General features: G+C 48.3%; 3 protein-coding genes and 1 non-coding gene across 6 annotated transcripts; 2 read left to right on the plus strand and 2 right to left on the minus strand.

Moving 5' to 3' along the window:
- Nucleotides 1-42,346: 42,346 nt before the first annotated feature.
- CDCP2 (CUB domain containing protein 2) lies at nucleotides 42,347-61,860 on the minus strand. Its single transcript, XM_059898681.1, has 6 exons — nucleotides 61,782-61,860; nucleotides 54,077-54,424; nucleotides 50,850-51,185; nucleotides 49,470-49,823; nucleotides 45,844-46,022; nucleotides 42,347-42,673 (listed from the first exon to the last, which is right to left on the minus strand). The coding sequence occupies exons 1-6, from the start codon at nucleotides 61,858-61,860 to the stop codon at nucleotides 42,347-42,349; spliced, it is 1,623 nt and encodes a 540-aa protein (XP_059754664.1).
- Nucleotides 61,861-72,043: 10,183 nt separating this feature from the next.
- LOC132365972 (NADH-cytochrome b5 reductase-like) lies at nucleotides 72,044-95,897 on the minus strand. 3 transcript variants are annotated; one of them, XM_059923154.1, is made up of 7 exons: nucleotides 95,837-95,897; nucleotides 90,201-90,477; nucleotides 89,131-89,279; nucleotides 86,038-86,125; nucleotides 82,551-82,655; nucleotides 78,214-78,417; nucleotides 72,044-74,389 (listed from the first exon to the last, which is right to left on the minus strand). In XM_059923154.1, exons 2-7 carry the CDS (start codon nucleotides 90,390-90,392, stop codon nucleotides 74,186-74,188), a joined length of 942 nt encoding a protein of 313 aa, XP_059779137.1. In that variant the 5' UTR covers nucleotides 90,393-90,477; nucleotides 95,837-95,897; the 3' UTR covers nucleotides 72,044-74,185. The 3 variants fall into 3 exon arrangements, with proteins under 3 accessions (XP_059779137.1, XP_059779127.1, XP_059779117.1); XM_059923144.1 differs by lacking the exon at nucleotides 72,044-74,389 and adding an exon at nucleotides 75,101-75,572; XM_059923134.1 differs by lacking the exons at nucleotides 72,044-74,389; nucleotides 95,837-95,897 and adding an exon at nucleotides 75,480-76,129 and having other exon boundaries at nucleotides 90,201-90,473.
- Nucleotides 81,555-81,627, plus strand: TRNAG-ACC (transfer RNA glycine (anticodon ACC)). Its single transcript has one exon. It is a non-coding gene; the product is annotated as a tRNA-Gly (tRNA).
- A 104-nt stretch (nucleotides 95,898-96,001) lies between the features above and the next one.
- MRPL37 (mitochondrial ribosomal protein L37) lies at nucleotides 96,002-117,293 on the plus strand. The gene is made up of 7 exons (XM_059923168.1): nucleotides 96,002-96,406; nucleotides 99,580-99,763; nucleotides 99,858-99,973; nucleotides 108,983-109,168; nucleotides 111,531-111,688; nucleotides 114,820-115,023; nucleotides 116,901-117,293. The coding sequence occupies exons 1-7, from the start codon at nucleotides 96,061-96,063 to the stop codon at nucleotides 116,976-116,978; spliced, it is 1,272 nt and encodes a 423-aa protein (XP_059779151.1). The 5' UTR covers nucleotides 96,002-96,060; the 3' UTR covers nucleotides 116,979-117,293.
- The last annotated feature ends 342 nt before the right edge of the window (nucleotides 117,294-117,635 follow it).

Consider the following 117,635-nt stretch of genomic DNA (forward strand, 5'->3'; position numbering starts at 1 on the left):
CTGACAATGAGTAGTCATTAAAAAGAATGGGACTTCCCTGGTGGCGCAGTGGATAAGAATCCACCTGCCAATGCAGGGGACACGGGTTCGATCCCTGGTCCGAGGAAAATCCCACATGCTGCGGAGCAACTGGGCCCGCGTGCCACAACTGCAGAAGCCCGCGCGCCTAGAGCCCATGCTCTGCAACAAGAGAAGCTACCGCCATAAGCCCGCACTGCAACGAAGAGTAGCCCCTGCTCGCCACAACTAGAGAAAGCCTGCGCGCAGCAACGAAGACCCAACGCAGCCAAAAATTAATTAATTAATTTTAAAAAAAAGAATGACTTATGTATCCATTGACCTGAAGGGTTGACCAAGATGTATTATTAAGTGAAAAAAAAATTTATAGAGAAATGTCTTTAATAAGAACCCAGTTTTATAAAAAGGAAACAAAAAAATCCTATATATGAATGTATGTCTTTGTACAGGATTATATGAGCACAGAGAAATGTATGAAACGATATATATCAGGTCATTTCCATTAGCTGCCTTAGGGAGGAGAGGGGAGTCAAGATGGCATGAGAGAAGATAGATGGGGAAGAAAAAAGTCTGTAGCAAGATGAAATCTGCCAATGTAATGATGTTGAATACACTCATATGATTTTGTGTGTATGTTTATATTTTTGTTCTTTTAATGGATTAAGCTTATCAGAGATTTATTTTAGAGAAATTTAAAAAAAGAAGCAAGGACAGAAAGAAAGGAACTAACATTGTCTACCTTCTAGGTGCTAGATACTTTTCCTAAGATAATTTATTAGCATTTACATTGATCTTTATATAGTTCTTTAAAAATCCTGTTGAATCATCTCGTTGTATTAGTAGGTATTGTTTCAGTTTTTTAGATTTCTTCTTTTATTCAGCAACCATTTGCTGAGCACCCCTTCCATGGGGCCTTGTGGATACCTAGCAGGAGCTACAGATGAGACCCTGAGGCTCACCAAGCAGAAGTATCTTGTTCAGTTTCCCACTGCTAGTAACTATGGGAGCTGGAATAATAACTGCTCAGCACTGTGCTAGACATTTTAAAAAATACCCAATTAAAGGTGAGAAAAGTGAGGCTCAACAGTGGTTTAGTAACTTACTCAAGGTCACACGGATAGTGAATAGCAGATCTAAGATTCAAAACCCAGGTCTATGCTCAACATCACTAATCATTAGAGAAATGCAAATCAAAACTACAATGAGGTTTCATTAGGTCCCATTTGTTTGTTTTTATTTCCATTTCTCTAGGAGGTGGGTCAAAAAGGATCTTGCTGTGATTTATGTCATAGAGTGTTCTGCCTATGTTTTCCTCTATGAGTTTGATGGTGTCTGGCCTTACATTTAGGTCTTTAATCCATTTCTTTTTGTAGTGAGGTGGATGGACCTAGAGACTGTCATACAGAGTGAAATAAGTCAGAAAGAAAAACAAATACCGTATGCTAACACATATATATGGAATCTAAAAAAAAAAAAAAGGTCAGAAGAACCTAGGGGCAAGACAGGAATAAAGATGCAGACCTACTAGAGAATGGACTTGAGGATACGGGGAGGGGGAAGGGTAAGCTGGGTCAAAGTGAGAGTGGCATGGACATATATACACTACCAAACATAAAATAGAAAAGCTAGTGGGAAGCAGCTGCATAGCACAGGGAGATCAGCTCTGTGCTTTGTGACCACCTGGAGGGGTGGGATAGGGAGGGTGGGAGGGAGGGAGACGCAAGAGGGAGGAGATATGGGGATATATGTATATGTATAGCTGATTCACTTTGTTATAAAGCAGAAACTAACACACCATTGTAAAGCAATTATACTCCAATAAAGATGTTAAAAAAACAAAACAAAAAACTGCAATGAGGTATCACCTCACGCCAGTCAGAATAGCCATTATCAAAAAAGCTAGAAACCATAAATGCTGGAAAGGGTGTGGCGAAAAGGGAACCCTCCTACACTGTTGGTGGGAATGTAGATTGATACAACCACTATGGAAAACAGTATGGAGGTTCCTTAAAAAACTAAAAATAGAGCTACCATATGACCCAGCAATCCCACTACTGGGCATATACCCTGAGAAAACCATAATTCAAAGAGTCATGTACCACAATGTTCACTGCACCTCTATTTACAATAGCCAGGACATGGAAGCAACCTAAGTGTCCATCATCAGATGAATGGATAAAGAAGATGTGGCACATGTATACAATGGAATGTTACTCAGCCATAAAAAGAAACGAAATTGAGTTATTTGTAGTGAGGTGGATGGACCTAGAGTCTGTCATACGGAGTGAAGTAAGTCAGAAAGAGAAAAACAAATACCGTATGCTAACACATATATATGGAATCTAAAATAAAAGAAGGTTCTGAAGAACGTAGGGGCAGGACAGGAATAAAGACACAGACGTAGAGAATGGACTTGAGGACACGGGGAGGGGGAAGAGTAAGCTGGGACGAAGTGAGAGAGTAGCATTGACATATATACACTACCAAATGTAAAATAGATAGCTAGTGGGAAGCAGCTGCATGGCACAGGGAGATCAGCTCAGTGCTTTGCGACCACCTAGAGGAGCGGGATAAGGAGAGTGGGAGGGAGACGCAAGAGGGAAGGGATATGGGGATTTATGTATGCATATAGTTAATTCACTTTGTTATACAGCAGAAACTAACACAATATTGTAAAGCAATTATACTCCAATAAAGATGTTAGAAAAAAAAAAACAGGTCTATTTGCCTGTATATAGCCTCCCAGGTTGATTTCATCCACTCTCATGGTTTCAAGCAGCTTTTACATGCTGATGACAACTCCAGTTTGTATCTTCAAACCATCCTTGTCCCCCAAGTTTCAGACCCTGGATGACCAGGATCAAATTTGAAGGGTCTTTGGAGCACTAGGCGAAGGCGTTTGGACTGATTCCATGCAGGAACTATGCAGTTAGTTTTCTGGTTAAGGGGCTGTCTAGAAGAGAAGCTGGAGCAGGGAGAGAGACCGGAAGTGGGAAGCTTCATTTTTAAACAACCAAAAGGTTCTGTTAACTTAGGAACCCAGAGTAAGTTGAAGACAAATTGCTCTCTGGCTGAAAGGCTTCAGTGGTGATAGTTGGAAACTACAATGATTGCAGAGATGTGCTTTGGAGATTTGGAAAGCAAACTATGTTATTTGTGTCTGTTTTCTCCTTGATGCATGTGCAGAATTTCCATGAACACTAATGGAACTATTCTGAGTGCTTGCTGAAGGGAAGGAGGCTTGCAGACATCCATCCAAGCTTGCCCACCCACTAAGAAGCACCTCTGAGTTCCAGCCTCTTAAAAATGAAAGGGTCAGCTCGTGAAATGAGGTGAGAGAAGTTCCTGGGACCTCTGAGTTGCCTGTAAGCCTAGGCATGAATATGTTTTCTAAATGTGTTCAGTTGCTAGGGGAAATTTGGGAGACTAAATACCATTAGAATCTGCTCCAGCAGCTTATTGATCCTTTTCTTGTGGTCATTAAATTGGAGGTCCTGGTCTTTGGAGTAGGGAGCTTGTCTATTTTCATTCACTCAACAAAAAAATGTTGCCCAGCTCCTCTGTTCCAGGGACTAGACTGGCCCTGGGGAAACTGCAGTAAATGAAATACAATTTCTACCCTTCAGGAACTCTTAGTTTGGTGGGGAGACAGACAGGTAGGGAAATAATTACAGTACAGCATATTAATTGTTTACTGTAGATATTTAAAATGTTGAGGAAGTGGAGAAAGCAGTGATTAACACCATTCTAAGGGAAGGGAAGTCTTCACACAGTTAATGTTTGAACCACATCTCTAAGGGCAGTTATGAGATCTTAGCAGAGGAGTCAGTATGTGTGCAAAAGCACAGAGGTGTAAAGTGCATGGCTTGTTTCAGTAAAGGCAAATAAAATGGGTGGTCGAAGCATAAGGGTCTTAGGAATGGAGAGAAATGGGGCGAAAAAAAGCCTGGAGGGCTTGTGAAAGAGTTTGGACTTTGGCCTTCAGATCATGGGAAGCCATGAGAAGTTTCTGAGGAGGTGAGGGACCTAATAAGATGTGTGTTTTAAAAAGATAAAAATGTTCCTGTATAAACAGATATTTAAGAAAAAAAATTTAATGAAAAAAAACACAACTATTTAAGGCAAAGGAAAGAAACACTTGAGATTCAGTAAGTTAGAGATTTTTTTTTTTTTTTGACAAATGAAGTTTAGAGTTGACCAAACAGATATCATTAGAGAGTCCCAAGTTTGAAAAATGGCAGAAAGCTGAGATAATGCATTTGCTGTGTTCAGTGGTGAAGGAACAGGCAGCTGGCCTTTTTTCATTTATAGAATATCAGGTTTTTAAACTTGTGCTTGTCAACCTTGGTTTTCTTTTGCTACAGCCTCAGGCCTCAGAGCCTCACTCTGAGATTTGTAATGTGTTTTGGATGCGTTTATCACAGCCAGATGGGCCAAGGGCTCAGTTTGTTACTGCCCATTATTGCTATCGAAGGGAGTCCATCCAGAAAACAAGGCTTTGGAGCTTCGATTAGTTTAGTGACGCTGCCTTGGTTTCAGAAGAGAGATGATTTGATTGGATGACTTTGTATTTTCTTTTAAATCAACCAAAATGATACAATTGCTGCCAGGAATAGGCTTACCCATAAGCTAAGGAGGTTGGTTTCAAGATCCAAGAAGACCAGGATGTCCAATCAAATGCTACTTTTTCATCTTGTTAAAATCTTTGATTTAAGGAATTCCCTGGTGGTCCAGTGGTTAGGACTCGGTGCTTTCATTGCCGAGGGCACGGGTTCAATCCCTGGTCGGGAAACTAAGATTCCACAAGCCACACAGCATGGCCAAAAAAAAAAATAAGAAAAAAATCTTGGATTCAGGGCATATTTACTGAGTTCTCATGTGCCAAGCCCAAGGGTCAAAGGGATAAATAAAACAGTCTCTGGCCCCAGGAAGCTCACAGTCTAGTGAAGGAGACAGATAAACCATTTTTTAAAAGGCAGACAATTATGAATTATGAATTAAAAAAGAGGAAATAAGCCAATTAACATATTAGAAGATGCTCAACCTCACTGGTAATCAGGGAATGGCAAAGATTAATGCCATCTTTAAAGACCTAAAGGATGCAGGGATAGTGTTCCCTTTAACTCTCTATTTAATTCACTGGTCTGGCCCCTACAAAAATCAGATGGATCCTGAAAGATGACAGTGGACCACAGCAAGATCAACCAAGTGGTAGTTCTAATTGCAGATGTGGCATCTTTCCTAGAGTATATTAACATGTTCTCAGGTACATAGTATGTAGCCAATGATGTAGTGAATGTTCTTCTTTTCCTTCCCTATCAGAAAGGAAGATTAGAGTTAGTACTCACTTGGAACAGACAAAAGTATACATTTAGTCTTGCTGCAAGACTGTTAACTCTCCCGCTGTCTCACAACCTAGTCTGGAATGACCTGTACTGCCTAGGTATCTTGGAGAACATCACACATATCTACTGTATTAAAGACATCAGCTAATTGGACCAGATGAGAAAAAACAGTGAGTATATCAGAAGCCTTAGTGAGACACATGCATTGCAGACAGTGGGAGAAAACCCTGTGAAGTTTCAGGGGCCTGACATATCAGTGAAATTTTTAGGGACCTGTCATCTGGGATAGGCCAGGCACATTCCTTCCAAAGTAAAAGACAGTATTGCATCTACTCCCCCATTATGAAGGAAGCACAATGCCTGGTAGGCCTCTTTGGGTTTTGGAGGTAGCATATTCCTTCCATACCTGGGAATACTGCTTCATCCCATACACTGGATAACACAGAGGTTGCCCATTTTGATGGGGACCCAGAGTGGGGAAGGTCTCAGCAGCAGGTCTAGGCTATAAGACAAGTAGCCCTGCTGTGTGGACCATATGATCTGGCAGAACCCATTGTATCTGAGGGTATCTGTAGTGGGAAGAGATGCCTATGGAGTTTATGACAAGGCCTAGTAGGGGAGTCACAGTCTAGACCCCTGGGGTTCTGGAGCAGGGCCATGTCATCTGTAGCCAGGAATGACACACTTTTCAAAATACAGCTCCCAGGGACTTCCCTGGTGGTCCAGTGGTTAAGAGTCCGCCTTCCAGTGCAGAGGATGCGGGTTCAATCCCTGGTCGGGGAACTAAGGTCCCACATGCCGTGGAGCAACTAAACCCGCGCACCACAACTAGAGAGAAGCCTGCAATGAAGACCCAGCGCAGCCAAAAAATAAATAAAATAAAATTTCAAAAAAAAAAACCCTCAAACAAACAAACAAAAAACAAAATACAGCTCCTGATTTGCTACAGGGTTTTGGTAGAGACAGATCGTCTGACCACGCATCACCAAATTGACCACGCAGCCAAAGCTGCTCATCGTGAGCTGGATTCCTTCAGATCCACCAAGTCATAAGGTCAGACAAGGCCGGCAGCAATTTGTCATGAGATAGACCTGGCACAAGTGGGATTGGGCACAGCAGGGCCACAGGGCAGAAGGTAGCTGCATGAAAAGGTGGCCCAGACACCTATGTCACCCACCACATTTGCACCAGTGTGTCTTCCTCAGCTCACCTATGATTGTCTGGGGAGCTCCTTATATCCAGCTGGAGGAGAAAAAAGCCAAAATTTGTTCATGAGTGAGTCGGCTCAGTACATGTGAGCAAGCCAAAAATAGACCGTTGCTGCACTGCAGGCCCGACATAGGGGTGTCCTTGAAAGACAGTGGAGGAGAAAATACTTTCAGTGGGCAGGGCTTTGAATAGTACGTGTAGTCATCCACTTTTTGGAGAAAGAACAGGGGCCCAAGGTTAGAATATTACTGGATCTCATGGGCAGCAGTGAATGGTTTGGCTGGTTGGTTAGGGATCTGGAAGGATAAGATTGGAAAACCAGGGACAAGGAGACCTGGGGTAGAGGCATGTGGATGGACCTATGGAAATGGGCACCAAGCGTGAAGGTCATTGTATTCTGGTGGGTTAACACCCACCAGACAGTGTATACCATGGAAGAAGCATTAAACAACCACGTATATGCAGTCGACATCAACCAGCCTCTAAGGCCACCCCAGTGCTGGCAAAAGAGATGCCTATAAACAGAGTAACCATGATGGCATGGAGAAAGGGCACGTATGGGCCCATTAGCATGGGTTCCCTCTCACCAAGACTCATCTAGCTATTGCCGATGCTAAGTGTTCAACCTGCCAGTTACAAAACCCAACTCTGAATCTCAGATATGTTTCTTTCCTTTGAGGAAAACAACCAGCCACTTGACAAGTTGATTATATTAAACCCCTTCTACCCTGGAAAGAGCTGTGATTCATCTTCACTGAAATAGACATATATCCTCGGTATTGCTTTGCTTGTAGGGCTTCATCCTGTGTAACTCTCCAAGGGTTACAGAGTGTTTAATCTACTGGCATGGGATCCTGCATGACTCTACAGCAGTGGGCACATGGCCATGGAGGCAACTCATCCCTTCACATACTGCACTATCCTTAAGCTGCCAGCTTGGAACTATCTGTAGAAGGCATGGCTGAGGTACCAGCTCAGAAACAATACTCTGTGAGGACAGGATGTCGTCCTCCTATAAGCAGCATATATTCTAAATCAAAGACCATTACACAGTGCTTCGTCTCCAATAGGTATTATAGAATACATGGGTCCAGGAACTAAGGGATGAAAGCAGGAGTGGTCTCATGCTTACCATCACTCTCAGGAAGCATCTATGCTTCCTGTCCCCACAACTCTGGGTTCTGCAGGTTTAGAGGTCCTGGTTCCCAAAGAGGCAACTCTTCAGCCAGGGGAAACATCAAGATGACTATTGAACTTTTCGCCGTGTCTGACACCCTGGCATTTTGAGCTCCTGGTGTCAAGGGACCAGCAGGCAAAAAGTAGAGTCACCATTCTTTCAGGCATAATTAACCCTGATCATCAGGAGGAGGTAAGGCTGTTGTTAAGCACTGGAGAGCAGGGAGGTATATCTTTGGTACCCAGTTGATCCATTTGGAAACCCCTTGGTTCTCCCTTGCCCAATACTTACAGGAAATAGACAAGTGCAGGGGCCACGGCTTGAGAAGGATAAGGTGACCACAGGCTCAGACGTCTCAGGACGGAGGGTCTAGATCATGCCACCATGTAGGTCACTGAGACCAGAAGAGGTGCTAGCCAAGGGTAAGGGGAATCGAGAATGGATAACAGAAGAGGAAGATGATGAGTGTCAGTTGCGGCCTCAAGACCAGTCACAGTGGTGAGGGTTGCAGTCTGTTCCACTAACTTTCCTCTGTAAGTTTCCCCCAGGAAAGAAAGCCCACCAGAATCCTGGAAGAGATGCTCCGAGAACTTAAATGAAGAAGCGGGGCTGGATGGCACAAGGTGTGGGCTCTAGAAGATGCTGTTCTACGCTTCCCAGACCCCAACCCTATGACCGATGCACCCATTCCCCCTCAGCTAGCAGCTAGCAGGGGATTCCCTCAGCTCAAGATAGTTACCTCACCCCAGGTCAGACCCCTCCCCCAGGGCAGGTTGATTCAGGGTTATAAAGGCCTATTTCCACTGCCCCAACTCAGCACAACTCTGAAGGACCAGGGCTTCACAGCTCTGTGGCACCAGCTGAGGTCTTACTACTGCATCTTACTACTGTGGTAGTAAAACTACTGCACCAGGTCTTACTACTACTGGTCTTACTATTGGTCTCTGCCTAATCTTGCTCCTTTCCCTTCCACCACCCAAGAGCAACCCCTAATAACTTCTTGTATGCTAATCTCCATCTCAGAGACTCCTCCCCAGGGAACTGGGCCTGCAACATGGCTCTTCTAGTTGTTGGTAACAACTCTTAGAGCAGGTGTCAGCAGACTTTTTTAAAAAAGGACAGATAATAAAGATTTTAGACTCTGTGGGCCTTATGGTCCTTGTCACAACTACTCAACTCTGCCCTTGTTGTGCTAAAGCAGCCATAGACAGTATGTAAATGAATGGGTGTGGCTGTGTTCCAATAAAACTTTATTTGCAAAAGCAGGCAGTGGGCTGCATTTGGTCCATGGGCCTTAGTTTGCCAGCCCCTGCTCTAGAGAAATATTTTTACATGTGCACAGAGTAGGCAAGTACAAAGATTTTAATTGCAACATGGTTTGTGATAACAAAATTTTTGGAACAAGCTAAATATACATTAGAAAAAGAAAGGTTAGAACTAACTGCTGAACAATCATCGACAGGAAGACACTGGAACTCACCAAAAAAGATACCCCACATCCAAAGACAAAGGAGAAGCCACAATGAGACAGTAGGAGGGGTGCAATCACAATAAAATCAAATCCCATAACTGCTGGGTGGGTGACACAAACTGGAGAACACTGATACCACAGAAGTCCACCCACTGGAGTGAAGGTTCTGAGCCCCACATCAGGCTTCCCAACCTGGGGGTCTGGCAACGGGAAGAGGAATTCCTAGAGAATCAGACTTTAAAGCCTAGCAGGATTTGATTGCAGGACTTCGACAGGACTGGGGGAAACAGAGACTCCACTCTTGGAGGGCACACACAAAGTAGTGTGCACATCGGGACCCAGAGGAAGGAGCAGTGACCCCATAGAGACTGAACCAGACCTACCTGCTAGTGTTGGAGGGTCTCCTGCAGAGTTGGGGGGTGGCTCTGTCTCACCGTGAAGACAAGGACACTGGCAGCAGAAGTTCTGGGAAGTACTCCTTGGCGTGAGCCCTTAGCCCCACCAAAGAACCTGGATAGGCTCCAGTGTTGGGTCACCTCAGGCCAAACAACAAACAGGGAGGGAACCCAGCCCCACCCACCAGCAGACAAGTGGATTAAAGTTTTACTGAACTCTGCCCACCAGAGCAACAGTCAGCTCTACCCACCACCAGTCTCTCCCATCAGGAAACTTGCACAAGCCTCTTAGATAGCCTCATCCACCAGAGAGCAGACAGCAGAAGCAAGAAGAACTACAATCCTGCAGCCTGTGGAACAAAAACCACATTCACAGAAAGATAGACAAGATGAAAAGGCAGAGGCCAGATGAAGGAACAAGACAAAACCCAAGAAAAACAACTAAATGAAGTGGAGATAGGCAACCTTCCAGAAAAAGAATTCAGAATAATGATAGTGAAGATGATCCAGGACCTCGGAAAAAGAATGGAGGCAAAGAGCGAGAAGATGGAAAAAATGTTTAACAAAGACCTAGAAGAATTAAAGAACAAACACCTAGAAAAATTAAAGAACAAATAAACAGAGGTGAACAATACAATAACTGAAATGAAAAATACACTAGAAGGAATCAATAGCAGAATAACTGAGGCAGAAGAATGGATAAGTGACCTGGAAGGCAGAATGGTGGAATTCACTACCGCAGAACAGAATAAAGAAAGAAGATTGAAAAGAAATGAAGACAGCCTAAGAGACCTCTGGGACAACATTAAATGCACCAACATTCACATTATAGGGGTCCCAGAAGGAGAAGAGCGAGAGAAAGGACCAAGAAAATATTTGAAGAGATTATAGTCGAAAACTTCCCTAACATGGGAAAAGAAATAGCCACCCAAGTCCAGGAAGCACAGAGAGTCCCAGGCAGGATAAACCCAAGGAGAAACAAACTGAGACAAAGAGTAATCAAACTGACAAAAATTAAAGAGAAAGAAAAATTATTGAAAGCAGCAAGGGAAAAACGACAAACAAAATACAAGCGAACTCACATAAGGTTAACAGCTGATTTCTCAGCAGAAACTCTACAAGCCAGAAGGGAGTGGCATGATATACTTAAAGTGATGAAAGGAAAGAACCTACAACCAAGATTACTCTACCCGGCAAGGATCTCATTCAGATTCGGTGGAGAAATCAAAAGTTTTACAGACAAGCAAAAGCTAAGAGAATTCAGCACCACCAAACCAGCTCTACAACAAATGCTAAAGGAACTTCTCTAAGCGGGAAACACAAGACAAGAAAAGGACCTACAAAAACAAACCCCAAACAATTAAGAAAATGGTAATAGGAATATACATATTGATAATTACCTTAAACGTGAATGGATTAAACGATCCAACCAAAAGACACAGGCTTGCTGAATGGATACAAAAACAAGATTCATATATATGCTGTCCACAAGAGACCTACTTCAGACCTAGGGACACATACAGATTGAAAGTGAGGGGATGGAAAAAGATATTCCATGCAAATGGAAATCAAAAGAAAGCTGGAGTAGCAATACTCATATCAGATAAAATAGACTTTAAAATAAAGAATGTTACAAGAGACAAGGAAGGATGCTACATAATGATCCAGGGATCAATCCAAGAAGAAGATATAACAATTATAAATATATATGTACCCAACATAGGAGCACCTCAATACATAAGGCAAATGCTAACAGCTCTAAAAGAGGAAATCGACAGTAACACAATAATAGTGGGGGACTTTAATACCTCACTTACACCAATGGACAGATCATCCAAACAGAAAATTAATAAGGAAACACAAGCTTTAAATGACACAATACACCAGATAGATTTAATTGATATTTATAGGACATGCCATCCAAAAACAGCAGATTACACTTTCTTCTCAAGTGCACACGGAACATTCTCCAGGATAGATCATATCTTGGGTCACAAATCAAGCCTCAGTAAATTTAAGAAAATTGAAATCATATCAAGCATCTTTTCTGACCACAATACTATGAGATTAGAAATCAATTACAGGGAAAAAAACGTAAAAAACACAAACACATGGAGGCTAAACAATACGTTACTAAATAACCAAGAGATCACTGAAGAAATCAAAGAGGCAATCAAAAAATACCTAGAGACAAATGACAAGGAAAACACGACGATCCAAACCTATGGGATGCGACAAAAGCAGTTCTAAGCGGGAAGTTTATAGCTATACAAGCATACCTCAAGAGACAAGAAAATTCTCAAACAAACAATCTAAACTTACACCTAAAGGAACTAGAGAAAGAAGAACAAACAAAACCCAAAATTAGCAGAAGGAAAGAAATCATAAAGATCAGAGCAGAAATAAATGAAATAGAAACAAAGAAAACAATAGCAAGGATCAATAAAACTAAAAGCTGGTTCTTTGAGAAGATAAATAAAATTGATAAACCATTAGCCAGACTCATCAAGAAAAAGAGGGAGAGGACTCAAATCAATAAAATTAGAAATGAAAAAGGATAAGTTACAACAGACACCGCAGAAATACAAAGCATCCTAAGAGACTACTACAAGCGACTCTATGCCAATAAAATGGACAACCTGGAAGAAATGGACAAATTCTTAGAAAGGAAAAACCTTCCAAGATTGAACCAGGAAGAAACAGAAAATATGAGCAGACCAATCACAAGGAATGAAATTGAGACTGTGATTAAAAATCTTCCAACAAAAAAAAGTCCAGGACCAGATGGCTTCACAGATGAATTCTATCAAACATTTAGAGAAGAGCTAACACCCATCCTTCTCAAACTCTTCCCAAAAATTGCAGAGGAAGGAACACTCCCAAACTCATTCTACGAGGCCACCATCACCCTGATACCAAAACCAGACAAAGATACTACAAAAAAAGAAAATTACAGACCAATATCACTGATGAATACAGATGCAAAAATCCTCAACAAAATACTAGCAAACAGAATCCAACAACACATTAAAAGGATCATACACCACGATCAAGTGGGATTTATCCCAGGGATGCAAGGATTCTTCAATATACGCAAATCAATCAATGGGATACACCATATTAACAAATTGAAGAGTAAAAACCGTATGATCATCTCAATAGATGCAGAAAAAGCTTTTGACAAAATTCAACACCCATTTATGATAAAAACTCTCCAGAAAGTAGGCATAGAGGGAACCTACCTCAACATAATAAAGGCCATATAAGACAAACCCACAGCAAACATCATTCTCAATGATGAAAAACTGAAAGCATTTCCTCCAAGATCAGGAACAAGACAAGGATGTCCACTCTCACCACTATTACTCAACATAGTCTTGGAAGTCCTAGCCACGACAATCAGAGAAGAAAAAGAAATAAAAGGAATACAAATTGGAAAAGAAGAAGTAAAACTGTCACTGTTTGCAGATGACATGATACTATACATAGAGAATCCTAAAAAGGCCACCAGAAAACTACTAGAGCTAATCAATGAATTTGGTAAAGTTACAGGATACAAAATTAATGCACAGAAATCTCTTGCATTCCTATACACTAATGATGAAAAATATGAAAGAGAAATGAAGGAAACACTCCCATTTACCATTGCAACAAAAAGAATAAAATACCTAGGAATAAACCTACCTAGGGAGACAAAAGACCTGTATGCAGAACACTATAAGACACTGATGAAAGAAATTAAAGATGATACCAACAGATGGAGAGATATACTATGTTCTTGGATTGGAAGAATCAATGTTGTGAAAATGAGTATACTACCCAAAGCAATCTACAGATTCAATGCAATCCCTATCAAATTACCAATGTCATTTTTTACAGAACTAGAACAAAAAATCTTAAAATCTGTATGGAGACACAAAAGACCCTGAATAGCCAAAGCAGTCTTGAGGGAAAAAATGGAGCTGGAGGAATCAGATTCCCTGACTTCAGACTATACTACAAAGCTACAGTAATCAAGACAATATGGTACTGGCACAAAAACAGAAATATAGATCAATGGAACAAGATAGAAAACCCAGAGATAAACCCACGCACATATGGTCACCTTATCTTTGATAAAGGATGCAGGAATATACGATGGAGAAAAGACAGTCTCTTCAATAAGTGGTGCTGGGAAAACTGGATAGCTACATGTAAAAGAATGAAATTAGAACACTCCCTAACACCATACACAAAAATAAACTCAAAATGGATTAGAGACCTAAATGTAAGACCGGACACTGTAAAACTCTTAAAGGAAAACTAAGGAAGAACACTCTTTGATATAAATCACAGCAAGATCCTTTTTGATCCACCTCCTAGAGTAATGGAAATAAAAACAAAAATAAACAAATGGGACCTAATGAAACTTAAAAGCTTTTGCACAGCAAAGGAAACCATAAACAAGACAAAAAGATAACCCTCAAAATGGGAGAAAATATTTGCAAATGAATCAACAGACAAAGGATTCATCTCCAAAATATATAAACAGCTCATGCAGCTCAATATTAAAAACACAAACAACCCAATCCAAAAATGGGCAGAAGACCTAAATAGACATTTCTCCAAAGAAGACATACAGATGGCCAAGAGACACATGAAAAGCTGCTCAACATCACTAATTATTAGAGAAATGCAAATCAAAACTACAATGAGGTATCACCTCATACCAATTAGAATGGGCATCATCAGAAAATCTGCAAACAACAAATGTTGGAGAGGGTGTGGAGAAAAGGGTACCCTCTTGTACTGTTGGTGGGAATGTAAATTGGTACAGCCACTATGGAGAACAGTATGGAGGTTCCTTAAAAAACTAAAAGTAGAATTACCATATGACCCAGCAATCCCACTACTGGGCATATACCCAGAGAAAACCATAATTCAAAAAGACACATGCATCCCAATGTTCATTGCAGCACTATTTTCAATAGCCAGGTCATGGAAGCAACCTAAGTGTCCATCGACAGATGACTGGATAAAGAAGATGTGGTACATGTATACAATGGAATAGTACTCAGCCATAAAAAGGAACGAAATTGGGTCATTTGTAGAGACGTAGATGGATCTAGAGACTGTCATACAGAGTGAAGTAAGTCAGAAAGAGAAAAACCAATACCGTATATTAACACATATATGTGGAACCTAGAAAAATGGTACAGATGAACCGGTTTGCAGGGCAGAAATTGAGACACAGATGTAGAGAACAAATGTATGGACACTAAGGGGGGAAAGCCGCGGTGGGTGGGGGTGGTGGTGGGATGAATTGGGCGATTGGAATTGTATACACTGATGTGTATAAAATGGATGAATAATAAAAACCTGCTGTATAAAAAAATAAATAAAATAAAATTCAAAAATTCAAAAAAAAAAAGAAGAAGAATGGTTAAATAAATAGTGGTATGTGCAGATTTTGGAATACTATACAGCACATAAAAAGAATGAGTTTAGATCTATGTAACAACATTGTACAATAGAATTATAATATGAGCCACATAGGTAATTTCAAATTTTCCAGTGGCCACATTAAAAATGTAAAAAGAAACAGATGAAATCAATAATAGATTTTGAGCCCTATCCACCCAAAATATCATCACTTCAACATGTAATCAAAATAAAAATTATTAATGAGATAATTTACATTCTTCTTTTGGTACCAAGTCTCTGAGATCTGATGTGCGTTTTACACTTAGAGCACATCTCAGTTTGGGCTACCTGCAGATGGTCCCCTACTTACAGCTGGCTGACTTAAGATTTTACGACTTTAAGATGGTGTGAAAGTGATACATACTCCGAAGCTTGAATTTTGATCTTTTCCCAGGCTGGTTATGGGCGGTGGGTCCTCTCTTGTGATACTGGGCGGCAGCCGCAGCTCCCAGTCAGTCTCGCGACCACGAGGGTGAACAACAAATACGCTTACAACCATTCAGTACCCAGACAACCCGTTCTGTTTTTCACGTTCAGTATAGTATTCAATAAATTACATGAGCTCTTCAGTACTTCATTATAAAATAGGCTCTGTGTGAGGTGATTTTGCCCAGCTGTAGGCTCATGTCAGTGTTCTAAGCACGTTTAAGGTAGGCCAGGCTAAGCTCTGATGTTCGGTAGGTTAGGTGTATTTTTATCAGGAAGCAACCCCATCGTTAGTCGAGGGAAATCTGTACATATTCAAGTGCTCAGTATCCACTTGTGGCCAGTGGCTACTGTATTGGACAGCACAGGTCTGTAAGTACCGACAGGGAGACACCACTGAGACATATTGTTACGTGCAAAAGGGAAGTTACAGAATAATACGTACAGTATGATGCGTCTATGTAAAGTGAAAAAAACTATTTCTATAGGAATATATTGAAAAAAAAGAGAAACAAGAAAAAGATGTATACAGCTATATACCCTAATTAGGGAGAGGCTTTGGATGGAGTGGGGCTGGTCTGGCGGGGGGGGGGGGACTTGCTCTCTCCTTACTGATTTTTTTAAAAAAATTTTTATTCGGGGATAATTTTAGACTTACAAAAGGTTGCAAAGATAGCACAGGGAGTTCCTATCTGCTCTCACCCAGTTTCCCCTATTGTTAACATCATACATTAATGTAGTGCATTTGTCAAAATTAAAAATCCACTATTGATACATTACTGTTAACTAAACTCCAGACTTCATTCGGACGTCGCCAGTTTTTCCCCTCATGTCCTGTCTCTGTTCCAGGATTCAGTCCAAGCTTGAGTTGCATTTAGTCATGATGCCGCTCCAGTCTCCCCTACTCCATGACAGTGTCTCAGTCTCTCCTTGTTTCCCATGACCTTGACAGTCGTGAGCAGGGCCGGCCAGGTAGTTTGTAGAATGTTCCTAAATTTGGTTTCGTCTGATGATTTCCTCATGACTAAACTGGGGTTATGGGTTTGGGGGAAGAATACCACAGAGGTGAGGTGCCTTTCTCGTCACGTCACTTCCGGGGGTACATGATATCCTCAGACTTTATCACTGGTGATGTTAACCTTGACTGCTTGGTTGAGGTGGAGTTTGCCGGGTTTCTCCCCTGTGAAGTTTCCTCTTTTTCCCTTTCCATACTCTATTCTTTAGAGGCAAGTCACTGAGTCCAGACTCTACTCAAAGGTGATGGAAATTAAACTCCACCTCCTGGGGAAGGGTGGAGTATCTACTTATATTATTTGGAATTCTTCCCTAAGGAAGACTTGCCCATTCTCCCCTATTTATTATTTATTTGATATGAGTATGGACTTTATACTTTGGGTTGTAATCCAATCTGACTTTTTTCACAGTGAATATCGACTCCTGTATTGTATTTTTTTTTTCATGCAGAAAACATATAAACAATGATGCTGTGTGAAAAATAAATTCTATGACTAGTGAGATTTTTTTCCTCTAAAGCACTTCATGACTGCCTTTGAGTAAAATAGTCATTGTCTTGTTGCTGTTCAACTAACAACTTTAGGCAAGCTATTTCAACTCTCCATGACTTGATTTCTGCTTCTGAATGAGGGAATGTTTCATGAGATGGAGTCAGAGGCCAAGAAAGGGATGATTTTTTATGTTTATAGATGTACAGGTGTTTTGTTTTCTATTAATAGACCTTAAGTTCTTAACGGCAAGGGTTATCGTCTCTTATTTATGTTGGAAAACGGACCCAGAGCTAATAGCCTTTGAGAACATTGTGTAAACATAACTAATATTTATATCCCCTATCATAATCCCAAATAGTTCTCCTTCCTCGCTCTTTCATCTCTCTAAGTGGGATTTGGTTTTCCTGTTCTTCCTCAGCTTTTTCTCCAGTGGCTGAAATCCACCCCAAGGCCTGGCATTCAAGGCCCTGCCCTAGCAGGTGTCTGCTGGCCTCTTTGGCCTCATGCTTTTTCCTCTCATCCACCTATAACCATGGCCACACTGATGGGCTTATCACCCAACAACGATGCTTACTGACTATCTCCCTCCTCTACGTCAGGCCCTGTGATCGGCCCCAGGCCACAGAGATGAACCGAATAGGGGCTCTTTATCACAGCTCACAGTCCAATGCGGGGACTGAGTCATTGACCTGTAGCAATCTGACATACTAGAGCGATGAGTGGAGGACTGTGGGAGCATCGTGGGGAGGGAGCTAACTGTGCCTGTGGAGGGCCCTGGTCTGGAGCCAATCAAAAAGGCTTTGCCAAGATGCTAATTTTGGAGCTGGGCTTTGATGGGTGTATAGGAGTTTACCAGGTAGTGAATGGGAGAAGTGGTATTCCAGGTACGAGGAAAGGTAGCTTAAGTCAGAGAAATATTAGAGAACAGGGAACAATAATAAGTGTCGTGTGGCAGGAGGCAAAGTGCATGAAGAGGAAGAATGGCATGGAGTGAGACTGGAGAATGAGGTGGGGGCCAATCTATGAAGGGCCTGGATTCTGGGCTGGGAGTTTCTACTTGGAGAACTTTAAAGATTTTGAGACGAGGAAGTACCAAAGTAAAATTATCGGTACGGTATCAGGGGCTTACTGCGTGGGTAGCTGTTAATTAACAAATACTGAGCACCTACTAATATTGAGCACCGTCAGGCACTATTTGTTTCCCCCTCCACCTTAATGCGAGCTCCAGGGCAGGGACTGTGTCTGGTTGCTTTCTGGGTCCTCAGCATAGTCTGCTACAGAGCAGGAACTCAGTCCACAGGCACGGGATGAGTGTGATTGGAAGACCAGGGGAGATCCTGGCCTGGGTCCTGCTTAGGATCTCCCCTTGCAGGCCTGGGGCCAAACCCTCCCTCAGTTGTGGATTTCTCTTGATCCTGAAGTTTGTGCTGGGTCAGTAAATCTCTCTACGTTCAAGAGTCCCATCCCCTCCTGCCTGATGCAGAGAGCAAGTCTCCCTGAGGAAGCACTAAAGGTTGGATTGCTTCAGAGCCAGAAAATGATCGCATGGCCCCTGGGAGGTTCACTTCAGAGCAAAGCAGCCCATGTGGCTTTCAGAGACATGATTTGAGGCCAGTCCACCAGGGAAAATGCCCAGAGCATTGTCATGGGGGCCTCGGGGCCAGTACTTGAGCTGACCAAATATCAGGATTTTTAAAGGGTATTATTTTGGAGAGGCTGTGTGGCAGAGGAAAATCAAAATAATCAAAACCCCAGTCATCATGGAGTGAGCTCCTGCTGCATGTTAGACACTGCTATGTACGCCACGCTCTGTATCTTATTCACATTGTTACCTCCAAAAGGTAACCCCGATCCTAACTCTTCCCCCATCTCCAGTGCCAGAGCTTCTTACCTGGTCTCCTGGGGGCACTCTTGTCCCTCCTATAATGGATTCTCCACCCAGCAGCCAGCATGAACGTCCAAAACAAACTGCAGGTCATGCCACTCAAAGCCCTCCAGTGGCTCCCGTCACACAAAGTCCCTACTGCAGCCTACAGGGTCCCACGTGGCACCAGGGGTCTCCATCTTGTCTCCTACCCTAGCTCCAGTGCTCTGGTCTCTGTCCCTCAAACTCGCCGGCCGTGGCCCTTTCTTGGGGCGTTTGCATCTGCTGTTCCCTCCGCCTGGCGCACTCTAACGGGCCCGGGTGACTCACCTCCTCAGTGAGGTCTCCCCTGGCCACCCTCTTGTTAGGTCACTCTCCAACACATTTTTTTCTTCATGGGATTTAACCCCATCTGAACTTACCTTAGTCACTTATTTATTCATTTGTGTTTTCGCCTCTCCCATCAGAGCGCACGTTTCATGGGAGCAGCGACCTTGTCTGTTTTCTCTCCACCGGGTCCCCTGCGCCTGGCCCAGGGCTTGGCCTCCAGCAGGGCTCTGTACATATGTGCTCAATGAATGGCACCTCCAGGCTGGCCCACGAGGGCTCACGCAGCCCAGCGGTAGGGCCCTTGCTACCCAGGAAGAGCTCCTCTTGAGCGAGACAGACAGATGGAGTGGAGGCCAGAGCCAAGGCGCCGCTTTTATTAGTGAGATGCTTTTGCTGGGAATAGGATTAGCATAAATACCGTCCCGGGCAAGCGGATAAGGAAAAGCTCTCTTAGTTACACTCCAGAACTCTCCTTTTGTGGGGCGAGTCCAATTCATGGCTGGGGCTGCTGCTCAGAGAGGTTAGATGGGGTGGGTGTGAGGATCACAAGCAGAATCCTTTTCAGTCCCCTCCTCGCTCTCCCCCTCCAGTCCCCTCTCCACACTGACCTCCAGAGCAACCTCTCTAAGAATGCTTAAAATCCAACCTTACCGCACCGGGGGGAAAGCCTTTTACTGGCCCCCACTGTGCCCAGCTGAAGGCCAAATGCCTCACAATGATAAAGATGAAGATGTGATGATGGTAGGTACCACATAACTCTCTGAAAACCCTCCCAACGGCCCTGCAAGGCAGACCAGTCTCATTGCCCTCATTTGTCAAATGAAAATCTGATGGCTCAGAGAGGTTCCTTGACTTGCCCAAGGTTACTCCGCCAGCCAGCGGCAGAGACAGGTGCCAAGCCCAGGCCAGTGGACCGATTGTTTGACACACATTCAAGGCCAACCTCCCCCTCCAGTGAAGCTGCCATGATCCTCCAGGTGCCCAGGTGTCAGCCTTGCCTGCTTCAGCAAGAAGCCCAATCAAAGGCAGGCATTTGCCCCATGAAACTCCTGTTTTCTGGCTAAGAAGCATCCCTGGTTTTAGCCTCTTCCTCTTCAGCTCCATCAAGGTTTTCACCTTTGGTGGGGAGGGAGTCATTTTCCACAAAGAAACAGAGTTCATAAAAACTGCTTTATACTAACATGTATAATAACCATAAAAGCTAACATTTATGTAGTATTAAATGTCAAGACTGTGCTAAGTACTTTATATGTATTATCTCACTTTTTGAAATTCTATTAATTTATTTGAAAAGGAACCCCCTACACATGATTAAAACAAAACAAAACAAGAGATTACAAAAGAGTATATGGGGAGAAGTAAACCTCTCTCCCTCCTCTGTACCCGTCTCCCACTTCTCCTCCCAGAGGCCACACTGCACCACCCAGTTCCTTGGTTATCCTGAGAGTCCCGTCAATTACTACTATCTCATTTAGTCCTCTCAACAGCCCTTGGAGGTAGGTACTAGTATCCTTGTATTACATATCAGGAAACAAGTTCAGAGACAGGAAGCTACTTACTCAAAGTCACACAGCTTCAAGTGGCAGAGCTGGGACTGTCTGTACCCCTGTGTGCGTTCAACCCCAGGCCACCCTGCCTCCCACAAGAAGGGGAAAACCGGAAAGTTGAGCTGAGAAGCGTCCACTGGCCAGTCAGCTGGACGGGCTCACTGACAGGCTTTTACCCCACTTACTGGTTTTGCAGCAAAGAATTCAAATTTGGGTCTCAGTAAAATGACAAATTATGACCTGTCACAGACCTTCGAGGTTACTGACCTATTATTCCAACCCTGAATAGCTCTAGTCATCAGTCCTTGCTGTTTCCTGCCTCCTTGTACCTTCGGGCCCTTGGTTTGCCTTTTGGAAGTGTCAGCTCTGACAAGCTGCTCAGTGTAAGCAAGGCCACGTGAGACAGTGAAAAACGCAACTGTGCAGCTTTAACCCCAGCTCGTGCCTCAGCTCTGCCCCTGACCTGCGCTGGCTGTGACGGGTGACGTCACCTCTCTGTGCCTCAGTGTCTTCACTTGTAAGATGGGAATGATTACATCTAACTTAAAAGGTTTGAGGATCCTCAAGTGAGGTGATAAAGGCCAAATGGCAAGTAACAAAGCCTCATGCAAATGCTGTTACTTTTAATAACAATAAAAGCTGGAGGCAATCTGGTAGTCTAGATAAAAACAGCTGGCTACTTTCACAACTGCTGTCTGTTCACTTCTTTTCATCCCTCCCACAAACCTGCATCTGTCAAATATGTTACAGCTTATAAAATCCGTTTGGTCTATTGTCTTATTAGTCCTTGCCCAAGCCCCGAGAGGCAGAATGCTACAGGAATGATCTCCCCCAGTTTACAGATGAGGAAACCGAGGTTCCAAGAGGGGCAGTGCCTTGCCGGAGGTCACAGAGCTGGTGAGAGGAGGTCCTCACACCCGGCCATGTCACTGCCCCACCCTTGCCCATGGGAGAGAGCCTGTGCTCCTTAGCGGGGCACCAAAGCTCATCTGGATCTGGCCCCTGCCCTCCTCTCGCACATGCATCTCTCAGCACACCCCGTTATCTTCCAAGTGTACCATTGTTGCTCAAACATGCAATGACCTTTCTCAGTCCCTTGTCTTTGTACCCAATGTTCCCTCTGCCAGGCTGCCTGGGGGACTCCTGCCATCCTTCATCAATTCCTCCTGTAGTCCCTGTGATGGGTGCTCCGCACAGTAAGTTATCACTGTTGTTATCATTACTACTGTATGGACCATTTTGCAGAGTGATCCAGCGCCCAGACTTGGAGCCAAACTACCTGGGTTTAAATTCTGGCTCAGCCACCCACTAGCTAAGTGATGCTGGGCAATTTACTTAACATCTCTGTGCTATATGTTCTCAACTATTCTCATGAGGGTAACCTCTGGCACTGTTGTGAGGAGTAAATAATATATGTAGAACAATAAGCACAGGGTCTGGCACAGAATAAACACTCAATATTAGTTATCATTGCTATTGTCTATTATTGGTATTCAGCTATGCCTCTCCTCTCCCTGTCCCTGTGCTGAGCACCACGAGCTGACTCACACACAGTGTCTGGCTTCAGAGTCCAGGGGAGGAAAGAGGCGTGTAAACACTCCATGACAAAGCATTCATTCTGACCAAATCGCTGTTTTGCTTAAATCATCTTGTGCCCCTGTTCACGGGCCCCTGTTCACGGGCCCCGAGTAGAAAAGAGCATTCTGCAACCACTCCTTCCCCGCCCGCGGTGGCCTGGGTCCTCGTGCCGCCCACTCTGTTGGGTGTCTCAACCATGGGGAATGGCTTTGTCAGCTCCCCTTCTCTCCATGTTAACCCCAGAGACAGGCTGCCCCCAGAGCCAGGAAAGAGCCAGCCGCAGTACAATTTAGCTCCTTGGGCCGCTTCCCCAGCTGAGATTTGCAGGCTGTGCCTGTCACAGTGACCCTGCAGGCTCAATTACAGATCTGCTTCTAGGCTAGACGGTGGCAGGAACCTGCCTAGATTTGCCAAACAGCCCCAAGGGAAAGCCACGGGCCAAACCTGGGACCTCAGAGAACTTGGGGCTCATTTGGCTGCCTCACTTGTTACACATGAGGAAACTGAGGCCAGAAATGGGGGGGGGGCATTCCAAGCTCCTCTTGGGAAAATGGGCCCAGTGTGAAGTCTAATGTGGGTCCCTGAGTACCGTCAAGGGAGCTTATTTTACTGTACATGAGCGTATGACTTCATTATTACCCAAATAGCTTTTTTTTTTTTTTTTAATTTATTTTTGGCTGCGTTGGGTCTTTGTTGCTGTGCAAGGGCTTTCGCTAGTTGCGGCGAGCGGGGACCACTCTTCGTTGCGGTGCGCGGACTTCTCATTGCGGTGGCTTCTTTTGTTGTGGAGCACGGGCTCTAGGCACGTGGGCTTCAGTAGTTGCGGCACGTGGGCTCTAGAGAGCAGGCTCAGTAGTTGTGGCACACGGGCTTAGTTGCTCCACGGTACGTGGGATCCTCCCGGACCAGGGGTGGAACCCGTGTCCCCTGCATTGGCAGGCGGATTCTTAACCACTGCTCTACCAGGGAAGTCTCAATAGCTTTCTTTTTATATAAAAAAATATTTTATATGGAACCATGCTTTAAAACTTAAACCTAAAGCAAGACATTGACTGCCATAAACAAAGACCATATTCTGTCCACACAAACACATTTAGAATGTATTAGACACTGAATTGGGCGATTGGGATTGACATGTATACACTGATGTGTATAAAATTGATGACTAATAAGAACCTGCAGTATAAAAAAACAAACAAGCAAACAAATAAAAAAACAACTAATACTAAACTTTCTTTGGGTTATTTGTATGGAAATATGTTAATATAAATGTTTCAGACATTACATGAAATTTCTAAAAATCTTATATGTTCTGGTACAATGTTATAAGTCATAATTCTAGTTATTACTTTAAAATGTATATCTCAGAAATAACTAAATTTCCTTGTCAACTGCATTATTATGAACTTTCATCAAATCTTTAACCGTGGTCATTTTTAAGTCTTTTGTCATTTACAGATAGTTCTGGGTGTACTCTGATGCTTTTGCAAAAATGTTCCTATAAAAGGGTTTCATCTTCAAGGAATTCATGGAAAAGACTCTGACAAGTACAGGTTTCTGGTAACTGACTATACTGCTGAACTGCATGAATAAGCATTTTCAGAACTCTAATGGAAAACTGATGAATTCATAAAAGTGCTAACAAGAGATCAAGATGAAAAAAAAAATTAATTACATGGGACTGAGTGAACTGATGAGGATGATTATAATTTTTGTGACTTTCTGTTTGAATAAAATTTAAAAAAATAAAAATTAATTTTAAAAAAAAGAATGTATTAGACACAAACTAAACATTGCCTGGCTTCACCGACCTGTGATTACAAAATGGAGTCCCATTTTTGTCCAAAGAACAATGATCTTGAGCCTCCTTCTACGTAAGCGGGAACTTACCCTTCTCAAAGGGTCCCCCGGCTATTCCTGGGAATCCCCAAGAGTAGCCAAAAGACAGCCTGTCGATGGCAGTCATCATAAGATATTTGCCTGTTCTTCCTCTGCAGCTCAGGGCTACATCTTCATCAATATCCTCAACTAGTGACACCCTTCGAAGGAACCCACTGCTGCCACTGTTCATGGTGCCTGCCGTGAGGACTGTGTCAGGGCTTAAAAGTGCTCCACACTGCCTTTGTTCTGGGTGCCACCAACCGTTGAGGCTGGGCCCCTCGGCCAGGTCTCTTGGCACCCAGTCCTACCAAGTGCAGGGAGTGGACCCCCACCCCCTTGTGGATTGAAAGCTTGCCAGCTAAGAGTCCTTGGTCAGGCCACCTCCCCTCTGAACCTGAGCCACCTCAACAGTGACATAGAGGTGATAATGTCCACCTGGAAGTTTTGTCAGGAGGATCACATGAAGCCTATATACATGAAGCCTGGCACATAGTAGGTGTTCAATAAAAGGCAATTATCATTATCATTATTATACTGTCTGAGGCTGGGTTTCCCCAGGAATTGTCCTTGAAACAAGGATCTGAGACAAGAGGAAGCACCTGTAGACATGTTGGAAGGTGAGACAAGGAAGGGAAAGAAGTGGAGGATGTTATCAAATAAGTTTCTGATAAGCAAGGATTCCACCAAGGGATTCTGGATGATAGTGTAGAATGTGACTCAAAGTTGTCCCAGTCAAGGAGCAAGGGAGCTGGGATGTGTATCCGCCACTCATTGGCTGCGATCTGCTGTGCTGTGTCTGTGTTGGTCTCTGTATGGCAGTTTGAAGCCCTAGAATGTCAGGGCATTAGGCAGTCAAGTGAATCCATGGTAGAGATGAGAAACAGCCCTGGAAAAGAGGAGCCCTAGCCTGCGGCCACTCAGTGAGGAAGTGAGAAGCCAGATCCAAAACCCCGGTGTCCATATTCTTCCCTCAGCTCCTACCACCGATGTGGACATCACCTCTGGGCTAGCAGCAGGTGGGAGTGGGGGTCCTGTGAGCCATCTGGATTTAAGGCCAGCCCTCCCTTTAACTTTAGGTGCTCCTGGGGTCTCTCGGCCTCTCCCAGATGGCTTTCCTCTTCCCATCTGATGTGCCTGGGGCTTATGAAAAATCTCAGCTTCCGAGAAGAGAAGGAAAGCTATTATGGAGCCCTAGAAACTCTGGGAGAACAGCCAGAAGCTTCTAGTTCTGCCTTCTCCACTTACCTGCTTCCCAGGGCCACTTCAAAACAGGGGACCCATCAGTGTTCCCTGAGGTAGGGAGCCCTTCCCTATGCAGAGCCAAGGGGCCTGGGTCACAGTCCCAAGTAAGGGGGTCCTGGGGAGAGTCGGGGGGTGGGGGATGTGCAGCTAGTGAGGATGCAGTAGAGTCACTGCAGATTCTCCAGGAGCAGCCGTTCAAATGCCTGAGAGGGGAGGGGACTCAGGCAAGTCACTCAGTCAGATCCCGGCTTCCTGACCAGGGCCTAGGCTGACCAGATGGCACCTTGCAGCTCACCCTCTCCACTCCGAGCACCTCTCCTGCAAGGGCTCTTGGGATTGCCCCAACTTTGCACCACTGCAAATCTGACTCCACGCTCACTGGGCATTGACCTTCGCCTTCACCATGTCACTTGCCTGTGTCACCAGTGCTCTCCTCCTTCCTAAATATAAGTCAAAGCTGTTGGTTCTTAATAGAATGATGGCTGGCTGCAACATCAGCACCGCTGACCACTTCATCCTTGAAACACATTTCTCTCGATTTTTCCAACATCATATTTTTCTGGTTTCTCCTCCTGGGTCTCTTGGGCTTCTGTGGATTCCTTCATTTATTCAACTAGGATTTATCTGGCTACTTTTATGTGTTAGTCATTGTGCTTCAGCCTGGTGAGTCAGTGGTGAGCAAGACGGTCAGGACCTGCCTTCCAGAGCACACAGTATAACGGTACCCTCAGGGTCCTGTTCTGAGCCTCCCCCTATCTGCTACCTCCCCATTCCCTCCTGATAATCTCAGCTACAGGTTGATGACTGTCAGACTCCAATCTTCTGCCCAGACCTTCTTCTTGAGCTCCAGGCCCACACCTCTCACTGCTTGGAGGACATTTCCATCTGGTCCATAAGCAACTCAAACTTGCAAGGTCCAAACAAAACTCATGACCTTCTCCTCAAAGTTCCCCTCCCCTATAGCTTGTCTCATGAGCAATGAACTGGGGAGTCATTTTGAACTCCTCCCTCCAGCATCTTACAACCATCTGCCCTCTATACCGATGCAGCCCTTCTGTCTTCCCACAGTCAGTGACCTAGGTCTGCATCACAGACACAGCCTCCAGCCCATCTTCCTCATCCAGTCTTGTCCCCTCCAAACCATTGCATGGACATAGCTAGAGAGATCAAAAGTAAACCCAGACAGCCCAAAGGGCCATCAGTGGATAAATGGATAAACAATCTGTGGTTTATACAGTTGGCCCTCTGTATCCACATGTTCTTCATCTGTGAATTCAGCCACCTGTGGATCGAAAATATTTGGGGGAAAAAAAATCCCAGAAGTTTCCAAAAAGTAAAACTTGAATTTGTTGAGGACTGGCAACTATTTACATAGTACTTACATTGTATTTACAACTAAGTCCATTGGATTAGATAATATAAGTAACCTAGAAATGATTTAAAGTATACGGGAAGATGTGCCTAGTTTATATGGAAATACTAGGCCATTTTATATAAGGGACTTGAGCGTCTGTGCATTTTGATATCCACAGGGGTCCTGGAACCAATCCCCACAGATACCAAAGGATGACTGTACATACAATGGAATTTATTCATCCATAAAAAGGAATGAAGTATTGATAGATTCTACAGCACTGATGGACCTCGAAACCATCAAGCAAAGGGAAAAAAAACAGGCACAAAAGGTTTCATATCGTATGGTTCTATAAATGAAATGCCCAGAATAGATGAGCGTCCATAAAGACAGAATGCGGGTTGATTGTTGCCAGAGGCTGAGGGGAGGAAGAATGGGAAGAAACTGCTTAGTGGGTAAGGGATTTTACTTTGGAGTCATGAAAATGTTTTGGAATTGGATGTTGGTTGCACAACAGTGTGACTGTACTAAATGTCACTGAATTGTTCACTTTAAAATGGTTAATTTTATGTTATGTGAATTTCACCTCAGTAAATTATTTTTTAAAATACCTTCTTACACACATTAGGATGGCTAATATCAAAAAAGCAAAATAACAAGTGTTGGCACGGATGTAGATAAATTGGAACATTGTGCATTGTTGGTGGGAATGTAAAACAGTACAGCTGCTGTGGAAAACAATATGGTGATTCCTCAAAAAATTAAAAATAGAATTACCATATGACCCAGGAATTTTACTTCTGGGCATATATCCAAAAGGACTGAAAGCAGGGTCTCCAAGAGATATTTGTACACCCATGTTCATAGCAGCATGATTCACAATAGCCAAAAGGTAGAAGCGACCCACATGTCTATAGAAGGATGAACAGATAAACAAAATGTGGTACATACGTACAGTATTCAGTCTTAAAAAAAGAAGGAAATTCTGCAATATGCTACAACATGGATGAACCTTGAGGACATTATACTAAGCGAAATAAGCCAGTCACAAAAAGACAAATACTGTATGATTCCACTTATATGAGGTGCTTAGAGTGGTCAAAACCATAGAGACAGAAAGCAGAATGGTGGTTGCCAGGGGCTGGGGGGTCGGTGGTGGGGAGAATGGAGAGATCTTGTTTAATGGGTACAGAGTTTCAGATTTCTAAGATGAAAAGAGTTATGGGGATGGGTGGTAGTGATGGCTGCACAACAATGTGAATGTATTTCATGCCGTGAACTGCACACGTAAAAATGGCTAAGATGGTAAATTTTATGTTATATGTATTTTACCACAATAAAAAAATTCTTTAAGTAAATCTGACCTTGTCACTATCTTTTCAGTTCCCTGCAAAGGCCCCATTGTTCTTAAGATTAAGTTCCAGCTCCACAGCTTGGCAGCCAAGGCCCTCTGTGACCTGGCTCCCTACCCACTTCTGAGGCCTCATGTTCTGCTTCTTGCCACACACATTCTTTAGTCCACATCCTAGTTATAGTTTGTCACACAAGCCAACCATTTTCTCTAACGCTCTGGGTGCCCTCCACATGCTATTCCTTCTGCCTGGGACACTTTTCCCCATTTCTTCAGGCTCACGTGCCATCCTTTAAATTATGCTTGGGGATTATTTTCTCTAGGAAGACTTTTTACTCCACTGGTCCCTGGTCCAGGGCCTCTGGGCTCCTTCATCATACGATACTCATGTCACAGTACCATCCATTTATGTGTCTATCTCCCCCTGCCCCCCAGGCTTTGTGCTGAAGGAAAACCCTGACGAAGTTTTGTTCATCTCTGTGCAGGAGTCAGCAGAGAAGAAGGAATATTAGCGTGGAGATTACTGAGGCGGTAAGCTCTCAGGCTAGGCATGTGAGTAAGACAAGAATACAGGAGGTAGGGCCAAGCAGGGTGTACAGAGGAGGGAGCAATCCCATCCCTGCCATTGAGCCCCGGAAGCTTCTTGGAGGTAGGGGCGTTTGAGAGGGCAGCATTTCTACAGACAGAGATGGAGGTCTTCGAAGAGTGTGGGTAAAGCACAGAGATGGGAACCCGCTTGGCATGGAGGAGGAGCAGAGAACAGCAAGTCATCTTAGGGCAGCGATTCTTCATAAGCCTTTCAGAGCTGCAAAAGCCTCCTTACAAGTGAAGTCATGTGAGAAACCAATGCTTTAAAACAGATGCAAGTGGATCTGCTCTGGTTGAAGTAGACTTGAGGGGTCTGAAAGCCCTATTCTGTCCCCACCACCACACACACCATCGTCCCAGCCACTACACACACCGTCGTCCCAAACAAACACCACACCATCATCACAACTATCACATACACAAATACCACCAACACACACACCATTCTCACACACACACACCATTACACACATATCCTTTTTCTCTACAGAATGCAGTTAGAAAATCAGCAGCAAACCCACGCACCTATGGTCGACTAATCTATGACAAAGGAGGCAAGGATATACAATGGAGAAAAGACAGTCTCTTCAATAAGTGGTGCTGGGAAAACTGGACAGCTACACATAAAAGAATGAAATTAGAAAACTCCCTACCACCATGCACAAAAATAAACTCAAAATGGATTCGAGACCTAAATGTAAGACCGGACACTATAAAACTCTTAGAGGAAAACATAGGAAGAACACTCTTTGACATAAATCACAGCAAGATCTTTTATGATCCACCTCCTAGAGTAATGGAAATAAAAACAAAAATAAACAAATGGGACCTAATGAAACTTAAAAGCTTTTGCACAGCAAAGGAAACTACAAACAAGATGAAAAGACAGCCCTCAGAATGGGAGAAAATATTTGCAAACGAATCAATGGACAAAGGATTAATCTCCAAAATATATAAACAGCTCATGCAGCTCAATATTAAAAACACAAACCAACCCAATCCAAAAATGGGCCGAAGACCTAAATAGACATTTCTCCAGAGAAGATATACAGATGGCCAAGAAGCATATGAAAAGCTGCTCAACATCACTAATTATTAGAGAAATGCAAATCAAAACTACAATGAGGTATCACCTCACACCAGTTAGAATGGGCATCATCAGAAAATCTACAAACAACAAATGCTGCAGAGGGTGTGGAGAAAAGGGAACCCTCTTGCACTGTTGGTGGGAATGTAAACTGATACAGCCACTATGGAGAACAGTATGGAGGTTCCTTAAAAAACTAAAAATAGAACTACCATATGACCCAGCAATCCCACTACTGGTCATATATCCAGAGAAAACCATAATTCAAAAAGACACATGCACCCCAGTGTTCATTGCAGCACTATTTACAATAGCCAGGACATGGAAGCAATCTAAATGCCCATCGACAGACGAATGGATAAAGAAGATGTGGTACATATATACAATTGAATATTACTCAGCCATAAAAAGGAACAAAATTGGGTCATTTGTAGCGACGTGGATGGAGCTAGAGTCTGTCATACAGAGTGAAGTAAGTCAGAAAGAGAAAAACAGATACGGTATATTAACGCATATATGTGGAACCTAGAAAAATGGTAGAGATGAACCAGTTTCCAGGGCAGAAATTGAGACACAGATGTAGAGAACAAACGTATGGACACCAAGGAGGGAAAGTGGCGGGGGGTGGCGTGCTGAATTGGGCGATTAGGATTGACATGTATACACTGATGTGTATTAAATTGATGACTAATAAGAACCTGCTGTATAAAAAAATAAATTAAATTAAGTTAAAGGAAAATCAGCAGCATAGCAGGTACAGGTAGAGCAATGGATATAAGCATCACTCTGAGAGTGATGCGAGCTGGTCATCAGGGCCTTGTGGGCAAGGTTGAGGAGCTCCACCTTCATCCTGAGGACAGTGGGGAGCCATGGTGGGGTCTCAGCAGGAAGATCTCCACTGCAGTGTGGGGATGGAGTAGAGGGGCCCGCAGCCAGGATCAGCCTGCCCAGACAGAGGCCCTAAAGGATGGAAATGGGACCCTCACAGCCCCTCCAGTGCAGGGTAGGTAAGGAGTGTCCTCAGGCTGGCATGGCAAGAATTCTCAGGACCCAGAACTTGGAACCAAGTCCAAGCTAACATTTTTACTTATCCTCATGCTGTGTCCAGACTCCATGGTCTGCCCATGGTCTAGATGAACTCCAGGCAATGGCTGGAGGCAGGGGAGGCTAATGATGGCAGTGTAGTGGCAGTGGGGATGAGAGAGACAGGAACAAACTGGAGACATGGGGGCACATGGAATTGACAGGCTGGATGTGGGAGGCGAGGGAAGGGGAGGGATCAAAGATGAGCCCAGGTATCTGTCGGGGTGACTCACTGAGATAGGAACACAGGAGGAAGAAGAGGCTTGGGGAACATAATGATTCCATTTGAGGCTTACGGGGTGGCTTTGCCTGTGGGGAAGCCTGGAACTGTCATCTAAAGCAGCGGAGGAGGGGACTGAACCCAAGAGAGAGGTCTGGGTGGAGACACAGGCTGGGAGTCACCAAATACCACAAAGATGGTACCAAAACCCCCAGGAAAAACAAGATTGTCCAAGACCCTACTGGGTGAGGGCAGAGGCCTCCTCTGACCCTTCAGACTTAGCTAAGCTCCTGGGAAGTTGTCTCCACTACACTGGCTGTTTTCCCTTTGACACACTCACTCATCTAGGAGACTAGCAAGTCCAGTTTGCCCAGGACTTCCCTGATTTTAGAACTGAAGGTTCCACATCCTGGGGAGCCCCTCAGTCCTGGCAAACCAAGGCAAGCCAGGACAATTGGTCAGCTTTCACATATCCCAGTTTTAAGGATTTGGTCAGTGTAATAGGATTTAAGAGTCAGGGGAAGGAGAAGGATGCCAGGAGGATTCAGGGCTGTGTTTGGGATGTTGGAGAAAACCCTCTAGGAGGCATTTCAAACCTTTTTTCCTGCTGGGAAACTGGCACAACCCGGATGTAGTGGCTGAGTCTGGCTCCAGGGATGGTTTGGCCTTCCTGGTCCCCCAGGCCACGCTTCCCCATCACCATCCGTCCTCCGCAGGGAGTGCCATCAACTTCCTGGTGATGCCACGGATCCCTCCTTGCGGCTCCACAAGGTGGCGCTGTGCCCAACGCCAGCCCAGGCCTCTGCCAGGTGGGCAGAGGGGCCTCCAGAGCCTCCAGCCCACCCTCTGGGCTGGCTCCCCCATTCTCCCCAGGCCTCGGGCCCTTAGGAAACCTCTGGTGGAGGAAGACACCCCAATGCAGCCACAGTGCACACAGGGGTTTTCTCTTCTCTGTCACCAGGCATGTACTCCACACTCTCCTGTCCACACAGGCTCCCCAAGTACCCCAAACCCGACAGCCCTGAAGGAACATGCTCGGCAGAGCCAGGAGGGATCTGAGGGGTCACCACTTCCAGTCCTGTCTAGTGATGTGCACACACACACACAGGGGAACACCCCTGTACATGAACACATATAGCTGTCTCCTGCTGTCAAGTGCCCCTCCCCTCGCTTCCCTCTCAACCTCCCTTTCTCCACGACCCCCTCACAGCCCTTTCGTGGGGATCAGATGAAACGCTGGAGGATATGGGGTTTCATAGAGCGAAGCAGGTCGGGCACACATGAGAGTGCAGTGGGGGTAATGCTGGACACACACATATATTTCCAAACACACCTGCACACGCAGCAACATGCAGCCTCTCGCACCTGTGACCTAGCCACACGCGAGGGAAATCCTGTCCAGCCGCACGTGTGAAGGCCGGCACAGGGACTCACGCACACAAAGTCACCTGCTGCTCAGAACTGCAGGCCTGGTCTGGACACCCAACACCCAGCGGGCCCCTCCCTTCCAGGGTCCCTTTCAGCTTTGAAACAGAGTTGGCAAAGAGAGCCATTGTCCAGGCAGGGTTTCCCCAAACCTCCAGACAAGCCCCCAGCCAGCCTCAGTTTCAGCTCCGGATGGACGTGTGCTCTTGAGACCTGTCCCCCACCGCCAGCCCTTGTTCTAGCTCCCTCCACTGGCTGTGTGACCTCAGGCAAGGCTTTCCCCTCTCTGGTCCCTCCTCTGTTCCCTGAGACTGGATTGCCCTCTACAGACCTTAAAGGGGCTTGGGGGTCCTGGTGAGAAACTTGGGCAGTGAGGGACACATTGCTCTGGAGGGTCCTATCCACCTAAATCGGAACTCCCTTTCCACCTCTGACTCTGGGTGACCTTGGGCATGCTCTCCAGGGGTGACACTGTGAGTAAGGAGTCTGGCACATGGCCTGGTACGCCAGAGGCAGATGGGAAATCTTTGCTTCCTTCATGATAGGGAAGCATCATTTTGTGTTGGGGATTGTGTGGACAGGGACGACTGTAAAGAAAGCATTTCCACAACCCTGACACAACTAGAGTTGCCTAAGGACAGGGAGCTGCAACCCAAGGAGAAGTGGGTGAGAGACTCAGAGCCCACCTGAGCATGGGGCTGTGGCCTGGGCGTCCATGTTGTTTGCGTCCATATTTGTGTATGTGTGTGTGTGTGTGTGTGCACATACGTGTGCAGGAGGACATCTCTCCACATGCCTGAGAGCGTGTGCAAAATTTCTCCGATGAGCCTGTGGCTTGGGTTTGAATTCCAGAGATACTTCTGGGCTTTGTGACTTTGCCCAAGTTACTTCACCTCTCTGTGCCTCTGGTTCCTCATTTATAAAATGGAAATTATTATGATAATACAATTTAAATGCTAGCACAGGCCTCAAGGGATTAAAGAGAGGATACATGTAGAAAGCAGTTAGCCAAGCACCTGGTGGCACACAGTTGGTGTTCAAAAAGCTGTTAGCTGCTATTTCATATGCAGCCCCAGCACTGTGGACTCATTCATTTATTCATTTTTATTCCTTCACTGACTCCATCTCTATGCCAGGCCAGCCGTATGCTGGAGGATGAGGACACAGAGATGAACTGGACAGGGTCCTTGACCTCCAGGAACTTCCAGAATGAGGAGGGAGACAGATCTGAACACTGACAGTGACAGCAAAGCAGATGTTGAGAGAGGCAGTTGGAGACAAAGGAAGGGAGAAGGGGGCCCCTGGGATGGAGGGAGAGCACCTCCCACATCCCCACACCCCCTGTGCACCAGCCCCCTTGGAATACTCCCGGTTCTGGAACTGTCCACCTGCTTTCCTACCTCCAGGCCTTTGCTCGCTCTGTTCCCTCTGCTCAGAAATCCCTTCCCCCGTTCTGCCTGGTGACTGCTGTGCATCTTTGAAGGACTCGGCCTCAGTGGCACCTCCTCTGTCCCACTCAGACCAAATGCCTCCTGGCTTTACCCACCACCCTCATCAGGGACGAGCCATCTGGTCGATGTGTGGGCAGCAGGTGCAGCCTCCTGCGGCTGCTTGTTTCTAACCTTAGATCTGTCATCAACTCTCAGTGTGACCTTGAGCACATCGCTTCACCTCTCAGGCCTCAGGTTCCCCCTCTGCAAAACGGGCAACACCTTGGGACTTCCCTGGTGGTGCAGAGGTTAAGAATCTGCCTGCCAATGCAGGGGACACTGGTTCGAGCCTGGACTGGTCCAGGAAGATCCCACATGCCGTGGGGCAATAAGCCCGTGCGCCACAACTACTGAGCCTGCGCTCTAGAGTCCATGAGCCACAAATACTGAAGCCCGCATGCCTGGAGCCCGTGCTCCGCAACAAGAGGAGCCACTGCAATGAGACGCCTGCGCACCACAACGAAGAGTAGACCCCGCTTGCTGCAACTAGAGAAAGCCCGTACGCAGCAACAAAGACCCAACGCAGCCAAAAATAAATAAATAAATAAATAAAATTTTTAAAAAATGGGCAACACCTCCTTCTCAGGACAGGTGTGAGGATCAAAAAGACAGAATATTTGGAGAAAGCACTTTGCAAACTGTAAAATGCTGGGCACCCATCCAGGGGCGTTTTTATCCAAACAGCTTCCTTCCCTCTCCTGAGTGTGAGCCAGAAGGTGTGTACACCCCATAGGCTTGGGCTGTGACTACCTGCAGCTCAGGTGTGGGGAAGTTTCTGTTTGGGGTTTGTCTGTGTTTGATTTCAAAGACAGGGAAACTCCCTCACCCAGGTGATATGGGTGGGGCCTGGTCAACAGAGTCGCCAGGGGAATCCCAGGGGTTGGGGGCCCTGATCGACCCCCACGGTGATCAGGTGGAAACTCACCCCCCAGGAAGGAGAAGGGCCATGAGATTGCGCTGCAGGGATAGAGTGTCCCTTGGAGTCAGGCAACCTGGGTGTGATTCTGGCTCCTCAGGGTAACCTTAGGCCAATCGCCTTCTCTCTGGGCTTCGACTATAAAGCCAGTGCACAGGCTTTATGATTTGGGGAGCCCTTTATACTCCATGGAGTCTGGCAGCACCAAATGGGGACCAAGAGCTGACGTGGCCACCCAAGATCCCCCAGGCCTTGGCCTTGCTGTGTGGGAAGAATTTCGACAGCCAGGCGTTGTCCCCACCTGCCTTTCTGGCCTTGTCACCTCCATTCTCTGCTCCCACTCTGTGCTGTCCCACCTGGTGAACTTGGGGTTCCCTCGAGGCTCCCGAATCTCTGATCTACAGCCGTGCCCTGCCTGAAATGCCCTTTCTCCCCTTTCACCTGTTTAACGCCTCCTCATCCCCCAGGACCCTGCCCAGGCATCACTGCCTTCAGGGGACCCTCCCTGCTTCCAGGCAGTGTTGGGGCTCCTCTTCTGGCCCCAGTGCTCACCTGCTTTGTGTCACTGTTGGTTTAGGAGCAGGTTACCCACACCACTCACATCGCCCTGTCTCCCCAGCACCCGTAAGTTCAGGGCCAGGCACCCAAAGGCATGAATAAATACCCCTGAAGCGTCCTCTTGGCACAAACAGCAGGAGGACCATCTGGGAGAATCCATATGGTTTTGGTTTCGTGGAAAGATCCCCAGAAGGAGCTGGGCTCAAGTTCCCCCTCCACCACTTACCAGTCAGGTGGTCTTTGGTAAGCTCCTCAGCCTGGCTGAGCCTCAGCTCTCTCATCTGTAAAGTGGGATAGTCATGAAGAATAGGGTGGGTGAAGCACCCATGTCCCTGGGGGGCTCAGTGAGCAGGAGCAATTGCTACTATGTCTCCATTTCTGCAGCAACTCTGAAAGACATGGCGTCCAGGCTCTTTGCAGTGCAGCCCCCAGAGCTGCAGCCAGGGATGTTCAGTGTAGCCGTGGGGTCCAGGCCCAGGTGGAGCCAGGGTGCTGAGATCGCCGGAGCGGCCTTCTCAGAGTCTGGGTGGGCTTGGAGGAAGCCAGCAGAGGGCAGTGAGCCCACTGATTTTCCAGGAGGGAGGCCAGCTGGGGCGTCGTTGACTTTGGAGGGGAATGTAGAGTGGCCCTGGGAGGCGCTGAGGCTCAGTGTCCAGGACAGCTGGGCCTGGCTTCGGGCACTGTGTGTTCCGGGGCCTGCAGGGACAGAACAGCAGGCCAGGGTAGCCAAGGGCTCCTGGAAGGCTCCACCGGGAGCAGCCTTTGACAAGGAACCCATGATGGGGCAGCAGTTTGGCAGGGCCTCTCTGGGACCTCAGGAGCCCCAAATCATTTTGCAGCTTCAGACTGGGACTGGTCAATACTTACCGAGTTCGTGCTCTGCACTAGGCACTGTGCCCCAAAGTGTTAGTGCTGCTGGACTCTGAAATCAGAACTCCTGATTTGAGGCCTGGCAGCACCACTAACTAGTGATACGACTGTGGGTAAGACACGCACCCTCTCTGTCCAACCTCCTTTCCTGTGAGGCCTAAACAAGCTGATCCACGTGACGTGTCTAGAACAATTCCTGCTGTCAGTATTAGCCTTCACCTAATGAGAGCTACAAGCTGTGACCTCAAGCAGGTTACTCAACTTCTCAGTGCCTCAGTTTCCTCATCTGTGAAATGGGTCTCATAACAGTGCTCATGCCTCATAGCATTATTACAAGGATCAAAGGGACTAATTTATGGAAAGTGCTTAGATCCTTAGAAGAACACCAGGCACAAAATGCTCAGTATTAATATCTAAAATGTATTTTGTTACAGCTACAAGCGTGAGTTACAGTTGTTATCTGTTTTTCTCATTGACTCTCCTCACCTGCTCTACTGTAAGGTCTGGGCTCTGCGGACAGACCTAGTGCCTGGGTTTCAATCCTGCCTCCACTGTTTCTTTGAGGAAATAATAATAATTGTTACTGTTTAGAGAATTAAAGGAGAAAGTAAATGCAAAAAAAAATCTAGGAAAATGCCTGGCATAGAGTAAACTTCAAAAAATGCTTCTACTATGATTCCCAATTCACAGATGAGGAAATTGGGATTTGGAGAGATTATGGAAGCTAGTGGCAGAGCCAAGATGGGAACCCTACTCCCAAGCCCAACTCCTGACACCACCTGTGCCTCATTCCTCTCTGGACACCAGCGCCTTGGCCCAGGTCCTGGCTTGTGGTGGGTGCTGGGGATGTGCCTCTTGAAGCGGACCTAGAGAACTGGTGGATGGACAAACCGAGGTTACTTGGCCAGGAAGCGGCAGAGACAGACATGAATCTAGGGTTCAGCTCATGGTGCTAAGCTGGTTTACTCCCCAACAACGTGCGTGGTGCCAACAGATTAGGAGCCTTTCTACGTGGTGGGCTGTGTCCCAGGAGAAGACATCAATGACAGCTAAGAGCGGCCACGTGGCCGTCTTGGTCCAGTGGGTTTCATTCTGAAGCCAAGGACACAGGGGCTGCTTCCATCATTGTTCTGAGAGAAGCAGCTGGTGTCATCCAGGTGCCCTAAATAATAACTTCCCAGCTTGCCTCTCCAGCTTCGCCCCCCAGCATCCCTCCCAGCCCCTGCCCCCCGCACCCTTCCTGTCTCCCAGTCATGGTGTGCTCTTTCGTGCCTCTTGTGTTAGCACATGCAGTTCCCTGTGCCTGCATGCCATTCCTCCTCCTCTGCCTGTTGAGCCTCCTGGCGCCGTGAGTCTCTCTGGGCTCCTCTAGCACTTACACAAGTTGAGTCAGTAATTTTAACCTTGTCTTGTTCCCAAAAGGCTTTGAGAGGAAAGTACTTTGCTTATTTCTGTGCTAGTCTCCATTTGTGGCTCCAGATCCACTGTCACTCTTCTCCACCCTGCTCTGTGCCCCTCCCTCTGGGTTCAGCCAATGAGGAGCCCCCCGCCTCCCCGGAAGACTAGAGGGCAGGAGGAGCCAGGGGTCCCCTAGCTGGCTGTGTCCCTCCAAGCACAAGTCTCCTCTCCTCACCTTTCAAGCCGGAGGACAGTAAGGACCCCACCGTTAACTAGCCCCAGGTTCTGCACACTCCCCTGTGGTTTCTCTGCACCCTGCCCGCACGTTTGTAAACAGCCCCTTTATTAAACTCGCTTCAGATTCCTGAATTCAGTGGGCTGTCTGCTGGTTCCTGCCAACCCTGACTGACATAGCTGATACAGTCCCTTTGAGCACTGTGTGCCTTACAGCTGGCTCGTCCCCCCACATGTGAGCTCCTGAAGGGAGGGGTCGTGTCTGAGCCAGTCTTCATCTCCGTGCACAGGTGCAGTACCCAGAAGACATGGGAAGTGTCCTTGACTCAGAAAGCACCAAAGTACCAGTACTGCCACACACGTGGGGTTGAATGAAGGGAGTTGCGTGAAATCGTCCATTCATTCACTTGTTTGTTCGCTCATTCAACCACAAGTGCTCACTGAAGGCCACGTGTACCAGGTTCCAAGGAAGACAGACTTCATGGAACTGGTGTTGCACTGAGGGAAGCGGGCGTAGACAGGCAACAGCAAGCACAGTCCTTACACCATTTCAGGTGACAGTTCATTCTGTGAAGGAGGCAAAGCAAAGCAAAGGGATACAAAGTGACGGGGTGGAGGTGCAGTTTTAGATACGTGGTTGGCGGCCCACTGGGCAGAGAAGGATGTGCAGGAGCCAGGTCAGGGGACGCTCGGTGCAAGGACATTCCACACAGGGGGACCAGGAGCGAGCAAGGCTGAGGGTGGGAAGGACCTCGGTCTATTGACGAACAGCAGGGAAGCCGGGAGGCCAGGGCAGGTTGGGTGCAGGGGAGACTCCTAGAAGTGGGTGGGAACTTGCTTTCTTGTAAGGCCCTTCCAACTCTGGGATGTGAGAAGAGCCCAGGGCCGGCCAGCAACCACCTCCTGAATGGTCCAGGAGGAGGCCCCATGTGAGGCACACTCCCTTGTTCTCTCAGTCTTCACAGTGACCTCATGAGGAGGGTTTTTCTACCCCCATTCCACACATGAAGAAACTGAGGTTCAGAGAGGTAAGCAACTTGCCCAAGGTCACATAGAGTCAGAGAAAGAACTGGAAAGGAACCCAGGTCTGCCTGACCTGTAGGCCAGGAGAGGTTTTCCCAGGACCAGCACAGCCATTTGCCAAGGGCTTCCTCATCAATAACATTGGCCCTACAGGGACAGGCTGGCAGGAGGAACCAAAGCTCCAGGCTGGGGGGAGGCACATCCCAAAGCCATACGCCAACAGGGAGGGACCTGGGGTCTAAGCCTGGCTTTTTCCACAGCCCCCTACCCTCTGAAAAGGGGAAATGGTAGGTGAGCAGGAAAGCAGCCCCATGCCTGCCCCCTCCACCCCCCGTGCCCGATACTTCCAGGGCCAGGGCGCACTGGCTAATGGGTATCATTTCAGCCCTTTCATTTCTGGAGACACTATGCTGTCATAAAGACTGTCATTTCCTGCAGGATGATCAATGCACTGGCTGCCCGGAGGGCTGGGAACGGCAGTATCTGGGCACGTTCTGGAAGATAAAACCATCCTCTCTTTCTCTGCCATTCCAGTCCTTTCCCAAGCAGACACAGCCCTCGTGTTTCAGAGCATTGGCCTGGGGTCCCAAGAGGCCCCAGATCGATGCATAGTCCCCCCAGCTCAGGGAAGAACTGTCCCTCTTAGCCTAGTTTCAATATGTCATAGCCATGTGACCTTGGGCACAGCACTTTCCCTCCCCAAACCTCAATTTCCTCGTCTGTAAAATGGGGGCAACTATGTCTGCCTCACAAGGTGGCTTAAGTGGGATGATATATCTTAAACCCTTGCCATGTAGGGGTGCTTAAGAATAGTGGCTATGAAAATGATGGTGCTGGGGGTGATAGTGATGCCTGCCACATTTTGGAAATAGGGAAACTGAGGCCAGAGAAGGAAATGGGCTCCCCCAAGGTCACACAGCAAGTCAGTGGCAAAGCCGGGCCTAGAACTTGGGTTTCGAGGCCAGAGCCTTTGCTCATTGACTCATAGGTCAATGGTAATAAGTGAGTTTTGTTGACTCCTTCCATGGGCGGGCACTGTCATTCATTATCTCATTTAATCCCCACAATGGACTGATGAAGTCAGTGTTATTATTATTCCTACTTTGCAGGTAGAAGGCTGCAGCTCAAAGAGATGAGGTGACCTGCCCAAGGTCACACAGCTAGCAAGTAGCGGAGCCTGAGTTCAAGCCGGGTGGTCTGTCTGCAGAGGCGCAGCTCCAGCCTCCGTGCTGGGGCCCCTGAAGATCAGCTGCTGAGGGTGGAGATCGAGGCTCCCAGCTTTGTGCGCAGACGCCCTTGGCCCTGCCCCAGGCTGGCCTATCGTCTCCCCCATCTGATGCGCTGATGAGGGCAAGGCAAGCTTAGGTCCCGCTGCCACCCCAAAACCCAGCTCATGGGCCCTGAAGGGCAGAACCCCACCCAATGTCGTCCTCAGAGAGTGTATGCTGTGTGTCCAGTCCTGCCCAGACAGGGAAATTGAGACCTGGGAAGTTTATGAGGTGTTCACAACTCAGGCTGGTGAAGGAAGCCTGGCTCAGCGGCTGGAGGAGTCTGAGAGCAAGAAGTGGGTGGGAGAGAAAGAGGCTGGGGCCTCTGCTCCAAACACCCCAGAGTCTCCTGCTGGCACCTGACCCTGACAGACCTCTAATTCATCATGTTGCTACGCCCTCACAACAAACCAGGAACTGTGGTCCCATTCTGCAGGTGGGTATATCAAGGCTCATAGCATCAAAGTGGCTTGCTCAGGTTCACTCAATTAAAAAGAAGAGTGTGGACTTGAACCCAGTTCTCCCATTGTCCAGGCTACTCTTTTTCCCTTGCTTAATTCATTTCTTGCTTTATCAGCTCTTTTCTCTCTAGGTCTTTTCTCTGCAAATTACCAACTTATCTGCCTTCCCTGTCCCTGATTTGGCTCCACTTGACTGTAAGCCTCTTGAAGTCAGGAATCTCTTTTGACTTGCTCCCCTCTGTATGCCTGGAGCCTATCACAGCAATAGGCACAAGGCTAGAAACCAGTGGATGTTTGTTGGATTGTTGAAGGGATTGTAATTGGACTACAACTTTTAAAATTGATGTCAGTGGTCGGCACGGTCAATATGGAGATTTTTGTTATTATGAAAGGACTCACTTGAGTGATTCATTATGCAAATATAAAGGTGAACAGGGGAAAGTCATGTACTATAAATGTATTTTTTGTTTATTTTTCATTAACAAGATTGCTCCACTTCTTGATATATAGGGCTCTGGGGAGTGCTGGACCAGTTCGCATAAGGATGCCAGAGGTCTTCTCACAGGGGAGCACTGGAAATCCAACCCCTGCTCACTGTGGTGTGAACTTAGAAAAATGTGGGTGGACTGGAGTAGCTCTGAGTGAAGTCCAGTGGCAGGAGAAAGTCCAGAGCGCTCCAAAGAGAGCTCAGCTGGAGGAGAAGGATGGGCTAGTAATCTGAGCTCAACATCAGGGTGAGGACAGAGACACATGGGACTTCAATCAGTTTTTCAGTCAAGGATCATGGTTTATTTAAGGAAAAATGCCAACATGAAAGAGACACTGGTCCTCAGCCTCCAGCCTCACTACTGAGCATAGTATGGGCCTGCCTGTGGTTTATACTCTAGGGGTCTGTCCACCCGGTGGACAGGCATCCACCAGGATGCGCAAGACCAGTCTTCAACAGCGCCACCATGTGGCAGGGGCTAAAGCAACAGCACTAGGTGGGGTTTCAGTTTCCTTTCTCTCTGTTCCTGGAGTTTGGAGGCAGGACTAATCTGCTTTAGATAAAGTCCTCCGGGTTCCTGAATCAGTTCAGGAGAGTGGAGGCCCCTGGATGGATACCAAACCTCCTGCTAATGAACGCTTAGGATGAGCAATTAGTCAGAAAATTAGGAGGGGCCTTATTTGTATCCTGAGTTGGTGAAGCAGTCATACAAGTTATAGAACAAGTCAGTTTTATCAACTCTGTCACCAGTGACCACAACTATCTATGCTGACATATACACACAAGAGAGTTCTTTTCTATAGCAGAAAATCTTCAAAATTAATAACAACAACAACAACTGCACACACATGCATGGCATGCTATAGTTTATACAGCTCTTATCCATGCTCTTCTCTGAGCCTCACGCCAGCCCTGTGAGATAAGCAGGGCAGAGTAAAGGTCCCCTGGAAACTGAGGCTCAGAGGGGGATAGTGACTTGCCCATGGTCATCATAAAGTCAACAAGGCCTGGTCCTGCCCCCGTTGTGGGGTGCCCAAGCTGCTTCCCAGGGATGCCAGATGCCACGTCCCTACCCTCCCTGCTTACAGCAGCATCAGGACCACTATGGCAATGACCATGAGGACTCCAGCCAGGATGCAAAGGCCCAGGAAGACGATGTCACTGGTGTCCTGGGCCACCATGGCCACGGGGCCCTCCAGTGCCTCTGCCTCGTCCCTGGGTGGTGCCTCCTGAAGGTGCTCGGCCGTGGCAGCATAGGGCCCAAGCCAGTGGGAGCCGGACAGCAGGTGGACAGAGGCCTCCTTTCGCCTCGGCTCGCAGCGGACCTCGTATTCGTGGATGTCCTCCTGTCCACCCGCTGAGAAGTCGATGTACAGCACACTGACGATCACTGAAGTGTTATTTCTTCTCTGTGGGGGTCAAGGGGCACTTGCTCACACCTGAAGGGGCCAGGGCTGACCCTGTTTCCCTGGATATGTAGGCACTGAGTGCCAAGGGGGCAGAACTCCAGAGCCTGGTTTCCAGTCCCAGCTTGGCTACTGACTCCCTTCCCACTCAGAGCCTCAGTGTCCCCACCTGTAAAAGGGGCACTACGAGGGTGTCTGAAAGGACAATATATATTTGATGGGTTAGTGTTTGCTCTGGCTTGAAGCAGGTGGTGTCTATGAAAGGTAGTAACAGTAACAACAGGGACATTCGCCATGTTCCAGGCTCTGCATTTTGAGGGCATTATCTCATTTAATTCTCACAACAACCTTCTCTTATTGGTGCCATTAATATCCCCATTTGCCAGATAAGGAAAATGAGGCCCAGAGGTTAAACCCCTTGTCTGAGGTCACACAGCACACAATTGACAGGGAACGTATTCTCTTCCAGATCTGCCTGATTCTTAACTGTGCTCTTAGCCATCACACCTCACTCAAACCAAAGAATGTAGAACCAAAGGGGAGTTTCAGGACATCTAGTTCAATCTCCCTTCCTTGGCAATTTACAGATGTGGCTACTGAGGCCCAGCAAAGGTAGTAATTTGCCCAGAGCTAGATCCAGAAGCCGAGTCTCCTGCCTCCCAGTTAGATGCTCTGTCCCTGGTGTTACGCGACTTTCCTTCTGGAATCGTTTTGCCCAATTATGTCTGCAGCAGTTATGTGTCCCGTGGTTGAGTCCTGTTCAGCCCAGCAGCACCACCCCGGGGTTGGGAAGAGCCATTGAGGAGTGTGATGTGGGGAGCCTGTCACGCTGCTGCCCTCCCCACCCCCACGGATGAAGTAGGCAGGAGTTAGGACGCCCTGAGACAGTGGAGTGTTTGGGCTGGGGACTGAGGGACAGCATTTTGACGGGCAGTCTGGTGTGGTCTGGATTGGGGGCTGCAGTGATGCCGGGCTACTCTCCCCACCCACCCCTAATCTAGAGCAGCCGTTACACTCCTCAGGCCGCCCAGCTGCCCCTGTCCAGTCATGGCTCTTCTGAGCTGAGGCTTCTCTAAAAACCAAAGCTGCCTAGAACAGAGCAAACGGGCATGACCTGCAGGAAGCTGCCATCACTGGACACTGGGTGGTCCTTTTGGGGACGGCAGTGAAGGGGAATCACGGATCTGGAGTTTCATGGACTAGGTGACCTTGTGGGTCTCTCCCAACTCTGGGCTTCCAGAAGGCTCTGCGTCCACGTCCCCAGAGGAGCCTTCTGCATTGCGCCCTCAGCCTGTCTACCACCGCACCCTCTGAGGAGAACCGGTGTCCTGGACTTTTGTGACACAGAATCGGAAAAACAAAGACAGAACCTGAGAGTGGAAGGGGACCCAGTGAAAGGGCCGAAGTGAATCTACATAATAAAGAAGGGAGGGAGGGCTTCCCTGGTGGCGCAGTGGTTGAGAGTCTGCCTGCCAATGCGGGGGACACGGGTTCGAGCCCTGGTCTGGGAAGATCCCACATGCCGCGGAGCGACTAGGCCCGTGAGCCACAATTGCTGAGCCTGCGCGTCTGGAGCCTGTGCTCCGCAACAAGAGAGGCCGCAATAGTGAGAGGCCTGCGCACCGCGATGAAGAGGGGCCCCCGCTTGCCGCAACTAGAGAAAGCCCTCGCACAGAAACGAAGACCCAACACAGCCATAAATAAATTAAAAAAAAAAAAAAAAAAAGACAAAACATTGCCTATGGGAGTTAAAACATTAATTATAAAAAAAAAATAAAGAAGAAGGGAGGGAAAAATCACACAAAACAGGTGTGTGGGGAAGTTTCAGGGGTTTTTGATGAATGAGACTTGAGGAGGAAAGAAAGTCCACACAAATGTGGCGTTACGGTTATGAAATCAAGTCTCTGTGGTTTTAAAGAGATGCACAGATAGGTTGCCATGGCTTTTGGCCATTTGAACTGTGCATCTTTGAAAGCAACTCAATGCAGAGACTGGTCCTCATGGGTCTAGGACTTATAAGTGTTACACTAAGAATCCATGAGTCTGAGGTTCTCAGCTTTTATGTTTCCATGATATTGATGCCAAGATTCTATGATTATGTGGCTCCAGATTCTAGTGGTGGTTCTGTGACTTTGAGACCCTGAGTGTCTGTGAGTTCTTTGTTCTAGATTTCATGATTCCTTGCTTCTGGGGTTCTCTGTCTCCATCATTTTATGACTCTATGGAAAGTAGTTCTGCCCCCAAAGAAAACCGCAGGGGGATTTAGGGCATGGAGTAGAGGTGAGGGCAGATTATCTTGGCAGCTAAGACGGACTCCCACTTCTCCTCTACTCAGGTTAAAAGGATGGTGGCCGCCAGGAGGCTGGGGAAGCAGAGGGTGGACTTGAGGGGCCAGAGGCATACATTCGGTTAATGTTGGGTGGTGGGGAAATACGGTTTGCTGGAAAGCACGCGATTTCTGCCAAGGCAGTCTGACGAATTCCCAGATTCGTCACCAAGGCTGCGGTGTTGTCCCCGATGGAGACCACTGTGCCTTCTCCCCCTTTCCCCTTCCCAACCTGTCCCTGAGAATACAAACATCCAGGGTTCTTGGGCCACTGCCAGGTGACTTCTGAGGGCCCCAAGCCTGGGTTCTAGGCCTCCGAAATACAAGGATAGTAGAAAAACTTCATTTGTACACCTCACTGCCTTTGGAGGGAGGTGGATCCTGTCTCTTGAAGGGCCCCTTTGTTTTGCGGAGCCCAGCAATGGATTTGGATCACAAGGTTGGGGAGGGGGTGGGCAGGAGGCAGCAGCACTCAAACAGCTCTGTGCATTAGAGGGGTGGGGACCGGGTGGCCCTGGGGAGCTCCAGTGGGGAGGGGGGGCAGCAGGAAGGCCCCCAGGAACAGTCAGTTCACAGGACCTTGAGGGAGGGGCCTCCAGTAGGGGCTTTTGGCTGTCACCAGCTTGTGCAGCAGGACACCTCTTCTCTGTCTCCCCTACCTGAGTTCTTTGTTGTGTCTACACTGAGCAAGTTTGTTGAGGTAAAATCAAAAGAGGCTGAGTTCTGCATCCTGGCTTGTGGGGTGACCAGAGCCAGGAAGAGAAGCTGAATTCTCAGGTCTGGCAGGTGCCTCTCCCCAGGGATCAGAGCCCCTCCCTCGTGCCTGCCCTCCTCCCCCAGCCCCTACCTGAGACTCGGTGCCGCAGGTGTCAAAGCGGGCCTGGATCCGGAAGTTGCTGCCGACTTCCTGAGCAGCACAGCTCCGGCTGCCCAGGTAGACTTTGGTCCGTTCTAGAGGGGCCAGTGCCTGCGCGGAGATCAGGATCTGGAAGTCCGTGCGGGAGCAACTCACGTTCATGGGGACCACTGAGGATGGATGGGAGCGGGGAGCTGGAGGCCATGGGGGCAGGCGGTCTGGCCCCCACCCTCTCCAAGCCCCTATCCAAAGGGTGGTGGATGGAGAACTGAGACCCAGAGAGGGGATGGCTCTTAAGCAGTCCTACGAGGACGTTTTACACGCGTTACTCCATTTAACTCCATCAAACTATGAGCCCCAGGGCAGGCCTCGTGCCTACTTCTCAGCGTCCTCTGAGCCAGCACAGAGCTTGGCAGGTGCAGTGAATGCTGAACAAACGACTGACTGACTGAATGAATGAATATTCTTAATCAGAATGAAAGCTATTATTTGCTGATCATGTTTGCCATATACCAGGCAATTCATTTAATCATTTGACTAGTATTTATGGCCCACTATGTGCAGGCACTATTCTAAACACCAGATACAGAAATGAAAAGAAAAAAACCAGCCACAAATGCCTACTCTCTTGGAGCTTACATTCTAGTTGAGTGAGGAGGCAGTAAATATGTAAGATACACCTAAGCGTCAGAGTAGTCTGAAGGAAAATCAAGCAAAAAAGAAAGACGGGGAGCGGGGAGAGCAGAATGTGTGTGGGTAAGGGTTGCGGTGGCTGCAGTTTGAAAAGGGTGGTGAAGGAAGCCCCACTCTCCCTCCCCATGATGACCCCTTGAAGTGGACATGACTAAATGCATTTGAAAGTTTTGGAACCCGGAGCTCTGAGAGGTGAAATTGTCAGCAGTGGCTAAGCCAGGATTTTAATCATTGCGTCTGTAAGATCGCACAGTTCCTGGTCTCTCCACCTTATGTGGTGGCCCCCTGCAGCCCCTCCCAGCCAGGCCTGTGTGACTCTAAGTGTCTGGGATCGTGAGAGCCTGTGTGTGTGAGCACGCGTGTGTGTACGGGGGCAGTGCTTGCTGGGGCAGGGGTGAGGGTAGGAGGAAGGAAGCAGGGTGGCTGGCGGGAGGAAAAGGAAAGAGCTGGTAGGCAGAGGTCTGGAAATCTCAACCTCTCTCCGGGAAATGCCTCAGACATATTTCAGCCTCTGGTGTCTGGGCAGTCGGGGATTTATGGGCCCGCCATCTCCCACGATGATCTTGGCGATGCTGAACTGTGTGTCACCCCTGATTGATGCTGAGGCTGTCCTCCAGCCGGGAGGCCGCCTGCAGCCTGGGCCACATCTGGAGCCTGGCCCAGCATTAGTGCCGTGTCTGACCCTGGGCTCCCACAGGCATCTGGGCTCCCACAGCCATCGGGGAGGTGCCTTTGGAGGCACCAAAAGGAGAAGGAGCTTGTCCAAGATCACATACAGCTGGGAGAGGACCCAGAGCAAGACCATCAGAGCAAAAGGGACTTTACAGCTCCTTCAGCTGATATCTTCATTTTACTGAGACCCTCAGAGAGAAAGCTACTTGCCAGCTAGCTGTGGCAGAGCCCCATGGCACCTGGCTCTCTGAGTGCACTCCGGGAAAGGGGTCGCTCTAACAGAGGGACAGGTCTCCTCCAGGTTTATGTATGGAGATGACTGAGGCCCACAGAGGGAGCATCTGCCCAGGTCACTTTGCTGCCACTAGCTTGCTGCAGCTCTACTGTTTCCCTTCACCATTGCTGGGCCCCCAAACTCCTCTTGCACATGGGTAAGGAAAGAGGAAGAAGGACTTCCCTGGTGGCACAGTGGTTAAGAATCCTCCTGCCAATGCAGGGGACACGGGTTCAAGCCCTGGTCCAAGAAGATCCCACGTGCTGTGGCGCAACTAAGCCCATGCGCCACAACTATTGAGCCTGCGCTCTAGAGCCCGCGAACCACAACTACTGAAGCCCGCACGCCTAGATCCCATGCTCCACAACAAGAGAAGCCACCGCAATGAGAAGCCTGCGCACTGCAGAGAAGAGTAGCCCCCGCTCGCTGCAACTAGAGAAAGCCTGTGCGCAGCCACGAAGACCCAACGCAGCCAAAAATAAATAGAAGGAAAGAAAGAAAGAAAGAAAGGAAGGAAGGAAGGAAGGAAGGAAGGAAGGAAGGAAGAAAGAAAGAAAGAAGGGAAGGAAGAAAGAAAGAAGGGAAGAAAGAAAGAAGAGGAAAGACCTTTTTTTTTTTTTGGTTGCACCGTGTGGCATGCAGGATCTTAGTTCCCTGACTAGGGATCAGACCTGTGCCTCCTGCATTGGGAGCACGGAGTATTAACTACTGGACCACCAGGGAAGTCCTGAGGAAAGATCTTTTGAATGCAGACCAGGACTGAGACACATAAGGGAAAGAAATCCACAGTCAGCAAGGATGCCCTCCGAGGCAGGCACTGTGACCTGTGTTACCTCATTTCATCTTAAAGACCACCTGTCTAGAACATTCATCAACCCCTCCTACAGGTGAGCACCATTGGATGGTCAGTTAATGGCAGCATTTGGATGTGGCCCCCGTCCATCTGAGCTCAGTCCTGGGCCTCCTCCCCAGGCCCTGCTTAGCCACACAAAAGGCAAGGGTGTGAGTTCTAGCCTTGGCTGTGCCACCCACTGCCTGTGTGACAGCAGTGAAAGTCGTTTCCTCTCTGCACCTCTGTTTCTGCACCTGCACAACAAGAGGCTCTAGCTTAGTCAGGCAGAGGGCAAAATGGGTCCAGAGCACAGGCATTTCTGGGACCATGGCCCAGGGAAGGGTGATGAGAGGAGGGGATAGATGATAGCTGCTGTCAGCTGGCAAATCTAACTAGCACTATGGAGGATGGAAAAGCTGAGTGCCAAGTTCCCTAGCCAGCTCTTCATCTAGGCATGGCCACATGACCAAGTTCAAAATAATGAGAACAAGAAGATGTCTTTTGAGGGCTTCCGAAAATGCTTTTACTTTCCTGATAAAGGAACAATTGTGGCTGGCACCTCCCCTACCCTCTTCCAGCCTTGAACATGGACATGATGCCTGGAGTTGTGGCAGCCATCTTGTAGTCATGAGGTCAAGAGAATCCCAGACATACCAGCTGGGACACTGTTGAGTCCCTGAACCAATACAGCAGCTGCCTAGCTCTAGGCTTCTTGTTATGTAAGGAAACCAAATGTCATTTTTTCAAATCTCTGTCAGTCAGGACTTATGACTGTACAAGCAAGGTTGGTCGGCATCTCCATGATTTTATCAATTGTTTTCCATAAATAGTATTACCATATCTTGTGTATTACCCCTGGATACAGAGGATTAATCATAGTACAAGAGAGGCCAGGGGCCCATGGAGGAAGGTGACAGATAGGGAGGAATTAGGAATTGTGGATTTGGAAGCTGGAAAAATAGGGCACTGTAATAGTGAAAATAAGCAAGGGCCATATTGATATAGCCTCAGAGGTCCCAGGGCGGGAGTTGGCAGTTGTGTAGCCAACTGAGAAGTTGGTGAGATGGAGCAAGGAGGCTGCAAAGACCAGGAACCCCGGCCTCACCTTCCCCCACCAGCACACCCATACCCTCAACCCCAGCTGACCTCCAATGTAGGCCACAGAGAAGCCCCTGTGGGTGGTGCTACGGTCTGTGTGCAGCAGAAGCAGGAGCTGGTTGTGGCTCGAGGTGACCGGTGGTGGCAGGTGGTGGCCACACCAACTCCCCAGCAGGGGCGCCTCCTCGCTGGCCCCGTCGAAGGCTGTCAGATGGTCAAAGTCACAGGTCCTGGTCAGGCTGTTGGGCCCCTCCAGTTCCAGGTCCAGGAAGAACACTTTGACCCGGTAGCCAAGAGGCAGGCGGATGGTCCAGTGGCACCGGATGTGGTTGGGGTAGGAGCTGGGGTACTGTGGGCTGGAGAAGTTGCCCCGCACCGCCGTGTATACCTCCTGGCATTCTCCTGGATTGGGGAGAGCAGGACAGAAGGAGCAATGGTGAGAAGGGTGTAGACTGTCACCCTCTGCAGCTACAGCTTGGGCAGTAGGCACTAAAGGGTCCTAAAACCACCCTGGCAGGTTGTCGGCACCATGGCCAGAAGACCAGACAACTGATCCCAAAGCCTGCTTTAAACTGAAACTAGCTGAAAGCTGAGACTGTCATTCCAATTGGTAAACCACTTCATGAGTGTTGACCCTGATAGGAATTCAGTAACAATGCCTAATACCTGTCCTCGGAGTTGAGTCCAACTTGGACTTGACAGACAAGGTGGTTCATGACCTGACCTTGCCCTTTTTCTCCCTGCCCCTCATCCAGCCCTACCTTCCAGCCTCACCAAACATTTCCTAGTAATACAAGCACACAAACCCTCTCTGTCCTCCATGCCTCTGCACATACTGATCCCTCTGCTTGGAACACCCTTCCCTTTCTTCTGCCACTGGCTTACACCTTCAAAGCACTGCTCAATTCTCTCCTCCTCCAGGAAGTCATCCATGATTCTTACTGTTAGACAGCACAGATCACAGTGCATTGTCATTGTCTGTTTCCTTCTTTATCTCCTCCACCAGACAGTTTACTTCCCAATGGTTCATTCATTCATTCGTACAAACATTAATTGAATACCCTCTATGTAGCAGGTACAAAGATAAGTCCATAGGAACTCACAGTCAAGCAGAGGAAATCAGCATGCAAACCAGGTACAGAAGTGATGTGTTAGATCATTGCTATGAGAAAACTTCTCTAAGGAGTTGAAGGAAGGGAATAATTCTGAGTGAATCAAGGAGCCTTCCCAGAGGAGGTGACATGCTTGTGCCTTGGCATCGGCCAGACGGGAAAGGGTGTGCTAGAACATTTCAGGCAGAGAAAGAGCAGGAAGTGTAAGGCCCAGAGGCAGAAGAGTACAACCCCTCCCTGCCCCGCCGCAAGTGTGATGGGGAGGCAGGAGCCCAGCACACACAGCGCACTCAGGGTGTAGCTCCGGCCCTCCTACCTGAGAAGTAGTAGGCCTTGAAGCCCCGGCCCCCGATGTTAAAGTCAGACTTGAAGACCACCTGCAGCTCGTGGCCCAGCGACACGAGCGTGGGGGGCCTGGAGCTGCCGCAGTAGTGGTGCCCACGGGTGGGGCCGGGCCCCCCAAGCACAGCCACATAGTCGTAGGTGCACTGCTCACTGCCCTCCACCTGGAAGTCCACGAAGACCAGCTTGACGGTGGCGGGGCCAGCGGCTCGGATCACCCAGCGGCACTCCACATTGTTGGGGTAGTTGTTGGGGTGCTCGGGGCTGGTGAGGACCCCCGACAGGCCCGTCAGGACGCCACCACACGCATCTGCAAGGGAGTCCACTTGAACCGAACTTTCTCCCTCCCTGTGGCTCCCCCATCTCCTCCCTTGGGAAATGCCATGCCCACAGGTGTTCACAGGAATCTTGTCACCACCCACTGAGCACTTGGTAAGTGACAGGCACAGGCCATCTTTCTAGGTCATCACCATAACCCCATGAGGAACGCACCGTGGTTTCCCCCATTTTACAGCTGAGAGACTGGAGGCAGAGAGAAGTTAAATAACTTACCTGTGTGAGTTGGGCTTCACCCAGGCTGAGCCTGAGACAAGGATTTGAGCCCAAGTAGTTTATCTGGGAGAGACAGAGGACCGCAGATGGGCAGCAAGGGAGAGAGGGTGGGGGAGCGGGGGCATTCCCCAGAATCGAGGCTGAGGGCCGCTGGGGGTAGAGGTGACCTGCCAAAGCTTCGGAAAAAGCCCTGAAGCAAAGAGATGTGGAGATTGGCAAGAGCCATTGCAGTGGCAAGGCCCCAAGGGACAGGGCAGGACCCTGACAGCAGGTCACACCCCTGGTATCAGGGAGGGCAGGATTTGACTAACTTCAGAGTCTGTGCACTTGATCTTATCAGTCTCACTGTCCCCTCCTACCAGGCCAGTGGAGCATAGAGGCTGAGGCACCTGAGACCAGGAACATTATCAAATCTCCCGAACAGATGAGGAAACTGAGGCTTAGAGGGAGGATCTGAAGGAGTAGAGATGGGCTTGAAGTCTGAAGACAGGTCTCCTCTCAGCTCAGTCTTCTATTGCTGTGTGACCGTGGGCAAGTAACTCAGCCTCTCTGAGCCTCATGGGAATATTAGAAATCATAAGACCTGTTCAGACTGATCCACCATGCCCAGACTCATGCAGAGTTTAAGAAGTTTCTGGTGAAAACCCTTTGGAACCCAGTGTAGCCAGTACAACTGGGAGCTAGGTGATAATGAATGCCAGGACTAGCTGGAGGCCACCAGCAGGGAGGGGCACACTCGGTTGTGTCTCCTGAGACTCCAGAATCTCACTCCATGGCATGGCTGTGTGAACAGAGCACTGTGCTGGGCGGCTACGGACTTGTCTTCTTGTCCCAGTTTCCGCTTCCCAGATGTGTGACCTTGGGAAGGCACATTCCCTCTCTGGTCTCAGGTGTATTGTTTGTCAAATGAGAGGGCAGGTTTTGACAGTCTGTGAGATCCTGTCTGCTGTCAACACCCTTAGCAGAGACTTTCAAAATGTGTTCTGGGGCTCCACAGTGGCCCCAGGGCATCTATTTGCAGACATCTGGTGTAAATGTCATTCTTTTTCTGTATTCAAACTATTTTTTAATTCAATGAAAGATAGCATCCACAGTCACATATCTTATATGTAAAAATTTAACTAATCAGAGGACATCAATATTTACTTATGTTTTCAGTGACTGGCTTATAATAAGTAAATGTTAAAAATACGAACTTATAAATGCTTACAACAAAAATGCTGCCTTTGGGACTTCCGTGGTGGTGCAGTGGTTAAGAAGCCGCCTGCCAATGCAGGGCACACGGGTTTGATCCCTGATCCAGGAAGATCCCACATGCCACGCAGCAACTAAGCCCGTGCGCCACAACTACTGAGCCGTCGCACCACCACCACTGAGCCCTCGTGCCACAACTACTGAAGCCCACACACCTAGAGCCCGTGCTCCACAACAACAGAAACCGCCGCAATGAGAAGCCCACGTACCGCAACGAGGAGTAGTCCCCGCTCACCACAACTAGAGAAAGGCCACGCACAGCAACGAAGACCCAACGCAGCCATAAATAAATAAATAAATAAATAAATAAAAATTTATTTTAAAAAAATGCTGCCTTTATCTCTTTTACATATCAGGGATTAACATAAGGTTCCATTTTATATAAGGGTACTCCTGTTTTAAAAAATATTAGAAAACATTGCACATAGTATTATAACTTTGATACCCTAAGAGTCTAAAAATCTAGGGATCTAAAACTCCACTGCTATGATTAGATCGGTCTGTGGTTCTTGTGTTTTACCATTCTACAATACTATGCCTCCAAAGCCAGTGGGAGCGGGTGTCTGGCTTTGGAGGCATAGAACTGTATGCACCCTCGCCCCGGCTCTGATTGCTGCTGGTGAACCCTGTGCACCAGGAGCCTCTGTGGAGCCTATTGCTTGAGCTGTTGTGAGGAAGACCTTTGGTTTTGGCCTTGGGAGAAGGTAGGAGGTCTGAGTCTGTGCAGAGAAGCCTGAGGAAAGAGGGATGAGTCAAGGAGAAAGAAAGTCAAAGAGGGTGAAGCCTCTGCTCTCCTCACTAGCCTGAGGGGTAGGCTCCAAGCCTGGCTGGGGGAGGGAGGGGTTAGGGACCACGATAGGTATAGGAGGCGAGCTCAGGAAAGGCTTTGGGAGGGAGCGCGTCACCAGCTCCACACAGACGCTCATGCACCTTGCACTCACGAGGACATGATGGGGAGGGGGAGAGAATCCTGTGCCCATGACATGAGATGCCACAGAGGGGTCAGCAGCAGTGGCAGCATGGTGTCCCCTCCGGTGTCCCCTCCAGTGTCCTGATGCCATGTATGGGGTGAGAAGGACAAGGATAGGAGAGCGCGAGAGGCCTCATTCCTGAGCACAGTGTGACCCTCCGAGGACTCCCGGAATAACGGAGGGAGACGTGGGGAGTGTTGCCATGAAGGTGGGAACACACAACCACCAAGATTACCAACAGAAAAAAAAAAAAAAAGACTACCAACAGAGGCTGCCTTTGCCCCGTGTGCTATGAGAGCAGGGGCATCCAGGTTAAAGAGCAGCCTACATGCTAAGATGCTGAGACCCTGCCCGTCACCTTACCCCGCCGCCCTCCCCCCATCCCCACCCAGGGCCACCCTCTCCACTGCCAAGTCCCCCTTGCCTTTCTGGTAGCCCGCAGAAAAGCCTCGGCTGGCCACGTGCTTGTCTGAGTGGAAGACCACAGACATGACGTGCCAGGAGGAGGCGAAGGGTGGTGGGGGCACCTGGCCGCAGAACCTCCCCAGCAGGTTGCCCTGGTCCCCGGAGGCCCCATTGTAGATCTCAAGGAAGTCGAAGCTGCAGGTGTCATGGTACTCCAGGTCGAAGGCGTGGAAGGTGAGCAGCACGGAGGATCCCTCAGCCACCACGATCAGCCAGCTGCACTCCGTGTTGTAGGGGTAGAGCCTGGGGAAGTTGGGGCTGGAGAAGTTTCCAGAAGGTGCTGAGAGCACACCCCCACATTTGACACCTGTGGTGAGAGGAAAGAATGTCTCAGAGTCAGTCCTGGGGTCTTGGGTGGTGGCCCAGCTCCAAAGCGGGTTCTTTGGGATGGGATGAGGGAGCATGAGGTCATGGCCCTAAGTCAATTCACTTATTCATGTAGCTGTTCATTCATTTATTTAGTCTTCAAATACTTGCCAAACATTCTTTTATTCATTCAAGAAATATTGTTTGAGTGCTAAGCATTGTTTTAGGTGCTGGGGTTACAGCAGGAACAAATAGACTAAAATTCTGGTGGGGAAGACAAACAATAAACGTAATAAGGAAAATATAGAGCATATTACTAGTGATAAGTGACCTGGAGAAAAGTAAAGCAGGGAAAGGAGACAAGAAGTGTCAGGTGGGACTATAGTTTTAGATAAAATAGTACCAAATGCTAGGCACTAGAGATGTGCATTGGGGAATTTGAAAATTAAAAATAATATTACCTGCTCCCATCCTGAGTGAAAATGTGCACAGTCTACTACAAAGTTAAAACTACATTCTTTTTTATTATTATTATTTATTTATTTATTTATATTTTTGGCTGCGTTGGGTCTTTGTTGCCGCGCGCCGCGCACGGGCTTTCTCTAGTTGTGGCGAGCGGGGGCTACTCTTTGTTGCAGTATGCAGACTTCTCATTGCAGTGTCTTCTTTTGTTGCAGAACCCGGGCTCTAGTCATGCAGGCTTCAGTAGTTGCGGCACGTGGGCTCAGTAGTTATGGCACACGGGATTAGTTGGTCCGCGACATGTGGGATCTTCCTGGACCCGGGCTCGAACCCGTGTCCCCTGCATTGGCAGGTGGATTCTTAACCACTGCGCCACCAGGGAAGTCCCCAAAACTACATTCTTATATGTGCATATTTGCTTATATTTTGAAAACAATGGAAGGAAACTAATAAAAATTGTTCTCTGACACGGGAAGATGTAAGCCAAAGGGAGGAAACAGGCGTGACCGCTAGACCTCTTTAAACGCAATTTATTTTATAATTTTAACTTTATAATCATGAGTAATTTTTAATATAATTTTTAAATTATCAAAAATATTTAAGTAACCCATATGCCAAACTAAAACAAATAAGCTTAACTATATGTCAAGTTGGAGGCACATTCACATGGGAAAAACGATTTCAAACGATGTTGAACTACACTATTTTGACTGTGCCTTCCTAGTGGAATAGATCCCAAGAACAAAATGAAACACAAAGAAATATTAAACTATATTCAGTAGACTTACTATTAGTAGTAATAGTGAATACTGTTATTTTACAATATTTTATATATTGGAATAAAGGAAGTATGTTAATGTCAATAGAAACTAAGATTTTGCAGTGTAAGAGGAGAGCGATACAAGTATAAAATTAAAACACTAAGTAGAACTCTTGAGATCCTTGATTTGAATTGAAAACATCAGTACGAATTTGATTTATTTTTATTTCTAAAAATATTTATTTCCTAGCTTTGTTCATTAAAAACTCTAAAAGCAATGATATTCCGGTAGTATTTGTACCACTTGGACTTAGATTAGGATTATTATGTCCAACTAAATTAGATTAGGATCATTATGTCCAACTAAAATGAAGCAGGGCTCCTTAGAGAAATAGTTAGTCTAGGGCAGTAAATATACAAAACACACCTGGGATATCTTGTCACACCAGAATGTAAAGAAACTATCGGAACTGCTGGAATTGTGTCAAAAGACACAGAAACCTTGAAGGGGCTCCCACTGGCTAAAGAAGGTATACTTTGAACTTCAAAAAAATTTATTGCAGGGACTTCCCTGCGGTCCAGTGGTTAAGACTCTGCGCTTCCAATGCAGGGGGCGCGAGTTCGATCCCTGGTCAGGGAACTAAGATCCCACATGCCACGGGGAGTGGCCAAAAAAAAAAAAATTTATTGCAGTGGGTTGAAACCCATCAAATATATAAAAATTCATGAATTCATAATACAACTAAAAGAAATTAAAAAGGAACTTATTGATTTCCTTTAGAGATTGCTCGGGCACGAACTCATTTTCTTCTTGATACGTGGAGAAAGAATTAAGCATTTACTTTGCCTTTCCTGTTACAAACTATATATATCAGGATAACCAAATAGCTGATGAAGAAAAATTGTTATTTAAAGAAGACTACAGAAAGAATAACAACATTAGAAAAACATAACTTTGCAAACCTTAATGAAATCATCATTATCATTGTCTGTTCTAATCACTGAGAAAAAAGGTAAATGATGAGAGGTAAAACCTAGATGGTTGAGTAGATAAATATTTTCTGTAAAATTCTTTCACCTTTGCTAATGTATGAAAATTTTTATAATTAAAAAATGCCAAAAAAGTTACCTTTATAGGGAACTTTATAATGGATGGATCAGGCTAACAACCCCTGAACTCACTGACCAATCTTAACGTCAAAGTGAAACACTGGATAATCGGTGCCCTGATGAAACACCTGTAACATCTTCTTGGGGGAAAAAAAAAGGAACCTTTATCTAATGGAGTCTCTGGATCTGTCTACAAGTTAGAGTGAATATGGAAGCTAGAGGAACAATCTAAATGACACCGTGAGGACACATTCGGTCAAGTCCAGAATGTGGGAAATTCTAATGACCAAGGTGCTTCAACAGTAAGTAAGGTTGTGGGGGGGAGACACAACTGTTATATTAAAAAAGACTCAACTAGAAGAAAACATAGGAGGTAAGCTCCTTAACACTGGTCTTGGCAATAATTTTTTGGATTTGACACCAAAGGCAACAAAAGCAAAAATAAACAAGTGGGACTACGTTGAATTAAAAGCTCTGCACAGCAAAGGAAACCATCAATAGGGACTTCCCTGGTGGCGCAGTGGTTAAGAATCTGCCTGCCAATGCAGGGGACACGGGTTCTGAACCCTGGTCCAGGAAGATCTCACATGCCGCAGAGCAACTAAGCCTGTCAGCCACAACTACTGAGCCTGCGCTCTAGAGCCCAAGAGCCACAACTACTGAGCCTGCGTGCCACAACTATTGAAGCCTGCACACCTAGAGCCCCTGCTCCACAACAAGAGAAGCCACCGCAGTGAGAAGCCCGCGCACTGCAATGAAGAGTAGGCCACGCTCGCCGCAACTAGAGAAAAGCCCACGCACAGCAGAGAAGACCCAACACAGCCAAAAATAAATAAATAAATAAATATAAAGAGGAAGGCTTCCAACACTTCACCATTAAAAAAAAAAAAAATGAGTAGAGGACTTCTCTGGTGGCGCAGTGGTTAAGAATCTGCCTGCCAATGCAGGGGACACGGGTTTGAGCCCTGGCCCGGGAAGATCCCACATGCTGTGGAGCAACTAATCCCATGCGCTACAACTACTGAGCCTGTGCTTTAGAGCCTGCGAGCCACAACTACTGAGCCCGCATGCCTAGAGCCCATGCCCTGCAACAAGAGAAGTCTGTGTGCTGCAACGAAGAGTAGCCCCCAGTTGCCGCAACTAGAGAAAGACCGTGCAGCAACGAAGACCCAACGCAGCCAAAAATAATAAATAAATAAAATAAAATAAATTTTAAAATGTAAAATAAAAATAAAATGAGTAGAGAAACTGAATAGGCAGTTTTCCAAAGAAGGCATACAGATGACCAACAGGTACATGAAAAGGTGCTCAACATCACTAATCATCAAGGAAATGCAAATCAAAACCTCAATGAGATATCACCTCCCATCTGTTAGGATGGCTATTATGTAAAAGACAAGAGAGTAACAAGTGTTGGCAACGATGTGGAGAAAAAGGAACCTTTGTGCACAGTTGGTAGGAATGCAAACTGGTGCAGCCTCTATGACAAACAATATGGAGGCTTCTCAAAAAATTAAAAATAGAACTCCATATGATCCAGCAATTCCACTTTGGGTATATTTAAAAGGAAATGGAAACAGGGTATCAAAGAGTTATCTGCATTCCCATCTTCATTGCAGAATTATTCACAATAGCCGAGATATGGAAACAACCTACGTGTCCATCAACAGATGAATGGAGATACATATGACATGGAATATTATTCAGCCTTGAAAAAGGCACCCATCCTGCTATTTGCAGCAACATAGATAGACCTTGAGGGCATTATGCTAAGTGAAATAAGCCAGACAGAGAAAGACGAATACTGCATGGTATCACTTATATGTGGAATCTAAAACGTCAAACTCATAGAAACAGAGAGTAGAAAAGTGGTTGCCAGGGGAGAAGTCGATTAAAAAAGAGAGAGAGAGACTGAGAGAGAGAGAGAGAGGGAGGCATACTTGAGTCAAATATCAACCAAAAGCAATGTGTGGACCTTGTCTGGATTCTGAGTTGAACAAAAAAATTGCAATGGGATTTTTTTTTTTTTTTTGCCGTAATGGGGAAAATTGAACATGAACTGAGTATTAGATAAAATTAAAGAATTATTATATCATTATAATAATATTGGGAATATCTATCTATCTATATATCTGTTAGATATACTCTGAAATATTTATGGGTGAAATAGTGTGATATCTGAGATTGTCTTTAAATTTCTCCAATCTGCCCCCCTAAAATGGGGGTAGGGGTAGGATAGAAGAGCCAAGAAAGGCAGAATGTTGATAACTGTTGAAGATGGTTGATGGAGACATCGAGATTTATTATACTATTTTCTCCACTTTGTGTGTGAAAATTTTCATAGTTAAAAGTTGAAAAAAATGACCTTCTCAGTGAGGCTTTCCCCAACCACCCTATTTACAATTGAAATCCTCTCCCCATCCCTGTACCTCTTCTCTCCCTTTTCTGCTTTATTTTCTCCATAGCACCCATCACCGTCAAATGTACTATTTATTTCCTTATTTGTTTGGTTCACTGCCAAGTCTCTCTCCACAAAACTGTCAGCTCTATGAGAGCAGGGATTCTCGTCTATTTTGTTCTCTGCTGTCTCCCAAGCACCTAGAAGAGCTCCTGGTACAAAGCAGGTGCTCAGTGTATATTTGCTGAGTGAATGAATCAGTGAACAATCTTATATCATCCTCACAATATCCCCATAAAATAGGCAGTGCAGGTGTTATTGACTCCATTTAACAGATGAGAAACTGAGGTCCAAAAAGGAAGTTACTGCTGTAGCTGACATCTCCTGTTTTGTTCCACCCAGTCCTCATTCCTTCACCTCTTGTAAGAACATGCCCTCGATTTTAGACACTGCTCCCTTCCCTTGTCTCCATGTGGTAACCCTCCCTCGTCTTTCCCAGGCCCACAGGAGGACACAGGATCCTAGCTGGGCAATCCTGGGGCCCCCAGCACTGCCACAGTGACTGGCCTGTGGGGTGGCCCTGTGCCACCAGAGTCCTGCTGCTGAGTTCCTGGGTGAGAACCCTTTCCTGCCTGGTACCTAAGCCGGGAGTGAGAGCCCTGGGTGGACCCCGCTCAGGGCCCATTGAGAGAGCTTGTCAGCAAATGGCAAGAACCATGTGAAAAGAGGAAATGGCCCAGAACCCAAGCTGCCCAACTCAGCTATACTCCCGCCTCCCTGGCACCAGCCACTGCATTTCTCTTCTTGCTTAAACTCATCCAGATTAGGTTTCTGTCCCTTGCAACCAGAAGCATCCTGAAGAATATACTTAACCAAAGTTCCTGTAAGAGAGACACATTTGCCAAGCATGTGCCCTGTACAGGCCTGTGCTGACTCAAAATGGGCCCCTTCCTGGGGAGCTCCCAGTTGTGGGGTAAGATGGGGGGAGTTAGGCAAATGAGACAAAGCCATGTGGCGCGATTGTGCTGGGGCCACACGGGCTCTGGGGTCCAGAGGGAGGGGGGCAGTCTTGCCAGGGCCAGCACTGTTAGGGGAGGGACACAGGGGAGTTGATGTTTGAGTTTGGCTAGAAGGAGCAAGAAGGCTTTGTGAGTTGGGAAAGATTTGGAGGGAGGAAATGGCATGAATAAAGGCTCAGACTCACAATCACTTAGCCTACCTGAGCCTCACTCACGCATCTGTGAAATGGGGATAATGACCTTGCTGGGCGGCTGTGAACACGGATGAGAGAAAGCAGTGCAGAGGCTACAAGATGCACATCCAGTTCACATCAGGGCTCCCTGCCTGGCCCTGGGGGCAGGCCAGGGTGGGAGCAATGTCTGATTCATGCCTCTATGGCAAGAGGACAGAGGGATATCCTGTTCATTGCCTGTCCTTGTCCTTCCCCCGGCCTTGCCCATTGGATGGGAAAAGCCGTGAGAAGGTTGGAGCAGAACTCCTGGTGGCCCAGGAGGCCCTGGGTCCCAGCACAAGTAGAGGCCTTGTCCGGCAGGCACCCTGAACTCCAGGGTCACCCCAAGGCCACTGAAGCCCCAGTGGCTAGAAATGGGAACAGTTAGCTTCTCCCACCACCCAGGCATGGGGTGAGACACCTGGGTGCCCAAGCCATCTCTGCCACCAACTAGGTGACTGGAAAGTTGCACTTCCTTCCTGAGCCCCCCTTGAATCTGCAGGAAGACAAGGCACTGGCAACTGCTGGCTGAGCCCCTGCTACACACACGCCCCTTGAAGACGGGTGAAGTGATATTGCCCTGGCTTCTCAGACAGGCACACAGTGCTCAGAGGGCTGGAGCAGCACAAAGCAACCCGGGACCAGGGTGCCAGCAGAGGGTTCTAAGATCTCCAAGGGGGGAGTTTCTGAGGCTGATGAAGGGATGCAGAAGTCTTCCTGGAGGAGATGGTGTTTGACCTGAGCTTGATGGATGAGCCAGATGTTCTCAGGTGGAAAAAGAGAAAAGGGACCTTCCAGGCAGAGGGCACAGGGGGTGAAAGCCCTGAGAGTGGAGCATCTCCAGGAGGGGGTGTGATCCTCTGCCAGAGCATGTGATGCCCGAGGGACTCTGGGAACCGAGGCTGGTTGTTATATAGAGATTGGAGCCAAACCTGGGAAGGCACTGAATGCCTTTATAAGGAACTTTGATTTCACTTGGCTGGCGATGGGAAAGTACAGCAGGCTCTCAGGAGGAAAATAAGGACTCATTCCAGCAACAAATCTTTAATCGTTCTCTGAGCCATTCCCTTCGCCCTTGGTAAGCATGTAGTCTTGGACAGGTTACTTAACCGCCCTCTTCCTCAGTTTCCTCATCTGTAAAAAGGAGGACTAATACCCACTTTGAAGTTGTGAAGATTAAATGCATTCATACGTGGAAAGCACCCAGCACATAGTAGGCACTTGATAAATATTGTCTTTCCCCATCTCAGAAGCAATACATCCTCAACTCGGCCAACTGCCCCCAAAAGGGCCTTCCGCTTTCTGGCCTTCCACATGGAAACCTCCTGAGACCCCGCTGCTACCTGCCACCCCTCTGCCCCCCTCCAGGTTTCCTGCCTGTCCCCAGCAGCTCCTACCTTTCATGGCTTGGGCCCTGGGGACTGGGCCCAGCAGTGTCACTGCCAGCAGCACACAGAACTCCAGCTCTGCCAGCATCTCCTCGCTGGGGGCCCCGCAGGTCTGCCGAGCTCGGGGCAGGCCAGGACCTGAGGGTCTGGAGCAGGGGAAAGAGAGGTGAGGCTGAAAGGGCCTCCAAGTTAATGGTGGTGTGAATAATTCATCAGCACCTTGAATTAGTAAGCTGATCCCCAGGTGCTTCCTTCACTCCACCCTAAGGTGACGGATCTAGTGTCACCAGGTTGACACTTTGGAGGTCTGCACTGGCCACACTGGATGGGTAAGGGAAGCAACTTAGGGCTGGGAGGGAATTTATTGGTGGAGAAGGGGCACGAGTTTTGGGGCTAGGCAGACCTGAGATCATCCCTGGTCAGCCTCCGATTGGCCAGGTGACCTTGAACAAGTCATCCAACTCCTCTAGGTCTTGACCTGACTCATCTGTCCAGTGGGGCCATTCAGCCCTGCCTCTAGGGCTATTGTGGAAATGAAATGTGGTAACATACACTAAAGCACACAGTGAGTGCTTGCTATAGGTTTCCCTATCCTCCACCAATGGGGGAGTGGGACAAGCATCCCTCAGACATGCTTAGATGAGCTCAGAGGGAGAGTGAAGGGAAGAATGCAGCAGGAACAACAGAATGGGAAAATCGTATAGGACAACTCCTAATGCAGTCATGGATCTGGGCCACAGTGTAAATTCTGGCCAAGGATATTAAATGTTCACCTTTTTATTGATCCACAAACCTGGCTTGAACATCACTACGTGCCAGGCCCTGTGCTAGGAGCTGGGCCGCAGCAATACCCTCAGGGGCGCTGTGTCCAACAGGAAACAGGATCTTTCAATTTACTCTAGGAGCCCTATTTGGTTCAGTCCAGCCCAAGGCTCATTTCCTAAGCTCCTTCTCTGTGCAGAGCCTGCACCAGGCACAGGGCATCCGAGGTGAACATGGCATGTTCCTGCCTCCCAGTGAGGAGCCTGGGCTCTGGCTTGACAGACAAGGGCTGAATCCAGGCTCTACCCTTCACTGCTGGGCTGCGGGGGCCTCTCTGAGGCCCAGGACAGGAGAGCAGTGCAGTGCCTGCAGTTTGTGGAGAGGATTAGATGAGATAATGTAGGGGAAGCCCAAGCCAGTGCCTGGCTCAGTGCATAGGAGGATATTTATTGACCTCTGAGGAGCTCAGATGTCCATCTGCCAGACCACGTGTTGCCTCTGGCCCATCCTTTTGTCAGGAGGTCCCCAGGGAGCCCTTTGCTGCCAGCACGGGAGGGAGGCCACCTGGAAGGTTTTCAGCCAAGAGCATCGGGAATGGTCAGGCCTGAGGGACTGGCTTATCGGTGGGGCCTGATTGACCAGAACAGAGAGGTTCTGTGTCCTGAGCCGTCTGAGGGGACCGGAGCTTTTATTAAACACCTACTGTGTGTATGAGTAAGGGCGCTAACCCAGTGCCTGCTGAGTACTGGGCATGGTGCTGAGCCTCCCAGACCTGTGCTTGTGTCCCCCCAGTTTCAGAGGCACATATCGGACCCTCCATCTTGCAGAGGAGGAAGCTGAAGTGCAGAGGGTTTGAGCCACTGTCGTGGCTTGAGTTGCTTCACAAGAAGACCCTGTGGCAGGGAGCTGAGGACAAGGAGTTTATCCGGGAGGTGATCCCCGGAAGCACAGGTAGGGGAGGGGGGCAGGGAGACGGGGGTGAGAAGAAGCCGATTCAGGGTATGTTAGCCAGCAGCTGACCACCGTGGGCAACCGAGGCTCCACCCCCAAGGGCACTTCTGGGAGATGGTGTTTCAGTGAGGCAGGAGGAGGCAGCGTGTTTGTCCACCACTGCCAGCTGCCCCTGGGTGACGGCCGCTCGAGGCCATCCTCTCCCAGGCATTTCCAACCTGCCTGTGTATGCCCCAGTGTCCAGGGGTCACAGCAGGAGCTTGGGAATGGTGAGGGCCACAGGGTGTGGGCAGGGCTGTGACAGCATCCACCTGTTACCCCCTGAATCCCTCATCTGTGTAGTGTTTGTCCCACCCCTGGAGCAACTGCCTCTCTCCCTGCACTCCAGTGAAGCTCCAGTCTCCTTTCCCTGCTGTTCTCCCCGCCCCGCCTCGCATATCCCTCACCCCATCTTCCCCCTTGGGCTGAGATTCCAGGCTCAGGGTCATCCTGCCCTCCCTTCATGACATCTGCTGGACAAGCCCCGCTGACCACACTCTTCGCCGGGTGTCTGGACCTCTGGGCGCTGCTGGGCAGAGTCCCGTCACCATGTAGTCAGCACCAGCACCCGTTGTTCATGGTCTCCAGCCTCGTCTAGGGTCTCAGCTCTGCTCCCCAGCCTTTCCATGTTTCCCCAGGTGACTCTCTCTGTGACTCTCCACAGACACCATCCCAGGCGGTCACCAGTCTCCCCGAGACAGTGCATCCCCACCTCTCCTGCAGATGACCCCATCCCTTCCCGTGGAGGGAAAAAGGCAAACAGTAAAGCAGGAGCCCCTTCACCTTACAGACCTCACCTTGTGCTCATACATCCCTCCCCGCAGCCTCTGGGGAAGGTGTTCCCACCTCCTGTCTGAGGCCAATCCCTCCAACCTCTGCCGGGAGCCCAGCCCTCCCACTGCTTTGGGCACCTAGCTCTCCAGTAGCTCTCACCTCCCCCATATCCTTAGAGCCTGCCCAGCTGGCGCTCTCCATCCACAGTTAAGCGCATGCAGGTCTCCCCACCATGGCTGGGGATACAAACCCTTTCCGTGAGCCTGTGTTTCCCTCCAGCTCTCACCCTACCCATCTGCTGGCTTTCACTGCCAGGCTTCTTGAGAGCAGTGTCTACACTTATCTCTTCCATTTCTCCCCTCCTCTCCCTCTTCCAAGGTTTGCTGGGCTGCACTCCCCCGCTGCAGTCAAACTATGTGTCCTGGTCACCAACAATTTCTGGTCACTAAGTCCCATCAGTGTACCCCCTTTCTCCTAAATAAACCATGAGCTTTCAAATCCTGTCTCAAGGTCTGCTTTTGGGAGAGCCCAAACTGGGATGCACGCCCACTCCTAGAACATCACTGGCAAGAGGAGGTTAGCATGATTCATCCCGAAAGACCAGGCATTTCACTTCCACCATGCTCCAGAATTTTGGTTAGCAAGAGCAAGGATGGCCATTGGGCTGGTAACCACCATAGCGCCCCTCGGGTCCCCCACAGCTCCCAACTGAACTTATCGCCACCCCTCCCCCAAACTTGCTTCTCCCTCAGGTTTCCTATTCAAGGTGGCGGCACAACCAACCCACCAAGCCAGAAACGCAGGAGCTGCCTCGACTTCCCCTCATCCCCATATTGGCAGTCACACTTGAGTTTGGTCACCACTCTAGGCTCTGACACACTTCTGAAACCATCACTACCCCCTCCCCATCTCTCTCTGCATTTCTACAGCAGGCTCTTCCATCTCACCGGCCCGCGTGTCTCCGCTCTTGCCTGCTTCTTGCCCACCCCACCCACTCTCTACTCTGATCTTTCTAAAATGCTAATCTGACCATGTCAGCCCTCTGCTCAGGATAAAATCCAAAGTTCTCTGCTTGGCATTCATGCCTCTTCAGGACACCCCACCACCCTCCCACACATGGAGCGCATCTCAGACTTTGTCCCCATCCTGAGAGTCACATCCCAGCTACCCGTGTCTCTCTCACTTCTCCTACACGCTGTGCCCTGAGCCTGGATTGCCTTTCTTTCTGCTCTATCTTCCCTTGACAGACTCTTACTCATCCTTCAAAACATTGTCACCTCCTCCAGGGAGTCATCCTGACCCCACCCCAAGCTGGGAGTGTGCCCCTCCCTGGGCGCACCCCTAGCACAGAGAGGACCACCCGTGCTCTGGCTGCCTGGTTTTTCTGTGAATACCCTCCATCTACCTGGGTTTTCATCCCACCGCCCAGCACAAGCTTCACCCAGAGCGTATCATTTCGTTGTCTCCATCCAACTGCACGTCCTCCCCCAGCACATGCTAAGTGCTCAGCAGCCATTCATAGATTGAACTGCTCAAGGACACACAACCAGGAAGTGTCCTTGTCTATTTGAGCCCATGTTCCTCTGTGTCCGAAGCGTGTGTTTTTAACCCCACCCAGTGGAGTGGCAGGGTGGTCTGGTGTGGTGGTTAAGCCCGGAGCCCCTAGAACCCAGACCATATGGGTTCAGATCACAACTCTGGCAGTTACCAGCTGTGCGACCTTGTACAAGTCACTTTGCTTCTACAGGCATCATTTCCTTGCCTGTCACATTTCTGCCAGGCGTTGTGAGGGTAGGTGGGTGGGGACCTCTGGCATGGAAGGAGTGCCAGCACACAGTAAGCTGGAAATGCGTGTCTTCCCTTATCCTGTGTTCCATCTGTGTGAACGCCAAAGGCTGCACAGAGGACTTCCCTGGTGGCGCAGTGGTTAAGAGTCCACCTGCCAATGCAGGGGACACGGGTTCGAGCCCTGGTCCAGGAAGATCCCACATGCCGTGGAGCAACTAAGCCCATGCGCCACAACTACTGAGCCTGCGTGCTACAACTACTGAAATCCGCATGCCTAGAGCCCGTGCTCCGCAACAAGTGAAGCCACCGCAACGAGAAGCACACGCACTGCAATGAAGAGTAGCTCCCGCTTGCCGTAACTAGAGAAAGCCCGTGCGCCGCAGTGAAGACCCAATGCAGCCAAAAATAAATAAATAAATAAGAAATATATTTTAAAAAACAAAACAAAAAAACAAAGGCTGCAAAGAGGCTGCACGGACCCCAGATCTCGCACGTGTCTTTCTAACCCATCTCTCCTTGAAGTCACCTCTGGGTGGGGCCTCCCCTGCCTGGCTGCCCCTCCCCCCAATCAGCAGCCTGGCCTCAACTGCTCTCCCAGTCCCCAGGGGAGGTGGTGGAGAAGGAACAAAGGCCACCGCCGCCACCCCGCCAGGGTCACTGGGGAGTGCCTGTGCCATCAACAGGACCGTCACCCTGCGCAGTCGGGGGCCTTCCAGTGTCTTGCTGTGCAGACTCCCACGGCTGAGCCCTGAGGACCCACCTCAAACTCCCAGGGGGTGTCTTAGTGTAGAGAGGACCCTCCTTCCTGCAGCACCCTAGAGCTACTGGACACAGAGCTGTCCCTGAAAGGGCGTTGTATGTCCGGGGGTGGTGTGCTGCCATGCTGTTTCTGTCACTGTGCATATTTGTCTGTCTCTGGGTGCACCTGTGTTGCCATCTGGTCACGCTGTTTTCTTGGGCTCATGAGCCCACTTTAGTGTCTATGCATGGGGCACCACGTACGTTGATCTCTTTGTGGGTGACTGTCCACTGCTGAGTGTGAGTATGCCCTTTTGTGACTATAGCCACTCATACCTGTTCCTTTGCACACATCTCTGATGCCCCTTCCACACTCACCGGCCAGACGTTGTGCTGGATGGGATGGTGGGTGGGGATGGGGCAGGCTACAGTGCCTGCCCTCATGCAACACCACTTTCTCCACCAGCTGTTCTACCCTGTGAGCATCCGTTTCTTTGCCTACAAAACAGGGAAGCTACTGCTCTCAAGATGGTGAGAAATAAGTGAGATAACTTAGTGGACACTGTTGATGTGCCACCTCTGTCACCTGGCCCGGCTGGAGGAACACGCACCGGGGGCTTCCTGCGTCTCCCTGCCTGGGGGCTTCTCTGGCTGCCAGGCTGAGCCCACACCTGGGAGGCCACAAGCGCCAGGAGTCGGAACAAGCCTCAGTCCCAGAGAGACGATGGATGTTGGTGGATAAACACCCCAGCTCCCTCGCCCCTGGGTGGGGTAGTTCTGAGTGCCTTCTGCGGTCAGTGGCAGGACCCCAGCGGATGAGCTCCAGCTGTGCAGAGAAAAGCTGCCCATCAACACACGCTGTGCTGGCTTCCCTCCCCACTCCCTCGCCGTGCTTCCCTGGATCCCCTCCCACGTAAACTTCTTGCATCCACATCCCCACTCAGAGTCAGCTTTGCGGCACACCCAGCCTGAAACAGATGACTCAGACCTGGAGCTCAGGAGACGTTCAGCAGGTGCTACTTACCTCCATGCTCACTTTTCCAGAATTGGACGTCTTCGAGAACACAGTCGTGACTCCAGCTGAACCGCCACCTGCCCATCAGCATCATCCAGGAGCAGGTGTGGGCCAGAGGCCTGGGGATGCAGGGAGTGGGAGGGGAGTCGGGGCCGTGGGCGCTAGGGCACCTACCACAGGCTGAGCCCCTTGGAAGCACAGGACTACAGAATTGTACAATTACGTTCTTGTGTCCCAGGTTCTACATTCCATTGTCCACCCCACTGCTCAGACTCAGGGTTCTATGTCCAACATACAGGCTTCAAGCCCCAATTCTGTATGCCTTGTTGCAAAGACTCCCCACCATCACCCTCCTCCTCCCCTCTCTCCATGTCCTCTTGCGGGCGGCCAGGCCGGAGGTGAAGTTCCTCTGGGTCCGGGCGCAGGAGTTGATGCAGGCTCACCTGCCCAACAAGCTGGCCGGTGTGGCCTACCATCCGGCCCTGTGTGCCCACCTGGCCGCTGTGCTGAGTGCCGAGATCCAGGACCTGGTCAAGACTGTCACCCCGCCCCGCTACAGGCTGGTGTGCTCTGTCAGCATCGGGAGCAAGAGGCAGGACAGCGTGGTGGTCTCCAGCGGGTGCCTGTGGGACCCACATGCAGACAGCTTTGCCGTCTCCCACTACGTGAATCCCACGCTCTTCAGCATGGCACTGGTGCATGCCATCTATTTGGAGTGAGCCCTGTGGGATGAAGGGTCTGGGACCTTCATGGGGCCCTGTACTAGAGCCTGGCAGGGAAAATTCAGCCCCAGGCCCATCAGTCAGTGACCTGGGAAAGCAGCACCCACCCAGGCAAGGCCAGCCGCTTCCACAGCTCTTGGTCAATTAAAAGAAAATGAGTAAGGTGCGTCTGCATTTGCCCTCCTTGGGCCACCCAGACCACACACACCGTTGAGTTCTTTTGCCTCTGGCTGGAATTATGTCATCCACGTGCGGCTCCTGGCGGGCTGTACAGATCAGAAGCTCTGAGGGGCAGCTATCTATGTCTTTGATTAATAAAAAATGGGAAATAAATTAATAATGACTTAATACCTGCAATTTGGGATCAAAATCTTCCAAAGCATGGGGAAAATAACAAAAAAGGGAGTTCTTTTTTTTTAAATAAATTTATTTATTTATTTTTATTTATTTTTTTGGCTGCATTGGGTCTTCGTTGCTGCACGCGGGCTTTCTCTAGTTGCGGCGAGCGGGGGCTACTCTTCGTTGCGGTGCATGAGCTTCTCATTGCGGTGGCTTCTCTTGTTGTAGAGCACGGGCTCTAGGCACACGGGCTTCGGTATTTGTGGCTCGCGGGCTGTAGAGCGCAGGCTCAGTAGTTGTGGCGCACGGGCTTAGCTGCTCTGCGGCATGTGGGATCTTCCCGGACCAGGGCTCAAACCCATGTCCCCTGCATTGGCAGGCAGATTCTTAACCACTGCACCACCAGGGAAGTCCACAAAACGGAGTTCTTGATAGTGACAAGTTTGAGAACAAGTGCTGTCATCCAGAGGCCAGCATGAGCCGGGCACTGCTGGGGAGGGCCTCCAGGGAGAGGAGAGAAAGGGGGCTGGTTCTCACACTCGCTCCGGGCCAGGCGCTGTGCTTGGGCATCACATACGTTTCCCTCATCCTCACACAGTCCCGGGAGATGGCGGTACCATCTCCACTTTATAGATGAGTAAGTAAACTGAGGCCCAGAGAGGCCAAGTTACTTGCCCTGTATACCTACAGCATCAGTCAGAGATTTGAACCTAGGTCTGCCTCACTTAAAAAACGAAAACAAAACACAATAAAACAAACAAAAAGTCCAAAACTGTGGTGTCTGGAAAGTCGCTCTGGTCTGAGTTTACGAGGAAAAGAAGAGGGACAAGCAGAGGGAACAGCATGTAAGCTACGGGTACTGGGCATGGTTTATACTATTGACTGTTGTGACTACTCAGGGCACACGGTAGGTACTCGCAGTAGCTTCAAATGAAAGATTGAAAAGCTTGGAGGCATAAAAGGGCACAGCCTACCCTGAGGTGGGAGAGAAGGAATGAATGTTTTTAAGCCTCTAGTTGCTGAAGCACTTTGACCAGGCATATTTAATCTTATTTTAACAAATCTCTAAGTATGGAACTATTTCAAACACAGAAAAAGACAGAACATTAATAAAGCAGACAACGGTGAACCCATCACCCAGATTTACCAGATGATCATACTTTGCTATATTCATTTCAAATATTTTTATAGTAAAGTGACACAGATAAAAGCCCTCATCCCATCCCATCCCCCTCCCTTCTCTCTGTCAGAGGTCACCACTATCCTTGAAGTTGGTGACTCTCCTTCCTGAGCGTTTGGTATTATTTTGTGTTTTTAAACTTTCCAAATATGGCTATCTTACTGTACCTTTCCTTTTACAATTTGGTTTTCACTCAATTATTATGCTTTTAGGATTTAGTCTATGTTGATACATGTAAATCTAGTTTACTCACTTGAACTGCTGTATGGTGTTCCACTGTGAGTCTACACAGAACAGTGCATTTCTCCGTTTTCTTACCGATGAACATATAGGTAGTTTCCATTCTTTGCAGTTTCAAACAGTACAGCAGTGAAAGTCTTTATACACGTCTCCTGGTGCACCCTCGTGTCACATACAGCCTTTATAACAATTGCAGTATGTACCCTTGTGTGACCTTGGAGAATTGTTTAATGTCTCAGAAGCTTAGTTTCCTCATCAGTAAACTGGGGTAATAAAATAGCATGCATTTTGGTGACGACTGCATGCTTCAATGTAGTTGAAAAGCCTTTTGCAACCTGTAAAGGACTCCATGAAATGTTAGCTGTTTATCATTCAGGTGTTTGACATCCAGGATGTACTGAGCACCCTTCCACGCTGGGGACACAATGAACAGGGACGACCCCTGATGTGCTCACATGCATAAGAGACAGTTTGATGGGTGCAGCAACAGAAGAACACGCAAGACTCTGCTCAGTAATCTAGCCTGGAGTATAGAGGCAGGCAAGGCTCCCGGGAGGCAGTGACACTAAGCTAAGTCCTCTAAAGACAAGGAGGCTTAGGCGAGTGGAAGATGGGAGGGTGGAAGGCTGGCCCAGGCAGAGGGAGCAGCAAATGTGAAGGGACTGAAGGACGCAAGAGAACGTGCTTGGAACATAAGCGTTGAGGGGAGGGGTGGTAAGACAGAATCAGCCTGGAGAGGTAAGCAGAGCCAAGATGCTGTACCCTGAGGGCAGCAGGAAGCCACTGAAGGATTTAAGCAAGGGAGTGACAGGCTCAGATCTGCGTGTTAGAAGCAGCAGTCTGAATAAGCTCTGGAGAGCTGCAACACGGTACTCACACTCAACAACAACGTATCCTACACTTAGAAATTTGTTATGAGGGTAGATCTCATGTTAAGTATTGGGTTGGTCAAAAAGTTCGTTCCGGTTTTTCCATAACATCTTACGGAAAAACCCATACGAACTTTTTGGCCAGCACAGTGTTATCACTACAATTAAAAAAAATGGGTCTGGCCACAGTGTGAAAGGGGGTGTAGGGGAGAGGCCGGAGGTTGGAGGCTGAGGACGGGAATGCTGCAGGCAAAACATGATGAGGGCGGAACCAAGGCAGCCATTGATTTTGCCACCAATGTCCTGAGAGCATCACCAGGAGAGATGGGAGGAACGGGCCAGCTCACCCTGAGCTGGGAACCTCACCCTGATTCAAAGAGGTTCGTGCTCACGCACTCCAACTAGTCCCCTTCTTGGACTCACTTATCATCTTTCGAGGCACAGGACCCAGCCATGAGTTCTCAAGTTTCCGGATGGTATGAGCCCTTCGGCATCTTGGCACCAAGGGCGTGGCTGGGTCTTCACCAATGTCCCATACGGAACCCCACCAGCATCTAGACCGCACAGATCCCACACGGAGTGAGGGGAAGGGCAGGGTGACACATTCTAGGGTAAGAGGGGCTGTTGGTTATCACTGGATGGTAATAGCTAAACATCAAATATCTAAAATGGGAAAAGACAGACATACAGACCCAGACCCCTCACTCCCTAAGTGGGGACCACCTACCATCCCTAACTCTGAGTGAGAGGCCTCTACCTTCAGGGCAGTGGTGCGCCCTGGCCTCCCCTAGGCCAGGCTAGAGCATTGCCATCCATTCTCCTAGCGCGCCGTACTTCCCTTTTCAGCACACTCATCCCTTTTAGAATTACAACTTTAATTTCTGCCTTCCTTGTCGGACTATAAGCTCCCCAATGGAGCTTCCCAGAACCGTACCCACCTTGTTCATTGTTCTTCCCTCAGTGCCTAAGAGTCTGGCTCCTAACAGGCCCTCCAGGAGTATTTGTGAGTAGAATCAATAGGACGCACTAACTGAGGGAGAGGAAAGGGCGGAGGAAGATGCATAGATTCAGAGGCCCTGAGAAAGAGTCTTGCTCAAGTCACAGGAGAGGCCGAACGACATCACAGTTCCTGCTCAGGACCTCTGCCTCTCAGGGAAGGGCCTCCCCACTGATTACGCTATGCTGAAAAGAGGCTTTGCAACAGACCAGCATTTCCTGAAGTAGTCCATGGAATGCTGGTCTCAAAGTGTTCTCTAATTAAATAAGCTTGGGAAACTCTGGGTTAAACAAAATGAAAAACGTTTCTTCACCACTGGACATTTCAGAGCCTTTAATATGCTCGTGTGCACGTGATTCCTGGTGAAGGTCACATGCAGTATTCCCCACATCTATTTGACCATGGAATTCTGTCTGTGAAACTTGGTCTGAAACCTTTGGCACCATCCCCCAACTGCTTGCCATAATTATTTATTGAACATGGCCCAGCAAGGAGATTTGTTGCAACTTTTTGGGCAGTGCAGGAAAACCCTGTTTCACAAATGAAAATGACTCCAAGCTCCAAGATATAAATGGGATAAAAACAAAACTGTTCTGGTTGGAAGGGGGCCTGGAGATCCCACCTGGCCATTCCTTCACTGCTGTCGTGCCAGGAACTGTAGTGTCCTGCAGAGCCCAGTTTAAAAGTCACTGGTACAGAACTCTGAGGACAGGGCTGACATTAGAGACCTGGCTTCTGACCCTGGCCTTGCCATGAACTGTTTTACCTTGGGCAGGTCACATGGCCTCGCTGGGCCTTGATTTCCCCATTGATACAATGAGTCTGGTAGATGGGATGCTTTTTGGAGTCCTGAGCTTTAACCTCTGATATGATGAGAGCTGTGATTCTATGACTGCAAAATTCCAACTCTACGATTCTATGGTTCTTTGATTCTGAGATTCCATGGCTTAATATTCCAACTCTGGGACTGCCTGTAGCCAGCCTGAGCTGGTGCAGCACACTGGAGCCCAGGCTACAGAAAGGAGAATTCATTAACTGCGGTGTGCTGCCCAGGATTGCTAGGTTCCCTGCGGAGGGCATATGCCCCATGAAGGATGGAGGGGGCGGGGTGTGGAGGGGAGGGGTGGGGGGCTCAGAAGCAGCAGCAGCTCAGTGGGCAGAGCAGGGAGAAGGACCCAGGTCTCCGGACTCCTGCTCTATCTTTAGATCTCCATAGCAACCATCACCAGGGCGCTGCAGCTGAAGGCATGGCTGAGCTGGCTGCCTGCAGGAGGGAGGGGCATTTGCTTTCACGACTCTTTTGCTGGGGAAAGGACTCTGGGCTGGGCTCTTGAGCCAGGAAAAGGAGACTGAGAGTGAAGCCTTTTGCAGCACCAAAGGCCTGGTGCCAAAATAAAGGTAATCTAGGGCCCCACCTTGTTCTGAGACATGGTCAGGTCACAGAACCCACGACCTTCATTGTGTCAGGCTCACGGCACTGGAGGTACATACAGCAAGTGCCTCCTCTAGCCTCCGTTATGGTCATTCCCTAACCAGTGAGCACCTCATCTGAGCCAGCCCTGAGGCCACAAGAGACACACATCTCCAGGGAAAGCAGGCTTTGGCACAGGCATTACAGGGCAGGGCCCAGTGGGAGCCCCTCTCAAACCCTTGAAGCTGAGGAACCAGGAAAGCCCCTCCTAGTCCTTCTCCTGCCAACTCCTACCCAGCCAGGACCTGGCTCCCTCCAGGGAGTCCTCCCTGACTCCCGGCCGGATACTCTCCTCCCCAAGGTTCCTACAGCTCCACCTCCCTCCTCCCAGTAGGATGCCTGCTTGAGGCAGTCAGGAACCGCGTGGGGTGGATGAGAAACGGAGGTGTGCAGAGGTAAAGACATTTGTCCCAGGTCACCTGGAGAATTAGCAGCGGTCTTCCATTCATGTCTTTGGATTCCAGTCTGTGTCCCTTCCTGCGTCCCAGTGTCAGGCCCCTAGCCTGAGCTTTAGAAGGGAGGCCAGGCCTAGAAGAGGAAGTAGGAGTCCTCGGCCAGGCCTGCGCTGAGCAAGTACCCGGCCACGTCCTTGGTAAACTCAGCTGAGCCACAGACCAATGCAAACGGCTTTCTCCGACAGGAGCCGACCAGCTCTTCAATCAGGTCCCGGCCCAGGCGGCCAAAGTGGGTCTTGTCCCGGTAACTCCAGGGAAGCTGCTCTAGGGAGTTCTCCTGGGAGGATGAGAAACAGTGGGGGTGACTACTGGGGGTCCTCAGAGTTCACATGGTCAGCTCCTCTCTGGCAAACAAGGAAGCTGAGGCAGAGGGGGTGGGAAGCCAACCTTCACCCAGCCCCACCACAGGCCAGGCACTTCCTCACCCTGGGACTCAAATCACCCTCACAGAAGCCTGTGGGTAGGTAGTTATCCTCTACAACAGCTGATGCACAGGGAGGAGGGACGCCTCTCGGGGCACACGATGATGCAGGGGCAGCAGCAGGACCAGAACCTGGGGCCACTGCACCTGTCACTCTGGGGGGAATGTTTTCTCACCATGACTGTGGGTCTCCTAGCATCTTTCCAAGGTTATCCATCACCATCACCCTCGGAGCATAACTTTTGTTCATTTAAGATTTCAATTAGTTTGTTGAGTTAACAAATGTTTACTGAGTGGACTCTGTGCTTGGCCTGGTGCTAGGCAATGGGGATACGGCAGCTGCCCTAAACAGACAGGGTTCCTGGCCCCATCTGGCTGTGTGTGTCAGAGATCCCGGGCTGCCCTAACCAAGAGAAGGGTTTATTTCTCTCACATGGAAAGGCTAGAGGTAGTATTCTGGGGGTGTGCAATGCCCCAGGCTCCTTCTCTTTCTGCCCCTCTAGACTTAGCTTGTGGTTTTCATTCCCAGGATCACAAAAGAAAATCTCCACTACTTAGAAGAATATCTTTTAAGTAAACATTTTATTGGAGTATAACATATGTATAAAAATCGTAAAGTTTATATAGTTTGGAGAATTTTAACAAAGAGAAGAAACCATGTAACCAGCGTCCAAAACAAAACAAAACCCCCAACAGAACAGGACTATCACCTCTGCAGACCCTATTGAGATGAACTTCTGGTTCCTGGGGCCAAGCAGCGAGATAGGATGGAGAGAGAGGGGTTGGGGCTGGAATCCAAGCTTTGCCACCATTTTCTGGTGAGGAGCCGTGACCTCTCTGAGCTACTGAGATGAGCGCAGCGGATGGGGAAGCGCTGAGAGAGGTTCCATGAATGCCGGCCTCGAATCTCAGGCGCACTCACAGAGCTCATCAGACCCCGAGGGCCTCTGAGGACAGTGCTGTGCTGCTGACAGGGGACACTCTCTGATGATCTGCATCTTCTTCCGTGCCCTTCGTGCTCTGACCTGCCCGATGGGCCCTCGAGGCAGGAACAGGTAGGGCCCATTGGCCTTGCCCCTCCTTCCCAATGCCCGATCCCCCCAGGCCAGTTAGGTTCAGTGCAGCTGACCTTGACTGTGCAGCCAGAGATGCACGGGGTCTGGTTGCTGCTCAAGTGGGGAGGGGACCCATAAACAATGATGATGCAGTGGGGTGGGTGCTAGGAAGCAGAGCCTGGGCCGTGACAGCAGAAACATCTACACCAGCCTGGAGGCTCAGGGAAAGTTCCCAGGATGGAATTACACCTTAGCAGAGAGATGTGAGGGATGAGTGGGTGTTAGGTGAAGAAGTGGGAAAAAGTGTGCCTGGCAGGGGGAACCGTATGAGCAAAGACCCAGGAGCCAGAAAAGCACAGAGCGCTTGCGACCACAGGCAGACCAGTGACACCAGAACGCAGCATGCAGCGGGAGTGGACCAGAAGGCGAGGCCATGGAGGGCTGGCACAGCCATGTGGGCTGGCACATAGTCTTGAGAGCGGTGGGGAGCTAGGGAAGGACAGGAAGCAGGGCAGTGATGTGGTCAGAGCTGCCCTTCCGGCTGCAGGATGAAGGACAAATCGTCAAGGAGTGGCTGGAGCAGGGAGACCCTTGATGATGCTGTCGCTATGGCCCAGGCAGCACCCAGAGTGGAGGGAGCACGGCCAGGCAGGAGGCACCTCTCACTCCATCATCCCTCACCTTCCCCGGCTACTGACAGCCAGCCCACTCGCCTGCCCAACCCCAGGGCACTGGCCTCATCAAAGCCCCGGCCCAGGGTAGAAGGTCCCCTATTGCTGGTGAACTTTAACTCTGCCCTCAAGCCCGGGCTCAAATGCCATCTCCTCTGTGAAGCCCTCTCTGCTTGCCTCCAGCACCCTGAACACCCTCCACAGCACCTATCCCTGTGCTGTCTTACACTGACAAGCAATAAGAGCATGGCCTCGCCACCAACTTGCTGTGTTACCTTGGGCAAGGTTCTTAACCTCTCTGTGTCTGTTTCCACATCTATTAAAAGGCCATGATGGCAGTATAAGCCTCCTAAGATTGTGGTGGGGATTAAATGAGTTAATACACATAAAGTGCTTAGAACAGTGCTAGGCACAGAGAAAGTGCTCAATGAAGGGGATCCCTTGTCAGCCATCTCTGTGGCTGTCTCCTCATATACAGATGAGCACCTGGAGGGCAGCAAGAGGTCACCTTCATTTTTATTAAAAAAAAATTTTTTTTTGGCCACCCTGTGTGGCATGTGGGATCTTAGTTCCCTGACCAGGCATTGAACCCCCGTCCCCTGTAGTGCAAGCACAGAATCTTAACCACTGGACGGCCAGGGACGTCCCATTTTCGTTTTTAAATCCCTGGCACCTGGCACGTGGTGGGGGAAAGGAAGGCTGGCCAACAGCCAGGGCAATTCTTCCAGGTGCCTGCCTTCCTGCCACCTTCCCTGACCAGCTCTTGGGCAGGGCTGAGCGTGCTCCCGGCAGGAGTGGCCCTTCCCTTGCCCCTCTCCCCTCGGCTGTACCTTAGCCCTCTGCTTCAGCCCTGACCTTGGGCACTGCTGTCGTTGCTAATGTTCACCAAGCACGACCCCCTCGGTGTTCATGCCACTGAGCATTCTGTCCCATGCACAGGCCTGTGGACTCTGGCCCCTGGGGACCTCAGGACCTCTGGTTTCCTGACACCCTCCCCCACCCAGCCACAATGTCGAGGATCATGTAAGTCTTTAGGGACACTCTAAAGCTGTCTCAAGAGGAAACTGATGACAAGGGTGCTCCAAAGCCTCATGGCTGACCCTGACCAAGAGAATGGAGGGGAGGCACCAGCAGGGAACCTCAACCCAGGGCGTGCAGGAAACAGAAATAAAGCTACAGACTAGGCGAAGGCCAGTGAACAAAGATAGCTGAGGGCCTGGCTTGAGGTAAGGGGCAAGACAGACCTCCATGCTGCGGCCCTGTGGGGAGGGCCCAGAGGGGTGGCTTGAATGAATGGAGTGGATGGGGAACCAGAGGGAAGAGGGCTCAGGAGGCAAAGCCGCTTCCAGCTAGAGTGGCTGTAACTTGGAGGATTTGAAAGCAGCTTTGTTCCCAGGCGGGAACAAAGTGATGTGGAAAAGACCCTAACAAATGCAGTGAACTGGATCCGGTTTACTCCACCAGCCATTGCGGGGGTGAGTGCCTACTCCGTGCCTGGTGCTGTGCAAAGCACTGAGAGCGTGGTGATCCAGACACGTGGTCCCTGCCTCAAGGAGCTATCACAGCCAGAGGACGTCTGTGCCTGGCCCACTGATTCTGCAACCAGGCCCCCCGCCCATACAACAGAGGATGCCAGAGGGTGGATGGCAGGCAGCAAAGCATGGTGGGTGAGAGCTGGCGCTCTAGAAGCAGACAGTCTCGGGTTCATATCCTGGCTTCACCCTGTCTGGCAGCACGACACCAGCTGGTGCCTTCACCTCTGAGCGTCAGTTTCCTCATCTGCATAATGAACACGGCAACACCTGCCTTCCTTGCCAGGCACACACTGGGGGTTCCACCAGTGGCAGGGATGACTATTACAGCACGGGGCAGAGAGCCCACAGCATGTCCTCAAGATGGGTGCAGGGGACAGTAGACTCTCAATCAGGGAAGGAAATCATCCCCCTGGGCTCACCTGGCTGAGTACAAAGAAGGTGCGGACATTCCAGAAACGAGCCTGCTCCCCGAGGAAGGTTTTCAGGTAGATGCCCTCAAAGGTCTTGAAGCAGCCGACCAGGGTGATGAAGGTCTCATCCTCTGCGTTGTCTGTGATGCTCTGCAGGATGGGCACCATGGGGGCCAGGCCGGTGCCAGCAGCCAGCATGAGGAGCTCACCGTACTAGGGAACAGGAGGGTACATGACAGGGGTGGGCTGGGAAGGGATCTAACCCCACCCATCCACTATGGGGGCTTTTCTTGGGCTTGCTTGAACTGGATGGCACTGCCCTTCCTGGGTGTCCCACCCATCTGGGTTCGCCTCTCTACCTCCTCCAGAAAACCATCCTTGCCTGTGAAAGGCTACAGCTTATGAGGTCTATGGAACAGAAATCATGGAATCTGGAGGCTGAAAGGGAACATGATGGTGCAGTCATCCTGCAAGTGGCTTGGCTGCCTTCTAAAGCATCCCCACGGGACTCTGCTTACATACTTCTGCTGATAGGTAGTCCACTACCTCCCAAGGAAGTCTGCTCCATTACAGACTGACTCCCCTTGCCAGGGAAGGCTTCCCACCTCATACTGAGCTGACACCTGTTCCCACCAAAGCTTTGCCCTCCCACCCCCATCCCAGCCCTGCCCTCCGGGCTGCTTCCTCTGCCCCAGGGCAACCCTGCAGAGATCTGGGGGCCCTGGCTTGGACCCTGAGCCTGCTCGTCTCTAGACTAAATGAGATACTATACCTCAGTGCCTGACACAGAGAGCCAGGCAATCAAAGTGAGCTCCTAAGAGGCACTTGTTCCATCAGCTCCCCATCACCAAACCTATTTCCTGGCTCTAGGCCTCCTTAAGATCAGTGCCTAGAAGGTTAGTGCCTGACCCACACAGTGAGGTATTCACCGACATCTTTCTAGAGATTAGGCCTCTGTGCGCAGTCTGAGTGTTCACCAGCTTTAGTGACAGCCGCTGCACACCACACTACTGCATGGAATGCTTCCTGGAGTACCAGGAGCCGTGCAGATCTGGGGGTAAACCCCCAGTCATGTGATCTGGGCAAGTTCTTTCACCTCTCTGAGCCTTGGTTTCTTCACTGGTAAAAAAATAACAGCACCTCCCCAGAATAGCACCTATCTCAGAACTGTCATGAGGATTAAAGAGATGACATAAAGTACCTGGTATGGGACTTCCCTGGTGGCGCAGTGGTTAAGAATCCGCCTGCCAGGGCTTCCCTGGTGGCGCAGTGGTTGAGAATCTGCCTGCCAATGCAGGGGACACGGGTTCAAGCCCTGGTCTGGGAAGATCCCACATGCCGCGGAACAACTGGGCCCGTAAGCCACAATTGCTGAGCCTGCGCGTCTGGAGCCTGTGCTCCGCAGCAGGAGAGGCCGCGATGGTGAGAGGCCCGCGCACCGCGATGAAGAGTGGTCCCCACTTGCCGCAACTGGGGAGGGCCCTCACGCAGAGGCGAAGACTCAACACAGTCATAAATAAATAAATAAATAAATAAAAGAACGTGAATTTCTAAAAAAAAAGAATCCGCCTGCCAGTGCAGGGGACACAGGTTCGATCCCTGGTCCAGGAGGATCCCACATGTCATGGAGCAACTAAGCCTGTGCGCCACAACTACTGAGCCTGTGCTCTAGAGCCCACGAGCCGCAACTACTGAGCCCGTATGCCGCAACTACTGAAGCCCGCGCACCCAGAGCCCATGCTCCGCAACAAGAGAAGCCACTGCACCGCAACGAAGAGTAGCCCCCCCTCACCACAACTAGAGAGAAAGCCCACGTGCAGCAACAAAGACCCAACGCAGCCAAAAAAAATGAATAAAATAAAATAAATTCTAAAATAAAATTTAAAAAATAATCAAGTGCCTGGTATGGAGCCTGGGGCTTAATACAATTAGATTCCTTCCCTCACTGAGCCCTACTGCTAGCCCATCATCCTGTCCTGTGTTCATGGTCTCCCAGCCTCCCAGTCACGGAGCGTGCCGTGCTCCCCCTTTCTCCCATCACTGCTCAGGCTCTCATCTGGGGAGCCTACCCTGAGCCAGAGGCAGGTGAGGGGCCCTTCTTGTGTTCCCACAGCCCTCTGTGCATCCCTCCTCACACTTGTCACACTGTGTTGTTGTCATCTATTTGTGCGCCTCTCTCCCCATCAGACTGTGAGCTTCTGGAGGACAGGACTCATCTGACGCATCTCTGAGCCCCCAGGGTCCAGCACTGGCCTGGCCCTGGGTGAATACCTATGAAAGTCTGTGGAACGAATGCAAGACAGATTCTAATGTGTCAGTCTCAGGGCTGACGTGATCCATCTGCATTGAAGATGGCTGCAGAGTGGCAAGACTGGGCTGCATCCCAGCATCCTCACAGGCGCAGAGCCGAGCCTCAGCCACAGTTTCAGCGGCCAAGTGTTCACGTGTGACACACCATGTCTCTTCCCTCATGGCTGGGCCCTACACCCTCCCAGACAGGAAGTGCAGGGCTTTCCAGTGGGGTCTGTGGATGCCAAGGTAGTAAGACTGGTATGTCCAGGAAGATGGCCTGCAGGTATTCTTTATTTCTTCTTTTAGCTTCTTTATTTATTTTTGAAAATGTTTTTGGCTGTACCAGGCAGCATGCGGAACTTCCCCGACCAGGGATCGAACCCGTGCCCCCTGCAGTGGAAGTGCAGAGTCTTAACCACTGGACCACCAGGGAAGTCTCTTTTAGCTTCTTTATATCTGCTGAATTTTTTTTTGGTAATGAACAGGTGCTGCATTTGTAGTAAGGAAAATACCAATAAAAGCTATTTTTAAATCAAACAAAAAGAATGGACCCACAGACACAGAAAACAAACTTATGGTTACCAAAGGCGAAGGGAGAGGAGGGATAAATTAGGAGTTTGGGATTAACATATATACACTACCGTATATAAAATAGGTAACCAACAAGGACCTGCTGTATAGCACAAGGAACTATACTCAATACTTTGTAATAACCTATAAGGGAAAAGAATCTGAAAAAGAATAGATGTATGTGTATATGTGTATATATATATATACACATACACACATATATATGTATGTATAACTGAGTCACTTTGCTGTACACTTGAAACTAACACAACATTGTAAATCAACTGTACTTCAATTTAAAAAAAGAATGGAGAGGAAAAATGATTTGTTTTTGTTTTGCTTTGTTTTCCTAATTGTAAAGGTAATAGGTACTCATCACGGATAATCTGGAAAACATAATGAAGAAAATAAAAATCACCCATAATTCCACTACCCAGAGCTGCTAACATTTTACTGCTGTTTTTAAAAAAATATTTTTTCTGGGGACTTCCCTGGTGGTCCAGTGGTTAAGACTCTGCACTACCACCGCAGGGGGCCTGGGTTCAATCCCTGGTTGGGGAACTAAGATCCCGCATGTCATGCGGTGTGGCCAAAAAAAAAAAAAAAAGAAAGAAAGAAAGGGAAAGGAAGAAAAAAAGAAAGAAAAGGAATTCTTTAAAAATATATATATATTTTCTGTGCAATTTAACTTAGTTTCCTAACGTTGTATATTCAGTTTACCTAGTGTTTGTCACTTGATCTTATAGCTTAAGCATTAACATCATTTATAATCATAATTTTAAAATCCAAGATAGTAGTCTATCACGTATCTGTAACCCAGTGTACTTAACTGTTCTGCTGTTGGATGTTCAGTTGTCTCCAATTTCTTGCTATTATAAATAAAGCCGCAATGAACATGTGCAAGAGGTAGCATTTTGGATTCTTTCCATAGGACAGACTTCAGAAGTGGAAGCACTGGGTCAAGGGTGTGAAGATTCCTAAGACTCCCAGTGCATATTGTCAAACTGCTTTCCAGATATGCACCAACTGATGAGAAATTACTGATTCTTCCTGGGAATGTCAGGGGAGGATGTGAACATGCCGTGAAGATGAGGGGAAGAGCCTTGGGGTTGGGAAGCAGGGGGCTCCCAAGCAGTGAGCCACAGGGCGTATTTAGGGAGTGGTCTCATAGTCTTGTAAATGGAATGTGAAACTGGAAAGATATCTGAGAGTCAGATGGCATAAGGGCCCTAAATACCTAGCTCATAGTCTGAATTTTTCCAAGCAATGGGCAGGCAAGGATGGTTCTGGAACATGGGCAGGCAGTTTTGTTTCTTAGTGCCTATTCCCATCTCCTCCCATGTCCAACCCCAAGGATACTCTCGGGATTAGGTTTGGGCTCAAGAAGAATGGCACAGTGAGATTCTATGGCCTGAAATATGAGAACCACATTCCTGGAAGCTAAGCTGGGAGGGGTCGCCTGAGGACTCAGTGCGGGCACTGACCTGGTTTGGTTTATAGAAGAAGCCTCCGAAAGGTCCTCGCCAGAAAGCCGTGTCTCCTGCTTTCCAGGACTCCACATACTGGGACATCAGCCCTGTCTGGTAGCACTGGGAGGAAACGAAGGGAGACCTCATTAAGACAGGCACATGTTGCCAATACAAACCACGTCAGCCTCGAAAGTGGAGCCCTTCCTGAACTCTCAGTGCTTTACACGTGTTGTCTCATTTAATCCTAATTATCCATGAAGTTGGTACTGTCGTTCCCCGTTTTCAGATGAGGCCAAGAAGCTTACACAGTAGGTAAATGGTAAGACTGGGATGAGAATCCGTAAGACCTACAGCCTTAACTACAGAGGTCTCAAACCAAATAACTACAAGGGCCATGCGGGTAACATAACTGAGTGAAGAACTGGGTATGAGATGACTGATGGCAACTAACAGTCTCAGCGTCAGGGAGACAAGAGTGAGTGGTGGCGACTACAGTAAATTGGTGAGTGAATACTCTTTCTAAAGGAGGAAACCACTCTGCAAATTCCAGTACACAGTCCGCGGGGCCAGCGACGCCAGATTTCTGACTCTCTAAGAGGGGCAGGAAATCCATATTTTTGTGAAAATTTTCTCATTTTTGAAATGTTGGCAATTAATTCAAAATTTTAAAACACTGTGCAGGCCAAGACCAAATATATTTACGGGCTAGAGTCCGCCTCATTTGCAATCTCTGCATATCCCTGCACTGTCTTCTGGCTGGATGGAAAAAGTGAAGATTGTGGAGGGGATTCCTCCATGGGGGAAGGGCACACTGCCCTGACTCTGTGTCAGGCACCACGCTGGGGCTGCAGGGGAGATAGCTGGACCTTAAGCTCCATGGAGGCAGCCAGTGCCTCAATCATGGAAAGGACTTAAACATCTGAATGAATGAATGAATGAACCCAGATTCAGGCCCTCCCTTTAAGGAGCTCACAATCTAAGAGGGACCTAAGTCTCAGACATATACAAGGTAGAGACTACCTAACCCCCCGTGAGAAGGATGAAGTGCTAGGAGAGCCCCAAGGAGGTGCAGTCACTTCCAGTGGAGTGGGATCGAGGACAGCTTCCTGGAGGGGGAAGCTAAGCTGGTCCTTGAAGACTGGGTAGACTCAAACTCACTGGGGATGCGGGAAGGGCAGAGAGAATTCTGGGCATCAGGCGTGGTATGGTCAGGGGTAAGACAGCCCAGGAAGGGTGTCTGGAGAAATTATAACCAGGGTTGAAGGAGAGACTGGGCTTTGGTCACCAGACATGCTTTTAAGCACCCACAGCTACTTCTGGTACCATCCCTGCCTTCCTTAGGCACCACATGCATAAAGCAAGGGAAGTCTTCCGCTTACCTGAAGAGGCCTGGGGAGGAGGCTAAATTTTTCTCCTAACTTGCTGGAGGCTGTATTTCAGCACACATCTTGTTTTGTGGCCCCAGTATCGGGGAGGCACAGCCCCAGGGGTGGCCTTAGTGGCCCTATGGCACAGACAGCACTCAAGGAGAAAGGAAGGATTTTTCTGTGCCTCTGGCACCCACACAGAGCCTGGCACAGAGTAAATGCTCAATACACACTTGTTAAACAGAACTGACACTGAACTTGTTCTTCCACTTGAGATCATATTACCCCAGGGACCTTGGGACAATGACATCATCTCTCTGGGCTTCAGTTTCTTCATCTGTAAAGTGGGGAGAATACGATCTACTCTGCAGGGTGATTATGAGGTTGAAACGAGATAATTAAAATAAAGAGCTAGAAGCAGTACCTGGTGCCCAGAAGGTGCCAGAGAAATGGGAGCTCCTCCTTCCCATCTACATGGGAGGGTAAACCTTATAAAACCCTCCTGCCTTCCCAATTTGCAAAGACATTTCCAGCTCTTCCCAGCCAGCGGCTTAGGGATAATTAAGCATCTCTCTAAAGAGAGGCTTTCCGGTAAACGAAGGAGAAAATCAGCCTTACAGCTGGGAGAGATCCAGCTGCCCTGAAGAACTGTCTCCAGGCTTATCCTTTCAATAGAAACACACCCAGACAAGCAGCTTGGGGAAGCAGGCCATTTGGAGAGGATTTGTGGAATCTCCCAGACAAACAGTTGCGTGGAAAAGGGATCCCATCCAAGCTTATGTGTGAGGGAATAAATACTCCAGCTCTGAAGGCAGGCGGGGATGGTTGGGAGTCAGAGACGGTGCTGGGGACCTGGAGTCAGAAGGCCAGGGCTCACCTACCAGCTGTACTTCTTACTACCTGGAGAGCCTCAGGCCCTCCTGGGGCCTCAGTTTGCTTATCAGTGAAATGGGGATAATTCCCATCCTACAAGGGAGACAAAGGATGTGAAAACTATTCCTAAATATAGGTGTTCCCTAGGATTCCATTTGGGAAATGATCTAGAGCTATGTATTAGGCTGATCCATATGAAACTGCTGTTTCTGTAAGTCAAAAATGTTAGCATGTCAGCAATTTCATGTATTTCAACCTAATTATTTTTGCACATAATTGGACCTTCATGAGGTCTTATACATTTGTTGCCTATTCCTTGGGTCTCTGGGATATTTTGCATCCAGCACACTTTGTTCATCTCATCCCTGCCAATTTCCCCACCCATCTCGGTTGCCCCTACAAGCAACTCTCCTCCCGCCACTCAGACTGGGTACAGTTCCCAGAAGACCCTGCTCTATTTCACCCCTCCCTGCCTTCAGTTATCCGTCCCCCTGGAATGCCACTGCTAACTTGTATTCCTTCCTCAAGGCCCAACTCAAATGCCCCGACCCCTGCCAACCCACCTGTGAGATGATTTCAGGTTACTTTGGCCCCCAAGGTCCTCCATGTCCCATCTTTTGCCTACAAAAGCGTTCCAGGACAAATGACTAACAGTTCCCCAAATCATGCCTCCTTCGCCGCTGTATGTGCTGACACAGCACTCAGAGCTTCCTTCCCACTCCTGAGCTTAAACATAGAGCTCAGACACACAGCTTCCTCTGGGAAGCCCAGCTCACCTTCCCTGCAGCCCCAGCTGCCCTGAGTTGGGTTGGGGCCTCCTGTCACAGCGTCTACCACCTTGTACTGCCCCAGTCTGGCCCCTGTCTGAGGGTGGGCGCCGTGTCTGACTCTCCCTGGACACCCGTGCCCAGCACACAGTAGGTGCACATGACTTGGTTCCCCTTTCCCCGGCTCAGTGCTTACGCTCCATCAATAGGGAAGAAGGTGAGGAGGAACAGCTTTACTTTTCTCAGTCCAAGCCTGTTTTTCATAAAATCTATCAGGAACATGCCCTCTGTTGGTGGACCAGTAGCCTCCTTTCCCCAGGAAAGGAGAAGATGAGAAAAGGCCTCTTTCATTGTCCTTGCTCTTCGCTCAAGCCAGCCTCCTCCCATGTGAGTGCTGGCTTTTCCCATGTCAGAGGGAAGTGCCCCACCCTGACCAAGCTGGCAAATGGAGGTCCAGTCCACAGCCTCTTAGAGCATCCGTGTGAGTTGGCTCACCTTGATTAAAACTTCAAAGTATCCTTTTGCGTTGGCAGGGCTGATGGGCGTATAGGCTCTCTGAATTTCTAAGCCATCTACTATCCCTCTGGGAAAGAGAAGCACTCAGTCAGGCAGTCAGCCAGTCATTCAACAAACCCTTAGAGTACCGAATCTGTGCCAGGCTGGTGAAAGTGAAGGTGGGGGCCCAGTCATCCCCAGTGGTCCTCACTGAGGGGCAGGCAAGATGCAGCAGAAGAAAATAGCACTGGACTCCCCCCACTGCCACGTGCTGGCTGTGAGACCCTGGGCAGGTCATTTAAACCCTCAGCTGCCCCTTCTGTAAAATGGGGACAACTGTCTATGCCCCTGCTGTGTGGCTCCACAGGGGTCACAGATGAAAAAGTGCTTCTAAAAGTACAATGATGGGCTTCCCTGGTGGCGCAGTGGTTAAGAATCCACCTGCCAATGCAGGGGACACGGGTTCAAGCCCTGGTCCGGGAACATCCCGCATGCCACGGAGCAACTAAGCCAGTGCGCCACAGCTACTGAGCCTGTGCTCTAGAGCCCACAAGCCACAACTACTGAAGCCCACGCGCCTAGAGCCCGTGCTCCACAACAAGAGAAGCCACTGCAATGAGAAGCCCGTGCACTGCAACAAAGAGTAGCCCCTGCTCACTGCAACTAGAGAAAGCCCGCGTGCAGCAACGGATACCCAACGCAGCCAAAATAAATTAAAAAAATAAAAAAAGTACACTGATGATGTGAGCTATTTTAGGACATCACTGGGATTTTTCCTGACCTCTCCTAGACCACAGAATGATCAAGATAAAAATAACTATATTGGGCTTCCCTGGTGGTGCAGTGGTTGAGAATCTGCCTGCCAATGCAGGGGACACAGGTTCGAGCCCTGGTCTGGGAAGATCCCACATGCCACGGAGCGACTAGGCCCGTGAGCCACAATTGCTGAGCCTGCGCGTCTGGAGCCTGTGCCGCGCAACAAGAGATGCCGCGACAGTTGAGAGGCCCGCGCACCGCGATGAAGAGTGGCCCCCACTTGCCGCAACTAGAGAAAGCCCTGGCACAGAAACGAAGACCCAACACAGCCAAAAATAAATAAATAAATAAAAACAAAACAAACCAAAAAACAACTATATTTAACAAGCGTTTAACATTTATCAAACACGACCGCATGCCAGGAGCATCAGAAGCGAAAGGATCCTCAGAGGTGCCCTAGTCCAAAGCCTGACGCCATGCATGAATCCCCTCCAGTGTTATCAACAAGGGGGCCGGGAGCACAGTCATGAGTAATAATAAGAGCAGCCATGTTGTAGTAAACGCCTATGATGCACCAAGCATATTATATGCAGTATCTCATTTATTTCAAACAATAACCAAAATGAGGAAACCAAGGCTTCCCTGGAGCACCTAAGCACTCCTCTCTTGAGCCCTACTATGTACAAAATTTTCTTCTTTGAGGTATGCAAAGATTAAAAAGGCCTGTCCCAATGTATCAAAAGTTGGGCAGAAATATTCAATAAATGCTTACAGAACAAACAAGGAAATAACAAACAGAACATATGGCATGGCTCGGATGCAAAGGGCACTGTGACATTTGCTATGACAGAGGTAAAAGTGACAGGCACTCTCACCTAGGGAACCTCAGAAGGCCTTGAGCTCAGAAGGTCTTAAAGGACAAGCAGGCCACTAACAGGTAACAATGGGCAGGAAGTAAAGTAATTCCAGGCAGAGGGAACAGCCTGGGCAAAAGCTTAGAGGTAGGATAATGTAGGGCAAGCCAGGAACTCGGGGCTGGAACAAGGGGCACGTATGGGGGTGGTTGGGGGTGGGTGGAGAAGAACTTGGTGGGCAAGGAGGCGGGGGCCTTGGGTTAGAGTGTCACTGGGGAGGCACTGTGGAGTACCAGAAGGGGGCTGAATGAGGAGGGATGTGGTCAGTTGCATGTGTTAGGAATGTCACTGGAGGGACAGCAAGGGGCCAGACTAGAGGCAGGTAGTTCTGAGCATCCCTGACTTATGGATGGAGGGTTGCTTGGGGCTGTGGCCTGTCCTGCGGCCCCTCTTGTCCACTGGAACAGTGACCTTTAAGGACCGTCAGCCAGGCCACAGGCCAGAACAAGCTGGGCACAAACACCAGGGGTCAGTGCGAGGCAAGTGACCAGAGTGTGATGAGTAATAAGCTCTCTCCTGGTTTCCTTCCTCGTCCTCTGGCTATACTTTCCGTCTCCTTTGCTGGCTCTGCCTCCTCTTGCCAACACCATAAATGCTGGAGTTGCCAGGGTTCGGTCCTACCTCCTTCCCTCCTTCCATGCCCCACATGCTCCCGAATGCCATCCAGGCATAACAATATACCTGGATGATTCCCAGATCCACGTCTGCAGCTCAGATTTCTCTGCTGAGCTTCAGACCCAGAGAGTCAACTGCCTGGCAGTCACCTCCATCTGGAGGTCCCAAAGGGTCTTGTCCCTGTGTAGGTGGAGGTGGGGATCAAGGTGGGAGGAGAGTACAAATGTAAGCTGGAAGGAAGAAGGAAGTTCAGAGGAGGTGAAGGGTGTAACTCAGGAGGCGGGCTGTTTGGGTTTGAATCCTTATTAGCTATGTGATATTGGGCAACTCCCTTATTTTCAACAACAGTGTCTTCTCTATCAACTGGTGCTAATCATATGAGGTTAATACCACAAGCTCTGGAGCCACACTGCTTGCTTTCAAATCCTGGCTCCAACATTTCCTAACTGTGTGATCTTGGGGAAGTTACTAAACCTCTCTGACTTCAGTTTCCTCTCAGGCATGATAATGGTGTCTACCACACAGGATTTTGTGAGGAATGAATGAGCTTATACATATGGGCACACAGAACTGTGCCTTGGATACTAAGTGCTAAAAAAGTGTTTGCTGTTACTGTTATTATTATTTATTATGAAAATGCATTATCTAGTTCAATTCCAAGAGCTCTCTGAGTCATGTATTACTACGTTTATTTTGAAGATGACAAATGGAGGTTTAAGGAAGGTTAAGCAAGTTGCCCTAGACCACACAGCTAGCAAATGGCAGAGCAGGGCTGCAAAGCCTGGGTCCTCCCACTACCTGAGTGTACCGTAGGACGAGGTGCTGGCCAGGCCGCAAGCCGAGCTGGCTGTTCCCAGGTAATGCAAACCGGACAAGGTAGGTGTCCTTAGTGAGTCTGTCTGTGGCACTGATGAGGAAGGCCAGGAAGGTCTCTGGGCTCAGTTTGGAAGGACAGCTCTGCAACAGGAAAAGATTCAACAGCTAGAAGCTGGGACTCAGAGACATGCAAGCATCCATGGGCATCCTCCCCACAAGGAGAGGCTATCAAGGCCAATAAGTTTTCTCTGTAATAGCGTAGTCCCACCTTAGTTCCCTTTCAGGCTCTAAGAATGCCAGAACACTTTACATTGAGCTCACCCTGCTCTGAAGCCTTGTATGGCTCCCCTCAGCCCCAGGATAAAGTGCAAGGTCCTTAACTGGACACTCAAGGGCCCTGTGGATGGGCCCCAAGGCTCATTTTATCTCCCAGGCATCAGACACCAGACTTTTCTCTGTACCCCCAAGAATAACTTGCGGCTTCCTACCTGTGAGTCTATTTGCTCAAGCTATGCCCTCTATCCAGAACACTCATCTCCAGTGTATGAAAGACCTACCCATCCTTCAAACCCGCTAAAATCCAGATTTGCACAATTTAGAAATTGATGGGACCTTACGGATGATCTAATCCAATATCCTTATTTTATATGTGGGGAAACTGAGGCCTGAGTGGTAGTGACTTATTTGTACAAGGTCACACCATGAGCAGGGACTCAAATTCATGTCTTCCAAGTCTCAGGCCACTGTCCTTAATATTCCACCCCACCTCTACCTCCTTTGGGAAGTCTTCTCTGAATGCCACGACTCACAGATCTCCCTCTCCTGTAAAATGCCCACACCCAGTTCATTCCTGGGACCTCCCCTCGCCACCTGCCCCATGCCCCACTCACCAGCTCAAGGCCAGGCTTCGAACCTGGGTCAGTCTGCTTCCATTAAGCCCACTCTTTTCTCTCTGCTGTACAGAGTCAGAGGAAGCTTCCCCGAGCAGGTACACTGCACAGTGCTGAGGCCACGAGGACGCTGCCACCTGGCCCTCACGTCTGAGGAGCGGCTCCCCCTCACCTGTGTCTCTTCTCCACTCAGCAGGCTCCTGTCCTTGCTGGCTCGGGCTGCCTCCCAACTTGCTAGGTCTCGCTGGTAGAGGTCGAACACGCAGGGGGAGCAGCCGCTGCCGCAGCACTGGGAGGGCAAGGGCTCCACCGGCCGAAGCTGCAGCCAGGCTTCCTCCTCGTCGTCTTCCTCCCCCTTGTCCATTGTCAGTGGGGCCTTGGTCAGGCAGGGGGTGCGGGCAACTGGGTGCTCTTCCCAGGGTAGGCCCAGGCCCTGCTCCCTTGCCAGCCTGGGAGAGGGAAAACATGTGGTTACGCTCTGGTCACCTCTATTCCGCTCATTCTCCCTGAGGCCTGCAGGTGCCAAGCTCTGTGCGAGCACTGGGGACAGGGATGAATCAATCCTGGGATCTGCTGCCTGGTGGGGGAGGGAGGGAGACAGGGCACAGCGATCGGAACGGGCAGCCACGGTTTCTTGACCTCTTCCTGTGCTCTGAGGAGTGCTGGATTAAGATTACATAGAAAATCTCATTGAATTTTTAAAATATTTTAAATGATGAAGTACAACATTTATGTACAACTTAATATTTATAAAAGTTATAAAAATAAATTATAGATAAATTATAAATAAAAATAAATAAAAGAACCCTTTTGTAACCACCACTCACTCAAGTAAAAAGAACCTTGCTGGCATCCCAGAAGCCACACATTTGTGTTCCTTCCTGATCACACCCCCACTCCCCGTTACCACCACCCTGACTTTTTTTTTTTTTTAAGAAAGCTGCGTTTTTTTTTTTTAATAGCTACTTTATTTATTTTTATTTATTTATTTTTGGCTGTGTTGGGTCTTCGGTTCCTGCGAGGGCTTTCTCCAGTTGCGGCAAGCGGGGGCCACTCTTCATCGCGGTGCGGGGACCGCTCTTCATCGCGGTGCGCGGGCCTTTCACTATCGCGGCCCCTCCCGTTGTGGGGCACAGGCTCCAGACGCGCAGGCTCAGTAGTTGTGGCTCACGGGCCCAGCCACTCCGTGGCATGTGGGATCTTCCCAGACCAGGGCTCGAACCCGTGTCCCCCGCATTAGCAGGCAGATTCTCAACCACTGCGCCACCAGGGAAGCCCCACCCTGACTTTTGATATAATCATTCCCTTGCTTTTCCTTAGTTGTGCCACCTTTATTTGCAACCCTATCCACTACTTATCAGCTTTGCTTAGTTTCTACCTTTAAACAGAATCATATGAATGCATTCTTCTGTGTCTGGTTTCTTTTACTCACCACTGTTGGTGAGTCACCTATCAAATTGCTGCATCTCATTGAATCTTTACAACAAGGCCAGTCCTGGAGATGTCATTTTATGGATGGGAAAACTGGGGTCTGGAGAGGTTTAGTAACTTACCCAGGGTGACAAAGGTCCACAAATGATGGCACTGGGACTTTAACTCTGCTCTGTCTGGTTTCAGAACATATTGTTCTTCAATCACAGGAAAACAGGAGGAGGAGGAAGTCATGATGGTCCAGGTGAGAGGTAATGAGGACCTGGACCAGGGGAGCTTCAGGGAGGACGAGAGGACAGGGGTCAATTAGAGAAATACTGAAGCAGTAATTAACAGGACACAGACTGATGGCTGTGAGGTGAGCAGGTGAAGGGGATAGAGCTTCAGGGAAGCTTCAGGGAGGACGAGAGGACAGGGGTCAATTAGAGAAATCCTGAAGCAGTAATTAACAGGACACAGAGACTGATGGCTGTGAGGTGAGCAGGTGAGGGGGATAGAGGGGTTGAAGGGACATCCAGGTGTCTGGCTTGGATCCGTGGGTGGATAGTGGGTCCAAGAGAAGTTGAGTTTTAGGGGAAAGAGGAAGTGGGGGAAATGGTTAAGTTCAGTTTGAGGTACACTGAGTGCCTGTGGGACATCCAAGGGCAAAATCCAGCTGCCAGTTGGATTAAATAGGTCTAGGTACCTGAGTCTGGAGATGGAGCTCTGGGTAACCGACAACAAGGGAGGGATGAGTGGGTAAAGGAAGAGAACAGGCTGGAGCCTCTGAAGGCCTGCTTGGCCTCCTGCTTCCTGCAGCACTCACTGCACTTGGTCCAGCCCTGGTCACTGCAGGTGCTCAATAAATGCTCTTCCAGTGAATGAATCTCTACCCTATAGCATTTCACACTGTTCAGAAATTACATGTTTACGTGGTTTTCTCTTGAGACTGTGAACTCCTTGAGGGCAGAGACCTGTTTTTTATTCATTTTGTGAACTAGCACAGTGTACATTTAAAAATATGGATGTTATTTGAAAGGAAGGAAAGAAGGAAAGGAGCTTGGTTTCAGGGCCATTAGGTAAACATTGTCTGAAAGAAAGATCAGGGAGGAAAATTTAAATGGTTATGATTTATTTTGAGATGTTTCTGTGAGGGCAGTTTGGGATTTATCAAGGTTCTCTGTCTTTATATGTGGACCTCTACAGTTTATACAGAAATAGACCTGGTCATCTCACCTGTAAGGAAACTATTCACTGAAAATTCCACAGGCAGGGACTTCCCTGGTGGTCCAGCTGTTAAGACTCTGAGCTCACAATGCAGGGGGCCCGGGTTTGATCCCTGGTCAGGGAACTAGATCCTGCATGCTGCAACTAAAAGATCCCGCATGCCACAACTAAAGATCCCGCATGCCGCAATGAAGATCCCACACGCGGCAATGAAGATCCTGCGTGCGGCAACTAAGACCCAGTGCAGCCAAATAAATAAATAAATAATTTTAAAAAATCCACAGGCAAATCAAAGTAAAAGAGGGTCTTCTCTCCCTCTTGTCTGAGAACAGAACTTAGGGGAAGTCTGATGTCCCAGAGCATTATTTGATGTAAATATCACTCCTCTAAAAGTTCCAGTCTTGGACTTCCCTGGTGGCACAGTGGTTAAGAATCCGCCTGCCAATGCAGGGGACACGGGTTCGAGCCCTGGTCGGGGAAGATCCCACATGCCGCGGAGCAACTAAGCCCGCGAGCCACAACTACTGAGCCCGCGTGCCACAACTACTGAAGCCCACGTGCCTAGAGCTGGTGTTCCGCAACGAGAAGCTACTGCAATGAGAAGCCTGTGCACTGCAGCGAAGAATAGCCCCTGCTTGCCGCAGTAAGCCCACGCACAGCAATGAAGACCCAACGCAGCCAAAAATAAACAAATAAATATATTTAAAAATATAAATAAATAAAATTAAAAAAATAAAAGCTCCAGTCTTTGATTTCCTCCTATTCATTCCTGCCTCTTAGACATTTACTGGGCAGGGGCTGCTGAATGAGGTGCTGGGACACAAGAGGTGACTGACACTCATCTCTGTCCTGGAAGAGTCATCCACTAAACAGATTAGAACCGGGATAAGAACAGATGCACTGCCTCACTCAGTCCTCTCGACAGCTGTACATAAGTAGGCCATGCTCTTCCTCATTTCACAATGGAGAAAACTGAGGCCAGGAAGCAGGAGTGGTAAAGTTAGTGCACATACCTGGTCTCTTAAGACTCCAGGCTGCTCTTTCTCCCTGGATTTCATGCTCTAGAGGGCAGAAGAGAGTGTCTTCATCTCCAATTCCCAGTGCCTGGCACTGGGCTGGCACAGAACAGGGACCCAACTTGCCAAACTGCCACTGAATTGTATGGGCACCCTGGAGCCTCCCAAGGGCAGTAGCTTCATTCGTGCATAAAGTGCTAGAATCAAGGTGTGGGCCAAGTCTGTGGAAAAGGAGAGGAGCAAACCACCACACCTGCTAGAAGACAGTGAAGTCCCGTTTCTTGGTTACCAATCACTTCCCAGGAGCCCTAACCTTTAAGATCTTTCCCACTTTTCCTGCTTTCCACACCCATTTACACTGGAGCTTCCCATGGGCCCAAATGATGTGCTTCCAGTCTCCCCCTACACCATCCATCAGCACACCTCCCACCAGCTCTGATCACACCAGTCCCCTGCTTAGCAATCTTCAATAGCTCCCTGCTGCCTACTAGATACAATCCAATCTCCTTGCGTGGTGCCCAGTGTTCTCCTGATCAGAACTTGTCCAAGTTCTCTTACCACTTACTTTCATTGGTTTTAGAAGGGTAGTTCCTCTGTGTGCAATAAATCTTTCTCTTACAGAGGAAAGGTTTCTCTTTAGAGGAAAGAAAACCTGGTTCTACTGCTGGTTCTATGATTTCAGGAAGGTTTAGCAGGTTGAGAACCCCTTGAGGGCAAGCATGGTGTCTTATTCTTTCTGTATTCTACCACCAAGCACAGGCCTGGCATATGAAAGGCTCAGGTGAGTGGTGAGTACTCAGTTTACATATAAGGTCTGGGAGCCAGGCACAGTGCTAGGTGCTGGGATACAGCAGAGGTTAATAAAACATGGGCTCTACCTTCACAGCGCTTGCAGCCTAGCTTAGTGTCACATCAGTTCAACCAATTTTTCTTGCATGTTATGTACCAGGTTTGTATTAAGAGTGAATGAGATCTGATTCCCTCTTTATGCTGATTTCTTACTCCCAAAAGGTTTTTCAGAGATAAAGTGAGGTAAGTGAAGGAACCCTATTAACTGTAAACTGCTGTAGTGTGAGGGTTATTCATCCTTCTTTGCCTTAAATTTACTTTCTCCATGTTTTACTAATCCCACTCTCCCTAGTATTTTGGAAATTAGTAGAGAAGCTGGCCACGTCAGTCATGAATTTTAAAGACCAGGTTCACGTCTTCTCTCAGCCTCTACCTTTTCAGTCTAAGAAGCCAGGCCTTGACATGTTGTTGCCTCGGCCTGGATGGCTCTCCTCACCCTCAGGCCTTGCTTCAAGGTCACCTGCCCTCAGAGCCCTCCCTGAACCACCCCCTTCTCATTCTCTAGAAGGTACCCTATTTGCTTATTCATCACATTATTATGTATTCATTCATTAAACATATATTTACTATGTGCCAGGCACTGGTCTAGGAGCAGGCTTCACAGCAGTGAAGAAACAAAAACCCTTGCACTCATGGATCTTATATTCTAGTGAGAGCGTCATTAAATAAGATCAAAATAGAAAACATGTTATGTTAGTGTTAAATACTGAAGACAAAAATAACTGGGGAAAAGGGATATGAAGTGTGGGTGTGTGTTGCAATTGCTATTTATTTACTTTACTTGCTTTCTGTCTGTATCTCCCACTAAACTGTACGCTCTACATCGCACAACTGTTTTATTCACCAGTGTAAACCCGATGCTCAGCAGTGCCTGACACTCAGTGGGCATTTGATAAATACGTGCTGCGCAAGGAGCAAGGTACACCTCCGCCGCTCTGGCCCTGCTTCTAGGAGGCGAAACGCGACATTCCGAGGAAAGGAACTAACTTTGGGCGCTGGGGAGGAGGCGTGCAGTGCAGCGCGGTCGATGCGGCGCCGGCGTGGTGCCAGGGCCACGCTCAGGCTCCGCGTGAGAAGGGCTGGAGAGGCAAGGAAATTTACGGCGTACCCACCGCGCGCCGGGTGCTGAGTGGATGCGCTAGTTTAGGCATTTCTATCGCTATTTTTACAGCGAGTGACTTTAAGGCTCAGAAGGAAGTGCCCTGTCCAAGCTCCAATTGCTCGTAAGCGATCAAGGTTGTCCCGAATTCAGGCTTGAAGTCCTGAAGCTCTTCTCCTAGTCCCCTTGCCCATCACAAGCACTCACCTACTCTCCTGCGCTTCCCCGGGGAGGCAGGCAGGGTTCCACTTGTGGGAAATTGCTGACGGCCTGCAGGGTGGGGCAAGACAACGATGCCCTGACGATGATTGGTTAAAGTGGCTGCCACTCATAAAACGAGTCTCGGCGTTCGGCTCCTTTCGTTCCCAGCAGGCCTTGAGCGCGGGAAGATGGCGGCGTCCAGGTGGCGATCTTGAAGCGATCGGATCGGTATGGCGTTGGCGTCGGGGTCAGCAAGGCTGGCGCTTGCTCGCCCCGGGCGGCTCGGTCTTGGGAGCTGCGGGGCCCCAAGACGCGGGGCGTATGAGTGGGGCGTGCGCTCCACGCGGAAGCCCGAGCCTCCTCCCCCGGACAGGGTGTACGAGATTCCTGGACTGGAGCCCATCACCTACGCGGGGAAGATGCACTTTATGCCCGGTTTGGCGCGGCCAGTCTTCCCGCCCTGGGACCCTGGCTGGACGCCCCCGAAGTTCCGCCGCTTGCCCCCGCTTCACGAGCACCCGCTGTACAAAGACCAGGCCTGCTACGTCTTCCACCAGCGTTGCCGCCTCCTCGAGGGTGAGGCCCCAGGACGGGCGGGAGGGGACCTTGGTCCTCTACCTAGCACTGACGCCGACCTTCTGTGGCCTTGGGCAAGACGTTGAAACTCTGTGGGTCTCGGTTTCTCCGTCTGCGAAATGGCCCGATATTGATTCTCATCTTCTGCGAATTGTTAGGATTAAGTGAGATGTAAAGAGCAGTATGTGTGACGGAGTATTAGAGTTTTAGTGGCCAAGTGAAAAGATCTGGTTTCTAGGCTTAGCCCTGCCCCTCACCCTCTGTGTGATTTTGGGCAAGTGGCTGAAGCTTTCTCAGCCTCCATTTCCTGTAAAATGAGTGGTTTTGACTAGGTGGTTCACATTGACCCAGCTCTTGCACCCTGGAGATGTAACTATGTTTGAGAACTAGTTGGAGGGGGATTATAGTGCAAAGAGACAACAGAAACAGTGCTTAATCTGCAGGCCTATCGCCTCATTTCAGGCTAGTCAAACAAGTTAGTTGGTAATTAAGATTGGTAATTGTGACAGAGGGGAAGTGATTTGCCAGTGATCTGCTCACAGGTGCACTGTGGGTTACTAGTGAAGCCAGGACTACACCTCTGGTTTCCCAGGTCGATGTCCTTTGTAATCAGTCAGAGCTGAGATGTTTTCAGGGAAAGGATCTGGACCTAAAATCCGTCTAGTCCACTTCTGCTCCCTTTCACTCTCACTAAGAACAGGTCAAAATGACTTTAGCCAAAACCATCTGTATGTCTGGGGCAGTACCGGAAATTATGTTCCAGAGTCCCTGGAGGGGGTTGTTTATTGAGAGTCCTCTTACCCATTTTTTCCTCCTCATTCTTCCTTAGTCCCTAAATCAGAGTGGGGTTAGGACTGGTCCTGAAAACACAAAATGGTCCAGGTAAGTGGGAGCAGAATTTTCCAGTAAGTAATTAGGAAAGAAAGAGACCTGGCAGGATTTGGGGACTAAGCCAGATAATAAATCCTAGGTTTGAAAAAAACTTATGTCAACTGGCCAGCCTCTTAAGCTGCTCAAACCCATTCCTGAAAGCTGTTTTTTTGGCCTTTAAACACTTCCAGTATCCTCACAGGGTGCTGTGAAGGACCTCACAAGACTTGGCACCCTTGAGTGACCCTGGTAACATTACCATGTGGATGAAATGCATTAGCTGTGTCTTAGAAGTTAAGGTTAACTTGTTTGACTAGACTGAAAACATACGCTATGCTTTCACCATATGCAGAGAGGTCCTGTAAAGTCTGTAATAAAACTGCAAGATACAGGGCTAGAGAAGCAGATTGGGGTAATGGAGAGATCATGGGCTTTAACATAGACAGACTCAGGTTCTCCTCCCAGTCCCATCGCTTACGAGGTTTGGGACTTGAAACAAATTCCTTAGTCTCTTGAGTTTCATCCTCCATTCCATAAAATCCCATCCAACTTGTAGTTAAAGCTCCTGGCACAGAGTAGATGGTAATGTTCAGTAAATGGCAGCTCTTACATATTATTCATACACTAGTGAACCATAAATTCTTCGTATTTTATCCATTTTCAAGTTTAAGGAACAGTGGCAGTGTTGGGACTAAAAGTCAGGTTACCCGACCCCCAGTCCAGGGTTCTTCCTGCTGCACCACAAAATCCAGAAGTTAACATTTCTAAATATTTGTGTTTCTGATGTCTTATGAGCCTTAAAGTGAAAAGTCTCATTATCTTTCATTTATCACCACAGAAGAAATTGTGTGAGGGTGTTTCCCTCAAAGTGTGCTAAGTTTGCTTTAATGCCAGACATAGTTTTTCAAATGAAGATATATCCCTGAGTCGAGTGATGTTTTTTCAACTGAGATGAGTAGCCTGCACCACAGCCCATCCCGCTGAGAGTAAGGGGGTTAAATTAGTTTAGTTTTTAGAGACTAAGCACTCTGAATCAAATCTTTTAGTTTATTTATACTCCTTTTCCTGAAAAGTATTTTGGGCATCTTACAGAAATTTTGTAGCACAGCCAGATTAAATTAAAAATAGGTGAGGGGATCAGCACAAAGGAAAAATAAAACAGTGAAGTGAATACAAAAAATCCATTCTGTGAGGTTGTACTTGTCCAGGGGAGCCCCAAAGTTGGCCCTCAGCTTGCTAGCAGTCAACAAATGGTACAGAGATGGGGTCCGCTGACTAGGCCAGTTGCCTCTTTCTATAAATAGCTTTATTACACCGAAACCATGCACACCTGTTTACTTATTACCTATGGCTGCTTTCGTGCTACAGTGGCAGAGCTGAGTAGTTGTGACAGAGACTGTGTGGCCCAGAAGCTGAAAATATTTACTGTCTGGCCCTTTAAGAAAAAGTTTGACCCCTGGTATAGAGAAACATTGTGAGTTATGCAATTCACCATGTCCAAAAGACAAAACAGTACTCTACCCAGGAAAAGCCCAACCTTCCTGTACAGAGGCCAGGGAGTTCAGAAGGTCTCAGGCAGGACCCTGCATAATAAATTGAGCAACATCCTCAGTATGATTCTTTTGACAAATACAGCAGTACATTTCATAGGGCTTCATACAAAAATCTGCTTATAAAATAGCTTGTTACAGAATCTCAGAGTCAGATGCTAAAGATTATCTAGTGCTCCCAAACTCAGGGCTCCTCAAGTTATTCATGATCCAGAAGTTATTTCCATTATTTTCAAAAGCTCTTTCCGTTGATAGAGCAGTATGCACTTAATCCCGGGCCCATATCTATTAAATGACGTATGTTTGGCAGACATGAGCTTTTCCAGTCAGGGACTAGGGTGTGGGTTAATAGAAAGGATCTAGGTTTTGAGAGGTTGGCATCTATTGATCTAGTCCTGTAATCTGGGGTCTGAATTCTGCAGGTAACAAATCCTTGCCTGCAAGATTCAGCCTCATGATCTCAGCCATCTTAGTGGCTGTTTGAATTCCTCCTGGGGCAAGTACTCACTGCCTCAATCAACTGTTAACTGTCTTTAACTAGATGGTCATTCCTGAAGCTGAGTTGAAATCTGGCTCTCATAGCTTCTGCTCTTTTAGTTCTCACCCCTCAGATGTCGGAACAAATCCCATCTCTCTCTCAAGGCTGCTTTTTCCCCAAAATGCTACCCGGCAGGGGTAAGCATCTCTTCCTGAATGATTTTTTTTTTTTTTTTTTTTTTTGGTTTTGGTTTTTTGTGACTGATGACTCTAAAGGTGTAAAGCAGGCTCTCTGGCTTACCAAGACCAAGTTAATAGAAGGCCTTCCTGAGAAAGTGCTTAGCCTTGCTGACGATCCAAGGAACCACATAGAGAACCAAGATGAATGTGTTCTGAATGTGATCTTTCACGCTCGTCTCTGGCACTCTACTGAAGACATCCCCAAGAGAGAGACCTACTGGTAAGTCTCCCCCAAGTCAATAAGGTTTCCAACTGATGGATCTTGGAGTCAGCCTGTTGCTTTACATCTCCAAATGTCTCTTCTTTTCTCCAAGCCCAGTCATTTTGGACAGTCTGATACAGCTGTGTAAATCCCAGATTCTCAAGCATCCTTCTCTGGCCAGACGGATCTGTGCCCAAAACAACACGTTATCCACCACCTGGAATCGAGGTTGGTCCTCCTGTATAGCAGAAAGCCTTTGTCTGTTCATTGTCTTTCTGCTCTTAGCCCCATCACCAGCTTATATTCCCTTCCCTGCTGCCATACCTATTCTCACTCCCATCCTTCATGGTCCAGTTTTGTGGCTCAGACATTGAAATGACATCCTCAATGTCATTTCATTAGCCATAACCCAGCCTTTTTCATTTTTAATCATTTCTTTTCAAGGCTTAATTCAAACCGTATCTGTTGAGTGCCTCTCAGTGCCTAAATGTTGAAGATAAGGAAGTAAAAAAACATACAATCTGCGCTCCAAAGCTCGTATTCTACGGCAAGAGCCTGCTTACTCCATTCATGCTTTTCTCATTTTCCAAATCCATTTTCCACATAGCTGCTAGAGTGATCTTTCTAAAGTGCAGGTTGGCTTATGTCCCTTCCCTGTTTCAAATCCTTTATTGTCTCGCAATAGCTTGACCATTTATCGTGGTGTCCAAGGCTTTCTGTGATTTGGCCACCACCTGGTCTTTCTAGTCTTATCTCCTGCTCTCCTGCCCCCACCTCCATTCCCAGTTTACACTTAGCCACTTGCAGCTTTTTGGCATCAAGCTTTGCCTTTGCATGTGCTGTACGTTCTGTCTGGAATGCTCTTTTCTACTTTCCTCATTTGACTAAATTCTACATGTCTGCATGACTCAGCTCAAGCCCCCTTCCCATGTGAATCCACAGGTTAGCTCTGAGCTCCTTGTGTCCATATGCCTACTTTTATCATAACACACATTATACTATATTGTGATTATCTAACATCTTTTCTGTCTGCCCCACTAAACTGAACTTCTGATGATAGAGACTGTGTCATATTCATTTTTGTCCACAGTGTCTAACAGTTCATGCCACGCAAAAGGTGCTGACTGAAGGGACGGGTGAATTAATACCAAACCTCAGATGTTTTAGACAGGGATGTTCTGAGATCACAAGTGCTGTCTTTGGTGGAATCCTGGAGCAGGAAAACCAGCTGTGGAGTAATTTGGGGTTTTCAGGACATCTGCTTGGTCAGGTTTCTCCAACTTGCCCTTTGAGTATGGACTTCCTGGCAAGGAGTCAGCTTTGTAGAGGTAATGGCACCACTAAGGAAGTTAGTGAACCTCATTAATAGAGGAGTACTTGTTGGCCCATTATCAAGTATTACCTCTAATTAAACTGCCCCATTTGGAGCTGTTGCTGGAGGAGGGATGTGGAGGGAATTGAATTGGAAACCACAGTAGAGTGGTCTATGGGGAGAATCTAAAACCCAAGGTTAGGAGAGGTCCAGGCACATTTATCTTCCTTGCATATTATGTGTGAGGAAACAGGAAATACTTGAGAAAACTGTTCTTGAGGTGTGGGTATGATGTTTGCATACCCAGTAAGGGAGGACACATGCTAATTAAATGACAGTGCTGTTGGCCAAACCAGTTTTTTTTTTTCCCACATCTTTATTGGAGTATCAGTGCTTTACAATGTTGTGTTAGTTTCTGCTGTACAACAAAGTGAATCAGCTATGTGTATACATACATCCCCATATCCCCTCCCTCTTGAGCCTCCCTCCCACCCTCCCTATCCCATCCCTCTAGGTCGTCACAAAGCATCAAGTTGATCTCCTTGTGCTATGCAGCAGCTTCCCACTAGCCATCCATTTTACATTTGGTAGTGTATATATGTCAATGCTACTTTCTCACTTCATCCCAGCTTCCCCTTCCCCCTCCACCCGTGCCCTCAAATCCGTTCTTTTATGTCTGTGTCTTTATTCCTGCCCTGCCGCTAGGTTCATCAGTACTGCTTTTTAAAATTCCATATATATGCATTAGCATGCTGTATTTGTTTTTCTCTTTCTGACTTTCTTCACTGTATGACAGATTCTAGGTCCATCCACCTCACTACAAATAACTCAATTTCATTCCTTTTTATGGCTGAGTAATATTCCATTGTATATATGTGCCACATCTTCTTTATCCATTCACCTGTTGATGCACATTTAGGTTGCTTCCATGTCCTGGCTATTGTAAATAGTGCTGCAGTGAACATTGTGGTACCTGTATCTTTTTTAATTATGGTTTTCTCAGGGTATATGCCCAGTAGTGGGATTGCTGGGTCATATGGTAGTTCTATTTTTAGTTTTCTAAGGAACCTCCATACTGTTCTCCATAGTGGCTTTATCAATTTACATTCCCACCAACAGTGTGTGAGGGTTCCCTTTTCTCCACACCCTCTCCAGCATTTATTGTTTCTAGATTTTTTGATGTTGGCTGTTCTGACCGATGTGAGGTGATACCTCATTGTAGTTTTGATTTGCATTTCTCTAATGATTAGTGATGTTGAGCATCTTTTCATGTATTTGTTGGCCATCTGTATGTCTTCTTTGGAGAAATGTCTATTTAGGTCTTCCACCCATTTTTGGATTAGGTGGTTTGTTTTTGTGATATTGAGCTGCATGAGCTGCTTGTATATTTTGGAGATTAATCCTTTGTCAGTTGCTTCATTTGCAAATATTTTCTCCCATTCTGAGGGCTGTCTTTTTGTCTTGTGTATGGCTTCCTTTGCTATGCAAAAGCTTTTAAGTTTCATTAGGTCCCATTTGTTTATTTTTGTTTTTATTTCCCTTGCTCTAGGAGGTGGGTCAAAAAGGATTTTGCTGTGATTTATGTCATGGAGTGTTCTGCCTATGTTTTCCTCTAAGTGAATTACAGTGTTTGGCCTTACATGTAGGTTTTTAATCCATTCTGAGTTTATTTTTGTTTATGGTGTTAGGGTGTGTTCTAATTTCATTCTTTTACATGTATCCATCCATTTTTCCCAGCACCACTTACTGAAGAGGCTGTCTTTTCTCCACTGTATATTCTTGCCTCCTTTGTCAAAGATAAGGTGACCATATGTGCGTGGGTTTATTTCTGGGCTTTCTATCCTGTTCCATTGATCTATATTTCTGTTTTTGTGCCAGTATCATACTGTCTTGATTACTGTAGCTTTGTAGTATAGTCTGAAGGCAGGGAGCCTGATTCCTCCAGCTCTGTTTTTCTTTCTTAAGATTGCTTTGGCTATTTGGGGTCTTTTATGTTTCCATACAGATTGTAAAATTTCTTGTTCTAGTTCTGTGAAAAATGCCATTGGTAATTTGATAGGGATTGCATTGAACCTGTAGATTGCTTTGGGTAGTACAGTCATTTTCACAATATTGATTCTTCCAATCCAGGAGCATGGTTTATCTCTCCATCTGTTTATGTTATCTTTGATTTCTTTCATCAGTGTTTTACAGTTTTCTGAGTACAGGTCTTTTGCCTCCTTAGGTAGGTTTTATTCCTAGGTATTTTATTCTTTTTGTTGCGATGGTAAATGGGATTGTTTCCTTAATTTCTCTTTCTGATCTTTCATTGTTAGTGCATAGGAATGCAAGAGATTTCTGTGCATTAATTTTGTATCCTGCAACCTTACCAAATTCATTGATTAGTTCTAGTAGTTTTCTGGTGGCATCTTTAGGATTTTCTATGTATAGCATCATGTCATCAGCAAACAGTGACAGTTTTACTTCTTCTTTTCCCATTTGTATTCCTCTTATTTCTTTTTCTTCTCTGATTGCTGTGGCTAGGACTTCCAATACTGTGTTGAATAATAGTGGCGAGAGTGGACATCCTTGTCTTGTTCCTGATTTTAGAGGAAATGCTTTCAGTTTTTTACCACTGAGAACAATGTTTGCTGTGGGTTTGCCGTATATGGCTCTTATTATGTTGAGGTAGGTTCCCTCTGTGCCCACTTTCTGGAGAGTTTTTATCATAAATGGGTGTTGAATTTTGTCAAAAGCTTTTTCTGCATCTATTGAGATGATCATATGGTTTTTATTCTTTAATTTGTTAATATGGTGTATCACATTGATTGATTTGCATATATTGAAGAATCCTTGCGTCCCTGGGATAAATCCCACTTGATCATGATGTATGATCCTTTTAATGGGTTGTTGGATTCTGTTTGCTAGTATTTTGTTGAGGATTTTTGAGTCTATGTTCATCAGTGATATTGGTCTATAATTTTCTTTTTTTGTAGTATCTTTGTCTGGTTTTGGTATCAGGGTGATGGTGGCCTCATAGAAAGAGTTTGGGAGTGTTCCTCTCTGCAGCTTTTTGGAAGAGTTTGAGAGGGATAGATGTTAACTCTTCTCTAAATGTTTGATAGAATTCACCTGTGAAGACATCTGATCCTAGACTTTTGTTTGTTGGAAGATTTTTAATTATAGTTTCAATTTCATTACCTGTGATTGGTCTGTTTATATTTTCTAATTCTTCCTGGTTCAATCTTGGAAGGTTGTACTTTTCCAAGAATTTGTCCATTTCTTCCAGGTTGTCCATTTTATTGGCATATAGTTGCTTGTAGCAGTCTCTTATGATCTTTTGTATTTCTGCAGTGTCAGTTGTAATCTCTCCTTTTTCATTTCTAATTTTATTGATTTGAGTCCTCTCCCTTTTTTTCTTGATGAATCTGGCTAAAGGTTTATCAATTTTGTTTATCTTCTCAAAGAACCAACTTTTAGTTTTATTGATCTTTGCTATGGCCAAACCAGTTTTTAGACAGATAGGATCATCAGTCTTGGTCAGTTACCATCACATTGCGATTTGTAGTATTTGATTTGTATTTCTCAAAACCCAAGCACCATGAGGAAGGTTTGACCCCATGGAGAATCCTTAGGAGGCCATTCTCCAGGAGTCTTTCCAGAAGGCATTTGGCCTCCTGTGGGGACCTCTATGAAGGGCATCTGGACACATTCACAGCGAGCAGGCTTGCTGCTCAGTCAGATGTCAATTCATTTCCTCATACACCTATGTCTCCCTGTGGCAAATATGCTAATCTGACTTAAGTGAGGCTTTCTGACTGGCTCTATTTTTTTTTTTTACTCTGACCTATTGAGGGCAATCTGGCCCTTTACCTGGATTTGGTAGCCTTTCTCCTTAGCCTGTAGTTTCAGTACTTCTCTCTCTCCATCCCTCCTTCCCTACCATATCATACTCCAGTTATCTGGACTTATTTCCCTAAGCTCTGCCATGGAGTAGCATGCTTTGTGCTGTGGAATATGTTACTCCTCCTTCACTAGAACAGTTCCCTCCCTTTTCTTTGCCTGGCAAACTCTGACACAGCAGTTTTCAACCAAGGGCGGTTTTACCCTCTAGGGGGGATTTGGTATTGTCTGGAGACATTTTTGTTTGTCATAACTTGAACCAGAGCCGGGGCTGGTAGTGGAAGTTCTATTGGCATCTAGTGAGTAGAGGCCAGGGATGCTGCCAAATATCTACAGTGCATAGGACAGCCTCCCTCACCAAAGAATTACCTTGTCCAAAATGTGAAGAGCGCCAATGTTGAGAAGCTCTGCTCTTATCCATCTTTCAGAAGCAAGTTTAAAGGCATTGCTTCCTTCAGGAAGCTTCTCAGGCATCCCAGAAGAGGTCAGTTTTCCCCACCTCTGCTATCTCCGAGTGTGGTTCATACTTTTGTTGTACTCCCTAGCCAGCTCCGTGAAAGCAGAGAGTTACTCTCCTCACTCATTTCTGCGTCCCCAGCTTAACTCAGGTGCCTGGGAAGATCTGAACCCACAGCCTCTGAGCCCACAGAGATCCCCAGGCCTCAAGGCTCATTGGAAAGAGAACACGGGAAGAAGAGTGCATTGGTCAGTCCCTCTCTTAAGAAACCCGGGATTAACACCTTAACAAATGTTTTTTTTTCTTTTTTCTTTTAGGATAAAAACTATTCTTAACTAATCCTTTTTTTTTTTTTATTTTTAATTTTATATTGCAGTATAGTTGACTTACAATTTTGTGTTAGTTTCAGGTGTATATCAGAGTGATTTAGTTACACATATACATATATCTATTCAGATTCTTTTCCCATATACATTATTGCAGTAGGTCCTTGTTGATTATCTGTTTTTTGTTTTTTTTTTATGGAAAGAATTGGGGGAGGCTTCCTAGAGGAGGTGATGATTGAGGTGAGGTCTTATTTATTTATTTATTTGTTTGTTTTTGGCTGTGTTAGGTCTTCGTTTCTGTGTGAGGGCTTTCTCTAGTTGCGGCGAGCGGGGGCCACTCTTCATCACAGTGCACGGGCCTCTCACTGTCGCGGCCTCTCTTGTTGCGGAGCACAGGCTCCAGAAGCGCAGGCTCAGTAGTTGTGGCACGTGGGCTTAGTTGCTCCGCAGCATGTGGGATCTTCCCGGACCAGGGCTCGAACCCGTGTTCCCTGCATTGGCAGGCAGATTTTCAACCACTGCACCACCAGGGAAGCCCCTGATTATCTGTTTTATATATAGTAGTGTGTATACGTTAATTCCAACCACCTAATTTATCCCTACCCCCGACCTTTCCCCCTTTGGTAACCATTAGTTTGTTTCTAAGTCTGTGAGTCTGTTTCTGTTTTGTAAATAAGTTCATTTGTGTCATTTTTTTAGATTCCACATATAAGTGATATCATATGATACTTGTCTTTCTCTGTCTGACTTACTTCACTTAGTGTGATAATCTCTGGGCCCATTCATGTTGCTGCAAATGGCATTATTTCATTCTTTTTTATGGCTGAGTAATATTCCATTGTATATATGTACCATTATTCCATTGTATATATGTATCTTTTTTATCTATTTCTCTGTTTATGGATATTTAGGTTGCTTCCATGTCTTGGCTATCGTAAATAGTGCTGCAGTGAACACTGGGGTGCGTGTATCTTTTCGAAGTATGATTTTTCTCTGGATATATGCCCAGGAGTGGGATTGCTGGATCATATGGTAGTAGCTCTATTTTTAGTTTTTTAAGGACCCTCCATACTGTTCTCCATAGTGGCTGTACCAATTTACATTCCCATAAACAGTGTAGGAGGGTTCCCTTTTCTCCACACCCTCTCCAGCATTTATTGTTTGTAGACTGTTTTTTTAATTTATTTATTGTATTTATTATTTATTTTTGGCTGCATTGGGCCCTCGCTGATGTGCGCGGGCTCCCTCTAGTTGTGGCGAGCTGGGGCTACTCTTCACTGCGATGCGCTGGCCTCTCATTGCAGTGGCCTCTCCTGTTGCTGAGCACGGCCTCCAGGAATGCGGGCCTCAGCAGTTGTGGCATACGGGCTCAGTAGCTGTGGCTCGCAGGCTGCAGAGCGCAGGCTCAGCAGCTGTGGCGCACGGGTTCAGTTGCTCCGTGGCATGTGGGATCCTCCCAGACCAGGGTTCAAACCCGTGTCCCCTGCATTGGTGGGCAGGCTCTCAACCACTGTGCCACCAGGGAAGTCCCTGTTTGTAGATTTTGATGATGGCCATTCTGACTGGTGTGAGGTGATACCTCTTAATAGTTTTGATTTGCATTTCTCTAATAATTAGTGATGTTGAGTATCTTTTCATGTGCTTTTTGGCCATCTGTATATCTTCTTTGGAAAAATGTCTATTTAGATCTTCTTCCCATTTTTTGATTGGGTTGTTTTTTTTGATACTGAGCTGCATGAGCTGTTTATATATTTTGGAGATTAATCCCTTGCCAGTCGCATCGTTTGCAAACTTTTTCCTATTCTGTGTGTTGTCTTTTTGTTTTGTTTATAGTTTCCTTTACTGTGCAAAAGCTTTTAAGTTTGATTAGTTTCCAATTTGTTTTGTTTTTATTTTCATTACTCTAGGAGGTGGATCAAAAAGGATATTGCTGCAATTTATGTCAGAGTGTTCTACCTATGTTTTCCTCTAAGGGTTTTGTAGTATCCATTCTTACATGTAGGCTTGTTCAGGCTTCCTCGTGGGAGGGACTGGTGCTCGCCCACTGGTGGGTGGCACTGGGTCTTGTCCCGTCCCTCTGGCGGGCAGGGCCGTGTCAAGGGGTGTGTTTAGAGGCGGCTGTGGGCTGAGGAAGACTTTAAGCAGCCTGTGTGCTGATGGGCGGGCCTTTGTTCCCGCCCTGTTGGTTGTTTGACTGGAGGCATCCCAGCCCTGGAGCCTGTGGGCTGTTGGGTGGGGTCAGGTCTTGGCATCAAAATGGTGGCCTCCAGGACAGCTCACGCCAATGAGTACTCTCCAGTACCTCCACCACCAGTGTCCTTGACCCCGCTGTGAGCCACAGCTGCCCCCCGCCCCCCACTTCCCCAGGAGACCCTCCAAGATCAGCAGGTAGGTCTTGCCCAGGCTCCTATGAGGTCAGTGCTTTTTCCCCTGGGTCCTGGTGCACACGAGACCCTGTGTCCGCCTTCCAAGAGTGGCATTTCTTTTTCTCCCAATCCTGTCGAGTTCCTGCAATCAAGCCCCACTGGCCTTCAAAGCCAAATGCTCTGGGGATTCCTCCTCCTGATGCCAGACCCCCAGACTGAGGAGCCTTTTGCGGGGCTCAGAACTCTTACTCCTGTGGGAGAACCTCTGTGATGTAATTATTTTCCAGTCTGTGAGTCGCCCACTCAGTGGATGTGGGATTTAATTGTATTTCGAATGCACCCCTCCAACCATCTTGTTGTGGCTTCTTCTTTGTCTTTAGAAGTAGAATATCTTTTTTGGTAGGTTCCAGTCCTTTTTTGTCGATGGTTGTTCAGCAGTTAGTTGTTTTGGTGTTTTTGTGAGAGGAGGTGAGCTCAGGTCCTTCTCCTCCACCATCTTGTTCTCGTGTCCCCTTCTATTCTTTAGAATGACTTTAGAATGAAGATCACTAGATTAGGAATGATGTGACCTTCATTTCAACTGCAGTCCTGTTACATGCTTGTTCTGTGACTTCAGCCAGGCTACTCAGTCCTTTGGATCTGATGTTTCCTTGTCTACTCCAAGGCCCAGCAGAGGCAGAGGCAGAGGATGGCACCCAGACATCAAGTGAAGGAGGCTCACCTGCTTACATGATAAGCGCAAGGATGAATTTCCAAAGTTCTGTTTTCTGTGATGAGGCAGATCAGATAGTAAAGCTGTAAAAGACTTGAGGAGCATGGCAGGATGAAAGCTTTAGACTTTGCCTAGCTAAGGCTTTAGACCAGGTTAGACTAATCGTCTTTCTCCCCCTTTAGGGTCTACTCTTATTCAGGTCCATGGTTCCAGTGGAGCCCAACTGAATGCCAAGGATCCTCTGCCCCCCATAGCCTCCCGAGAGGAAGTAGAAGCTACTAAGAATCATGTTCTTGAGACCTTCTATCCCATATCTCCCACTGTGGGTCTTCAGGAGTGCAATGTTTATGATGTGAACGATGACACAGGTAAGTATCAAAGCCTTTGACTTTTAGGCAGTGTGCAGATGAGGGACAAGCTTTCTCCAAAGAGAAAGGAAACACTGAGTACTTAGTATCTGCTAGGCACCTCATGTGCATTTTCTCCTAAGAGCCATGTAGCAGCCCTGTGAGATAGGTACCAGTAAACCCCATTTTATAGGCAAGGAAACTGAGACTCAGGGAGGTTTGGATTGGCTCAAAGGCTGACTTTACTTTTGACCCCTGAGAAGTAATTCTGTTACATCAGTTGTAATGGGTAGCTTGAGGGGCCTTTGACCAGGCATCAAATGTTTCCTTTATTCATAGTTCCCTTGAAAGGCACCCCCTCTCTGTGTACCCTGTAAACTCTGCCAACCTCCTGCTAGGATGGAGGAAGCCCCACAGACCTTGAATGGGGCTCTTCATCCCACCTCCGTCAAACAAAGCACCACCACCTCCCCAGTGAGCCAAGACAGAAACTAGCGAGTCAGGCTGCGCAGGCCTGCAGTTCCTGCCATCCACTCAGTCATTAAGGTAGCACCTTTCTCCTTAACCTCTCTCCATTTCCACAGCTACACTTCGGTCAGTCCCTACTGTCTCTCATCCAGCCTGTTACTGCAACCTCTCAACCGGTTAGTCTGACCCAGGCTGTTTTTCTCTCTGGTCCCTCTAGTTCACAGTTCCAGAGTAGTCTTTTGTTTGTTTGTTTTATAAATTTATTTATTTTATTTTTGGCTGCATTGAGTATTCGTTGCTGCACGCGGGCTTTCTCTAGTTGTGGAGAGCGGGGGTTTACTCTTCGTCGCGGTGGCTTCTCTTGTTGCAGAGCACGGGCACTAGGGCGCGTGGGCTTCAGTAGTTGTGGCACACGGGCTCAGTAGTTGTGGCACACGGGCTCAGTAGTGTGGCTTGCAGGCTCTAGAGCGCAGGCTCAGTAGTTGTGGCTCACGGGCTTAGTTGCTCCATGGCATGTGGGATCTTCCCAGACCAGGGATCGAACCCATGACTCTCCTGCGTTGGCAGGTGGATTCTCAACCAATGTGCCACCAGGGAAGCCCCAGAGTAGTCTTTATAGAACACAGATTTAATCCCATTGCTCTCTGTGCCCACCTCCCCATTGCCTGTTGGATAAAGTTTGGACTCCTTAGCTTATCACATGAAGGGCTTCACATCTGCCCTCTGCCCCTCTCTCCAGCTTCATCTTTGTCTCCTCCCCCACAAGCCCCCTGTATTCCAACTGTGCCTTTTCTCACCACCATGCTTTGGCACTCCCTTTTCCCTCTGCCTGCACTTTTGACCATTCACCTCTTTTTGTCTTCGTTTAATGACTACTCATCTGTCACAATTCATCTTAGGACTCACTTCTTCCCAGAAATGCTCTGCAACCTCGCAGTCTGGTCAGGGGCCTTTCGTCTGTCCTCACACAGCCCCCTGGCTTCCCTTGTGTCTTGACATGTCCTTCTGTGTGGATATGATCAGTCTTCCTGTCTGTCTCCCCTCTAGACTTGGTGAGCCCCTCAAAGGCAGCGGCAGGCACCACGTGGGCTCTGTTCCTGGTTCCTGTGTTAGAGCTTGGCAGAGAGTGAGTGCTGAGTGTTGGGTACTCACATGTGCGGAGGAACTGAGGCAGACAGGAAAGTCATGTCTCTTTTTCTTAAGTAGTGCCCTCCTCTGGGATTTTCAGAGCCCACACTTTGCCAGCCTCTTTCTGCCTCTGTTTCACCCACTTTCGCTAATCCAGGTCACTCGCTCTAGAAGCCCCCAGCCTCCGAGGGTTTGCTCATGGCCATGTAGGGGAAGCAGTGGTGACCTGGCAGGGTTGTGGCTGAGATGAACAAGTGCTGAACTTTGATGCTCAGCATAGTGTTGTGAGGTATGAGGCAAGTCATTTGTTACTAATAATCAAGTATTGAATTTTGCAAGTGATTTGCTTTTTAAAAAAATAATTATCATAGATTTCAGGTTATCCTTCTAATATCACTATCAACTGTGTGCTTGAATGAGCGAGAAAGGGGTGGAATTAGAGCTAGCCTGCAAGAATCACCTGGAACAGTTTGGCAAACATTTTCTGTAAAGAACCAAATGGTATTTTAGGTTTTGCAAGACACGTATGGTCCCTGTCACAGCTACGTAATAGACATATGTAAATGAGTGGGTGTCGGTGTGCTCCAGTAAAAATTTTATTTTCAAAAACAGGCCAGATTAGGCTGGCAGCTTGACGTTTGCCAGCCCCTGAGCTATAGTGATAATATCTACCTCTACTGAGTCTCTGTCGTGCCTGGCACTAAGCTGAGGTCGGGTGACTTTCCTGAGGCTTTGGGGCAGGCTGATTAATCTTTTCTACCCCTCCACATGATGACATGTCTTGCAGGATTCCGAGAGGGTTATCCTTACCCCTATCCCCACACCCTGTATTTGCTGGAGTCAGCCAACTTACGACCACACCGCTTTCAACCAGATCAGCTGCGGGCCAAGATGATCCTGTTTGCCTTTGGCAATGCCCTGGCTCAGGCTCGGCTCCTCTATGGGGTACGTATGTGGGGAAGACCACCAAGCTGCCTTACGTTGAGTTGGTTTCCTGCCTTACGTTGTGTTGGTTTCCTGCCTTACGTTGTGTTGGTTTCCTGCCTTACGCTACTCAAAGGAAAGGGGGCATGGAGGGATTTATTTTTTTGCTTGACTGAGGAGTTTTAGGGAGAGGCACTTCCACTCACCTTACAGAGATGAGCTGCCATCTGCTGGGGGCCTACGATGTGCTTGTCTCTAACATAAGATGCCTCATTTTTTTTTTTATCACAATAACCCACAAGGTTTCATTATGATCCCCATTTTTCAGATTATGCCTCTGAATCCCAGGGAGGCTTGTCCATCATTACGCAGCAGTAAGTGGTGGAGAAAGGATTGGGACTAGGTAGACCCAACTCCTAAGGCTTCAGTTGTCTGTGCTGCAGCACACTGCCTCTGTTCTGTACTGTTGGAGCCCAGAGCACAAGGCTCCATCAGGCAGGCAGGAGGAAGTGAAGCAGGAGATGGCCCAGGCCTGCCTGCCCACTCAGGACAGGTTCTGAGGACCCAAGATACCACTTGGATGGTAGCCCTTTGATTCTAAGACGAGGTCTCAGGGACCTAGATGTTACAGAATGCAGGCTGAGTGGTTGTCAACACAGTGCTGTCCCAAGATTGGAGGAAAGCCTGGCGGGGAAGCGAAGGCCTCCAGGAAGGGGATGGCAATATGGGAGTCCCCAAGCAGGCCTGGGACACCAGATCCCTGGCTTTTTGTGTGTGTTGTGGGGCGGGAGGGGAGGGATGATTTTGAGGGCTGCTGTTGGGCTCCCAGGTCTTGGTTAGAGCCTAAGGCCCTCCTGGAGGAGTGATGAACTTCAGAATGCTCTGTTTCCCATCTTACTTGGTCTCGGTGGGGTTGGTACTGTGTGGTTAGCCTAATGAGATAGCAGTATGGACCTTGCCTGTATTGAGCATCTGCTACATGCCAAACATTTAATTAGGGCTCTTTATAGCAGTGGTTCTCAAAATATGGTCGTGGATTAGCAGCGTGAACATCATCTGGGGACTTGTTGGAAATGCAACTTCTCAGACCCACCCCAGACATCCTGCATCAGAAGCTCTGGGGGTGGGGCCTGGCAGTCTGTTTTAACAAGCCCTCCAGGTGATGCTGGTACAAGCTCAAGTTTGAAAACCACTCCACTAAAATTTGAGAACCATTGCATTATTTAATCCTTGTAGCAACCCCCCAAGGCAGATACTATTAGCTTCATTTTACAGATGAAGAAACTGAGGCTCAGGGAGGCTCAATAACTTCCCCAAGGTCACACAGCTAAGAGATTAGCAGCTGTCACATCTTTATGTGACCTTCTTGTGTCTTTCCAGTCCTTGGGAGGTTATCTTAATTCCCATTCTCTGACATACTTTCTGAAGGCTCTGGAAGGTTTGGTAACTTGCCCAAGATCCCACAGCTAATGAGTAGGGAAGCAAGCATTGGAGCCCTGATCTCTCCAGCTTCAAAGGACATGCTGCCTCCTGACTCTGGGGGAGGATAGGGAGGCAGAGATAGTCACATGCCAGGTCCCAGGCCTGCAGGCTCATTGTAGCTTCTGTGCCAGCAGAGCATGGGTAGCAATGCTGTCACTAATTGCCACCCAGTTGGGTAGGAGAGGAGGCCTCCCCCACCCCCTCCAGGTACAAATTATTCCTGGGGATGTGAAGTTGAGCAATTATGGGAAGAGCCTCTGTGTAAAAGGTAAAATTGCTGAGAAATTTATGTACTACCTGCAGTTTTATTGATCTGTAGAGGGAGATAAGAGTCAATACAGAATTCTCAGCTAACACTTAGAGGTACTTTTCTTTTTTATTTCTCATGCAGCTAAAAACAGGTATTTCTAAGGCCAACGGTCCCAGTGTGGCCTACACTGAGGTCTGACATTAGCTATTCCTAATGTCAGATTCAGCCCTGGAGCGGTGAATGTAGGCAGCATCTTTGAATCAAGGATGCTTTGCTTCATGGGGCCTGCCTATTGAATCTTTGTCCAGTGGATAGCAGTCACCAAACTGGATTCCTGCAGGCTCAGTAGGGTGAACATACGATTTGTCATCCAGACTGGGATACTTTTGAGAATGGCAGAGGAGCTACTATCAGATACAATGGGACACTAGGTGTAGACCAGAACAATAAGATTCCAAGTGATTTAATAGCCTGGGGTCTGATCCTGGGTAACCTTGAGCAAATTATACCACCTCTCTGAACCTCAGTTTCCTCATCTGTTAAGTGGGTATATACCACTGGATTTATGAGATTAGAGGTGACTTTATGTAAAACTGGTGTGATGCCTGGCACATGAGAGGCCTTCAGTAAATGGTTGCTAGTAGTATTACTGTTACCAAGTGGCACTCATTGAAAGAGGTAATCAGCAAATGTGTTGACTGGTGGAATCCTGGGGCCAACACAGCTGGAGTGGACACTCAGGAATCTGACACATACTCAGAGTTGCACCGAGAGGCTGAAGCTCAGGTGAGATGCCTGCCGGTAGGCTTAGGGCATTCCAGATGCCCAGCCCTGAGGAGTAAAGTAAGGCAGATGGAAAGTGTGACTGGTCTAGCACTAGCCATTGTAGGTTCTGATGCCACACATCGTTGTGACTTCAGATGAGTCACTGCCTCACCCAGTCTGTTTCCTCAACTGTCAAATGGAGTGAGAACCGAATGAGATTATATATATTATATGAATTGACCCTCCAGGTTAACATTTGATAGACATCACTGTTGTCACCGTCAGGTTACGGCCATGAGTTTGAGGGGTTCGCCGTCATTAACCTCCCAGCTCATCCTTCTGTACTGTGCAGCTTGCCTGGCAATCACCTCTCAGTGGCAGGAATTAGTACTTTAATGTGCTCAAGTTGAAGAGCAGGTACCCCGGGGCCACGAGGCATCTGAGGCCAGGCAGAGCCAGGCTGGGTGCGGGCGAGAAGGCCTGGCCCTGGACAGTGCCCTCAACTCCGCATTCTGTTTTCAGTGTCCTGCGGGGGGAACCACTAAAGAGGGGTGGGGGTTTATTTCAAAGGCCAGAACTAGAAATTGCCTGGTTTGTGCTGCTCCTTTCAGCCCACCATTTCTGATTTGATTTACTTGTCCTCTTTTCCTCTCAGAACGACACTAAGGTTTTGGAGCAGCCAGTAGTCGTGCAAAGTGTGGGCACTGATGGACGTGTCTTCCAGTTCCTGGTGCTACAGCTGAACACCACAGATCTGGCCTCTGATGAGGGTGTCAAGAATCTAGTCTGGCTAGACTCGGATCAGCTCCTCTATGCGCATTTTTGGTGTCTCCCGGTGGTCAGAAGGAAGGCAGTTGTGGTAAGTCCAGCCGCCTCTGGCCTGGTGATGGGCCCAGGGCCAGGACTCACCCTCCCCAGAGTGAGCCTGGCTTGGGGTTGACGGGATGCTTGTGAGTGGGGCCTCGGCTTTAGGGTCTTCACGCTCAGGACCTCTGCCTGGAGGGCTACTTCAGCCCTGCCATTACCTAAACCAGCGCCTTCCACCCTGGGCCCCAGCCTGCTCTTCACCTCACCTCCCGCGCTCCTCAGCACCCACCACGCCCAGCTCCTTGTAGCTCTCCAGTACGCGCCGCTGCCTGAGTAGCTCAGGATCCCAGTAGGTGCTGTTCCTTTTACAGAGGAGGCTGCTTCCTTCTTGCTCCCTCCTCCCTCTCCCCCACCCAACCTTCCCCATTTCTCTGTCATCTGGTTGTCCTCTATTTGTCATTCCAGGTTTAGCATAAAGACCCACCATCCCATTCCCAGCCTTGCTTAAGTACCTTGGGTGGGTTCCCATAGCCCCTGGGTCCCCCCATCACAGCGCAGTCATGCTGCTGTCCTATAGTTATCTGTTTATGTGTTCTTCTCCTCTGTTAAAACGAGCACTGAGCTCCTCAAAGGCTGAGTCCATGAATGATGCGTTCATTTCATTCCTCCATGGCATTGTCACTCACTGCCACACCTCCAGTGCTCAGCTGACAGAGACCAGGCCTGTGTTCTGTGTAGTGGGCAGTGGCAGTATCTAAATAGAATCATAATATAATATCAGGCAGTGATAAGCACTCTGAAGAGACAAAACAGGATTGGGGGATGAGAGAGAACAGGGTGGGGTACTGCTGGATCTGTGGCTGACTAGCCGTGTCCCACACAGGGCCTGAGTAGATTTGTTTAAATGTCGTTGTTGAGCCTTTGAACATTATCTGTATGTTAGTGGAATGATGAGTTCTCCAGCGTCTGTCAGTATCGTTTACCCTTGAAATGCCTACTGGTCTGGTCCCTTCTCTTTGGCTCCAGACACCATTCACTGTCCCTCCCCTTGCGGCCACGCCAGCCTCCTCCGCGTCCCTCTGTGCTTAGTTGTGCTCTCCCTCTCCCCGTCACGTCTTCAGGTCCTCTTCTTTCAGCCTCTTCCTTCCAAAGTAGTGACTCAGTGCCAGGCCTGTGCTGGTGTGCTCACGTGACTCCTCCTTACCTGTCTCTTCCCGCACCCACCCCACCTCCACCAGCACGGACCCTGGGCTCCAGCCTCGCCCTAGCTCTTCCCACCTTCATTCGTGCCTCTGGACCGGTGCATATACTGGCCTCTCTGAAGTCTCCTTTCTTTTCTCTTTCTGGCCCATTCTGTTGTACTTGCCCTTTAAGACTCATTCATACATGCTCTCTTCCATGTATGGAAGTCAATGAGTTAGTTATTTTCTCCCCTGTTTTCTTAGCGTCTTTTTCCTACTTCTATTATGAGGCCCATCACCTTGTATTATCACTACTGCAAACCTGGCTGGAAGCTCCTTGAGGGTGGGAGCCAGATTCAAGTCATTATTGGGTTTCCAGCACTGGGCACAGCTCTGATACAGAGAAGGTGCCTGATAAATGTGTGTGGAAGGAGTGAGGGATTATTGTCCCTGGGAATTAAAAGGGGCAACAGAACATTTGTTTGTGGTGGTTGAGGTGAGCAGGATTAGGGATCAGGGCAGTGTCAACAGACGATTTGGCTGAAAGGTGCTGGGATGCTTCATATCCTCCTCGCTAGCCCAGCGCCCCCGGCATCTCTTGGCACCAGCTCCCCAGCGCTCCTCCTTGGTCGTGAGAGAAAGAAACAGTTATTATCCAGGCACTTAGGATTTGCATGAAACCGACCTTTGTTTTAATTGCTGCCATTAAACCTAGTAGCAGGATCCTAATGGGCTGTGTTCTTTCCAGGAACCTGTTGGGCCGACTGGTTTCCAGCCAGAGACATTCAGGAAGTTTTTAGCTCTGTATTTGCACGGTGCTGTGTGAGCCAAGGACCGTTCTGAGGCCTGGAGCTCCCTGTGCCCCTCTCCCCCTGAGGATCCTGGGGCCTGGGTGGTGCCTGGGGCCTGCTCGGAGCCCAGTGCTCCTTTGGCTGGTGGTCTCGCTGACAATAAAGAGCCCTTCCGGTGCACTGGAGCCTGTGCTTGTTGTGGGGGTGCCGTCAGGAGGGGCACCCACAGTTGCGTGCTCGCCCTTGCCATGAGCCTGCCTCTGCACAAGTGCTGGCCCTGGAGCCTGACCTACCCCAGCTTTGTCCGTGACCCATCTTGTGACTTTAAATAAGAATCTTCATCTCTCTGAGTTGCAGTTTCTTCATCTGAAACTTGAGGCTAATATGACCTACACTGTTTGCTTCATATTAGGTGTTCTGTGATGGTCGCTAGGTTCTATGGCATTACTTAAATTGTGGACACATTCCACAATGACTGCAGAAGATCTGAATAGAATATTCATTGTAAATTTCTCACTAGTACCTTGGTTAATGGACTGAGTACATCCCTGGTTCAGCTGGCCTCTGTTCAGATCGCATCAAGTCCTGCTCTGGGCCAGGCAGCTTATACACAGCATCTTGTTCAGTCCTCACAAAACCCTTGCAAGGTAGATGTTTCCATATTCAAGAAAAGTGTTGAATTCCTACTGTGT

The sequence above is a fragment of the Balaenoptera ricei genome, chromosome 1 (genome assembly GCF_028023285.1).
Source record: "Balaenoptera ricei isolate mBalRic1 chromosome 1, mBalRic1.hap2, whole genome shotgun sequence".
In the NCBI taxonomy this organism is placed as follows: Eukaryota; Metazoa; Chordata; class Mammalia; order Artiodactyla; family Balaenopteridae; genus Balaenoptera; species Balaenoptera ricei.

Excerpts from the sequence above, each read along its gene's own strand:
- CDCP2 (XM_059898681.1), bottom strand. The coding sequence starts at position 61,860 with ATGCTGGCAGAGCTGGAGTTCTGTGTGCTGCTGGCAGTGACACTGCTG. Across the intron at positions 46,023-49,469 it reads CTCTGTGGCCTACATTGGAG|TGGTCCCCATGAACGTGAGT; the intron begins GTCAGCTGGGGT and ends ATCCATCCTCAG. Across the intron at positions 42,674-45,843 it reads CCTGCGGCACCGAGTCTCAG|AGAAGAAATAACACTTCAGT; the intron begins GTAGGGGCTGGG and ends TGACCCCCACAG.
- LOC132365972 (XM_059923144.1), bottom strand. The coding sequence starts at position 90,392 with ATGGACAAGGGGGAGGAAGACGACGAGGAGGAAGCCTGGCTGCAGCTT. Across the intron at positions 89,280-90,200 it reads TGAGTGGAGAAGAGACACAG|AGCTGTCCTTCCAAACTGAG; the intron begins GTGAGGGGGAGC and ends TTCCTGTTGCAG. Across the intron at positions 78,418-82,550 it reads TCTTCTATAAACCAAACCAG|TACGGTGAGCTCCTCATGCT; the intron begins GTCAGTGCCCGC and ends CCTGTTCCCTAG.
- MRPL37 (XM_059923168.1), top strand. The coding sequence starts at position 96,061 with ATGGCGTTGGCGTCGGGGTCAGCAAGGCTGGCGCTTGCTCGCCCCGGG. Across the intron at positions 96,407-99,579 it reads GCGTTGCCGCCTCCTCGAGG|GTGTAAAGCAGGCTCTCTGG; the intron begins GTGAGGCCCCAG and ends ATGACTCTAAAG. Across the intron at positions 115,024-116,900 it reads TCAGAAGGAAGGCAGTTGTG|GAACCTGTTGGGCCGACTGG; the intron begins GTAAGTCCAGCC and ends TGTTCTTTCCAG.